The sequence below is a fragment of the Oncorhynchus kisutch genome, linkage group LG24 (genome assembly GCF_002021735.2).
Source record: "Oncorhynchus kisutch isolate 150728-3 linkage group LG24, Okis_V2, whole genome shotgun sequence".
In the NCBI taxonomy this organism is placed as follows: Eukaryota; Metazoa; Chordata; class Actinopteri; order Salmoniformes; family Salmonidae; genus Oncorhynchus; species Oncorhynchus kisutch.
The window spans coordinates 18,042,915-18,161,470 of NC_034197.2; the positions used below are offsets into that span (position 1 = coordinate 18,042,915).

Here is a 118,556-nt window from a genome sequence, read left to right on the forward strand (position 1 = left end):
GAGATCACCCGCAGTCTGTCAGCCTATCCCTGTATCTCGACTGCAAAATTGTAACACAATTCGGATATCTCTCAACATTCCTCACAGAGTCGGCCAAACATTCAATAGCCTACCTTATTTCATCGTTGACTGTTAGATGGGTGTCGGTCGCACAAGATTTGATATTCTGTAATTCCGTTTTATCTGCAATATGAGTGATGAGAAGGAAAACGGTACTGGTCTAAAATATCACGCAGGTTAGATTGGCGGTCCTTCTCATTCGAATCGAATCAACAATGTTTTCTGGTGCCCGCCGTATTGCCCCACTGCGTGTCGAAGGATAAACGACGCTAAATTGGAGCTCGCCGGCTCACGGTGGTAAATGCAGCACAGAGGCTCATTGACGTTTGCATTGGAGATGCAGTTCTGTGGCAGTTGGTGATGCTGCTGCGCTGGTCGTTTGGTCCGTGCAGACATAGGATTAGAGGTGGGGGTGGGGGCAACACAGGGCCCTGAAACAGAGCATTTCAAGAATCACGGTAATCAATCGTGAAACAAAATACTGCATATATGTTTACTTAGCATGTACAACAACATAAAATATAGTGAGGTGGATGTCATTTTCTGAGCATTCTCAATTTATAATGTGAATAGAAGGTATGACCCTTAGATTAAAATAATCTGCCTAGTTAGGGTTTATTTTAGCACATGTGTGTGTGTTTGGTTTTACTATCCTTGTGGGGACCAGAGAGAGAGAGAGAGAGTGGGTGGGTAATAGACAGGAGAGAGGGGGATTTGTTTGACTAAAAACATTATAAATATTCAGTGATGATACATTTTGGATGGGCAGGGGCATTCCAGGTCCTGAAAGATAAACCATGTTTTATTTTTATTACTACTAGTTCTTTAATACCATCCTCAAGTCACATATCCATTAAAAAAATCATAAACGGTATTTGCCCTGGTCTAACCACTTTCATCATGTTGCATTACCATAAAAGACATAGCTCATCTGTAAACAGCCCATCCAATCTACCTCATCCCTATACTGTATTTATTTATTTATCTTGCTCCTTTGTACCCCAGTATCTCAACTTGCACATTAATCTTCTGCATATCCTACCATTCCAGTGTTTAATTGCTATATTGTAATTACTTCACCACCATGGCCTATTTATTGCCTTACCTCTCTTATCCTACCTCATTTGCACATGCTGTATATAGATTTCTCTACTGTATTATTGATTGTATGTTTGTTTATTCCATGTGTAACTCTGTGTTGTTGTATGTGTTGAACTGCTTTGCTTTATCTTGGCCAGGTCACAGTTGCAAATGAGAACTTGTTCTCAACTAGCCTACCTGGTTAAATAAAGGTGAAATTAAAATGTTAAAATGTAAAAGAAAGTGCCAAACCCAGATTCGTCCATCGGATTGCCAGATGGTGAAGCGTGATTCCTCACTCCAGATAACGCATTTCCACTGCTCCGGAGGCCAATGGTGATGAGCTTTACACCACTCCAGCCGACGCTTGGCATTGCTCGTGGTGATCATATGCGTGTGTGCGGCTGTTTGGTCATGGAAACCCATTTCATGAAGCTCCCGATGAACAGTTCTTGTGCTGACGTTGCTTCCAGCGCCGTTTGGAACTCGGTAGTGAGTGTTGTATCCGAGGACATACTATTTTTATGCGCTTCAGCACTCGCAGGTCCCGTTCTATGAGCTTGTGTGGCCTACCACTTTGCTGCTGAGCTGTTCTTGGTCCTAGACATTTCCACTTCACTATAACAGCACTTACAGTTGACTGGGGCAGCTCTAGCAGGGCAGAAATTTTGCAAACTCACTTGTTGGAAAGGTGGCATCCTATGATGGTGCCACGTTGAAAGTCACTGAGCTCTTCAGAATGACAATGTTTGTAGAAGGAGACTGCATGGCTGTGTGCTTGATTTTATACACCTGTCAGCAATGGGTGTGGCTGAAATAGCCAAATCCACTAATTGCAAGGGGTGTCCACATACTTTTGTACATATAGTGTATAGCTCAGCAATAATGTAATTTCTCCTTGAAGCAGCAGCAAATATAGACTTTGCGAGATGAAGGGCTTCAATTGATTAAATATTGATTTGATTATGTGGTGATCATTTAAATGTCTAATTTCAAAGAGCAACAGCAGGCTTGCCTTAGCCCTAATCCTAGCTTCATTTCCACATCCTGATTCCACCCTAACCCTCAACCATAACTCTAACCCTAGCTTCATGTCCACATCCACGTTCAACCCTAACACTAGCCTCAATGCTAACCCTAGTCATACAAACATTTGTTGTCGTTTCCAACTCAATGACCGTCTCTATGTGTCACGACTTCCGCCGAAGTCGGGTCCTCTCCTTGTTCGGGCGGAACTCGGTGCTCGGCGTCACCGGTCTTCAAGCCATCATCGATCCACTTTTCATTTTCCATGTGTTTTGTCTTGTTTTTCCTCACACCTGGTTTCAATTCCCTCAATTACTTGTTGTATATTTAACCCTCTGTTCCCCCCCATGTCTTCGTGTGGGATTTTCTATTGTAAGTGCATGTGCACGTTTTCTCTAGTGCGCAATGGGTTTTGTACCCATTTGTTTGTTGTTCTGGTTTCCGCTGGTTTTATGAATGAAACTGCTCCGTTGATTACCCAGTTTGCTCTCCTGCACCTGACTTCCCTGCCTCCAGTTACGCACTCCCTTACACAATGGGCCATTCTTTTTACCATAATAACTTTTTATTTGCCCTCTATTCTAAGTCTATAAACTTTACCTTCCAATGGCCTGTATACAAATACTTCTTTACTTGTATAAGCAGGTAGTTTGTGTTTTTTGTCAGGCATCTTGCTTTTTTGTAACCCTGGGGAATGCAATGTAAAAAATACTGTGTCGTGAAATACTATCTCATGGTTCTTTATGTGATTGAATTTTCTACGATTTTAACTTTATTTATGAATCCTGACACAATCCAAATCCTGACACACACTGTTGGACAGTGTTAGCTTGCACCATTCGCCTGCAGTGTGATTAATTCCCAGTTTGAAATTGAACTGACAAACAACGACGATCTATCCTCTCCTGATAAATGCCCCATCGGCGGACCATTAAGGATGCTTGATTTGATAAGACCATGACTAACATCTTGGCATCTAGTCTGAGGGTAAATATGTAAATTGACCAAGTAGCAGCCAATCGGTGAGGTATAAACTAAAGGGTGATTAGACAATGTTTTGTCACGTCCCTTACAAAGACACACAATTAATTATTCTTCAGCTAAGCTGTTGCAGAGAGGTGGAGAGGTAGACAGACACAAGCACAGCTGTAGCAGGATGCATGATTGTGTCAGCCACATCATGTCTCTGGTCACAGATCTGGTTATTGCTACATAGTCTCTGCTTGAGTCCAGAAAATGTAGATGTACAGCCTGTACATCATACAGTACAGCAGGGATGGGCAACTTTGATGGGGTGGGGGCCACAGAAAATCTGAAGGCTCTAGCCTTTTGGGGACCATAAGCAAAATAATGTCATACATTTCTTGCCATAAAGTGGAGAGAAATGTTTGCAGTTTTTAATATGATATCTGAGTGAGAGTGACTCACAAAATCAATGGGGTGCCCCCAGTCGGTAATTCAACCATGATTAAGTTTAGATAGCTGTCTATACTAATTTACCAATCCAACATGTTTTAGCTGACATGGGATAATTGAGTGACTGCCAGTGACTGACATAACAAGAGAAAAACTGCTGATACACAACCACATTTCAAAATGTCACCTTGTGTAATGTACTATTCTTTCTCTCAACAGTAAGTTGAGACCCTGACTGAGTTCCTAAAAACTCAACAAATGTTGTTGTTTTTTATTGGGGGGGGGATATTTATCCACAGCCTACAGAAGGTGGGCCCCCAGCTGCCCATCTCTGCTGTACAGTAATGCAGTTAACATTTCAAAGTGCTTCAAGGATTACAGAGTAGGGTTGGGAGGGAGGGAGGGAGGGAGAGACGGTGCTCTGTAAGGTTTCAGCATCTAGTGCAAACAGCATTGCACAGTGATCAGCAAGCTCTGTGCTGATTGGATGGGAAACAAAAAAATGGTTGACAATTGACAAGATATCGGGTAATCAGACTTGTCTTCCCCATTTCTCTCCACTTCTTTATTTTCCCAATTTGTGTGCACTGGGGCATGTGCAGAAACCCTGCTTTTGATACCTTGGACTTGTGAGATAGACCAATTCCCTTTCACAATCTATTGTAGTAGATATACAAATAGGTAGTTGGCTTTGCAAAGGAGCGTATTGATTTTTTATCCAAGGCTGTGCTGTTTATCTGTTAGCAGATACTGTTTCTCCTCTGACTGCTGTGGCACTGGTTCAATGAACACTGGCATGACACACATCCACAATTCATGTGGAATTAAATTGTTATATGCCGCAGTGTATGACATCATTAGCAGTGTGCTACTGTCGGCTACCTACCTCCAAATACTGACTAAAGATGAACTAACCTTAGTGGTAAATCACCTACAGTTATCACAATGGTTCACACACGGCAGCAAGACTGCTAGGCTGCTTTATAAAGACCTTATGTTGAGCACAAAACTCAACGCATTTGAGTGAGACATTGTGAAAGGAAATAGAGAAATCGGTTTTTGCACTGATTCCAGGAAGCTCTTCTTCCAGTAGGAGTTGTACTGCTGTCTGGAGCCAGTGCGGTCCTGACATGCCTATCAAGAGACAAGCAGACCTTGGCTAATTAGTTTAGTGCCAACAGCCTGTGTATGTCAAAATATAGTCATACTTTGGTAGACTCAGGTATTTGCAAAGTAAATGAGTCATTGTGTTTTTCTTGCCAGGCCTTACTAACACATTTGCTCAGTAATTGTACATAAACCTTTGCAGTTCAGCATAATTACGTTCATGGATGGGTAAGGAAGTACAGTAATTCATTGCAATTCCAGCATTGGGCACAACCCAAAAAATTCACAGACTCATTCAGCAATTATTACAAGAAGAGGGGAAAGCAGCACAATCTGATGAGTAAAGAATTTAGTTAATCTATTTTGAACTGGAAAAAATGCTGCACTTGGTGCATGGTCATACCATGCATCATTTAGCTACTTGATTTTGGATTTTAGGACAAATTTTAATTGTATATTTTATAATTGATAAAATATTGAAATTGGCCTTTACTACTATAGTCCATAGAATCACATTGAATAACACATTCATAAATGGCAAGAAAAGACCAGAATACAGCATAGGGAATAAGGTTTTGAAGAGTCTATCATATATCAAGGAAATATAAGGTTTGAAGAGTCTATCATATATCAAGGAAATATAAGAAAGCTCAGAAAATGTTTTTTTTTTAAATGGACACATATTTAACCCCTTTTAAAAAAAAACATGTCAGGAAAGACAGTACCGTGCAAAAGCTTTAGGCAGGTGTGGAAAAATGCTTTCAAGTAATAATGCTTTCAAAAATGGACATGTTAATAGTTTATATTTATCATTTAACAACATGCAAAGTGAGTGAACAGAAGAAAAATTTGGTGTGACCAAGATTTGTCTTCAAAACAGCATAAATTCTTCTAGGTACACTTTTTGAAGGAACTCAGATGGTAGGCTGGCCCAAACATCTTGGAGAACTAACCACAGTTCTTCTGCAGATTTAGGCAGCCTCATGTGCTTCTCTCTCTTCATGTAATCCCTGATTAGACTCAATGATGTTGAGATCAGGGCTCTGTGGGGGCCATACCATCACTTCCAGGACTCTTTGTTCTTCTTTACACTGAAAGTAGTTCTTAAGGACTTTCACTATATGCTTGGGGTCATTGTCATGCTGCAGAATACATTTGGGATCAATCAGATGCCTCCCTGATGGTATTGCATGATGGATAAGCATCTGCCTGTACTTCTCAGCATTGAGGAGACCATTCATTCTGACCAAATCCCCAACTCAATTTGCAGAAATGCAGCCCCAAACTTGCAAGGAACCTTCACAATGCTTCACTGTTGCCTGCAGACACTCATTCGTGTACCGCCCTCCAGCCCTTCAGCAAACAAACTGTCTTCTGCTACAGCCAAATATTTCAAATATTATGACTCATTCGTCCAGAGCACCTACTGCCATTTTTCTGCACCCAGTTCCTGTGTTTTAGTGCATAGTTGAGTCACTTGGCCTTGTTTCCAAGTCTTCCATGAAGGCCACATCTGACCAGACTTCTCCAGACAGTAGATGGGTATACCAGGGTCCCACTCCTTTCTGCCAATTCTGAGCTGATGGCACTGCTGGACATCTTCTGATTGTGAAGGGAAGTAAGCACGATGTGTCTTTCATCTGCTGCAGTTAGTTATCTTGGCCGACCACTGCGTCTACGGTCCTCAATGCTGCCCGTTTCTTTGTGCTTCTTCAAAAGAGCTTGGACAGCACATCTGGAAACCCCTGTTTGCCTTGAAATGTCTGCCAGGGAGAGACCTTGCTGATGCAGTATAACTACCTTGTGTCTTGTTGCTGGGCTCAGTCTTGCCATGGTGTATGACTTTTGACAGTAAACTGTCTTCAGCAAAATAACCTTGTTAGCTGAGTTTGGCTGTTCCTCAACCAGTTTTATTCCTCCTACACAGCTGTTTCTGTTTCAGTTAATGATTGTGTTTCAACCTACACATTGAATTGATGTTTGGAATAATTGTTTAATCATACACCTGACTATGCCTGCAAAATACCTGACTTTGTGCAAGTGTACCTACAAGAATTGATGCTGTTTTGAAGGCAGTGTGGTCACACCAAATATGGATTTGATTTAGATGTTTCTTCTGTTCACTCACTTTGCATTTAGTTAATTGATAAATATAATGTATTAACATGTCTATTTTTGAAGGCATTCTTACATTACAGCATTTTTTCACACCTACCTAAAACTTTTGCACAGTACTAAATATATATACGTACACTATCGGTCAAAAGTTTTAGAACACCTTCTCATTCAAGGGTTTTTCTCTATTTCTACTTCTTTCTAGATGTAGAATAATAGTGAAAACATCAAAACTATGAAATAACACATGGCATAATTTACTGTAGTAAGCAAATAATTGTTTAAACAAATCCCAAAATATTTGAACATATTTTAAATTCTTCAAATAGCCAACCTTTACTTCGATGACAGCTTTGCACACTCTTGGCATTCTCAACCAGCTTCACCTGGAAGGCTTTTCCAAAAATCTTGAAGGATTTCCCACATTGTATTTATCATCATTAGTCATTTAGGTCAACATTGGATCATTCAGAGATCCTCACTGAACTTCTGGAGAGAGTTTGCTGCACTGAAAGTAAAGGGGCTGAATAATTTTGCACGCCCAATTTTTCAGTTTTTGATTTGTTAAAAAAGTCCTTCCACTTCATGATTGTGTCCCACTTGTTGTTGATTCTTCACAAAAAAATACAGTTTTATATCTTTATGTTTGAAGCCTGAAATATGGCAAAAGGTCGCAAAGTTCAAGGGGGCCGAATACTTTCGCAAGGCACTGTAGGCCCATATAAGTAATATATCTTTAAGTAATGTATCTATTGCCATTTATTACTTTTCTGTATTGGCACCCACACTAGGCATACAGTTGCAAGAAAAAGTATGTGAACCCTTTGGAATTACCTTGATTTCTACCTAAATTGGTTAAAAAAATGTGATCGGATCTTCCTCTAAATCACAACAATAGACAAACACAGTGTGCTTCAACTAATAACACAAATTATTGTATTTTTCTTGTCTATATTGAATACTTAATTTAAACATTCACAGTGTAGGTTGGAAAAAGTATGTGAACCCCTAAGCTAATGACTTCTCCAAAAGCTAATTGGAGTCAGGAGTCAGCTAACCCAGAGTCCAATCAATGAGACGAGATTGGAGATGTTGGTTAGAGCTGCCCTGCAATATAAAAAACACTCACAAAATGTGAGTTTGCTATTCACAAGAAGCATTACCTGATGTGAACCATGCCTCGAACAAAAGAGATCTCAGAAGACCTAAGATTAAGAAATGTTGACTCTCATAAAGCTGGAAAGGGTTACAAAAGTATCTCTAAAAGCCTTGATGTTCATCAGTCCACAGTAAGACATATAGATATGTATCACTCTATCCTGGAAATATGATAACACTGTTGCTCAGTTTTTCTTTAATAGCTAACCCAACGCTCAATTATAGTTCCATGGTTGTCATGTTTAAAAATGTACATCAGAGCCTTGATTCAGCTAGATGTGAAGCACTTGGATTTACAACAGACGCGAGGAGATCGCCATGCCAGTCTTGATAGTTGAGAATGTTTTCATTGTGATGAAATATACATGGCTCCATTCTCATGGCTGCAGGTTGTACTGTCACCCTCAAAATACACATGCAGTCCGAATTTTCCAGGCAATATAGAGATTTGTCGAATCATGTTTGTCTACAGATTTGCAATTTGTTTTCAGGGTTGACAAACGATACTGAAGCTAGTACGGTGTACACTTAAATGTTAGACCAGTTTGTCGGCTTTGTGTGAAAAATGAACAGCCAAATATTTTCTTTTTCAATTATTAGTCCAAATATATTCCTGTAAATCTGAAACATTGATTCCAGCCTACTACCCATTATTTTGAGTTCAGTCCTGACTCGAGTTAGTGTTTCTCTAAACACAGTCCTGAGAGTGTGCCTGTTGGCGTGTATAACTCAGTTTTTCCTGTGGAGGGTTGGCATTAAAATGCAGAATGCTCCTCATGCAAGTGCCCCCAAGATGTCACGCCAATTATTTGTCTCTGTGGGAGCAGCCTATTTGTACAAGCTTTTCTTAAAATAAAAGCAGGAAGTCACAGCCTCTCTGTATTCTCTCCTGCTCCTGAGTGGACAGATAGGCGGGCCACGTGTCACCTGTCGCTGTGGGTCATGCAGGGTCAGCGTACCAGATCCATAGCATGGTCATTGTGACATCACAGCCCACGTGAACCACAACTTATTTCTTCCATTCTCACCCCTGCAGAGTCCTACATCAGTCACACCGTGGTCGTGAGCTTCACTGCTGCTCCATTTAGGCCAGTCTCAGAGTTCTTTTACCACCTACTCAAGGCTCTGCCAAATATCAAGCCTCCTACTCCTCTGCCAGTGGGCAAATTTGACATTTCCTCAGTTGACTGTACCTGTACTGGAGCTAAGCATGTCGTAGCAACATTCTGTACCCTTCCACAGTGATATCCCTTTACCTGTGACCTGGAGTAGCTCATTAACCCCAAACTATGAAAGCTGCGGTTTTATGGTTGATAGCACTGTAGTGTATGTGACACTTGCCACAATATATGATCCCCTATATTCAACTTTAAGACAGGAGCATACTAAGAGGGGTAACAGGGTCACAGCTAGATTATACAACCCACCGGGAACATTAGACAAAGTAAAATGCTTGACTAATAGGTAGAAATGGGAAGCAGTGGTATGCCAGGAGCAGCTGACGAGGATGTTAGGTAGGCAAGTTACATTTTGCCATGGATTCCAATGTAATGACCTCTCAACGGTGAAGGAAAGACAAGGACAAGAGGACTGGAGAGGAGTGAGAGAGTCAGTTGGCGTGTCAGATAAAAGCAGTGAAGGAGAAGAAAGGAAACTAGAGAAGGCTGCAGGGGAAAGAGTGCAGTGGATAGGGGAGCCAGAATCCTAGGGAGAAAGGGAAAGAGATTAAAGTGAACAGATGATTATGTAAGAGATTGGTCGACAGGAAGAGACACAAATAATAGAGGGAAAGAGGCCATGGAGCATTTGGCCAGGCTGGGGAGCCCGGAGCACACAACATACAGGTCCCGACCGACTCTATAATCTGGCTTTCACTGATTGCTCTTCATATCAGAGTGGGACTATTTTAACCTAATTAAACAGGCCTCATGTTTCATGATGACCGCCAGGGACAGTCACGGGTAGTAAGGCGTGGTAACTGAGATAGACAGACACACTTTCCAGCTCACAAAAGTACAAGTTATTCCGTCTTTGACGGTCATAAAGAGATAATGAGTATCCACAAAAAATGAACAATCCTTCCAAGGAACTACGATAGGGAAGAGTGGGTAAAGTTGAGCCAAAGGGGTAGAGCCACCCTTGTTTATAGGAAAACAAAATGAACCATTTGACCAGATATTTAGGAAAAGGTCATAATTTCATGTAGTCTGTGAAGAAAGAAACAACATGGGAAAAGTGGTAAGCAAGTTAGGTAACATTTTTACCATGTCAAATTAATTTGTGTTAGAGGTTTGATGATGCTTGTATCTAAACCAAAGTAGATCGTTTTAACATTGTTCTGTACATCAGTTGGGGTCTCTATCAGCTTCAACAGGAGGTCCTAAACCTACCATGAAAGTTCATCCTTGTAGCTGTGTGGGTTAAACATGGGTTAAGTTGAGCCAATGGCAAGTTGAGCAAAGTGTTTTCTTCCCAGGCATAAGGCAAGGCATTATCACTGGGATATTAGGTAACAACAGGGCCTGGCCTATGTTAAATGTGTTTAACAAGTGTGTTAGGTGTTAAACCTGTGTTAAATATATATATATATATATTATTACAATACAAAAAGGGATTGTGATTGTGTCGAATTGTGTTTGGGAAAGGAAGATAGACATGGTTTTAAAAAGTAGTTGTCACGTTCTGACCTTTTGTCTTTATTTAGTATGGTCAGGGCGTAAGTTGGGGTTGGCAGTTTTCCTATGTTGTGTTTTTCTATGTTGGGGTTTTGAGTTCAGCCTAGTATGGTTCTCAATCAGAGGCAGATGTCGTTAGTTGTCTCTGATTGAGAATCATACTTAGGTAGCCTGGGTTTCACTTTTGAGTTGTGGGTGTTTGTTTTCCGTGTGTGTGTTTGTTGCCACATGGTACTGTTTCGGTTTCGTTTATTGTTTTGTATTTTCATAGTGTTCAGTTTATATCTTAAAACAAACGTTATGGACACTTACCACGCTGCGCATTGGTCCTCCGATCCTTCTCACTTCTCCTCCTCAGAAGAGGAGGAGGAATGCCTTACAGAATCCAGAAGCCGCCAGAGTCTCCCGTCAGTCCTGAGCCGCCAGAGTCTCCCGTCAGCCCTGAGCTGCCAGAGTCTCCTGTCTGTCCTGAGCCGCCAGAGTCTCCCGTCTGTCCTGAGCCGCCAGAGTCGCCAGTCTGTCCTGAGCCACCAGAGTCGCCAGTCTGTCCTGAGCCGCCAGACTCGCCAGTCTGTCCTGAGCCGCCAGAGTCGCCAGTCAGTCCTGAGCTGCCAGAGTCTCCTGTCAGTCCTGAGCTGCCAGAGTCTCCTGTCAGTCCTGAGCTGCCAGAGTCTCCTGTCAGTCCTGAGCTGCCAGAGTCTCCTGTCAGTTATGGCTATGGCTTTAGCGTGTTTATCTTGTTTATCTTGTACCAGATACAGAAAAATGCAGAAAAGGCTACTCTGTCCGTTAGCTAATATAATGGTTGCTCTGCAATATGATGTGTATCAGAGTAGGCTAATGAGCATGTGGTGGGGGAGGTCAGAGTTGGGTTTTGTTTTTATTTATGTTCTCTCCTCATTCAGATCACCCTTAATCCTACCTGATGTACAAAACTGTACACACAATTGATTACATGAATTACCGCATAAATCATCTGCCTAACAGCCTAAACAGAAAACAAAGTAATCCATCGTAAAAAGTAAAGTCATCAGATAGTGACCGAGACGGTAGCCTTTTATGATTATTCCATCTAAGTGAGGGGACTGGACTTGGTTCATTTTGCGTCAGGAGGTCAAGTATTGACCTCATTGTGGAAACTTTTTAGTTTGGGTTAGATATACATGTATTTTCCTGTGTCTAGTTTGTTGTCCAAACCTCCCATTGTTTCTAGCCTTGCTTGGTGAAAAGGACACAGGGTACCGAAACACTGGAAAGAATACACACACTTATTGATGTTCCTAACAATGGTGAAGTGGAATTTTCTTCACAATGTCAATCATAGCTGGTCTTTGTCAGGCAAGCTTTTGTCAATTAAACCCACAACCAATTGTCTCATTTTGCCTATTGGTATAATGGGCTAAATCAATGGGCTAAATCTTCCCTAAAGACTATTGCCATCAAAGGCAGCCTCTGAAGAGACCCTCTATCCTCACCATATAAAAGGAAGGATATAGATAGAAATATACCTCATTACTCAACCCCTTAATCTATTCTACACTATTTAAATGTATGTGACTGACGTTTCAATGCATTTCAACGTTCAATCCCATATATTGAGAGTAAAATTGTTGGTAGTTTTTGCCCTTTTTTCACCCCAATTTTGTGATATCCAATTGGTAGTACAGTCTTGTCCCATCGCTGTAACTCCCGTACGGACTCCTGACAGGCGTTTCTAGAGCGCGATGGGACAAGGCCATCCCGGCCGGTCAAACCCTTCCCTAACCCGGACGACGCTGGTCCAAATGTGTGCCGCCTCATGGATTTCCCGGGCGCAGCCAGCTGCGACACAGCCTGGGGTCAAACCCAGGTCTGTAATGATGCCTTCAGCACTGCGATGCAGTGCCTTAGACATCTGCGCCGCTCGGGAGGCAGAGTAAAATCATTTGTACATTGAATCCCATGTATTGAGAGAGAAAAATCTATAGCAAAATGTGTACAGTGGCTCAGCAGGACTGCAAGATGATTCTCTAGTCTTGTCCCAGTTAACAATATTCTGTGCTTTGTTATTTGGTAGTGATATGATTCAATCTCCCATTCTCCTCTCTCTTCTTTCAGCCCTTCATACTGTGTATACTGTAGATAACCACAAACAGTTAACCTGCAGCTACAGTACCTAACACGGGAAAGGAGAGGTTAGGAAAGGGGAGGAGAGGATTGCTGAGCAATCGCAGCCCGACCAACCGGCTCCCCTGGGAGAGACATCACAGCCGTGGTGGGTGGGCCTGATCTTCGAGTGATGCTAGCTCCTGTCGAGACAGCGGGGAAGAAGCGCTGAATATCCGATCCCTTGCCTTATTTCTTCCTCTTGTGGTTCTTTGCACCTATTTGTGCCCACTGGGAGCAGGAAGTTATAGACAATGGGTGAGAAATGGAATTTAATGGTGCCCATTTCAGAGAAGGACACATTACTGCAGAGAACCTCATTATTGATATGCAGCATTACGTGCAGTCGTCTGTTCTGGTTTTAGTAGTTATCATAAGTCTGTCCTGCAGAATGCATTGGATGTGTGTGTGTGCTCGCATTTGTGTGTGTGCATGCGTGTGTGTGTGCATGCGCGTGTGTGCGCATGCGTGTGTGTTTGCATGCGTGTGTGTGTGCATGCGGATGTGTGTGCATGCGTGTGTGTGTGCATGCGTGTGTGTGTGCATGCGTGTGTGTGTGCATGCGTGTGTGTGCGTACACAGATATTCTCATCCGTTTCTCTGACAATTACCTTCATTGGCTGTGAATCAACTGTCATTTCACTGAGCCTGCTCCCTGCATAATCCATTGGCTGAGTTTAATGGTGAAAACATCTGGAAATATTTGGCTCATGCACCATACTCACTAGCTACAATACATGCATTACATAACATTGTTTAATACTATATAATTATAATTCCTCACATAATACATGTAACAGCATTATATTGCTAACATAACATGCAGTAACATGGCATAGGTTAATATTACACATACAGTTGAAGTTGGAAGTTTACATACACCTCAGCCAAATATATTCAGAAGCTAAAACAAGAAGCTCCCGCGCTGAGGTCTGTTCAACGCTGGTCCGACCAATCTGATTCCACACTCCAAGACTGCTTCCATCACGTGGACTGGGATATGTTCCGCACTACGTCCAACAACAACATTGACGAATACGCTGATTCGGTGAGCGAGTTCATTGGAACGTGCATTGAAGATGTCATTCCCATAGCAACGATTAAAACATTCCCAAACCAGAAACCATGGATTGATGGCAGCATTCGTGTGAAACTGAAAGCATGAACCACTGCTTTTAACCAGGGCAAGGTGACCGGAAACATGACCGAATACAAACAGTGTAGCTCCGCAAGGGATTCAAACAAGCTAAGCGTCAGTATAGAGACAAAGTAGAGTCGCAATTTGACGGCTCAGACACAAGAGGTATGTGGCAGGTTCTACAGTCAATCACGGATTACAAAAAGAAAACCAGCCCCGTCACGGACCAGGATGTCTTGCTCCCAGGCAGACTAAATAACTTTTTTGCCCGCTTTGAGGATAATACAGTGCCACTGACACGGCCAGCAACCAAAACATGCGGACTCTCCTTCACTGCAGCCGACGTGAGTAAAACATTTAAACGTGTTAACCCTCGCAAGGCTGCAGGCCCAGACGGCATACTCAGCCGCGTCCTCAGAGCATGCACAGACCAACTGGCTGGTGTGTTTACGGACATATTCAATCAATCCGTATCCCAGTCTGCTGTTCCCACATGCTTCAAGAGGGCCACCATTGTTCCTGTTCCCAAGAAAGCTAAGGTAACTGAGCTAAACGACTACTGCCCCGTAGCACTCACATCCGTCATCATGAAGTGCTTTGAGAGACTAGTCAAGCACCATATCACCTAGACCCACTCCAATTTGCTTACCGCCCAAATAGGTCCACAGATGACGCAATCTGAACCACACTGCACACTGCCCTAATCCATCTGGACAAGAGGAATACCTATGTGAGAATGCTGTTCATCGACTACAGCTCAGCATTTAACACCATAGTACCCTCCAAACTCTGGGTCTCGACCCCACTCTGTGCAACTGGGTACATGACTTCCTGACGGGCCGTCCCCAGGTGGTGAGGGTAGGCAACAACATCTCCACCCCGCTGATCCTCAACACTGTGGCCCCACAAGGGTGCGTTCTGAGCCCTCTCCTGTACTCCCTGTTCACCCACGACTGTGTGGCCATGCACGCCTCCAACTCAATCATCAAGTTTGCGGACGACACTACAGTGGTAGGCTTGATTACCAACAACAACGAGACGGCCTACAGGGAGGAGGTGAGGGCCCTCGGAGTGTGGTGTCAGGAAAATAACCTCACACTCAACGTCAACAAAACTAAGGAGATGATTGTGGACTTCAGGAAACAGCAGAGGGAGCACCCCCCTATCCACATCGTTGGGACAGTAGTGGAGAGGGTAGTAAGTTTTAAGTTCCTCGGCGTACACATCACAGACAAACTGAATTGGTCCACTCACACAGACATCATCGTGAAGAAGGCGCAGCAGCGCCTCTTCAACCTCAGGAGGCTGAAGAAATTTGGCTTATCACCAAAAGCACTCACAAGCTTCTACAGATGCACAATCGAGAGCATCCTGTCGGGCTGTATCACCGCATGGTATGGCAACTGCTCCGCCCACAACCATAAGGCTCTCCAGAGGGTAGTGAGGTCTGCACAACGCATCACCAAGGGCAAACTACCTGCCCTCCAGGACACCTACACCACCCGATGTCACAGGAAGGCCATAAAGATCATCAAGGACAACAACCACCCGAGCCACTGCCTGTTCACCCCGCTATCATCCAGAAGGCGAGGTCAGTACAGGTGCATCAAAGCAGGGACCGAGAGACTAGAGACCTAGAGGGACCGAGAGACCTAGCAGAGACTTGTAGATAACCTGTAGCCAGTGGGTTTGGCGACGAGTATGAAGCGAGGGCCAACCAACGAGAGCGTACAGGTCGCAATATTGGGTAGTATATGGGGCTTTGGTGACAAAACGGATGGCACTGTGATAGACTGCATCCAGTCTATCAATTTATTAATTGGATAGTTGTAAATTCTAACTCAGTAAAATGACATCTAGTGAGTTTGCTATTGCCAAAAACATCACCATCCTGCTCTTCCGCCTAAAACACATTTTTGATGAAGAATATCACAAATGGACATATTATGCTCTCATTTTATGTTTTTATCGTTTTCAATCAATCTACAGACACGGTATGGAGAAATTTACCACATGCTGGCCTCAATATTGGCTGTTGCCTCTACACAGCAAATCATAGTTCTGTCAGCTCTCTACTATCTTTCTTCTTTATCTCTTGGTCATTATTTAGAATTGGAGGATGAAGAAGAATGCTGTATGTTTGTCTGTCTCAGGCCAGAGGGGAAAGTTTGACAACACAGTCATGAGTTGAGTCACAGGATAAATGTCACAAAGCCAAGGATTCAATCATTTTCCATTTTTAGACTGTAGTCACAGAAAGTCAAGGTGAGGAAAAACTGTAGCATCCATAACAGGTTTACAAAAGTTTTGCAGGATCAGTGACTATGTAATACAACTGTCATAAAAGCATTCAAGACCTGCGATAATGTCCCTCAGTTTGGCCGACACACCTGTTAGGCCGAGGGATGTTTATACCACTAATTATCCCATTCAGGATAATAATTGTCTGAATGCATGAGTGGAGAAACTCAGTATGGTTGGTCATGCATATTGGACAGCTGTTGTTATGACAGAAAAAAAACACACTGAGTGTACACAACATTAGGAACACCTTCCAAATATTGAGTTGCTCCCTCTTTTTCCGTCAGAACAGCCTCAATTCGTTGGGGCATGGACTCTACAAGAGGTTGAAAGCGTTCCACAGGGATTCTGGCCCATGTTGACGCCAATGCTTCCCACAGTTGTGTCAAGTTGGATGTCCTTTGGGTGGTGGACCATTCTTGATACACACGGGAAACTGTTTTGCAGTTCTTGACACTCATATCAGTGCGCCTGGCACCTACTACCACAACCTGTTCAAAGGCGCTTCAATCTTTTGTCTTGCCCCACTTAATTAAACACACACACAATCCATGTCTCAATTGTCTCAAGACTTAACAATCTTCATTTAACCCGTCTTCTCCCCTTCATGCAGGTGCAGGAAGGAAGATAGCCAAACTGCATTGTCATCTCTTAAAAAAAGCTCATTCCACATTTTATTGGGTAACCAAAGTAACCAACAATTGCAGCATAGTTTGTGTATTTCATTCAATTTAGACCAGACATACAACCTTATATTGCCATCTACTGTTTTTATATAGGACTGCAACACACAGTTTGAGAAACAGTTATATTTGGGACAATTTGAGGGACATTGGGATAAATCAATTGCAGTATTATATTGTATTATATTGGGGTTTGCAGCAGGTATAATTTTTAATCTATAAGACCAGATCATATTACCTGTACTTTAGGGCAATGTAGATATTTTAATTTAGAGAAATAATTTAACTGGCAAATCCAATAATTGAAAGGTTACTGAAAAAATGGAAAGGGTCTGGATGACCTCTACTAAACACTATGTACTGATTCAGGGATGTGTGAAGGACCACAGGGATGTCCGGCAAGAACAGAATCAAAGATTACAGAAAAGGTTTTTTATTGTTGCCACACAACAATGCACTTTCCATTTTGTGTGCTTATACAACAGTGTGTGTGGTTTCTAGGAGGAGAGACAAACATGGAAATGTAATTTATACACATGAGAGACTATACAAGGCAACTAGGGCTATATATACTTTCACACTACTGCGTCACAGAGGTTAAGCTAAATACAGTAAATCATCTTCTCAATGGCACACTATAAAGCTTATCATGCATAAAGCTAAACAAGCATAATCTTGCAGTGCCTGAATCACATGTCAAAGAACATGGATGGCTAAATAGTTATCAGGCCCAGGTACCAGTCAAAAGTTTGGACACACCTCTACATTGTAGAATAGTAATGAAGACCTCAAAACTATGAAATAACACATATGGAATCATGTAGTAAGCAAAAAAGTGTTAAACAAATCAGAATATATTTGAGATTTGAGATTTTTCAAAGTAGCCACCCTTTGCCTTGATGACAGCTTTGCGCACTCTTGGCATTCTATCAACCAGCTTCATGAGGTAGTCACCTGGAATGCATTTCAATTAACAGGTGTGCCCTGTTAGAAGTTAATTTGTGGAATTTCTTTTCTTCTTAATTCGTTTGAGCCAATCAGTTGCACTGTGACAAGGTAGGGGTGGTATACAGAAGATAGCCCTATTTGGTAAAAGACCAAGTCCATATTATGGCAAGAACAGCTCAAATAAGCAAAGAGAAACAACAGTCCATCATTACTTTAAGACATGCAGGTCGTGCAATGCGGAAAATTTCAAGAACTTTGAAAAAAAAAAAAAAAACAGCAAGCGTTATGATGAAACTGGCTCTCATGAGGACCGCCACAGGAAAGGAAGACCCAAAGTTACACTACAGGTCAAGTTTTAGAACACCTACTCATTCAAGGGTTTTTCTCTATTTGGACTATTTTCTACATTGTAGAATAATAGTAAAGACATCAAAACTATGAGATAACACATATGGAATCATGTAGTAACCAAAAAAGTGTTAAAAAAAGATTCTTCACATAGCCACCCTTTGCCTTGATGACGGCTTTGCACACTCTTGGCATTCTCTCAATCAGCTTCACCTGGAATGCTTTTCCAACAGTCTTGAAGGAGTTCCCAAATATGCTGAGCACTTGTTGGCTGCTTTTCCTTCACTCTGCAGTCCGACTCATCCCAAACCATGTTAGTTTAGTTGAGGTCGGGGTATTGTGGAGGCCAGGTCATCTGATGCAGCTCTCCATCACTCTACTTCTTGGTCAAATAGCCCTTACACAGCCTGGAGGTGTGTTGGGTCATTGTCCTGTTGAAAAACAAATGATAGTTCCACAATCACCCAACCTCAACCCAATCGAGATGATTTGGGATGAGTTGGACTGCAGAGTGAAGGAAAATCTGCCAAAAAGTGCTCAGCATATGTAGGAACGCCTTCAAGACTGTCGGAAAAGCATTCCAGGTGAAGCTGGTTGAGAGAATGCCAAAAGTGTGCAAAGCTGTATGAAGGCAAAGGGTGGCTACTTTGAAAAATCTAAAATCTACATTTTGATTTGTTTAACACTTTTTTGTGTTATTTCATAGTTTTGACGTCTTCACTATTATTCTACAATGTAGAAAATAGTACAAATAAAGAAAAACCCTTGAATGAGCAGGTGTGTTCAAACTTTGACTGGTACTGCAGGAAAAAATGGTTTGCATGCAAAAGTGATTGCTTTTGATAAAAACACCTTATCTGCCTTCCCAATGAAAAGTAGTTAGTAAATTCAAACCTTTATTTTATGAAAAAGAGACGTTTTATGTTTCTGGACGATCAACCATGTTGCCCTGTTGACAACATGACCGAGCGGCGCAGATGACTGTTTGATTTGAGAAGGGTGCTCTTCCCTCCCCACTATCTCCCTATGACGTGACGGGCCATTGGCCGATTCAACCCGGGCCAGCGTAATAGATCTCCCTCAGTTACTGTATGTTGATGACTAACCTATGTTATGAGAAAATGTTATCTCTAATCAAATGTTCTTGTTCCCACGAGAAAGGCTTGACTGATATAAACAGTGTTGGAATGGGAAGCATCATCATACTGTACATGAGGGGAAACTATGCTGCATGTAACTTAAAATAATACACAAAGGCAATAGAAATGATGAAATGAACAAATCATGTTTGCTTAAGCTTTGGACATGCTGATCTACAGAAAAACAATGTCATTTTTGGGATCCTTCAAGGATCTGAGATAATCTGTCATTGTCCTCAATCATATCCTATGTTTTGTATAAGATGATAACATATTTTAGAACATTGTAGAACTGGACCAATAAAGCCAGGCAAAGGAAGGGAGAGCTTCAAGAGAAGAGAGATAATGTATACTTAATTAGGAATACTAACCGATCCATGTTTGGCAGTGCATTGTTTATTTAGGGGAGAGACAGAACAGAATGCCCTTGTTTGGAATGGAGTGACCTGTGTTCAGAAACAGAATCTTTTTGAAGAAAAAACTGCAACATTCTGAACCACTCAATTCCCACACTCATATCCTGTTCCATTAATAACTTAGACTCACTCATGCTATGCACGTTGCCATGACTATAATCATTTTCAGTTATATTTGAAAAGCTGTAAATTCAGCAGAAGGACACAAGTCACATTCAACAGCTGTACGTTTCAACAGATCAGCTCTAATACGATGATGATCTCACAAAACCGTTCCATGCACCTCGAAAAAGACGTTGGAGACACCATGGCACCAGACGGGTGGGCACCAATCGTGACCTGAACAACAGGGCCTGTCAGCCAGTCATAATTGAAGAGCCTCGATGACCTTTCACACTTGCTGCTGTGACAGCAAGCATTCCCGCGGCGCAGATGGAGGCACACAGGGCTACTTCGGGTCTGTAGCCTACTGAGCAGCAGCAGAGATTTGTCTACCTGTCGATTAGGTTGCAGCAAGGTTATCTTCCAAATCAAGCCTCTGGGATTGATTATTCGTCTGTCGACCGCTCATGGAACTTGATGAATATGAAATGAAGAGCGACATAGACACGTTAAGGGCTGGTAAGTGTTTCACTCTTGACATTTTGCTCACACAATTTTCTTCAGAATTGATCATGGATTCATTCAAAACATTAGTCAGGTCAATAAAATCATATATCAGTGTAGGGTTTATAAATACTGTGCTAATGTGCTATTATAGGACTAAATTACTCAAACCTATTGCAGGCTAGAATAATTAGTATTCAACATGTCCTCACCTGAGATTTGACCTCAAAACCTCTTGGTTCACAGCATTCCAATCTTCCTGCTATGCCACTATTGCTACACTTTACACTAAGGAAAACTCAGCTCTGTTAGAAGTGCACTCAAGAAAAACAATTTTATTGATCATAGTGATGAAGGAATAACATTAAAACAGTAATATGCCCCACCAGCATAAGACAACTATACAGAAGCCCCCCAAATTACTGAAATAAGTCAATCAAATCAATGATGAGAGAATAGTAATTAACTGATAACTGACACAGACATGGTGGCATAGCAGGAAGATCTGAATGCCATTAATAAAGAGGTTGTGAGTTCAAATTTCAGGTTAGGACATGTTTAATAATGATTACTGTATAAATGAACAAACACTATTTAATTATCTGAACCAATCATAGACATATATGTTTCACATGTTTGAACATCAAAGTACAGATAACTAGAGCACAGTACAGCACAGCATGTAACAGTATAGTGTATTTCAGTACTGTAGTGCAGCATGTAACAGTATAGTGTATTTCAGTACTGTAGAGTGCAGCGCAGTACAATACATTACAATGTGCTCTACTGTGTACTGAACTATACTTTTCTTTACTGTACTGTACTGTGCTGTCCAAATTTGTGGACCCAGCTATGGTTTGTGACTACTATGATTTCCCACTATAGTCAATTCAATTGCAGAAATTCCGTTACCGATTTTTCAGAAATTCTGTTCGTTTTAATCACTTAATAATTCATAGACAAACTTTATATCAGTAAAAACACTATAACTAATTGATAGGTCTACCTATACTTGTTACTTCTGTGAACTTTCATTATCCTCCCTTAATTATCTTAAAGATATGTAGGGTTTAGGATAACAGAATTTCAAGGCCCAGGGTAATGTTACTTAAACTTACAGAAGGCAAATCATTTCCCAACAACTAAATATGCATTGATATTAGTTGGCAGGGGTCTTTACTTCAGCATTGTTGTGTTTTGATGTATTTCTACCTTTTAAGACTTTTCTGATAGATGTTGTTGAATCCCCCATTTCCATCTGTTTGACCAGAAACCAAAGCCTTTGCTTATTCCACATTTTCTTTACAGAAAATGGTTGAAAAATCTATATATGCCTTAATATCTAAAAATATATAGACTCTTAGCTTTCATTTGACACCCAATTTGACATGCTCATATGAACTTAACATGTTGGTGCTCAACGTCAACGTCTATTCCACGTTGGTTTAACGTAATTCCATTGAAATGACAACCTTGATTCAACCAGTGTAGGCCCATTGGGGACCCTCTGGCATTGGTATTTAACACTATACTATTCACACCAATTGTTGGTCACCAGATCCTTTTTAATCATTATTTACATAAATCATTTATAATTGAATCTCTTGCTATCCCCCACCAGAATATAGAGTAATACTAGGTCTTATATTCATCAGAAGCCCAGTAGAGGGAGCTACAATTTCCATATAATCCATTACAACTAACACCAGAACTTTTCAGGTATGAGACAATTAGTGAGTTGAAATATGATGATTCAATTCTTCCTTTCCATTTTCTTTCTATATCTTCCTTCCCTCCAGTGTCTCCCAATATCCCACTATACCACTTTCTCTGTTCCTTGCCAGCTGCTGCTGTCTGTATCTCTCCACTAGGACTGCCCCTGTGCAGCAGGTTATAAATAAGGACCCAAGGAGTGCATCCCAGCAGCAGCAAGACATTCAGCCGTTGTGTTGTTTAAGCAGCTGCACACTGTCAGTCCAATCGTTCTATTAGAAAAGGAGGAGAACAGCTATGGGGGAGCTGCGGTGGAAAGGAGGAGTGGAGGAGGTGGAGGGGTCTGTGTGAGTCAGGGAGTAGACTTGTCCCTGGCAGGCTCCAGGGAGAACATGCTGGGAGAGCCAGACTGAATGTGCGTGGGGAAGAGACCACCAGTAGGCTTGGCAGTCTATATTATCCATGAAAAGGGTCATATTAGATTTAGTTTCTGGGTATGAGGTGGGTTGGGGTCAAAGTGATGGCTTATCACCAACAGATTCTCCAGTTAAAATGAGATTGGCTTGTCTATGGGTGATTAATAGTAGAGAGGGCGTCTTTAGAGATACTCTGGAGGACATGTATGAGTCAAAGACAAGGCTCCGTGTGAATTAGCCTGAAGGACAGACACTGACGACTCAAGGTTACCCTGAGGTGAATTGTCCCCTAATGCAACATGGAGTCTTCATCCACCAGTAACCCCTGCTTAGATAAAGGGATGTTATATTAGGCATTTCAGCTGGATGTTGTGAGTGAAAATTGCCTAATGCCTCCCTTTACCTCAGTACTGACCACATCTAAACTTTCCTGTAACTCACTATCGTTACATTCCTACTCATCAGTTTTGTAATTTATTGTCATCTAGAGTTATTTTGTGGTCTCTTGAGTTATTTTCCCCCCGGCGGTTTACTCTTGATGCCTCAGAAAAAAAGGAAGTTCACGCACAGCTATGTGAGAACTTAAAAAAGGGATGCAGCTGCTTTTAAGGCCAGACTGTTTGAAACAAATACAAACAGGAGGGTGATTTACGATGACAGGGTCAGGGTTCAGCCTAGGATGTCGGGTCAGAGGCTCACACAGCCTGTTAGATGACTGCTAAAATAGACCTCTCCCATTGAGTCTATTTTTCTCACTCATCATATCTGTCATAGTGAAACAAGTGTTCATGTTAAAGTACCTTGAGTTTCCTTATTAGGCCTCCGTTGTAATTATTTAGCCACTGATTGCTTATTCAAGGCATTTTGTCTCCTATGTTAACTGCTTTATAGAATGATAATGAGGTGTTAGTTGATTTAGATAAGTGTTTGGTTCTTACATGCCATTCATTCAATGAATATTCAAGTCAAAAATAGTGAGGAGGTGCAAGGTCAGTTTGTTTCCATAGGACCAGCATTAACAACACTGCAACTGAAAACAGTCCATTCCACAGCCACTGAAGCTACTGTTGCAGAGACCTGGAGACTACTGACTACTGTTCTTTTTGTGGACTGTCTGTGACTGTTGACTCTACTTTTGCGTCACATGGGAACTGTGGTCACCCGTGGGCTATCAGGTCAATGATACAAGGTCGACCAAGCCTTGGCCAACTAATGCATAAAGCCAGGGACAACTCCCCTGGCCATAACATGCTAACTCTGGTAAGTCCATATGCCAGAGATGTGGCATGACATTTTTCGTGTTGGCCAGGGGCCTAGCAGAGGATGATGTAGGGAGAGAGTTGAACAAGGACAGAGGACCATGCAGCAGTGTACTTTTCATCCTCACTTCCCCAGGGTTATGTGTTACAGTCAGAGCAATGCACTGCCCTCCAATATGAGCAATTAAGCAAAGAAGGCCAAGGGAAAGTGACTAACATGTGCTTATTACACGCATATGACAGACAACAGGAAAGCCTTGTGTAAATAGGACACATTGGCTGGTGACCCTCACAAGGTTGCTAGGTGAAATGCAACCATATGGGAGTATAATCATCACATGCTCATCCTCACTATAAATTAGGATGCTCTCTCTGAGGGTCAATTGACTTCATTGCCCCATGGCCAGTCTGTGGGTTGTTTGATGGGATAATGGAGAATTACTATATGCTTTGTGCTTGCAAGTACATTTAATAATGTCTCATTTCATTTTTGTGGAAGAATGGTTTACCAGGCCCTGGTAAACACTTACATGTTGTCCACAAGGGAGAAGTTGAATCCTTTATTGAGTTGAAATGCTATCGTATGATAAGACCTGTGGAATGAACCTGCAAACTGGGAAGCATGTATTGCCCTACCAAGCAAAAAGGCAGTAACTGCTCATAGCGTGGAACTGAGAAAAATGGCTTTTATTTACCTTGGTTTAACAGTAACTTTATGCAGTTACTGCTAACATGACCCCCATTTTCTCCAAAACACAATACAATGGAGGCAGGATACTTGTCCACATGATTAAACATGTATTTAATGTAGCAAAAATGATATTAACTCATTTTTTAACAAATGAGCAGTTACTGCCTTTTTGCATGGTAGGGCAGTGTAGATATATCCATCTCTTACATATACTGTAACCACATACACACACATACGTCTTGTCCTTTGAATGTAATCTGTGTAGAGGAATGTGCTGGTTGGGGTCCTCTCTCCAATGGTCAGGGTTAGTATGAGCCTTCACTCTCCCCTCCCAGGTTTGCTTACTCAGCCAAACGGAACAGATATACTTTTCACTTTTTTAAGAACAGTTACTCTCAGTTATAAGGCTTTTCATCACACACCGCTGTCTCTTTGAACAGCTCCACCTGTCAGACCACAGTTAGGGCAAGGAAATGACCTGATATGTCTCCTTTTCTCTCCTATCTTCTCTCTTCTCTCCTTTTCTCTCCCCTCTTCTCTCTTCTCTTCTCTACTTTTCTCTCCTATCTTATCTCTTCTCCTCCCTAGTGTGGCTTCCTGTCTGGGGTCTTGGTACATATTGTGACTGACTGTGTAACGGATTGGCCCGATAATGCGCCTGGTAGTCTAAACAAGATCTATCCACACAACAAACATTCCAATTTAAGTCCGGGAAAAATGGTCCAGTCAGTGCACACTAAGAAGGGGCTGAGGGAGGGAGCGTCTGTCAGGCTGTAGTTTTAGATGGTTATCTAGTTAATATGTTTCTTCAAAGAACTACTATTTATCTCTCAACACACTGATATTAAGTACAGGATGTATGGGCATACATTTGAGATATCTGTCTCTGTGTGCTCTGCAAATAGAGATATCTAAGAGCTGGTCCATGGGAGAGTGTGTTTGCACACAGATCTTTATACCTAGATAGTAGGGTAGCTGTGTGCCAGGTCTGGAGGGAAGCAAAAGTAATGAGGATAATAGTGGTTGATATTGCCACTCCTACTTGCCATGTCTTCAATTTAGCCTACTAGAAAGTGTGTGCCCTCAGGCCGGAAGGGAAGCAAAAGTCATTCCGCTACCTAAGAACAGTTTTCGCTCCAGAGTGGTGCAGTGGTCTAAGGCACTGCATGTCAGTGGTAGAGGTGTCACTACAGACGCTGGTTCGATTCCAGGCTGCATCACAACCCGGCCCGTAATTGGGAGTTCCATAGGGCGGCACACAATTGGCCCTGTGTCGTTAGGGTTTGGCCGGGGTAGGCCGTCATTGTAAATAAAAATTTGTTCATAACTGACTTGCCTAGTTAAATAAAGGTTAAATAAAGAACATTTAAAAAAAATTATAGTAAAGCGCAACCCTGGCTCAAATAGCAGACCAATCAGCCTGTTACCAACCCGTAGTAAACTTTTGGAAAAAATTGTGTTTGACGAGATACAATGCTATTTTACGGTAAACAAATTGACAACAGACTTTCAGTGCACTAAAAGGGAAGGACATTCAACAAGCACAGCACTTACACAAATGACTGATGATTGGCTGAGAGATATTGATGATGAAAAGATTGTGGGGACAGTTTTTTACATTATTGATCATAGTCTGCTGTAGGAAACACGTATGTGTTTTGGCTTTTACATCCCCTGCTATGTTGTCAAGAAATAGTTGCCTGTCTAACAGAACAGATAGGGTGTTCTTGGAAGCCTCTCCAACATCCAGGTAGAATCAGGAATTCCCCAGGGCAGCTATTTAGGCCCCTTAATTTGATGACTCAACACTATACATGTCAGCTACGACAACGACTGAAATTACTGCCACACTTAACAAAGAGCTGCAGTTAGTTTCAGAATGGGTGGCAAGGAATAAGTTCATCTTAAATATTTCAAAAACTAAAAGCATTGTATTAGGGATAAATCATTCACTAAACCCTAAACCTCAACAAAATATTATAATGAATAATGTGGAAATTGAGCAAGTTGAAGAGACTAAACTGCATGGAGCAACCCTGGATTGTAAACTGTCATGGTCAAAACATGTTGATACATCAGTAGCTAAAATGGGGAGAAGTCTGTCCTTAATAAAGCGCTACTCTACTTTTTTTAAACACTGTCAACAAGGCAGGTCCTACAGCCCCTAGTTTTGTCGCACCTGGACTACTGTTCAGTCATGTGGTCAGGTGCCATAAAGAGGGACTTAGGAAAAAGCAATTGGCTCAGAACAGGGCAGTGCGGCTGGCCCTTAAATGTTCATGGAGAGCTAACATTAATGATATGCATGTCAATCTCTCATGGCTCAAAGTGGAGGAGAGGGCCTCCCGAGTGGCACAGTGGCCTGTGCCACTAGAGATTCTGGGTTCGAGTCCAGGCTCTGTCACAGCTGGCCGCGACCGGGAGATCCATGGGGCGGCGCAAAATTGGCCCAGTGTCGTCCTGGTTAAGGGAGGGTATGGCCTGCAGGGATGTCCTTGTCCCATCGCGCAATAGCGACTCCTGTGGCGGACTGGACACAGTACACAGTCGCCAAGTGTACGGTGTTTTCTCCGGCACACTGGCTTCCGGGTTAAATGGGCATTGTGTCAAGAAGCAGTGCGGCTTGGTTGGGTTGTGTTTCGGAGGACGCACGGCTCTCGACCTTCGCCTCTCCCGAGTCTGTACGGGAGTTGCAGCGATGAGACAAGACTGTAATTACCAATTGGATACCACAAAACTGGAGAGAAAAAGACGAAAGATTGACTTCCTCACTACTTGTTTTTGTTAGAGGTGTTGACAAGCTGAATGCACCGAGGGGTCTGTTTAAACTACTAGCACACAGCTCGGACACTCCCACAAGACATGCCACCAGAGGTCTTTTTACAATCCCCATGTCCAGAACAGACCATGGGAGGTGCACAGTACTACATAGAGCCATGGCTACATGGAACTCTATTCCACATCAGGTAACTGATGCAGCAGTGGAGTCAGATCATTTCTTTAAACAGATAAAAAACCACCTTATGGAACAGCGGGGACTGTGAAGAGACACACACAGGTATAGACACACACATACACACATGGGCGCTAGCACACGCACTCTACACACACATACAATGTAATATTGTTGTATAGTGGTATCATACATTTTGCGTTGTGGTGGTGTGACAGTGTGTAATATAAGTGTCTTAATGTGTTTGGTCCCCAGGAAGAGTATTTGCTGCCTTGGCAGAAGATAATGGGGATCGCTAATAAAATACAAATACAAATGTGAGGTCAAGTTATCTGGTCAGAATGGAATTACCGATATTGAAGAAACCACAGCTAGTCCTCCTGAATGGAATTCTCTGTATCTATATCCACCATCTTCACATTCTCTCTGCTCACAGTGCCATAATAACAAGCATATTTAGTTCATTTGCAGGACAGAAGAGGACAGGAATGTGGAATGGAAGCCAAAGGAATGGGAAAGTGGGAAAGGTGCATGTGTGAGAGAGGAAGAGGAAGAGAGAAGGGGATGGGGAGCGATAAAGAAAGAGGGAGGGAGAGGTGAGACAGAAGTTGAGCGTAACCCCAGAGAAAAGTAAGAAATCATCTCGAAGGGATTTCCTTCTGAGAGGGAAAGCTTCTCCCCTCCCCTCTAACTCCCTCTCTCTCTTTCTGTCTCTCCCTCGCTCTTACATGCTTGCATGAGTTGCTTGTGTCATGCTGCCCCCTCTCAAACTGTGGGCAGACAAACATAACACCAGAAGAGAGAAAGCAGACAGGGAGATTTATTAGCAGCAGCAGAAGAACACTCGGGAGCTCCAAGATAAAAAAAAAAAAGAAAAAAGATATATATATTTTATTCACATTTTCCTGTTTCTATAAGTATTGTCCTCCTCAGTAAGCAATGAGAGACAATGTGGATATATTGGAGAATACTGTGGTCAGTTTGTCACCTTGTGAGACCCATCTGTCTATGGATTATCCTCTTGACTGGACTCTGTACATCCCTGCTTAACTGGATAACCAACACACTGTAGGAGACATGGTACTGTAACTGCTGCTCAACATGGCTTCATTTGACTGTATTTCATTCAATTTCATATGTGTGTAATTCTTTCTATTTTCTTTTTTGATAGGATTTTCATCATATTGGAAATCATAAAAAAAAAAAAAATTTTTTAAATGTACATCCTTCAAATGTCTAAATTGGCCCCATAATCTCTGTCATTACAAACACACATGTAGGGCTTCCTGTTTGCACACATAGCTAGCGACACAGCAAAATGCTTTGACTCAAGGTGAGGGTTTCAGGTTACTGTGCATTCGCAATTTCCCAGTGATTTCCCAAAACACTCACAGAATCTGTTGCCCTGCGTCTCCTCTTAGAGTCCAGCACATAGAATTGCACAAAGGATCCATTCGGGAAAAAATGACTGAATTAATGTTTTGCTGTTTCAAGTGCTACTCGGGCTCTGGAGAGGGGATGGCTATATGTTTATTATCTTTATAGCTCAGGATGAGAGTACATTGGAGAGGTAAACTTAGGAACTGAAGTGACCATCATACCGGTATGTTTCCATTGAACCACAACCTGAAAACAAGAGTTCTTTCTTTAGCATTAAAAAGTATGTACTGTCTTGCCTGGTTACCTCAGTAAGTTCTTAAACATTGAGGCACCATAAAATTCAGGCTCTCTATGTACTTGTTATCTCTGTGATCATGCGAGGGAGGGAAAACTGCCAGTTTGAATAAAACTATGTTCAGCTGTGACATAATTACAGGTAGGAGGATGAGTAAAGATGATGAAACTGATTCCCTACTTGTAATTAAATGTTTTTAAGCTCACTACTAATGCCAGACTACTGGTCTGCCACCAACTTCAAGCCATTCTGCTAGACAAGGCATCATAATTAGTATTTGCATGCAATACATACCCCATTTGCAGAGCTTGTGAAACAACTAAATATAACCTCTGCTTCTCAGTGGCTCAGTGATGGTTGACAGTAGATCCACACAGATTAGGCCTGTGTTTATTTTCTCTCACTGTAATTTGGTATGTTCTCATGGAGGGCGTTAGCACGTTCTGATCCGAGGTGGTGAATCAAGATGTTGAGACATTCTCTCAGAATAGATCTACTGGTATGTAATTGAATGCCTGTCTGTAAATTCTGCTGTGTAATGCAGGATATTTGCCCTCAGCGTTTTGAGGGCGCCCGGTCCATTTACTTCAGGGAACATGTATCATGACTTTGTTCAGGTGTTATCAAGGAGAGGTTATCTTTCAATTCTGCCCTCTGTTTAATTACACTGGGTATACCAAACATTAGGAATTACCTTCCTAATATTGAGTTGCACCCCAACCTCATTTTATCGTCAGAACAGCCTCATGGACTCTACAATGTGTCAAAAGCATTCCACAGAGATGCTGGCCCATGTTGACGCCAATGCTTCCCACAGTTGTGTCAAGTTGGCAGGATGTCCTTTGGGTGGTGGACCATTCTTGATACACAAGGGAAACTGTTGAGCGGGAAAAAAGCAGCAGTGTTGCAGTTCTTGATACAAACCGGTGTGCCTGGCACCTAATAGCATACCCTGTTCACAGGAACTTAAATCTTTTGTCTTGTCTATTCACCCTCTGAATGGTACACATACACAATCCATGTGTCAATGGTCTCAAGGCTTAAAATCCTCCTTTAACCCATCTCCTCCCCTTCATCTACACTGATTGAAGTGGATTTAACACGTGACATCAATAAGGATTTATAGCTTTCACCTGGATTCACCTGGAAAATCAATGTCATGGAAAGAGCAGGTGTTCTTAATGTTTTGTATACTCACTGTACATAGCTTGCTTATCAGTTTAGTTCCATGATTATTGACACAAGCACAGTTTGTAAAGAGCCAATGTCAAAAAAGACATTTATGGACATTTACCTGAATTAGCATGTCAATGTGCAGCAGTCAGTCTGCTACACTCAGGGCAACCATTTATGGAACCCAAAGGGGACTAAACCTAGACAGATCCTGATTGAGTATCTGTAGTGATCCGGCAGTGAGACCCTTCTATTAACTGGCCTGTAAATTAAAACAATGTTACAGTGACATTGATTTATTTAGATCACAGATATGAATCTCATTTCTGCAACACCACACCAGTACATTTACATTAAGTAGTCTAAATCTGGGAGCAAAGCCCAAAAACCACAGCTTATTGAGGACACATAGGAGGGAACTGGCTGGGTTTATCTTCACAGTTGGCTGTGTTAGTTTGCATTGTTTTCCATCTCTGTAAGACTAAATGCTCACTATCACAGGGACTGTATAATGACCAACACTGTGCTTTTCTTAATCTATTCACATATTTTATTGACGGAGTTGCCTTCTAAATAGCACTACACTCTTAGAAAAAAATGGTTCCAAAGAGGTTATTCAGCTGTCCTCGAAGGATAACCCCTCCCACTGGGCACAGATGTCAATTCAACATCTATTTCACATTGGTTAAATGTCATTTTATTGAAATGACGTGGAAACAACATTGATTCAAACATTGTGTGCTCAGTGAGTTTTTGCTTCCAGGTATAACCCTTTTTGGTTCCAGGTTCAACTCTTTTGGGTTCCATGTAGAACCTTCCGTGGAAAGGGATTTACATGGAACCCAAAAGGGTTCTACCTGGAACCAAAAATGGTTCTTCAAATGGTTGTCCTATGGGGACAGCCAAAGAACCGTTTTAGGTTCCAGTTAGCAACCTTTTTTCTAAGAGTGTACCGTGGCTTGATGTTAATCTCATCCTTTGGATGCATGGTAGGGACTTAGCTTCTGAACTGAACAGACTCATAACATCTTGGTTGGTTACTGACAGGCAGCTCATCCCAACTAAACAATACACACTTTTGTCCTAATCTCCATTTTGGGGCATTCCTAAAAAGTCAGTATGTGTTTGTTGTTCAGTGGATGCCAGATGAAGATATCATTAAGGCTAACCAACGCTGTCACACAGAACTAACACACCTAATAAAATGTTCAATAGAAACATGTGAAAAATATACCAGATGTAGGATACCAAAAATGCACAGGATTGGATGCTACAACAACCCTCTATTGGTCCAGCTGCAAATGGATGTCCAGTTTGCCATTCCTTTTAGGTATTTGTGATCTCTTAGATTCTTACTGTAATAGGCTAGTTTGGTAAACTGTGCCTGCCTGTCCTGGGGGACCACTGAGAATGATGTGTGTTGTTTGGACAGTCATCCTGGGGGTGGCTTACAGGACAGTGTTATCTCCTGATGGCCAACAGAAAGCTGTCCCTCAGACATCACAAAGATAGTCTGGTCTAGGAGAGTCTAAACATCTCCACGCAATTTGTTGAACGTTAAAAAATAAAAACTGACGTAAACATAGGAAATTGAGCTTTTGCCTATCTGAAGTTAAATTGCTCAGATGCTCTGCCAAATAACGTTATCCATGGTCGTATTACAGAGACATTTTGTATACAAGATAATTCATACTGAAATACTTTAGGATACTTAAAAGGCGTCTTGGCCACTGGCTTAGAAGAGTTGTTTAGGTTGGCTGTTTAGTGAAGAGGAATGTTCAACTCTGAAATATAAGAATGTACTCTGCCTCCACTGGGATATCCTAATGCAATAAACTGCATCTGAAACGAGCCATTTATTTTAGAGATGGGATGTGTACTTATTTAGTGCCCAGTGTTAGACCTACCTCAGCAGAATGTCAGCACTCAGCAGTAGACCGTTAGGCAGACTTGCTGTTTACACCCTCAGGGTGCTCTCTTGTTGCTCAGACATAACAGTAACCATGAATCATGGCCGTGCTAGCCCTGCTAATGCTACTTTCCCACATTGCAGACCCTCGGCTGCTCTTCTCTGTTTTTCATTTCAAACGACCAATAAATGACCTGTCATGCTTTCCTTAGGGCTTGTTATCATGCCTTGATAAGTAACCTGCCCTGCAGTGCTGTTTTAAGTGTGGAGATCAACTCATTCAACCATAGTATGACATAACACAAGGGCTTTATTCAGAGGCCGTAAAGGTGCTGGGAAAATGTTTTTAGGTCAGGTCAGCCCCAGTTTTCTATTGACCCAACATCAGGCCCTGCATCTCATACAGTGGAAGTTGGAAGTTTACATGCACCTGAGCCAAATACATTTAAACTCTGTTTTTCACATTTCCTGACATTTAATCCTAGTAAAAATTCCCTATCTTAGGTCAGGTAGGATCAATCAATCAAATGTATTTATAAAGCCCTTCATACATCAGCTGATGTTACAAAGTGCTGTACAGAAACCCAGCCTAAAACCCCAAATAGCATCACCACTTTATTTAAAAAATGCAAAATGTCAGAATAATAGAAGGAATGATTTATTTCAGCTTTTATTTATTTCATCACATTCCCAGTGGGTCAGATGTTTACATACGCTCAATGTAAGGGTTTTAATGTGGTGAAGGAGAAGCGGACCAAAATGCAGCGTGGTGGTTATTCATGTTCTTTAATAAAGGAACTAGACATGAAATAACTAACAAAACAATAAATGTGCGAAAACCTAAACAGTCCTATCTGGTGCAAACACAGAGACAGGAACAATCACCCACAAACACACAGTGAAACCCAGGCTACCTAAATATGGTTCCCAATCAGAGACAATGACTAACACCTGCCTCTGATTGAGAACCATATCAGGCCAGACATAGAAATAGACAAACAAGACATCCAACATAGAATGCCCACTCAGATCACACCCTGACCAACCAAAACATAGAAACATACAAAGCAAACTATGGTCAGGGTGTGACACTCAATTAGTATTTGGTAGCATTGCCTTTAAATTGTTTAACTTGGGTCAAACGTTTCGGGTAGCCTTCCACAATAAGTTGGGGGAATTCTATCCCATTCTTCCTGACTGGTTTGTAGGCCTCCTTGCTCGCACATGCATTTTCAGTTCTGTCCAAACATTTTCTATGGGAATGAGGTCAGGGCTTTGTGATGGCCACTCCAATATCTTGACTTTGTTGTCCTTAAGCCATTTTGCCACAACTTTAAAGGTATGCTTGGAACAAAACACATCTTTCATAGAAACTCCCTTGACCATGTAGCAGGTGTTTCTATCTTCTTCAGGGGCAACAGAGCTTTTCCAAGACAATGATCCAACCTTCATAAGATGAAAATCCCAAGTGTTTCCCAGCTAAAGTACATAATCTATTGTAAATAATCATGAGTCCACCACTGTTGGTGTGTGTCTGAGGCTCTGAGCTGTGGCCCAGTCATGCGAGAAGTGTAATGATCGTTGTCTTTGGAGAGATCAAGAGGGAGTGTCCATGTTATATGCGGAACTGGTCCTTAGAATCCTAAAGCCTTTCCAGAGACTTGGGAGAGGCTTTTAGAGGAGGTCTAGTATCTTGTGTCATACTTAGGGTTGCAAAGCTAATGGTACTTTACCAAAGTTACTGGAAAATCTTGAGTAATTTCGGTACTTAACAGAAAATCTATTGCAATCTATCGCAACTTTGGTCATTTATACTTGAATAACTTTTTTTTAAAGTACTAATATATAGAGTAGTATGAATTTTTTATACCTGTGTCCATTTTGTCCATGAGTTTCTAGTAGAAAGACCATATGGTTCTCTTCCAACTATTGACTTTTTTCAAAACTGCCACCAGTTTGATGCCAAAACATTGACAACAAATACATACTGACATATTAAAATAAATAAAGGTGTGTATAATATATATATATAAAGAGTATTTAATGCTAAAAACCTCATATTAAACACCAACGGTATTCACTAAGTTGATATTTGGGATAATATTTTACAGCTTTGTCAATTACATTTTTTAAATCATCATAATTAGTTATTTCATATATTTTACATGTGATAAGGCCACACAGAGGGCCAAAGATAATTACAGACACCTGTAAAAAAGGGTCACTAAATGTTTTGTGATTGATTACATAAAATCCTAGAAAGATACCAAAATTCTGGTAGTTTACAGGTAAACTTCGAAAGTTTCCAGTAATATGTCCTTCCTTTGCAACCCTAGTCAAACTGTTACATAAAAGTGTACAAATCGAGCAGTCAGAGTGCAGATTGGGTTACTGGGTGCAGAGGTTAGTGAAAGGGTAGGTTTTTCTCCTGACCACCATAGACTAGCAGGTGTTCTAACTGAGAGCTGGACGGGAAGCAGTCTAGTTAGCCAGATGAGGTCTGAGGGGATCGTTCTGGTCACATCCTGATACGCCCAGACCCTCTCTCCACCTCCACACCACAGCTGGGATACAATGAGTTATGTGGCGTGGTCTGTGGAATGATCACAGTGGTATTTCTCTATTCAAAACAAACTGAACAGAGATGCAAGCAGGCAACATATTTTCCCATTGAGGAAACAGATGTAGCCTATTGTTGATCAAATCGCTTCATCATTACATTTAGCATATTTATTGAAATGCCTACTCTTTGTTGAAATATAATTGAACAATCAAGACGGTGGTGTCTAGTAACATTTGCCAGTCATTGTATCCCTGCAATTATATTGAAACCAGACTATGTAACTTGGCAAGGCATTGTAACCTCATTGCACCAGAAACCACATAACAATGTTTTCTCCTACAGAGGCTGTCTATTGAGATGAGAAACACGCACATGTACATTTACCTCCCACAGCCGACACATGGCCTTCACAAAGCTAAATTAAGCAGTGCCTAAAATGGGTGATGGGGCCACTCTGATGATATTCAGAGAGAATGTGAAACCATAAACCAGGCCTCTTCTCTAGCAGAGACCCCCAGTCTGTTTATGGATAATTGGTATCTGCCTGTATGATTCTTATGCTGCTCAATGTCCCCCGTGATACTGTAGCCACCCTGACATCCACAGCAACTTTGCCCTCTTGTTGTCAACATCTGTCTCTGGTGAACGTTTATTGGATTGTGCTGTATGAAGAAATGAAGAACAAAAGAAGGAAAAAAGAAGGGGAAAAAAGGTGGGGTGTGACATCTTATTGGAAAAATACTGAAGGATGCCAGATATCAGAGGATAGCAGACAATGGTGACTGTGTATTTTATGACCTTAAGGGATGCAGTGCTGCTGTTAGATGTTCAAATCAGCGATATATGACACCGTAGTCATCAGAAAGTATTCACACCCCTTGACTTTTTCCACATTTTGTTGTGTTACAGCCTGAATTTAAAATGTGTCACTGACCTACACACAACACCCCATAATGTCAAAGTGGAATTATCTTTTTATACATTTTTACAAATTTATAAAAAATGTGTTGAGTCTATAAGTATTCAAACTATTTGTTATGGCAAGCCTAAATAAGTTCACAAGTAAAAATGTGCTTAACAAGTCACATAATGGACTCGCTCTGCGTGCAATAATAGTGTTTAACAGGATTTTTGAATGACTACCTGATTTCTGTACCCCACACATACAATTATCTAAAGGCCCCTCAGTTGAGTAGAGAATTCCAAACACAGATTCAACCACAAAGACTAGGGAGGTTTTCCAACGCCTAGAAAAGAAGGGCACCTATGGGTAAAAAAAAAGCTGACAAATCCCTTTGAGCATGGTGAAGTTATTAACTACACTTTGGATGGTGTATCAATGCACCCAGTTACATCAAATATACAGGCATCCTTCCTAACTCAGTTGCCAGAGAGGAAGGAAACCACTCAGGGATTTCACCATGAGGCCAATAGTTACTTCAAAACAGTTAAAACAGAGTTTAATGGCTGTGATATGAGAAAACTGAGGATAGATTAACAACATTGTAGTTACTCCACAATATTAACCTAATTGACATAGTGAAAAGAAGAAAGTCTATACAGAATTTAATATTCCAAAACATGCATCCTGTTTGCAACAAGGCACTAAAGGAATACTGAAAAAAATGTAGCAAAGCAATTCAATTGTTGTCTATAATATAAAGTGCTATGTTTGGGGCAAATCCAATACAACACATTACTTCTGTATCACTCTCCATATTTTCAAGCATAGTGGTGACTGCATCATGTTATGGGTATGCTTGTAATCATTAAGAAATGGTGAGTTTTTCAGGATAAAAAATAAACCGAATGGAGCTAAGTACAGGCAGAATCCTAGAGGAAAACCTGGTTCAGTCTGCTTTCCACAAGACACTGGCAGATTAATTCTCATTTCGGCATGACAATAACCTAAAACACAATGCCAAATTGACACTGGAGTTGCTTACCAAGAAGATAGTGAAAGTTCCTGAGTGGCCGAGTTACAGTTTTAACTGAAATCTACTGGAAAATCTATGACAAGACCTAAAAATGGTCTACAATCCATTTGACAGAGCTTGAAGATTTTTGAAAAGAATAATGGGCAAATGTTTCACAATCCAGGTGTGGAAGGAGACACGCAGCTTTAATCGCTGCAAAAGGTGTGTCTACAAAGTATTGACCCAAGGGTGTGAATACTAAATGAGACATTGCAAAATTGTATGAAAACAGGTTTCCACTTTGTCATTATGGTGTATTGTGTGTAGATGGGTTAGAGCTTTTTATTTATTTAATCCATTTTGAATTCAGGCTGTAACACAACAAAATGTGCATAAGTCAAGGGCTATGAATACTTTCTGAAAGTACTGTATGTGGGAGAGAAAAAAAAACTCCTGCCTGTATCTAATCTTTACCTTTATCTTTTCTTGGTCATTTTCTTGGTTGTTGTTGAATATTTACATTTTTGTTTGTGCTGACCTTTGTTTGTGCTGACCTTTGTTTGTGCTGACCTTTGTTTGTGCTGACCTTTGTTTGTGCTGACCTTTGTTTGTGCTGACCTTTGTTTGTGCTGACCTTTGTTTGTGCTGACCTTTGTTTGTGCTGACCTTTGTTTGTGCTGTCTCTTATGTTAATAGAACCCTGAGTCTCTGGACGGGTCCATCCAGAACACTCTCTCAGCCCTCTTTCCCCCATTCGAGGCCACAGCCCCCACTGTCCTGAGCCAGCTCTTCCAGGTAATAGAGGAACGTTTCCGTGGAGATGCCCTCCAGTGTCTACTGGACTTCCTCATCCCGGCCAAACACATCCTTGAGAGTGTTCAGCAGGCTGCCTGTGTGAGTCAACAACCTCAGATCTATACTCATCAACACAGATGCACAGCTATACAAACAAATACATACTGCAACAGTTTACCATACACACCTACAGGCTCAAATAATGACCACCTATGCAAAACAAAGTTAGGTCAATTACAAAGTTTGCAACTGCCTTCAACTCCTCTCTGTTTTGTACTGCTAATTGTAAAGACAAATTAAATGGTAAAGAAATGTCTGTCATTTTCTCCCGTCAGGCCCAGTACTCTGATGTGGTATTCTGCTGTGAGGGCTGGCCTCTGTGTCTGCATGAGAAAGTGGTGATCCAGCTGGCCCCGATCAACCCCTTATTTCTGTGCCCAGGGGACTTCTACTTGCAGGTTGCTCCCTTCTCTGAGCAGGCCGCCCGCATCGTGGTCCGGAGCCTGCTGGAGGACGGACAGGGTCAGGTGGTGGAGGTGGAGGAGACACCCATCCCTGAGACCTCCTACCCCTGCATCTTCTCTGAGGACTGGCTAGGGGAGCTCAACCAAGGCCGCCACGGTACTCCACTTAGCCACTGTGTCCTCTCCACAGACCAGGGCATGGTGAAGGTGCCATGGGCGCAGGTGACTCTCCCTGAGTTTGTGGATAAACCCAGAACTATGGCCTCATCATCCCTTTCTCCAGCTGCTGTTCAACAGGAGGTAGTGGCAGGGCCCGGGCCCTCATTGGTCCTGCCTCACCCTGCACCTGTGTACTCTGTGGAGACTAGGATCTCTCCTGCTAAACATGGCATTGCGGTGTCGCTGCGTCTGGTGGACAGTAATTGCTCCCGGCTGGTTAAGGTGGATCAGGATGGGCCTATGGCTAAGCCCATAGGCTGGGTGTCTCCCAACACATGGGACAGCCGCAGCAACAACACCTCTGAGGTTGAGGGGGAATACGTGGACTTGGTGGAGTTCACTAACAAGAAAGAAGCATTGCTCCTCAGTGGGGCTCATAGTTACAAATATCCCAGAGCGCTCATGTCTAGGCCTGTTCCACTTAACAGGCCTGGTGTCCCTCTGGCTCCAGCCCTGCCCCTGTCCTTGGCCCAAGCCCTGGCCCCCAACCAGCACCTCAGGGAACACTTACACTGCGGCCGGACCATCCGGTCCTCCGAGGAACCCCCCTGCACCCCTTGCATGAGGAGGAGAATGGGCCAGGTGTCCAAAGCACAGGAGCTCAGGTGCCGGTACAGGGAGTCTTACCATTCAGCACTGCAGAACCCTGTTACCTTTGAGAGAGACAATACACTGAATACACTGGCGGTTCTGGAGGAGGATAGTCCATGTGAGGGGAGACTGGGACTAGAGGGCAAAGAACTATGTCCTGGTGTCTCCCAGCAGTGCTGCCATCCAGACCCAGGACATCACGACCAGATTCCCCCTGTTAGCACTGTTACCTGTAGGGAGTCTGGAGAAAGTAACACTATATCCAGTGGAATTTTACAAGGCCTGAGTGACACTATAGAGAACGATGGGAGATGTCCCTCTTCTCTGTCGACCACTGTTGTGGACACATCAGAGAAGTGTGAAGTAGTGATACAAGGAAGAAAAATTAAGAGGGATATCGTCTCGTCTGCAGAGAAGATTCCCAGCTTACATGTAGTGCAATGTAAAAACGCCACAGCTTTTGGACTGGTTTCCCCAAAGATGAACAGGCGGAGACTGCCCAAAGGTAAGAGATCTACAGCATGAAATATGTTTCTTATTCTGTAATATATAAAGTAGATTTTTTTTAAACACAATTGATTAAAAAATGAATGGCGCCGGAGGAGAAGGCTGCCGTTTTACAGGTTCTTAAGTGCTATTGTGTGTGTTTTTTCGCGTTATTTGTAACTTATTTTGTACATAATGTTTCTGCTACCGTATCTTATGACTGAAAAGAGCTTCTAGAAATCAGGACAGCGATCACTCACCTCGTACTGGATGAAAATGTTTTCTTTATAACACTTATTTTTCTTAAAACTGCATTGTTGGTTAAGGGCTTGTAAGTAAGCATTTCACTGTAAAGTCTACGCCTGTTGTATTCGGCACAAATAAACTTTGATTTGATTTATTACATCCCTCTGTATCATCCTTCCTCTCTAAAGATGTCTCCCAGGCTCGCCAACCCTCCATGCCTGTTAGAAACGGACAACAGACCCCTCCACCGGCCCCTCTCCCTGAGACAATCCAGCAGCCTCCGGGTCACTATGCTGTTTCCAGGTCTAAGGTCCAGGCACCAGACACAGAGGAACCCAGCACTCACCCCCTCCAGATGGGAATAGCATGTCTTACTGGTATGGAAACCCCCTTACATGGTTTGCCTTAGAGACAGAGGTGGATGACATCTCCGTTCAGTGAAAGATCCTCATGTTCCCCTCTCCCATATTTAGGTGGCAGAGACAGGACAGGTCGGTTGGTGGTTGAGGTGTACGGAGACCATGAAGGATGGAGATCTCCTTCAGTGTCTAGTCTGGAACTCTGCAAACTGCTGCTCTACCTCCACTCTGTAATCAGGTATATATGCATTGTGGTTCAGGCTACAGAGGTTTTTAGCCTCAATGGGTTTTACTTGGTAGAAAAAAGGTTAAATAAAATAAAAAATAAAAAATATTTCATTGTTTTCATCTTCATATTTTCTAGGAGAGAACTAAGAGAACTTGGACTGACACTAGTTATTGATGCTCGGCAGAATCCACCCCCATCACAGTTCAATAAGGCCTTGCTGATGCTTCAGGTAAGAAAGAGTTGACATCTTCCTAGTCATATTGGGATCTGCGCTACACAAAATCACATCAAGAGGATAGCAACTTGCTAAATATTATACTGAACTCAACTAAACTTTTCCCTCTGTTTATTATTTTCTTCACTCCCCTGACTTGTGCTCAGCTTTACCTGCAGGTCACAGGAGGTTGGTGGCACCTTAATTGGGGAGGACAGGCTCATGGTAATGGCTGGAGCGGAATGGGTGGAATGCTATCAAATACATCAAACACATGGTTTGATCCCATTCCATTCCCTCTGTTCCACCCATTATTATGAGCCATCCTCCCTTTAGCAGCCTCCACTGCTACAGGTATAAGCTAATGCATTTACGGATAACTATTTATTGCTGTGAGGTCTCATATTTTGAGAATGTTACAGGAGCAAATTCCCCATGCAGTACACAGTGTCCTTATCCTGGTGGAGAAAGAGAGCAGCCATCACCCAGAGAAATGTCCTGGACAACAGGTCAGATCTGAACCAAGTGTTTCCTCTAATGATTTCCATCAGGCTTATCATTTCATGAACAGTTACTGTAATTTGTTCTGGGAGAATTGCTGTCTGATGTTACTGACTGTCACTGACAGATTGATGTAGTGACATCACTGAAGGCGTTGCACAAGCTGGTGGAGGGGAGCCAGTTGACCTACGGCCTAGAGGGCACCCTGCCCTACAGCCACCAGGACTGGCTGCAGCTCCATCAGGTAGGCACCTAGAGGACACCCTGACCTACAGCCACCAGGACCTGCTGCAGCTCCATCAGGTAGACCCTAGAGGGCACCCTGCCCTACAGCCACCAGGACTGACTGCAGCTCCATCAGGTAGGCCCCTAGAGGACACCCTGTCCTACAGCCACCAGGACTGACTGCAGCTCCATCAGGTAGACCCCTAGATGGCACCCTGTCCCACAGCCACCAGGACTGACTGAAGCTCCATCAGGTAGGCCCCTAGAGGACACCCTGTCCTACAGCCACCAGGACTGACTGCAGCTCCATCAGTTAGACCCCTAGAGGGCACCCTGCCCTACAGCCACCAGGACTGACTGCAGCTCCATCAGTTAGACCCCTAGAGGACACCCTGTCCTACAGCCACCAGGACTGACTGAAGCTCCATCAGTTAGACCCCTAGAGGGCACCCTGCCCTACAGCCACCAGGACTGACTGCAGCTCCATCAGTTAGACCCCTAGAGGACACCCTGTCCTACAGCCACCAGGACTGACTGCAGCTCCATCAGTTAGACCCCTAGAGGGCACCCTGCCCTACAGCCACCAGGACTGACTGCAGCTCCATCAGTTAGACCCCTAGAGGGCACCCTGCCCTACAGCCACCAGGACTGACTGCAGCTCCATCAGTTAGACCCCTAGAGGACACCCTGTCCTACAGCCACCAGGACTGACTGCAGCTCCATCAGTTAGGCCCCTAGAGGACACCCTGTCCTATAGGCACCAGGACTGGCTGCAGCTCCATCAGTTAGACCCCTAGAGGACACCCTGTCCTACAGCCACCAGGACTGGCTGCAGCTCCATCAGTTAGACCCCTAGAGGGCACCCTGTCCTACAGCCACCAGGACTAGCTGCAGCTCCATCAGTTAGACCCCTAGAGGGCACCCTGTCCTACAGCCACCAGGACTGACTGCAGCTCCATCAGGTAGACCCCTAGAGGACACCCTGCCCTACAGCCACCAGGACTGACTGCAGGTCCATCAGTTAGACCCCTAGAGGACACCCTGTCCTACAGCCACCAGGACTGACTGCAGCTCCATCAGTTAGGCCCCTAGAGGACACCCTGTCCTATAGCCACCAGGACTGGCTGCAGCTCCATCAGTTAGACCCCTAGAGGACACCCTGTCCTACAGCCACCAGGACTGGCTGCAGCTCCATCAGTTAAACCCCTAGAGGGCACCCTGTCCTACAGCCACCAGGACTGACTGCAGCTCCATCAGGTAGACCCCTAGAGGGCACCCTGTCCTACAGCCACCAGGACTGGCTGCAGCTCCATCAGTTAGACCCCTAGAGGGCACCCTGCCCTACAGCCACCAGGACCTGCTGCAGCTCCATCAGGTGGGACAGTTAGAGCAATAGACAGACACTAGAGAACTCTTTGTTTGTTGTTTTGCTTTGGATGTCTGATGAACAGTACATTTGTCTTTCAGAAACTTCATCCCTTCATGTCAGATCTCCAGGAGGCTTCAGGTTTGCTACTGAAGGCCATCAGAAAACTAGAGGGAGGTCGTAAGATTGACAAAGTGCAGGTAATGAATTTAACCTTGACGACACTGTATTACTGAAAACATGTTGGTTTATCCTGAAACCCTTCTCTCCATGTGTGGCAGGATGTACAGAGGTGTATTCTAGAACAGAGAACGCTGATGAAGGATGTTCTGGAGGACAGCCGGTTGGTCGCTCTGCAAAGGGAGGGCGGAGCCATGCTGGCCAGGCTGAGGAGAGAGAGTGACCTCAGATACTCTCACTGTGAGGATTACAGGTATACATTTTATTTTTATTGAACCTTTATTTAACTGGGCAAGTCAGTTAAGAACTAATTCTTATTTACAATGACGGCCTACCCCGGCCAAACCCGGACGACGCTGGGCCAATTGTGTGCCGCCCTATGGGACTCCCAATCACTGCCGGATGTGATACAGCCTGGATTCGAACCAGGGACTGTAGTGACACCTCTTGCACTGAGATGCAGTGTCTTAGACCGCTGCGCCACTCGGGAGACCACTACCTGTCACTGTTTAGTATGGCTGGGCCAATTGAGAGGCTCCTTCACAAAATGATTATCAATGTATTATTCCCTTGACCTCTGACCTCTCTGTACAGTGATGCTGTAGACTCTGTGACCTATATGTACAACCATGTAGAGGAGCAAGCCCACATGCTGGTGCAAAGATCCAACATGTCCCTGGAGCACCTTGAATACCTACTCCAACTCAGAGAAATGGAGGGCCACTTCTCTAAGGTACATTCAGAGTCTCCTCATATACAGTAATACTGTATACCTGTTATGTAAGGGTCATCCAGGGGCTGTTCTTGTAAGAACGATTGCATGATGATAACTCACTGACTATATGACTACGCCATGTTTTGGGGTATAACATTTTTAGAATCCTCCTCCTCATGTAGATCAGGGAATGGTTTGATGCCGAAGGGGAACGACGGTTGCTGGAGGCAGAATCGGTGGAGGACTCCAGAGAAAAGGTTGCACATACTCTCCAGAGTTTCAGAGCATTCCTCTCTGAAGCCAATGTAAGTCCGGCTTTCTCCATTCATTCTCTCTCCACCACACCACGGCAAGGTGTTGACACTGTTTTACACTTGTTTCATTGGAATCTTCTTGGACAAGGGGGTATGGAAGTTCCCATGAAAGTCATTTTTTGGTTTAATTTGTCTGTTACTATCTTTTAGGAGCAGAAGCACCAGGCTTTGGTCCTGGTGACAGAGGCAGAGAAGATTCAGGGCCCATCTCCATACCCTGAGACTGAGGTGTTCAGGACCATGGTGTGCACTTTCAAGTCTGGCCTGGCTGACTCCCTCTCACGGGCAGAGAGGTGCTCCAGTGAGCTGGAGACTATGGTCTCTGTTTGCAGCTTCTGTGAACAGGTTGGTGGGATGGATTTTTCCACAATTGCTGTTTACATCTCATTTATAGCATATCATATTGATGTTGACATGTTGTAGGAATATAGGAAAAAGTAATGAAGCTTAAATGACTATCGCCTCTCAATGCCTCTTTCAGGTTTTTGAATAGGTATTCTGCCTCTTTCTTCCAGGCTACTGAACTGGCCAAAGACTGCAGACAATACCTGGGCCAGGAGCAGGTTGGCAGACACCCAGAGACGGATGATATCTCTACACTCCAGATGTACCAGGAGAGCTTTGTCCAGTTCTCCCCAGATCGCTTCCAGGAGGTGAAGGCCCAGGCGTGTGCTCTGAGGGGCTCCAGGGGCATGCGGGTGTGGAATGTAGCCTGGCTCAAGTGTCAGGAGGTCAGGCAGCAACTGGAGGAGAGACTACAGGATGTGGAGAGGGCCTTTCGGAACACAGGCTCCTGGTATGAACAACATAGACATGGTGAGGATCAGGCCACAGCTCAGACAGTGACTCATCATGATAGAGCTCTGTTACTGCCCAGACCTGGTCCACCACACTGGTACAATCCCCCAACAGGCTCTATGGTGGAAAGGTATCATGGGATCTTGGAGAGCAGGAACAACTCTGTGACCTGCTGTAATATCAACTTCAAGCCTCAGAATAACAGACCTTGTAAAGGGTCAAAGGCCACCACCGTGCTGGCCTCTCCCCGTATCAAATCCATTAGGAGAGCGGAGAGGGAGCCCAGCAGGAGAGAGGCCTGTCGAGGGAGGAGAAGAGAGGCCGCCACCATTGCAGACTCACAGACGGTGGGCTGTGAGTGGTTCCCGTGGAAACGCGGGGGCCTGGGCCGGTCCATGAGTGAGGACTCATGTGCAACTGCCATGTCCAGTCAGTCTGAGGCTCGGGTCCAAACACCGTCCTGCTCCCACGGGCAACCCTCCTGCCGGATCCTGCAGGCTGCTCAGAAGTTTCAGATCTCACGGCATGGTAGCTTCTGCTCAGCAGAGTCCTGTAGTGGCCAAGAAGGAGCAGAGAAGGCCTCTTCAAGGAATACTAGCTCATCAGTGAGAAGGTGTGAGGGAACAACATCTCTGGCAAGTCCAGAGGAGAACGCTGGCAGTGTTATGTGAGTTACTAATTGAGCAAGACCTTCACCTTAGAACGACTCAATATATTTTTATCCTTTTTTGCTTTTTCTGTCTCTAAGCTTGCGCTGACGTGGCACAGGTACATTACAGACACGTATTGTTTTTTCAGAGGACTGAACATGAGAGCTTGTGTTTGACTGTGTTGTTGGTGTAACTTTATATCTCTGTAGGAAGCTGCAGAGGATCATGGAGGAGCTGCTGTTAACAGAAAGGGAGTATGTGCGTTCCCTGGGCTACATCCTGATGCATTACCTCCCCCTACTGGAGAGGACTGACGTGCCCCAGGACCTGCGGGGCAAACGTGGAGTGATATTTGGAAACCTGGAGAAGCTGTATGACTTCCATGGCCATTTCTTCCTCAGGGAGCTGGAGGCCTGTCAGACAGAACCCTTAGGAGTGGCTCGTTGCTTTCTGAGACACGTGAGTTACAGTTCACCTGCTCGTGTCTCTTAATTCACATTTTCTACATGTTAAGCTTGAGTTCTATAACTCTGTTGATTTGTTGAATTTGCTACTGAAGTTGATACCTTGAATATTCCTGTTGTGACTGTCAACTCTCCCCCCCTATATGCAGAGAGAAAGTTTAGGCCTTTATGCTCTGTACAGTAAGAACAAGCCTCAGTCAGATGCCTTAATCCTTCACCATCGCCATGACATCTTCAAGGTGAGGCACTCCCATCAATGCTCAATGTCAAAGATCAATGGTCAATTCCCATCAATGCTCTCTCCATCCCTCCGGTGACCAATTCTCTGTGCCATCTCCTCCCACTCCAGAGGAAACAGCAGGAGCTGGGGGACCAAATGGACCTGTCCTCCTACCTGCTGAGGCCCATCCAGAGGATCAGTAAGTACAGCCTGCTGCTGCAGGACATGCTGGGGGTATGTGGGCCTCAGAGAGACAGGGACAGGGAAGAGCTCCAGGCTGCAGCCGATGTGATCCGCTTCCAGATGCGCCATGGCAACGACCTCCTCACCATGGACGCCATCCAGGACTGTGACGTAAGTTTACCAACCAAATCATCACAACCTCCAAAATAATGTGTAACTTATGAACAGCTGTCTAAATGTGAGGGAAATGTGGGCTATAAAGGGAAAATGATCGCCTACTACTGTGTAAACAGTATCAAGGATTTTCAGGAAAAACATGGATGTCTTTCTCTCCACTCCTCCCCCTCCAGGTGAATCTGAAGGAGCAGGGCCAGCTGATTCGCCAGGATGAGTTCATCGTGTTCTTCAGAAAGAAGAAGTGCTTCCGCCATATCTTCCTCTTCCAGGATCTCATTCTCTTCAGCAAGACCAAGAAGACAGATGTGGGCAATGATGTGTACATCTACAAACAGTCTTTCAAAGTGTGTAAACAATATAAAGACATTTTTTACATGAACAACTGTAAAGGACCCCATTTTCAGAATAAATATTTTGTGTTGTTTTCATTGTTCAACAAAAATAATGCAATCTTACCGGCCTTTATGTTTGCGAAACAAAGACCAAATCATCCAGCCCTTATGTTGAAATTGCTAACAGAAAGCCATGTTTATTTAGTCTTTCTTTCACTTCTGTTTCTGTCTAGACGTCTGATATCGGGATGACACATAACTCTGGAGAGAGTGGTCTGTGTTTTGAGATCTGGATCCGTAGGAGGAAGTCCCAGGACACGTACACTCTGAAGGCTGACAGGGCAGAGGTGAAGAGGTCTTGGACCAGAGACCTGGAGCAGATTCTCTGGGAACAAGCTGCCTACAGCAGAGGTTAATCCTCCATTCTGTATATGCCCTGTCAATCGCTATACATGGGTTTTTATCAACTGTCTACTTCAAATGTGATTTTTAAGTCATAGACTTTATTTGTTTGTTCCTCAAGCCGACCTCTGTGTCTGTAATTATTGATATATTTTCTTTGGGGGGGTGCAGTTGTGAACAAATACATCTTATTGATGTTTTGGTCAAATGTTTTAGAGTGTGTTTGGTGTGTTGTAGACCTGCGGATGCAGGAGAGGGTGTTCAATGGGATGGGGAGGAAGCCTTTCATGGACATCCAGCCTAGTGAGGCAGCAATCTGTGACAGGGCTGTCAACTGTGTCCTGCTAGGAAGAGGTACTGTATAAAGTCCACAGCCAAGTCCCATACACATGAACTAACAACACAAATGCATAATGTACTCACTAACTGAAGTGTCTCTTTCTTTTGTCAGCCACGGTGCCGTCTTGTCTACAAACAGATATTGAATATCTCCGGCCCAACTCCATTGATTCAGGCAGTAGTGCCTCTACCTCCTGCAGCCACTCATCTTCCTCCTCTGGGCGAGGTTCTTTACCTCCGGTCGGTTACCCTGGCAACCAGACACAAGGTGGGGAGGCCAGTCATATTGTTCATTCTTTCCCGGCGACTGTGACTGAAGAGGACCTCAGTAATCATCATAATCACCAGAAACAAAACCTTCATCTCAGTGAGTTTTCTTGTTCTTGGATGGTACATGATGACTACAGACTAAAACGAACAGACATAAAGGACTTTACTCTTGATAGAGTGGCTTGGGAAAGTATTCACCCACCTTCCTATTTTGTTGCCTTATAACCTGGAATTAAGGTTTGTATCATTTGATTTACACAACATGCCTACCACTTTGAAGATGCTAAATATTTTTTCTTGTAGCACAAGAAATAAGACAAAAAAATTGAAAACTTGAGAGTGCATAACTATTCACCCCCCCAAAGTCAATTATAGTTGCAAGTCTCTTGGGGTATGTCTCTATAAGCTTGGCACATCTAGCCACTGGGATTTTTGCCCATTCTTCAAGGCAAAACTGCTCCAGCTCCTTGAAGTTGGATGGGTTATGCTGGTGTACAGCAATCCTTAAGTCATACCACAGATTCTCAATTGGATTGAGGTCTGTGCTTTGACTAGGCCATTCCAATACATTTAAATGTTTCCACTTAAACCACTCGAGTGCTGCTTTTGCAGTATGCTTAGGGCCATTCTGCTGCTGGAAGGTGAACCTCTGTCCCAGTCTCAAATCTCTGGAAGACGGAAACAGGTTTCCCTCAAGAATTTCCCTGTATTTAGTGCAATCCATCATTCCTTCAACTCTGACCAGTTTCCAAGTCCCTGCCGATGACAAACATCCCCACAGCATGATGCTGCTACCACCATGCTTCACTGTGGGGATGGTTCTCGGGATGACTTCTCGGAAGTGTTGGGCTTGCGCCAGACATAGCGTTTTCCTTGATGGCCAAAAAGCTCAATTTTAGTCTCATCAGACCAGAGTACCTTTATCCATATGTTTGGGGAGTCTCCTACATGCCTTTTGGCGAACACCAAACGTGTTTGCTTATTTTCTTCTTTAAGCAATGACTTTATCTTCTGGACACTCTTCCGTAAAGCCCAGCTCTGTGGAGTATACGGCTAAAAGTGGTCCTATGTACAGATACTCCAATCTCCGCTGTGGAGCTTTGTAGCTCTTTCAGGGCTACCTTTTGTCTCTTTGTTGCCTCTCTGATTAATGCCCTCCTTGCCTGGTCTGTGAGTTTTGGTGGGCGGCCCTATCTTGACAGGTTTGTTGTGGTGCCATATTCTTTCCATTTTTTTATAATGGATTTAATGGTGCTCCGTGGGATGTTCAAAGTATCAGATCTTTTTTTATAAGCCAACCCTGATCTGTACTTCTCCACAACTTTGTCCCTGGCCTGTTTGGAAAGCTCCTTGATCTTCATGGTGCCACTTGCTTGGTGGTGTTGCAGACACTGGGCTTTTTAGAACAGGTGTATATATACTGAGATCATGTGACAGATCATGTGACACTTAGATAGGACACATGTGGACTTTATTTAACAAATGATGTGACTTCTGAAGGTAATTGGTTGCACCAGATCTTATTTAGGGGCTTCATAGCAAAGGGGGTGAATACATATGCACGCACCACTTCCGTTTTTATTCATTTGTTTTTTATTTTATTTCACTTAATTTTTGTATTTTATTTCACTTCATCAATTTGAACTATTTTGTGTATGTCCATTACATGGAATCCAAATCTATTTAAATTACAGGTTGTAATACAACAAAATAGGAAAAACACCAAGGGGATGAATACTTTTGCAAGGCACTGTATGTGCAAGCATGTGTCTAAACCTGAGTGATGCCATATCTACATACCTTTCTGTTGATATTCTAGTGGGCTGCACAGATTCGTCAGGTGAGAGAACCAGTGTGTTCATAAGCTCGGAACGCAGCTGCCTCTTTGCTATTGGTGGAGAGATGGAGGACTCGTCATCTGTCACGTCCCAGAGTTCCCAGTCCCATGTCAGCCAGAGAACAGCAGCACCCAGCCTCAGAAAGAACAGCTCACCTGCTACCATCAGGAAGAAGCCCTCCATCTCTCCCAAACCACCAGTGCTGGCTGCTCCTCAGAGCCTGCAAAAGGTGTGGTGAAATGATGTGATCAAGCCAGTAATTGGATCTAATTGTAAACCTTCATAAAAATTACACTGCACATTTTCAAATGTATGAATTTAGTTACATTTTGTATAATCCATCTCTTTGAATATCAAAGAAAACCGACGGCCAGTACTTTCTTCACAGGGCAAAGAAGTGGTTGCTATAGGAAAATCAACAGAAGTTTAACCTGTGGATTCAATGGGTGAGTTGAAACCAAATACAGTACTTTTCATTGCCATGTACGGGGCATAGATGTGCAATGTAGTCATTTAACTTATAATGTGATTGATTTTCTCCCTGATGGTTTCATGCACTCAGATTGATGGTGCAGCCTGCTGTGACCGTCCTGTGGATCTCTGAGGAGTGATGATGGAGTGCAGTCAAGCTGACCATCCTGGCATGAAGAAGGTTTGAATTAAAAACGCTTGTGATAACAGATACGGTAACTAAGACCTCTAGTTGACAAGCACTGGAGAGAAAGCCACTTTTGTTTTTAAAGAGCTACTGTATCTGGAATATTCTAGCTGAAATATCATGAAAAATTAACACCTGATGAACTGTGGTTAGCTTAAAGGGTATCCATTCATCTGATAATACTACTTGAACGACCACTTCTTTATCAGCTCCTGTTTTAACTGAATGACTATGCGTTTGACATCATTGGCTCATAGAACTGACTTCCTTTTTCTTGTAATATGTTTGAAATCTCAGCTATGAATTTCAATGTTGCAAATTTCTTTGGAACTGACACATCCTTCCCATGTGATGTTTACTCTCTTGATTACCACATTTTTACACATTTTTGACACGGTTTATAATAACAATGTAGACATTGTCAAACAACTGACGAAAGAAACAACAGTCTTGTCCCCATCAGTATTCTCTGCAGGTTCAGGGCAACTTGTCAGTGGCATGCTTAGACATGATTTGCTGCCCAGACAGGTAAATAGATTTGGGATCAATTATCCAGGGTCAAAATAAGCCCACTGACAGGTGGGAAGAGAAGCAGCAATATACATAAGCCGGGATTCAATCCAGTCGCAGATTTGGACAATGCACCATTTAAGGTCATTTCGGATTGAGCCAACATATGCAGCGTTTACCATGAATGTGGTCTCTGTGAACACGGGAATATTGCTTTTAAAACGTGCATTGCGGAGAAATTGAGATCAGATTGAACCCCGGTCTTAATCTAATTTTTCCATTTGGACAGAAAGCTCTGTGGCTCTCTGGAAAGTGCGAACACCGCTAACTATAAGGGTCTGTCTGGCATCATCAGAAGCCTCCAATTTCTGACTGACTATTATCCGGTTCAGTCAACATTTTATCTTACAATACTGTCATTATAAAATATGAACATTATTGACTTCTTTCTTTTCTTTTATTTGAAAAATGAAATTTTTAAAATGTCAATATGGTGTGACATTCTATGAATCCACTGTTACCAATGTTAGTTTTGTTCATTGTCCACATTTCCCTTTTTCTTTTTTGTTACGTTTTTTATATCCTGCTCAATGCAATGATTCTCACTGCAAAGCTATTTATTGTAGGATCAATGCCATTTTTTGTAGACAATTGAGGACTTTTGCCTGTATTTCTCCAGCAGCTAGTTTGAACTGCAGCTCACCCTTATGTTGTGCAATTAGAAGAAATGGGAACAACTTCCTTCACTGGAAAATGAAACTTGCCACCTCAAAAGGTTATAGGTCATGACTAAACCTTGTGACCTGACTGACCGAGCATAGTCCTTTTGGTCAGCACATAGCTATCGGTTAAACTGTCTGTATCAGATAATTAACAACACTGTTGTGTAGGCAAGTGGTTCCCAACTCCGGTCCTCCAGTACCTCCAACAGCAGACATATTTATTGTAGTCCCGGACAAGCACACCTGATTTAGCTTGTCAACTAATCATCAGGCCCTCAATGAGTTGAATCAGTTACTGTATGTTTGTCCGGGGCTACAACACAAATGTGTGCTGTTGTTGGTATTCCAGGACCAGAGTTGGGAACCAGTGGTTTAGGCTACCCTGCTGAACTGAACGCTCCTCTACCAGCTCCCCTCCACTGTCCTGAAAAGTCAAACATGGGTTCACTGCAATGTCAGTGCACAGAACATGAGTAGAAAAATTAGGCATTGAGATATTATTTTTTTAAATGTGGGTTGTCATTTAATTATAACCTCTGTCTATGATATTAATATATGTTACAAAGAACAATAATGACATAAAAGGTTTATGCAAAAAAATGTGTTTGTTGTTATTTTATCTGAAGATTAGTAGAACACTGTTGTAAAGTATTTATAGACCTCCATGCAAGTGTCAGGTCTGTGTGAGTCATTGTTACATATAGCAAGCTATACCATAGACTGAATTTACAAACCTACCTTTCACAATTCCATCTTTATGTAATGCAAGCCACATTTAATAATTTTGGGGAAGGAACAACGTGACCTCAACAGCTTCAAGGGGGATGTGGCCTGACAGACAACTCTGGTCATATTACACATGCTACAAATATCCCTGGGCTGACATTACAGCCAGGACATCATAAAGCATGTGTTCTAACGGCCCAACCAGGAACACCCGGCATTATCTAAAGTAATGGATCAAGGTAAAATAACAACGTTTCTTTAGTGTGTATCTATCTTGTATAGATACATCAAAATGTACTGTGGTTCTTCAAAGTCTTTGTCTGTGTTTTACTCATGGAAGCTCTCCAAGTTTGACAGGTTGGTGGACAGGTTGTTAAACAATTGAAATTACATATTTTGGCTAAGAAATACCATCAGCAGAAAATAAGCTTGACATTTGGTAACCTGTTGCTGATTAACATAGATTAATAAGTAATATAAGAGTTTGAAAGGAATACAAATCACTGCTTGTTAGTAATCCAAATTTTTACCTGTTATACTATACATTATTACTTAGGAAAATGGTCTTGATGAGATTGAAATGTGTTTTTAATTGACTTATTTCACAGCCTTGGATATAGAGCGATGTGATTTGGAGAGTAGGATCAACAATACTACTCACCACACTGACCAGAATGGGCTTGACCGGCTGATAGTTAGAAGGGGCCTGCCCTTCACCATCACTTTGCACCTCAGATCTGGGAGTCAGTTCGAAGCAGGCGTCAGCACCTTCAGGCTCATAGTAGAGATAGGTACAGTACTGTGGACACGATACAAAGACCTCATTAGGATTGGAACATTCAGTATTTTGTCAGCAAAGCTGTATGTATATGAATTTACATTTACAGTGGGGTCTGAAATTATTGACACCCTTGATAAAGATGAGCAAAAATTATATAATAAATCATACAAATATTTCAAGTTGGCCATTTTAATTGATAGGATTCATATTAAAATGAGCAATAGCCATCTCAGTCTCCGGACTTGAAACCTATTGAACACCTTTGGTTTGAATTGAAGAGGGCCGTCCATAAGTACAGACGAAGGATATCAAGGATCTGGAAAGATTCTGTAATAAAGTCCTAAAGGATTCAGTTGAAGTCCTCAAACCTTCCCAATGTGTTCTCCAACTCATAAAACAATTTAGAAACAGGCTCAGTGTCGTTATCCCCGCAAGGTGAGGTATTGAAAGGGATTGAAAACTAGGGTGTCAATCATTTTTACACCTACCTTTTTGAGAACAATCTATATAATGTTAAACAAAATCTCTTTCAGCAATTCTCTCAGCAGTCTTAGTATAAAATCATAAAATTTCCCAATTTATTTTAGCATACAATACAGCTCAGTATTTGTATGATTTATTATATCATTTTTGCTCATCTTTATCAAGGGTGTCAATCATTTCGGACCCCACTGTAAATGTAAATTCATATACATTAATGTAAATTCACATACATAGTTTTGCTGACAAAATACTGAATTTTCAAGCAAGGATTCTCCAACTATCTGTCAAAATTATTTTTCTTGTGCTTTTTGAGGTGGAATGACACAAGTGTCAATAATTTCAGACCCTACTGAATGTCTACGGCATCGAGGGGAAACATCTCTTCGGTTTCTCTTTTCCTCAGTGTCTACAGGTGACTTGTCCTAAAGGCATAATTCTAATTGATGTCTTTCAACAGGGCCGTTACCTAAAGAGCTATCAGGCACCAAGTCTACCTTCAGTCTGACTGACTCTGCATTAAAGACAGCCTGGAGTGTGTCCACTAATAGTCCCCCTGGGAATGTAGTCTCTCTGTCTGTGTCCTCCCCTCCTGATGTCCCCATTGGACTGTACTCCTTGACCTTGGACCAGGGCCAGAAGGTCAAACTGGGGGAGTTTGTACTGCTGTTCAATCCCTGGTGTGACAGTAAGTCAGAGTGTTTTGTCATTAGACCAGGGAGCTCTGTAATAGATCTCGTCTGTAATCTGCTTGTCTATTTTTCTTTGCTACAGAGGATGCAGTATACATGGAGGAAGAGAGAGATAGGCAGGAATATGTGTTATCCCAGGCTGGTCTCATCTATAAAGGCACAACAAAACGAATCAAAGCCTCCCCATGGACATTTGGCCAGGTATGTTGTGGTGCTTCCACAGAATAATACATTATATAATGCACATGTAGCATGCATAATTGGAATTTGAATTAGTTGAACTATGTACAGTATGACAAGCCAGGATGAATGTATATTTATCCCTGTCTTCCGGTTCTCCCTCTGTAGTTTGAGCCTGGGATGCTGGACATCTGTCTGAAACTCCTGGATGAGAATCCTAAATACTCGTCAGATGCCGATGCAGACTGTTCTGGAAGGAGAAACCCAGTTTATGTGACTAGGGTGATCAGTGCCATGGTAAGTGTGAGCACTGAAGTACCAGGATGTGGCTGTGCTCAGACTAAACATCAGGCACTATTGACTGCAATACATCAATATAAGAAAGTAATGATTTTATCCTTGTGTGTCAGATCAACAGTAATGATGACAAAGGTGTGCTAGTGGGGAACTGGTCAGGTGACTATGATGATGGCGTGAGACCCTCTCACTGGACAGACAGTGTTGCCATACTACATCAGTGGGCTGATAACTGCTGCCAGAGGGTTCGCTATGGCCAGTGTTGGGTGTTTGCTGCAGTAGCATGCACAGGTAAAAGCCAAATAACTTTGTTCAGAGTGTGCAAAGCTGTCATCAAGGTAAAGGGTAGCTACTTTGAAGAATCTAAAATATATTTGGATTTGTTTAACACTTTTTTGGTTACTACATAATTGTAGATAAATGTGTTATTTCATAGTTATGATGCCTTCACTATTATTCTACAGTGTAGAAAATAGCAAAAATAAATAAAAACCCTTGAATGAGTAGGTGTGTCCAAACTTTTGACTGGTACTGTACATAAAATAGTGAATGTATATAATTGTCTTGAAGCTGCAAGTACTAGAATACATATTTTGTCTGGTCATGAGGCAAGCCCTTTAACAAGATTATTTATAGTGCATAGCTTCAATGGAAACTGTCAGGACTGTAATCTGCAGCTACTTGTAATACCTTCAGTGCCTTTCTTTTTGTGCCAAGTGATAGGAAGGTGCTGATGTGTGACTTCTTCTGTCCACAAGTTTCTCGTGCTCTGGGTATCCCGTGTCGAGTGGTTACTAACTTTGGATCCGCTCATGACACGAACAGCAACCTACTGATTGAGTTCCTGTATGATGAGGATGGGAATGATATATCTGATGATTCCGTATGGTGAGAATAAAACTCTCTAAGTGCTGCTGAAACAAAAATGCTCTATATGATTGTGAAACAATGTCACAATGTACCCGTATTATACACTTTGTTTCAGGAACTTCCACGTGTGGGTGGATAATTGGATGGCTCGTCCTGATCTTGATGCAGGCTATGATGGCTGGCAAGCAAGTGACCCCACACCACAAGAAAAGAGTGAAGGTGACCCTGCAAATGTTAACGCACAAAAGTTATATTTCAAGTCAGACACCACCGTGTGCATGAAAATGCTTCATAGATTAAGCTGGCACTGTTATCATGGCCAAAGCAAGTAATGAATTAACTCACACTCTAGACACAGGCCTCTTAGGTGTCTTAGAATGCAATACTATCTGTGTGATATGCCTGTTACTAGGTATTAATCCACTCAGCTGGGAGTATCTAGGTCACTTGTCACACTATCTACCTCAACTCATTTAATGCAAGGTGCAACCAGTTAAGATGCATGGTAGTCTGATGTAGGCCTATCTTCAGAGATATCCAGAGACAATTGTTGAAAGGGGAACATTTTATGATGTGTTACTTTGTCTGGCATGTACACTCTCACAACAATTGCACTACAACAACCCACTCCATGTCCTTGGTTATTCTATCTGACAGGAGTGTTCTGCTGTGGCCCTGTCCCTCTGAAAGCCATTAAAGAGGGGGAACTAAATCTGAAGTACGACGCCCCTTTTGTGTTTGCTGAGGTCAACGCTGACGTGGTCGAGTATGTGAAGCTGACCAATGGTAGGATGGTAAAGATGGGGGGATCGTCCATAGATGTGGGGCACTTTATTAGCACCAAGGCTGTGGGCAGTGACGAGAGGCACGACATCACACACCTATACAAGCACCCTGAAGGTAGGTCACATGTCTGCAGGACACATAAAATCAGACTAGTCTTTGTAAATCTGTGCTAGAGCTGCGTTATAACTTCTGGTGGCTTTCAGGTTCTTTGCAGGAGAGAGAGGTCTTTGAGAGAGCCAAGCATCACCATGAGCTCCAGCAGAAAGGAGAGGAACCAGGCCTGAAGGTGAAGATCAAGGTGTCCCTTGACATGGACATTGGGGCAGATTTTGATGTGTTTGCAGTCGTCACAAACAACACAGAGGCTGACAAGACGTGTCGTGTTATGTTTTATGCCCGAATTGTGTCCTATGATGGCAAACCAGGTGCCAATTGTGGATTTATTGAAGACTTAACCATGGAGGTTCCCACTGGAAAAGGTCAGGGTTCATTCGTTTTACTTCGTGCCATCTACAATATTAGCCAGAAACATGGAATGTATATGTTTTCCTGACCCTGCTGTCTTCTGATCTGTAGAGAAGCGCCTTCCCCTAAGACTGGAGTATGTTGACTATGGTGACACCATAACGTCAGATAGGCTGATTCAATTGGTTCTCATTGTCATCGAATCAAGTCCCAGGGAATTCCACAAGGCAAAGAGGACCATTGTGCTGGAGAACCCAGATATAGCCATTAAGGTATTGGTTATTTTCTTTACCAATTCTTTGTAGAAATTGGGATGTTAAATCAAATCATTCAAAATGTTTCCTTTCCTCAGATAAAGTTGATTACTTTTAGTGTAATATTTACACTACCGTTCAAAAGTTTGGGGTCACTTTGAAATGTCCTTCTTTTTGAAAGAAAAGCTAAATAAATTGCCCATTAAAATAACATCAAATTGATCAGAAATACAGTGTAGACATAACGTGTAGACAACGTTAATGTTGTAAATGACTATTGTAGCAGGAAACGGCTGATTTTTTATGGAATATCTACATAGGCGTAGAGGCCCATTATCAGCAACCATCACTCCTGTGTTCCAATGGCACGTTGTGTTAGCTATGTTAATCATTTTAAAAGGCTAATTGATCATTAGAAAACCCTTTCGCAATTATGTTAGCACAGCTGAAAACTGTTGTGCTGATTAAAGAAGCAATAAAACTGGCCATTAGAGTAGTTGAGGATCTGAAGCATCAGCATTTGTGGGTTCGATTACAGGCTCAAAATGCTCAGGATCAAAGAACTTTCTTCGGAAACTCATCAGTCTATTCTTGTTCTGAGAAATGAAGGCTATTCCATGCGAGAAATTGCCAAGAAACTGAAGATCTCGTACGACGCTGTGTACTACTCCCTTCACAGAACAGCACACACTGGAGTGGGAGGCCCCGGTGCAGAACTGAGCAAGAGGACAATTACATTAGAGTGTCTAGTTTGAGAAGCAGATGCCTCACAAGTCCTCAACTGGCAGTTTCATTAAATAGTACCCTCAAAACACCAGTCTCAACGTCAACAGTGAAGAGGCGACTCCAGGATGCTGGCCTTCTAGACAGAGTTGCAAAGAAAAAGCCATATCTCAGACTGGCCAATAAAAAGAAAAGATTAAGATGGGCAAAAAAACACAGACACTGGACAGAGGAACTATGCCTAGAAGACCAGCATCTAGATATTCCATTAAAAATTAGCCGTTTCCAGCTACAATAGTCCTTTACAACATTAACGATGTCTACACTGTATTTCTGATCAATTTTACGTTATTTTAAAGGACAAAAAATGAACTTTTCTTTCAAAAACAAGGACATTTCTAAGTTACCCCAAACTTTTGAACGGTAGTGTAGGTATTCGGAGAGAGTATAATCAGCATGTCTAACATGTTCTCCTGCAGCTCTTGGGAGAACCCAGAGTGAACCAGAAGGTGTCTGCACAAATCTCACTACAGAACCCTCTACCAGAACCCCTGCAGAACTGCTTCTTCAGTGTGATGGGAGCCAGCCTCACAGATGGAAAACTCCTCATACAGAAGTATACAAACAGTGCTGACACACTGGATCTGTTCAATATTAGCTTGATAGCTTTTTTAGCCACTAGTCAGCAAAGAATCTCCAAATATAAAGTAGTACAGTACAGTTGTAGTAGGCATGATTGTAAACTCACTTCAAGGCCACATATCCTTCTCACATTGGAAAATACTAGAGGTCCTCTCATATAGCCCACCAGTAAACTATGCTCTCTGCTCAAGTCACTGTATCCTTCCCTCTCATGACCTTCCTGTTCTCTCTATTCTCCCTGCAGTGTTGGAACTGTGGGTCCAAAACAAGAGGCCAAGTACACAGTGGAATTCACACCTACTAGCACCGGGTCCAGGACCCTAACGGTAGATTTTGACAGTGACAAGCTGAGCAACATCAAGGGATACTTGAACATTGAGATAAAGGAATGAATCATTTAACGGCCAACGACACTAATGCCATTATTATTTTTTAAGAAGAGATTTGCCACATTTCAATTGCACTGCCTTGCAGTATTTGATGACATCTGTACGTTTGCATGCTGTAGCACTTAGATGAGCATTTCTAATTATTCAAGAAATACATATATTTGATTTGTTTCACAGAAATGTGAATGACCTTTTTACATTTATAAATGCTGTGAAAGTCGATTGTTCTACATCAGATAGCGCAACAAATCTGTTTGCACTGAATCAGAGACACGTGTTGTGTAGAAGTAAATCCACCTGTCGGAAGATGCTGGTTGAAGTCGATAGATTCAAAATGTCCACCTAAAAATATAAACAGACTCAATGTATCAATGTCACATTAGTCAGAGTATAAACCAGTCTGGACAGCTTTTGTCCGAGTATAAACCAGTCTGGACAGCTTTTGTCCGAGTATAAACCAGTCTGGACAGCTTTAGTCAGAGTATAAACCAGTCTGGACAGCTTTTGTCCGAGTATAAACCAGTCTGGACAGCTTTAGGCAGAGTATAAACCAGTCTGGACAGCTTTTGTCCGAGTATAAACCAGTCTGGACAGCTTTTGTCCGAGTATAAACCAGTCTGGACAGCTTTAGTCAGAGTATAAACCAGTCTGGACAGCTTTTGTCCGAGTATAAACCAGTCTGGACAGCTTTTGTCAGAGTATAAACCAGTCTGGACAGCTTTTTTTCCCCAATTGTTCAATTTTATTTGTATCCATGGATTTGTTTTTTTTTTACTGAAAAACTACCGCTTTAGTACGTCATCTGCAAAACATCATTTCTTGGGGCAGATGCCCTCCTATTACTCCTACTGCATTCTGTAACATTGACAAGCACTTATCTCCCAGGATCCATAATCCAAACTACGACACTTCAGAGATATCCAGAGACAATTGTTGAAAGGGGAACATTTTATGATGTGTTACTTTGTCTGGCATGTACACTCTCACAACAATTGCACTACAACAACCCACTCCATGTCCTTGGTTATTCTATCTGACAGGAGTGTTCTGCTGTGGCCCTGTCCCTCTGAAAGCCATTAAAGAGGGGGAACTAAATCTGAAGTACGACGCCCCTTTTGTGTTTGCTGAGGTCAACGCTGACGTGGTCGAGTATGTGAAGCTGACCAATGGTAGGATGGTAAAGATGGGGGGATCGTCCATAGATGTGGGGCACTTTATTAGCACCAAGGCTGTGGGCAGTGACGAGAGGCACGACATCACACACCTATACAAGCACCCTGAAGGTAGGTCACATGTCTGCAGGACACATAAAATCAGACTAGTCTTTGTAAATCTGTGCTAGAGCTGCGTTATAACTTCTGGTGGCTTTCAGGTTCTTTGCAGGAGAGAGAGGTCTTTGAGAGAGCCAAGCATCACCATGAGCTCCAGCAGAAAGGAGAGGAACCAGGCCTGAAGGTGAAGATCAAGGTGTCCCTTGACATGGACATTGGGGCAGATTTTGATGTGTTTGCAGTCGTCACAAACAACACAGAGGCTGACAAGACGTGTCGTGTTATGTTTTATGCCCGAATTGTGTCCTATGATGGCAAACCAGGTGCCAATTGTGGATTTATTGAAGACTTAACCATGGAGGTTCCCACTGGAAAAGGTCAGGGTTCATTCGTTTTACTTCGTGCCATCTACAATATTAGCCAGAAACATGGAATGTATATGTTTTCCTGACCCTGCTGTCTTCTGATCTGTAGAGAAGCGCCTTCCCCTAAGACTGGAGTATGTTGACTATGGTGACACCATAACGTCAGATAGGCTGATTCAATTGGTTCTCATTGTCATCGAATCAAGTCCCAGGGAATTCCACAAGGCAAAGAGGACCATTGTGCTGGAGAACCCAGATATAGCCATTAAGGTATTGGTTATTTTCTTTACCAATTCTTTGTAGAAATTGGGATGTTAAATCAAATCATTCAAAATGTTTCCTTTCCTCAGATAAAGTTGATTACTTTTAGTGTAATATTTACACTACCGTTCAAAAGTTTGGGGTCACTTTGAAATGTCCTTCTTTTTGAAAGAAAAGCAAAATAAATTGCCCATTAAAATAACATCAAATTGATCAGAAATACAGTGTAGACATAACGTGTAGACAACGTTAATGTTGTAAATGACTATTGTAGCAGGAAACGGCTGATTTTTTATGGAATATCTACATAGGCGTAGAGGCCCATTATCAGCAACCATCACTCCTGTGTTCCAATGGCACGTTGTGTTAGCTATGTTAATCATTTTAAAAGGCTAATTGATCATTAGAAAACCCTTTCGCAATTATGTTAGCACAGCTGAAAACTGTTGTGCTGATTAAAGAAGCAATAAAACTGGCCATTAGAGTAGTTGAGGATCTGAAGCATCAGCATTTGTGGGTTCGATTACAGGCTCAAAATGCTCAGGATCAAAGAACTTTCTTCGGAAACTCATCAGTCTATTCTTGTTCTGAGAAATGAAGGCTATTCCATGCGAGAAATTGCCAAGAAACTGAAGATCTCGTACGACGCTGTGTACTACTCCCTTCACAGAACAGCACACACTGGAGTGGGAGGCCCCGGTGCAGAACTGAGCAAGAGGACAATTACATTAGAGTGTCTAGTTTGAGAAGCAGATGCCTCACAAGTCCTCAACTGGCAGTTTCATTAAATAGTACCCTCAAAACACCAGTCTCAACGTCAACAGTGAAGAGGCGACTCCAGGATGCTGGCCTTCTAGACAGAGTTGCAAAGAAAAAGCCATATCTCAGACTGGCCAATAAAAAGAAAAGATTAAGATGGGCAAAAAAACACAGACACTGGACAGAGGAACTATGCCTAGAAGACCAGCATCTAGATATTCCATTAAAAATTAGCCGTTTCCAGCTACAATAGTCCTTTACAACATTAACGATGTCTACACTGTATTTCTGATCAATTTTACGTTATTTTAAAGGACAAAAAATGAACTTTTCTTTCAAAAACAAGGACATTTCTAAGTTACCCCAAACTTTTGAACGGTAGTGTAGGTATTCGGAGAGAGTATAATCAGCATGTCTAACATGTTCTCCTGCAGCTCTTGGGAGAACCCAGAGTGAACCAGAAGGTGTCTGCACAAATCTCACTACAGAACCCTCTACCAGAACCCCTGCAGAACTGCTTCTTCAGTGTGATGGGAGCCAGCCTCACAGATGGAAAACTCCTCATACAGAAGTATACAAACAGTGCTGACACACTGGATCTGTTCAATATTAGCTTGATAGCTTTTTTAGCCACTAGTCAGCAAAGAATCTCCAAATATAAAGTAGTACAGTACAGTTGTAGTAGGCATGATTGTAAACTCACTTCAAGGCCACATATCCTTCTCACATTGGAAAATACTAGAGGTCCTCTCATATAGCCCACCAGTAAACTATGCTCTCTGCTCAAGTCACTGTATCCTTCCCTCTCATGACCTTCCTGTTCTCTCTATTCTCCCTGCAGTGTTGGAACTGTGGGTCCAAAACAAGAGGCCAAGTACACAGTGGAATTCACACCTACTAGCACCGGGTCCAGGACCCTAACGGTAGATTTTGACAGTGACAAGCTGAGCAACATCAAGGGATACTTGAACATTGAGATAAAGGAATGAATCATTTAACGGCCAACGACACTAATGCCATTATTATTTTTTAAGAAGAGATTTGCCACATTTCAATTGCACTGCCTTGCAGTATTTGATGACATCTGTACGTTTGCATGCTGTAGCACTTAGATGAGCATTTCTAATTATTCAAGAAATACATATATTTGATTTGTTTCACAGAAATGTGAATGACCTTTTTACATTTATAAATGCTGTGAAAGTCGATTGTTCTACATCAGATAGCGCAACAAATCTGTTTGCACTGAATCAGAGACACGTGTTGTGTAGAAGTAAATCCACCTGTCGGAAGATGCTGGTTGAAGTCGATAGATTCAAAATGTCCACCTAAAAATATAAACAGACTCAATGTATCAATGTCACATTAGTCAGAGTATAAACCAGTCTGGACAGCTTTTGTCCGAGTATAAACCAGTCTGGACAGCTTTTGTCCGAGTATAAACCAGTCTGGACAGCTTTAGTCAGAGTATAAACCAGTCTGGACAGCTTTTGTCCGAGTATAAACCAGTCTGGACAGCTTTAGGCAGAGTATAAACCAGTCTGGACAGCTTTTGTCCGAGTATAAACCAGTCTGGACAGCTTTTGTCCGAGTATAAACCAGTCTGGACAGCTTTAGTCAGAGTATAAACCAGTCTGGACAGCTTTTGTCCGAGTATAAACCAGTCTGGACAGCTTTTGTCAGAGTATAAACCAGTCTGGACAGCTTTTTTTCCCCAATTGTTCAATTTTATTTGTATCCATGGATTTGTTTTTTTTTTACTGAAAAACTACCGCTTTAGTACGTCATCTGCAAAACATCATTTCTTGGGGCAGATGCCCTCCTATTACTCCTACTGCATTCTGTAACATTGACAAGCACTTATCTCCCAGGATCCATAATCCAAACTAAAGAGATCGCAGAAATCAGATTGTCAACCATCGTAAAACTGAGTTAACGATTGACTCCTGAGGAAGGAAGGACTGCAGTGGTGACAGAATGAACCATGAGCCAGTTCAGATTCTGCTACTCTGTCAAGTCTGAATAATTGGTGGCAAAGCATGGCCCTGAAAAGCATCAGTCTGCTAGTTAGTTTGACATTTGTACCAAGTGATGCAATCATCTGGGAAAGAGCTGAACTCATCAAAGACCATTTTATGGACACGTGTTTCTAAGTGACTAAGTCAGTGTCTCCATCTGCCCCACGTTTGCTCTCATAACTTCTATCAACCACATGTCTGAGGGCTAAAATATTTCACATTGAATTGAGAAAAACTACCACATGGTTGTAACGGTATTGACTGATGATTGGTATGCATGACAATGCAAAACATGTTTGATGACAGACCTGAAAAGTGTTGAGCTGGAATAATGGAAGATGAAAATAATGTCACAACCAAAATATAACCTACATAGAAAGACACCCCCCCCCCTCCCCAACATTACAAAAATCAACCAACTTTAAAGCCATTAAAATAAATGAGATGCATCTCTTCATAAAGATCTAGTGGGTGTGTGAGCCACCATCCCACCATACGAGCACATAAACAATGCAGAAAAATGGGGATTGGCTGATGACCAACACTTCTCTTCCTTCCAACGCAGAATCAGTTAGCTGGCGTTCGACTGGCATTCACAATAAAAACAAACAGGAGAAATTTGTCCAAGCTGGTGGAACAGAATCGTCAACAGCCATTGTCTCCCCCACCAGGGATGTCCCCAAGCTCCCACTGTCCCTCTGAGCCTCTCCCTAGGGTTCAGTAGCAAGAGAGCAGGTGCAACAGTGTGTGCCCTGGCAAGAGGCAGGGTATGGCAGGGAGCTCAGTCAGTGGAGAACAGGTCTCCAGCAGAGGGTAGAGGAGCCAGACCTCCCGTCACATTGGGCAGCAGAGAGAGGTCAGGCAGGCTCTGGATGTGGGACTTGAGGTCCTTGCGCACCTGTGTGACCCGTGCCAGCTTCTGTTTGTACTCCTGCAATACAAAGAACGCTACTGATGTCAAACGGTACACAGTTCAGATGGGTTCACTCAGTACTTATTCTAAACAAGCCAAGTAAATGACATAGCTGCTGTAATTTTATAATGGGAACATACATATTTCCACATTCTAATTACTTGTTTGTAACAAGAGACAAGTAAAACAGTGATTTAGATGGTTTAGACATGCCTCCAGTTTCTTCTCCCTCTCGGTGAGGGCTTCCTTCTGGCTACCGATGTACTCTGTCAGCATGCGCGCCAGCTGCCTCCTGTCCTCCAGCTCAGCAGCCAGACGTCCGTTATACTCAGCCAGCAGTAGACAGGCCTCATCCACCGTCTTGGACAGTTTATCGGCTGCCTCCTTATCTATAGGGTCAGGGTGAGTCAAGTCAAACAGGGTGGAATGTTGCCTTAAGCACAATATCGAAAACTATTTAATTCACCAAATTTAAGTTTGAAAAAATTATCCCTTCGCCTACAATACACATTGAGTTTGGAGATGGGCGGGGACAAAAGTTCACCTGTGCTCCAGATACCACGAAGACTCCCTCAGGACTTACCAGTGATCTTCTCTAGCAGGGACACATCCTGCACCTCCTGTGGCAGAGAGGCAATCTTCTGGCGCACAGCAGCATCACCCGAGGCCGCATTCTCCAGGTCCTGCAGGGCTTTGACCAGCTCCTCCGTCTGAGGGGAGGATGGGGGAAGAAGTGAATACCAAAGCTCTGGGTATCAATCTCCAATTTTCAATCTGGAGAATGTTTCTAAAACACAATTCACAACCAAAGTACAAAAACGAGAATTTTCCAAATCATGAGTCCATTGGACATCTATGGATCACTGACACCTAGTGGACAGTCGGGAGATAATTACAACTAGTGTGAAAAGCTGTCACATTGCAGTGTAATAAGCAAAGTACTGGTGGATGGGCTAAAGACATATGGAGTTGTGTTAGTTCTGTCTACCAGCTGTGGCCCTGAGATGTCTGAATCCTGTGGGGACATGTGGCCCCTGTAGTCGTCATCTTCTTCCTCTTCTTCCAGCTCCTGGATTTTCTGATAGGTCCGTTTAGGGGCCTTCTTCTCTTCTGTATAAAAAATACCACAGATTTATACAAAACAACCAATTGGAAGTTGATGTTGCATGGGAATTCTGACATCCAAACACACACACATACGAAACATGCTGTCACTAGTCAGTCATCTAGTAAAGCTGTACTGCTACATCAGTGATAACCTAACTGACCGTACCTGTGGGTTGGTGTTGGGGGCTGTTAGAGTCTTCGATGGCGAGCTTCAGCTGCTGGATGAACTCTACCTTGTAGAGGCTGCGCTCCTGCCAGATAGTGAGCAGCCTGTCCATGGGCCTTCTACAGCCATCATCAGCCTCTCTGAGGGAGAGAAAGAAAAAGAGAGATTTATCATGAAATTCAACTCTTCCTAGCCAAGCAACTCAATAACTTATTTGATACTCTTGGTTCTTGTCTTGTTATACTGCAGTAGCAGTGTACTCCACTTACCAATGTTTAGAAGCAGTTTAATGTCTTACTGATGTAGCTAGGCCAACCCTCCAATGCAAACACGGTATACTAAAACATAGGCCTGCAGCACAAGTCTCTTAAAGGAACATTTCAGTGCGAGAGAAAAGTTTAGCTCTGAAACTGTATCATCCCAGGCCACATACCTTGCAACATGAGAGCAAGCATCAACAAGGACTGTCTCAAAGTCTTTGGCGAACTCTGGACCTTTCTTCTTGCTGTTTTGAATCACATCATTGGCAAGATAAAGGAAAGTCAACTTCCTGCTGCTTTTTGCTGAAAGACAAATACAGAAAGTAGACAAGACAAATACAGAAAGTAGACAAGGTAAATAACAGTGTTTGGCATACTTCAAGTGACATTAACGTTTCAGTGTGCAACTAGCTGTGGTAGACAATATTGTCGAGGTGGCAATGTTCATAAGTTCTCTCACCTTTCTTCAGTTCTCTGTGCCATACTTTGACGATGAGCGACGAGTGTTTGCGATGATGAATGATCCACAGAGACAGCGTCTGAACGCTCTGCTGAGAGTTGCTGAGCTCCGAAAGCTTCTTCTCCAACGCAGACTCAGAAAATGATGACATGATGTGCCCAGAGAGGTCTTTCTTTGATATGCCTCACCCCACAACTGTTTCTTGGACGTTAACTAAGGAAACTAGCAATGTCATCAAAAACAAAAGTTCCAGACAGTTAGCCATGCAACCTGCTAATGTTATGCATGAAACCCCCTAACGTTTGCTACCCAAACGTCTGTTTGTCCATGCTTCTCGAGTCTTCCTTAATTTAACTACCTACAAAAACGTGTTCAATTAATTATGCAATCGCCTTTACATTGATGAGTTCGCAATCTAGTTAACGTGTTTACCTCGCTATCTAACGTTAACGTATCTATTTACAAATAGCCATCTAGAAAGTCCTAGCTAGATAGCGTTAGCCTAGCGAGTTAGCTAACCTATTCACTGGCTTTGTTTTCTCTCTAGCTACTCTGGGATACTAGTTGCAAGTTCATTACCAATACATCCATTCACAGTCTAGTAAATGTGCGTTTCAATACACATATATGTCGCTATACCGTCACTCCGTTAGCCAGCTGTCTTTCTAAAAGTCTCTGGATCTCTTCAAAGATGGCCGCTTGACCTTTCACCCGACACAGTCACACCGTACAAAATCTGTTCGAAAAACGTTGCAGAGTAACTGGTGAAATTAGATCATTACTTGAAATATTATCAAATTATTGTCACGTGTAGCTATATTAAACGACATACATTTACATGCAAATTAGCTCGCTAAATCAACCGCTGTCGGTCAAGTATCATCATGCTTTGCTAGGGGGGGAAAACGACAAAGATACAATCGTACCGTTTCCTTTAGCCAGTTTTGCAGGTAAAAAAATTGAAGTGCAGCGAAGTGAACTTTGACCCCAAAATATGTTTAAATATAATTCATTTACAAGTATTAACTGCACCAAAGCAAGCAAGCTAGCAAACAAGCATGGTAAACACAGCTATGCGACGCAGGATAATGACGTAGCTACAGGGAAAAGTGACGCGGGTGTGACAGCCAGCTAGGACAGTCTTCATTCAGTTTCAGTGCTGTATCTCGAAAGGAGTTCGTCTCAGATGTCCGTCACAAAATATTTACTAACTAAGGTAAGGTAATTTAAGGCTTACTTTGTTAGGCTACTCTTGCTTTGGCATTTAAGCATTCCATTAGATAGCTAGCTTTCTGTCTATCTAACGTTAACGTTACCTTTAGCAAGGATGGCCAGGCAAAGTTCTGTTTTGGGGTGACGAGCAAAGGACCAAAGTTAGGCCTATAAGATGAACATTTAGGTAACTGAAAGATATACCACTAAGCTATTATTCTGATAGTCAAAATAATTGTAATGCATTGAGCATGCCTACTGCTAAACTGCATCCCAAAACAGTTTATGATCAAATGACCAATATCATCATTCTCTCTTTCAGTGAGTGACATCTGTCTTCAAAGAATGGACCATCAGATTGATGACCCAAAGCTTGCTTTTGCTTACCTCCGTCCCGCCTGTGTGCTCCTGACTCGTGAGCCCACGGTGGGCAATGTGGAAACCCTGAGCACACAGCTGAGGCATGTAAATCATGGAACTCTGCAGCAGCTGCAGGACTATGTCCTTTTTCCTCTCCGCTTCATCCTCAAAATCCCTGGCCCCAAGCGGGATGGCTTGATCCAGGCTGTGGCCGAGGTCATGGGATATGTCCTGGAGAACACCTGTGTACGGAGCTGGGAGACGCTGAGGGACCTTCTCTCAGAGCTCTGCCTCTGCCTCTGCTCCCCCACGGACCCAGGGAAGCCAGCACCTACCTCCGAGGAGCTGAGAGCTGCAGTACTGAGGTGCCTGGATGCTCTGCTCCATGCAGCCTATGGTGATGTGGTCTTCAAGCTGTTTGAGCCCATCATGCTGCCTGGCCTTGGGGCTGCTATCTCCCTGCTGCTGGCACTGGGAGAGCAGGAGAAGTCCCGCACTGTGCAGGCTGCTGCTCTGAAATGCCTGCAGGCCCTGACCCTCCAGTGTGACTGTTCTATGGACCATGTGTTGGTGGATCAGAAGGAGAGGCGTATCCTAGGCAGCACCATGGCTTCTTTCTTACCTGGGATCACCATCGCTGTGAGCCGTGTGATCACTGGCGATATGAGACATGGACATGCTGTCACAGTTAGGGCCATTAAGGTGTGGTTCAAGACAGTGGGATTGGTGATGGCTGACGACCAGCTTCAGAACACAGGGACTGGGGAGAGACAGCTGTTGGAACTGGGGAGAGTATGGGAGCTGGTAGTGCAGAGAACTCAGGACTGGGTGCGAGACACATCTGGGAGGCTGGCCTTACTGTTAAAAAAGATCATCTCCTGCACCTCAGCTCATCAGCACTGGAGAGTGAGGCTTGAGATGGTGAACTTCTCAGACCACCTCCTGGCCAACTGTAACTCCTCCCTGGGTGAGTGTGTGGGCCCCCTCCTGGAGGCTCTGGTGGGGGCTGTGAACGATGAGGAGCCCACTGTGAGGGAGAGGTGTGAGGCTGCCCTGAGGGAGGTGGCAGAGAGGCATCAGAGCTCAGATAGTAACAACCAGGCCTTTACTGACGTTCTGTCAGAGAACCTTCACTCCCTGGCCACCTCGCTGCCGCGCCTCATGAGAACGTCTGATGACCAGCGTAAGGTGTTTGTCCTCAACGTGTTCCTGGGCTACCTCAAAATCCTGGGCCCCAAGGTGATAGTGGTACTCAACTCGGCGGCCCACCTCCAGCGGGTGTCCAAGGCCCTGATGCAGGTGTTGGAGTTAGACGTGATGGACGTACGCATCGTGGAGGAGAGGAGCTCTGCCGTAACTGTGGAGACGGGGCCCGGGCCACATGGGGCACATGCTCAGAGGAAGCACTTCCTCTACTTCACAGACGGAAGGATCTTCTCCCTGCTCAAGGAGATCTGCAGGGTGTTAGGTTACTATGGGAACGTCTATCTCCTAGTAGATCACTTCATGGATCTGTACAAGGAGTCGTCGGTCTACAGGAAGCAAGCTGCAATGGTGCTGAATGAGGTGATCACAGGAGCAGCAGGCATCGGTGTGGCAGGAGGCCAGGAGAGGCAGGGAGTGCCCAGTCAGGAGGACCTGAAAGCATTAGTAGAATCCATCATAGAGGAGTACATCTGCCTGAGCCACTGGCACCTGCCAACCCTTATTGGTGAGGAGTCAGACAGAGGGGAACAGGAGCAGCAAACTCAGTTTAGTCTCTTCTCCATATCTAATGGGGTTGAAGGGAAAGGGAATCCCCTCCAGTTGGTCCAAGCAGTCCACAAGAGCTCCACCATCCACGAGCTGAACAGCAACATCTGGCAGATCTGCATTCAATTGGAGGGGATAGGCTGCTTCGCCCAGGCCTTGGGGATGGACTTCCGTCTCATTCTGATGACATCACTGTACCCGGTTCTGGAGAAGGCCGGGGATGAAACCCTGTTGATCAGCCAAGCAGCGCTGGATGCCATGTGGGACATCAGCCAGGCCTGTGGATACGTCTCCCTGAAGGAGCTGATCAATGAGAACGCAGATTACCTGCTGAATGACGTGTCTTTGAACCTCCAGAGGCTGGGTGTCCACCCCCACGCCCCCAGGGTCCTCACCGTCATGTTCAGTCACTCCGACCCCAGCCTGCTGCCTCTGGTGGGGGACATAGTCCAGGACGTGCTGCTGGCTCTGGACATGAGCTACGACGAGACGTCCCCTCTGTTCTGCACTGTGCTGCACTCACTTATGAAGGCTCTAGGTAAAGTTTCCACATCCACTTAAATGTTTTCCCTAGTTTATAACATTGTTATCACCATGTCATGGCATGCTTTTGAATTGGAGAACTCAGAGGAAATTGAAACGCAGGACACAAAATGACAACCTTTAGCTAACACAGCCTAAGTAACACAATCTTAATCATGTTGCTTTTCCACTACAGCGAGGTGGTTCCCCTCTAGTGTTGCGGGAACAAGTGACGCTTTGGGAACCAAGAAGGTGTGGCGTGAGCAGGACCAGCTGAATGTGCGCCAGTTTCTCCTGGACTACCACAAACAGAAGGAGCTGTCAGTGGGCATCGGGGCAGAGGAGGAGGGCACAGAGCACCCAGGTTAGTTAGGGCTCTCTCTGACTGCCACACTATTCCCCTGAAAACAAAGTTCTCACATTAATGATGCACAACATTAGTACTGTGCTTGGTGAAGGTTCTCAACACTATTGTGCCGTGTCAGACCTGAATAAGTTTGACTCGTGCTGTTTTCCTCATAGCTGGGTCTGAGTCATTGCGCTGCTTTTTAGGCATCGGGACGATTTTGTGTGGTGTGCTGCTGTGACAGTCATGTTTCAAAAATGTCAATTGAAAATGGTGCAACAGAAATCAGAACCCATCAGTGTTATGAGTCGCTGGGTTTCTAGCACTGAATTCAAACGTGTATTATTATTTTAATTTGAATTCAGAGCTCCCGCCAAGCATGGACTGTGAAGAGGATATGGATGGTCCTGATGTGAAAGTTGAGCTTCCAGCCCACATCACCATAGCTAAAGACGTCATGGAGCGCTGCATTCACCTGCTCTCAGACCCCAGCCTGAGACTCAGACTCAAGGTAGTCCTCTAGATTATTTTGAATTCAAAGATACTTAGCTTGAAATCTAAAGACCAGAGAGTTCAATCAAATCTAAGCCTCTGCCACATGTTGCTGTCACGTGTGCTCACTATCTCCAATTCTGTGAGTCCTGACCCAGGTTTTTGATTTGGTTTGTTGCAGGTCCTGGATGTGTTGGAACTGTGTGTGTGTGTGCTAAGTCAGAAGGAGAATGAGCTACTGCCCATGGCCCACCGCTGCTGGCCTGCCCTGCTGCTCAGACTTACTGCTGATGACCCATTAGCTGTCCTCCGAGCCTTCAGGGTGTCTATTTCACTACTGCTCTCACCTTCACTCAGTTAAATAATAATCATTTCCTGTTTACATAATACATAGTTGATTACATAATTAGGAAAAAGTACACATGGGAATTAATTTGTCAGTCAGGTCCATAAGTATTTGGAAAGTGACACAATTTGCATCATTTTGGCTCTGTACGCCAACACTGGATTTGAAAGGAAATAATCAAGATGTGCTTTAAGTGTAGACTTTCATCTTTAATTTAAGGTTTTGTCAAAATTATTGTATGAACCGTTATGGAATTACTGCCATTTTTATACATAATTTTAGGGGCTCAAAAGTAATTTGACAAACTAACATAATCATAAATTAAATTGTGAGTTTTAATATTTGGTTGCAAATCCTTTGCAGTCAATGACTGCCTGAAGTCTGGAACCCATAAACATCACCAGATGCTGGGTTTCTTCCCTGGTGATGCTCTGTCAGGCCTTTACTGTCTTCAGTTCCTGCTTGTTCTTTGCCTTCAGTTTTGCCTTCCTTCAGCAAAGCTCAATTGGCTTCAGGTGATTGACTTGGCCATTGCAGAACATTCCACTTCTTCGTCTTAAAAAAGTATTGTGTTGCTTTGTCCATCTGCACCGTCCAATGAGTTTTGAATCTGAGCAGATAATATAGGCCTAAACACTTCAGAATTGATCCTGCTGCCTTTGTCACCATGCTTCACAGATTTTTTTTAAACCTTTATTTAACCAGGCAATTCAGTTAAGTACAAATTCTTATTTTCAATGACGGCCTAGGAACAGTGGGTTAACTGCCTGTTCAGGGGCAGAACGACAGATTTGTACCTTGTCAGCTCAGGGGTTTGAACTTGCAACCCTCCTGTTACTAGTCCAATGCTCTAACCACTAGGCTACCCTGCCGCCCCAGATGAGGTGTTAGGCTTCGGATCATGAGCAGTTCCTTCCCTTTTCCATTCTCTTCTCTTTCCATCATTCTGGTTCAAGTCGATCTTTGTCTCATCTGTCCATAGGACGTTGTTCCTGAACTGTACAGGCTTTTTTACATGTTGGTTGACAAACTAATCTGGTCTTCCTGTTTTTGAGGCTTACCAATGGCTTACATCTTGTGGTAAACCCTCTGTATTTCCTCTAGTGAAGTGTTCTCTTGATTGTTGACTTTGACACAGATAGGCCTGCCTCCTGGAGGGTGTCCTTGATCTGGCCAACTGTTGTGAAGGGGTTTTTCTTCGCCAGGGAAACAATTATTCTGTCACCACAGTTGTTTTCCATGGTCTTCCGGGACTTTTGGTGTTGCTGAGTTCACCAGTGCGTTCTTTCTTTTTAAGAATGTCCCAAATAGTTGATTTGGCCACACCTAATGTTTTTGCTATCTCTCTGATGGATTTGTTTTGTCAGCCTAATGATGGCTTGCTTCACTGGCAGTGACAGCTCTTTGGACTTAACAGCAACAGATTCCAAATGCCACTCTTGAAATCAACTCTAGACCTTTTATCTGCTTCCTTTTTTTTATTTAAAACAGACAAGTCAGTTCAGAACAAGTTCTTATTTACAGTGACGGCCTACACCGGCCAAACCCGGATGACGCTGGGCCAATTGTGCGCCACCCTATGGGACTCCCAATCACGGCCGGTTGTGAATAAGCGTGGAGTCGAACCAGGGTGTCTGTAGTGACACCTTTAGTACTGAGATGCAGTGCCTTAGACCGCTGCGCCACTCAGGACACACGAGTGTAAATGAACTAATGAGGGAATAACACAGACCTGCTCATGGAACAGCTGAGAAGCCAATTGTCCAGTTACTTTGGGCTCTTAAAAAGAGGGCGACCACATATAGAAAGTGCTGTAATTACTACACCGTTCACCCGATTTGGAATACTCAAATTAAAGCTGAAGGTCTGCACTTTCAGCTCATATTCATTATTTAATTTCAACTCCAATATGCTGTGGTAGATAATAATGTCCAATGTCCGGACCTGCCTGTATACATATGATTCACCTAGAACAGTAGGTATTTATAATGATGTATTTCTCTAGGTTCTGTGCACATTGGGGGAAACCTGCAGAGATTTCCTGAGGAAGAGGGTGTCTAAAGAGGTGATCCCCAAGCTGACTGCCTGGCTGTCCAAACAGGCGCCAGTGAGTGCCAGGGCTGGCCCAGTCTACAGCCACACCCTGGCCTACAAGTTACAGCTGGCTGTGCTGCAGGGCCTGGGGGCTCTCTGCCTTCATCTGGACCTAGGTAGGCTTTATTTTCATAATTTTTTAGGGAATGTTAAAACGGTAACGTTTTTGGCCACTAGGTGTCACTATTGCACTGTTTTGGAATTACACGGGTGTATCCTATAGACTGCATTGAATGGTGTATGTTCATGTACATTTCCCCAACCAAGCTCCCAAGGGAGACAGACATTGCTGCTGCCATAGTCAAGGGATATCGAGACACACAAGGCAGGGCCAGCATGACACCCACCGTTTGGATACACCTCACCTAGCTGAGCCGATTCATGGTCTTTCTGTCCTTGGTCTGTGAAGACGCTACCTCCCTTCACATCAACCCCAGATGAATACAGCTGAGTCGGTTTAAGTTGAGACACAGAGAGACAGAGGCTGCTGCAGCAGAAATAGTAGAACACACTGGTAAACATCAGCTTCACCTCACCGCTGGGGCATCTCCAGAAAGGCAATTCTTGGCCATAGAGAAATTCTCCCAATGTGATACGCTTTAAGTTTATTTACCCCAATAGAGAAACACCTGGGCTGGCCTCTCTCTCAGTATTTATTTTCAGTGTTCACCTCTTGATTCCACAGAAAAGAGGGGGATAGGTATACTGGATCAAATGAGTTCTGAAATGATCCCATTTATCTTTTCAAATATGCACCAATGTTTTCTGACACAACGAGCAGGCTGGTTTTTCACCCGTCTGGGTTGAATTGCCAAATAAGAAAAGCTTTAGCAAGAAGCGAGAAAGCTTATTTTGAAATGAGGTTTGAATGGCAGCCCAGTTAGGAGCTTAGGGAATACGTGTCTGGGATCGGGGGAATGGGGAGGGGACTACTACAAAGTGATGGAGTTGCCATGGTTATGAAAGGTACTGAGAGTGGGGAGAGGATGTGTGAAATCCGGAGATGGCGGCAGGCTGCTGTGAAATTCCCAAGTCATTTCAGTATTTTATTTTTTCCTCAACAGTATCTCCATTCTCTTTTTTCCTTTCCCATTTTTCTTTTCCTTGGTTTTCCTTTTGGTATATATGTGGTATATCTGAGTTGTATTTGCAGGGGACTCAGATATGGATGCTGTAACGGAATCCTGCCTGCCCTACCTCAGCTGTAGACAGCCACCCAAACTGCAAGAGGCCTGTCTGAGGTATATTTGTATTGCAATAATAAATCTAGCAGTACAATTAAAATCCTGTTTTTATCTGGTACCATCTCCTTATCATGTCTGTATATTGTGATTTATCCCATATCATTTATGACCTTATGTTTTAGAGTAAGCTTTCTATTGTCATTTTATTCAGTTGAATTGATCTATGTGCTATCTCTATTCTGTGTAGGGTCTTCCTCCGCCTAATAGAAGTGGATCCTGATGCCTTCTGGTTGACTCTGAACGAGCTGTACTGTCCCTGCTCCTACAACCCACCCCACCCTGACCTGCAGCCTGTGGAGCTGAGTGGGATGGGCCTCCCGAGGAATGAATACACAGATAATGTCTTGAAACTCCTGGAGGACTTTGCCTGAGGACACACAGCCAGCAGGGATTCAGATCCAGTGAGCTGCACTGATGAACAGTACCCCAGTCATCCACCCGTCTGTCCCCAAGCCGAGAAAGGAACACTACAATGACGACAGCCTCAGGAGAGCATAGCTTGTCCCCCAACCTCTTTTCAGGGACTCTCCCTTGCAGACTTCATCCTATAGTTTAACAGTGACTTTGAAACACAAATGTTAAGTGCTGATTCTGTTGTGTTGGGTAAGGGTGTACATATTCCAATGTGCTCCCAAGGGATGGACAAACGACCAGTATTTTGAATGTAAAGAGAGAAAAAAGGTAGTAATTAATCGTCCTCTTTTTAATAAACAATTATTGTTTTTTTATTATAACAAATGTATTTTTCCTGACCTCTTCGTTGTAACTGCTTAGCCTTTCATACAAGTAGCTGTAGCAATCTATGCCATAATTGATCTTTTCTACCGTAAGTAGAATGGCAGAGCTTTCATTTGCCTGCAATTCTGCCTTTTTTTTTAAGTATGTTATTTATTTATTTATTTCACCTTTATTTAACCAGGTAGGCTAGTTGAGAACACCTTTATTTAACCAGGTAGGCAAGTTGAGAACACCTTTATTTAACCAGGTAGGCAAGTTGAGAACACCTTTATTTAACCAGGTAGGCAAGTTGAGAACACCTTTATTTAACCAGGTAGGCAAGTTTGAGAACACCTTTATTTAACCAGGTAGGCAAGTTGAGAACACCTTTATTTAACCAGGTAGGCCAGTTGAGATCAAGTTCTCATTTACAACTGCGACCTGGCCAAGATAAAGCAAAGCAGTGCGACACAAACAACAACACAGAGTTGGTTTCTCAAATGATTGCCTCGCCTGGTTCACCAACTACTTCTCTCATAGAGTTCAGTGTGTCAAATCGGAGGGCCAGTTGTCCGGGCCTCTGGCAGTCTCTATGGGGTGCCACAGGGTTCAATTCTTGGGCTGACTCTCCTCTGTATACATCAATGATGTCGCTCTTGCTGCTGGTGAGTCTCTGATCCACCTCTAGGCAGACGACACCATTCTGTATACTTCTGGCCCTTCTTTGGACAATGTGTTAAACAACCCTCCAGACGAGCTTCAATGCCATACAGCTCTCCTTCCGTGGCCTCCAATTGCTCTTAAATACAAGTAAAACTAAATGCCTGCACCTGCCCGCCCGTCCAGCATCACTACTCTGGACGGTTCTGACTTAGAATATGTGGACAACTACAAATACCTAGGTGTCTGGTTAGACTGTAAACTCTCCTTCCAGACTCACATCAAACATCTGCAATTCAAAGTTAAATCTATAATCAGCTTCCTATTTCGCAACAAAGCATCCTTCACTCATGCTGCCAAACATACCCTCGTAAAACTTACCATCCTACCGATCCTCAACTTTAGCGATGTCATCTACAAAATAGCCTCCAATACCCTACTCAATAAATTGGATGCAGTCTAACACAGTCCTATCCGTTTTGTCACCAAAGCCCCATATACTACCCACCACTGCGACCTGTACACTCTCGTTGGCCCCTCTCGCTTCATACTCGTCGCCAAACCCACTGGCTCCAGGTCATCTACAAGACCCTGCTAGGTAAAGTCCCCCCTTATCTTAGCTCGCTGGTCACCATAGCAGCACCCACCTGTAGCACGCGCTCCAGCAGGTATATCTCTCTGGTCACCCCCAAAATCAATTCTTCCTTTGGCTGCCTCTCCTTCCAGTTCTCTACTGCCAATGGCTGGAACGAACTACAAAAAAATCTCCCTCACTAGCTTTAAGCACCAGTTGTTAGAGCAGCTCACAGATTACTGCAGCTGTGCATAGCCCATCTATAATTTAGCCCAAACAACTACCTCTTCCCCTACTGTATTTATTTATTTTGCTCCTTTGCACCCCATTATTTATATTTCTACTTTGCACATTCTTCCACTGCAAATCTACCATTCCAGTGTTTTACTTGCTATATTGTATTTACTTTGCCACCGTGGCCTTTTTTTGCCTTTACCTCCCTTATCTCACCTCATTTGCTCACATTGTTTATAGACTTATTTTTCTATCGTATTATTGACTGTATGTTTGTTTTACTCCATGTGTAACTCTGTGTTGTTGTATATGTCGAACTGCTTTGCTTTATCTTGGCCAGGCCGCAATCGTAAATGAGAACTTGTTCTCAACTTGCCTAACTGGTTAAATAAAGGTAAAATAAATCAAATTAAAATAAACAAAAGTACAGTCAATAACACAATAGAAAAATCTATATACAGTGTGTGCAAATGGAGTAAGGAGGTAAGACAATAAATAGGCCATGGTAGTGAAGTAATTACAATTGAGCAAATTAACACTGGAGTGATAGATGTGCAGATGATGATGTGCAAGTAGAAATACTGGTGTGCAAAAAAAAAAGTAAATAAAAACAATATGGGGATGAGGTAGGTAGATTGGATGGGCTATTTATAGATGGGCTATGTACAGCTGCAGCGATTGGTTAGCTGCTCAGATAGTTGATGCTTAAAGTTAGTCAGGGAGATATAAGTCCAATTAGAAGAAGAAAAAATTGAGCAGCAGAGAACTAAAAGGAAAGGTGGCCAAAGAGGTGTTGGCTTGGGGATGACCAGTGAGATATACCTGCTGGAGCGCGTGCTACGGGGGAGTGTTGCTATGGTAACCAGTGAGCTGAGATAAGGTGGAGCTTAACCTAGCAAAGATGAATAGATGACCTGGAGCCAGTGGGTTTGTTGACGAATATGTAGCAAGGGCCACCCGACGAGAGCATAACAGGCCGCAGTGGTGGGTGGTATATGGGGCTTTGGTGACAAAACAGATGGCACTGTGATGGACGTCATCCAATTTGCTGAGTAGAGTGTTGGAGGCTATTTTCTAAAGGACATCGCCGAAGTCGAGGATTGGTAGGATGGTCAGGTTTTTGAGGGTATGTTTGGCAGCATGAGTGAAGGAGGCTTTGTTGTGAAATAGGAAGCCGATTCTAGATTTAATTTTTGATTGGAGATGCTTAATATGGGGTATGGAAGGAGAATTTACAGTCTAGCCAGACACCTAGGTATTTGTAGTTGTCCACATATTCTAAGTCAGAACCGTCCAGAGTAGTGATGCTAGTCGGGCGGGTGCGGGCAGCGATCGTTTGAAGAGTATGCATTTAGTTTTACTAGCGTTTAAGAGCAGTTGGAGGCCACAGAAGGAGTGTTGAATGGCATTGAAGCTCGTTTGGTGATTTGTTAATACAGTGTCCAAAGAAGGGCCAGATGTATACAGAATGGTGTCGTCTGCGTAGAGGTTGATCAAGGAATCATCCGCAGCAAGAGCGACATCGTTGATATATACAGAGAAAAGAGTCGGCCTGAGAATTTAACCCTGTGGTACCCCCATAGAGACTACCAGAGGTCCGGACAACAGGCCCTTTTATCGATGGCGGTTATATCGTTTTGTACCTTGAGCGTGGCTGAGGTGCACCTGTGACCAGCTCGGAGACCGGATTGCACAGCGGAGAAGGTACGGTGGGATTCGAAATGTAACTTGGCTTTCAAAGACTTTAGAAAGGTAAGGCAAGATTGATATATGTCTGTAACAGTTTGGGTCTAGAGTGTCACCCCCTTTCACAGTGATGAGGAGTGGTCGTTTGACCGCGGACCCATAACGGATGCAGGCAATGAGGCAGTGATCGCTGAGATCCTGATTCAAGTTGGTCAGGATAATATCTATGAGGGTGCCCATGTTTACGGATTTAGGGTTGTACCTGGTGGGTTCCTTGATAATTTGTGTGAGATTGAGGGCATCTAGTTTAAATTGTAGGATGGCCGGGGTGTTAAGCATATCCCAGTTTAGGTCACCTAACAGAACAGCTTCAGCTTCCCATCTTGGTTCCATTTTTCCTTTGATAACCAGGGGTCATGGTCATTCCACACAAACCTCCCGTTGATTCACACAAAACAGATCCGCCACTTGCTGCACAAACGCCTGATTGAAAGTCCTAGCGTGATTTTGAATACAACTTGAAGTCCACTGAGGGTTGAAGTGTAGGTTAGAGCCCTGGCTTGTTTGTCAGGTCTTGTTAAGACTGAGGGGTCTGGAAGCCTCTCTGTGGCATAATGAATGTGCATGCTGGGGAGACAGGAACAGGGTTGCCACATGTGCTTTGCGTTGGCGAGGCAGTGCTTCATCTCCACCATACTTTGCTATTTATCCAGCTGCCAACGCTGACAATAGCGCCATTACTCATCAGCCATGGAGGCCCTGCCTGGCAGCCCATACAGACACAGCCAGGGACGGGATGAAGCGATTTCCCTCCAACCACGCTTGATAATTTCATGCAGCAATGGTTCATATTATGTTAATCATCAAATCATCTGACAGCCTAGCTTGACTGATTAGGCAGGCACTGTTTGGCACACCTAAGAGTAAAGCAGTTCAGAGATTACATACTGTAAGACTCAATTTGTTGATTACTCAGGATGCATGGGTGTGAGGAAGGAGACTGGCAAGAGGAAATGTATGACTGCCTTATGAGTTGACTGTGATGGAGTATTCTGGCTTTGAATAATAATGTCTCTACAATTGCAGCATACAAATCAGTGTGTGTTAGCATATAAATAATTGCAAGGTCAGATGCTGACTTTTCATGATGAATGTAATACAAACATATTTTCCATCATCAACGTCTCAAGCCCGTACATACTAGAGGTACTAAATAATGAAGTTACTCTGAAGGCAGTTCGCATTCAAGTCACAATAAATAGGTAAATAGGTTCATGTACAATTTATTTAATTTGATAAAGGCATACATTTAGTGCGAGACCAACAACCTAGAAGAAATTCTAAAATATACATTTTTATAATGATTTCTTACAAAACATTAAAGCAAAGTTAAGAGCTAGAAACAGTTCCTTTAATCCATGTCTTTCACAATGCCACATTCAGTCTGTAGGGAAAGCAGAAAACACCACAAACAGGTTTTATTTGATAAACATTGGTTTAGATCTGGTTGAGTGGAAATCATACTTGAGAGGAAACTCTTCATCACACAAAGCAGCTTTGGCCAAATTAAAGTATTTCTCCATGAAGTTGCCCATAGAGAGACAGCAAATGAACTGCTCCGAAAAATAAACAATTATTCTCTATCTTACTTGGACTAAATCAAATGCAACATAGAAACGGAGAGTAACTTAAGATATTAACAAACCAAAATGAATTAACAAAGCAACAAGGTAACTGTCCAACTTAAAACTGTATTTCCTCATGAATGGTTGAAAAACATTCCAAGAAAACATGTTGAACATGCACTCACTTTGTCATTTTATACAGTAACCTATAGAGTGTGGACCATCTAGAGTAGGGGTGTCAAACATACGGCCTGGATCCGGCCCGCGAGGTGGTCCAATCCGGGGGGGGGGGGGGGGGGGCAAAGTCAATATACTTTAAAATGACTAAAACCAAATCAAAACTGTGTAAAAATTATAATGGATCAACATTCATACCGTTTCTTGACTAGGTCCAGCTCGCTGATATTCACAGAAATAAAAGCTAGAGAGTCAGGGAGCGTCATAAATTCCCAAAACTATGGATAGAGGACTGTTTTTAGCTAATTTTGACGGTGAGGAAATATAACCAATTTTCAGTGCTGCCCTCTGGACCTCGTTGAAAATGGAATGCGGCCCCCGGGGAAAAATGACTTTGACACCCCTGATCTAGAGGGTTGTGATATAGAAAGAGGGGGCTGGGACTGGGAGTGGAGCTGAGGTGTTTTTGGTGGGACATTGTTGCGTTAGGGCAGTGTAAGGGGAGATGAGAGAGGCCAAGGTATAGGACTGGGGTGGCACCAGAGTCCATTTGATGTGTGCATGTTGGGCAGAGGGCAGGGGTACGCAACAGGGGAAGCGGTGTGTACAGAGACTTTAGTTTAATCATGTATGTTACAGCTGGGGTGATTGAATCAAAAGTCTCTACACACTGTGGTCCTCCAGGACTGGACTTGCCCATCTGGGGTGTAGGACAAGGTTGGAGCTTGGAGCTGAGGCCGGAGCAGATTAGGGAGGTTATGGGTGAGCTGTGAGGCTTAGAGGACAGCTGTCAGTGCAGTCAGTAGCGCTGTCATCCTCAGCAGACCTCTTCCTCAGCTCCCTGCCAGTGCCTGTTGGTTTGTGGTGGCTGTGGTGGGCTGCTGGCGAGTGCTTGCCATGCTCCGGCTGGTGGCCGCTGCCTGCCAGAACCTTGGTGTCCTTGGTTTGAAAGTTGGTCCCATGGTGGCGCAGCGCCGGGTTATGGTTGCTCTCTGGCTCCACCTGCAGGTAGGCCCTCACCTTGTGGTGGCGAGCATTGCTATCGGTGTCGCTGAAGTCAATCACGCGGCACTCGTACGTGCCCTCGTCAGACGGCTTCACGCTGGACAGACGCAACTTGTGGGAGATGTTGCTCCCAGCAACCTTTACCACCTGCAATAGACAGAGAAAATATATTGGTCTATTATTCCCAAGAGAGAAATGATACATTTGGATTCCTGACAGGCTATCCTTTCAGAGGAAATATGCTCACTTCAACCCTAATTTGCCAGCCAGATACATTTCTCCTTCCACTCTGAAGATTCTAAGTGTCTATATCTGTTGTTAATAATTTTCCTAGAAAACAAACGTCCTTGTGCATCCCCACCACTTCCCCCTCTGTCCCTGCATCCTGTGTGTGTGTGTGTGTGACAGCCAAGCTGTCTGATCCGAATGAGGCTGGCAGCCGGCTCTGTAATGAGATGCTAGCTGCGTTGCCACAGATGCACCACAGTACACACTTACAGAGCAGATGCACCTCCTCCTCCCCAAGCCCTGTACTGCTTGGCAGCCCCACCGAGCCCAGGGGGAGCACAGCCACCCGGCCACTGCACTAAACAAAGCCGCCTGGCAACCAAACAGATTGAGGGGGGATGTGAGGAGGCACACACATATTACATGTACACACACAGTCAGAACTTCGTTCCCATGTTGCAGAGAGATCTGTTCCATTTGTTCGCTAAAACAAATGAGGAGTTGCTGTGGCCCTGCATACATACAGAACATGCCTTTACCTGTTACGGGTCTAATAGTTCAGTGGCTTATAAAACCTGTTGAAAATATATTTTATAGTGTCAAATCTTAGATAACACGAAGTGATCACATACTGTGGGAAAGTCAATGGTTGTGACACACCAGGGTATAAATACAGTTTTCTATATATCAGCTTCCTCCCACACAGGTAGTGTAGCCAAGGCTGATGATTAGTCTGTGGTTGTGCATCTCTGTTATCAGCCCAGAGTCCTCTAAGCTCAGAGAGAAAATCACACAATCACATTCAGCCTTGAGAATAAAACCAATAAAACTGAGCAAAATAATGTTGCTGGAGTATAGTTAGTAGGTCTGCATGGTTTAGTATAATCTCAGCATCTTCGATTTTACATCAATAGAATATGAAAATGATCTGGTTGATGCCATCAGCTGTATTTGTGGGGAAACATGAAAGGCTAATATCCATATCCATGTCTGCTGGAACCAATGACTCTGGGCTGGAACCCTCCATACCATTTTCCTGGCTGAGCGACTCCGTACCGTTATACCGGCTGAGCGACTCCGTACCGTTATACCGGCTGAGCGACGGCCCAGTGGCGTCCTCCTTTACACCACAGCTGTTGATTTCATTATGGTTAGTCAGCAGCAGCTAGCCAGCCAACAGGGACATTAACCAGGGAGGAAACCTCAGATCAGAGATAGGCTTCATCTTCTCCTGAAGACGAGAGTAGAGGGACACGCGCAACAAGCTGAAGAGCCGCTGTGCGAGCACAGAACTAGCCGTTAACAAATCATTACCCTCAGCCAGGCTGGCGGCAACAAGGCACTACCTGAGCAGATGAGCTATCAAAAGTTCTACTGACTCCCCGATCATTCTCCAGCAAGGAGCACACAGTCTCTCCTTTTTTAACCCTTGTGTTGTCTTCAGGGTCAAAAATGACCCGCCACTATGTTTAACAGCAGATTTGATAAATTTTCCTAGAGTGACCCCAACATTAGAAAAAGTGAAACATCGCCTTTGTTTATATTTCCATGAAAGCTGTACACCATCAGGGTACAAAGATTGTCTTAGGGTCATTTTTGACCCGGCAGTTATACAATAATTTACACACCACAAAATAAAGAAAGAGACAAAAAGACAGACAGACAGACAGACAGGACACACACAAAAATGATAAATTGAGATTACGTGTGCTACTGATTGAACTCAGCCAGCAGCTTCTGAAGAGGAAGATCACCATGGCGTGGACAACCTGGACAAGATGATTGTAACTTACAGCTGCAGGAGGATGACTGCCCGCTGGCCCCTGGTCATCTTCCATAACATCATTGATGTGTCCTCATACAATGCCTTCATGATATGGAACAAGATCAACCCTACCTGGATGCCTGATAAGCGGAACAAGGGGAGGGTGTTCCTGGAGCAGCTGGGAAAGGCACTTGTAACCCCACACATTCAAAGAAGGGAGTGCCAACCCGGCACAGCAGCCTCTGAATTGCTTGTGAAAGCTGTTCAGGGGGCTGAATCTTGTCCTGATCCACCTGAGACTGCAGCTGGGGCAGGCAAGAGGAGGAGATGCCAATTCTGCCCCCCAAAGAAGGACTATAAAACAAATACTATGTGCTGCACATGTGAGAAATACATCTGCAAAGTCCATGCGCAGACACTTGCATACTGTCCTACATGTGCTAATTAGAGTTGATTGATTTATGTTCTTCACTTTTTTGTTTCGTATTTATTATCTTCTTTTATTCTTATTTATTGTTGTTGTTTACACACCTTGTGGGTAGGGGCAATGGTTAAAAAATGGGAGAAGACTAGTATTTTGTAGCTGAATTCCTCATTGTACAGAATATAAGAATATCAAGAATGTTATTGTTTCCCTTCAATAAAATGTATTCAAAACTACTTTCTGCACATTTCTGCTACTTTCTTAGGCTATACAAGTGCTATCTCTTGCTAAAAAAAATCCTGTTTACACCTATGTAGTACCTTTAGCAATAATAATAATAACATTAATAAACCTCTACTTTAGTAAAGAAAACAATTATGACAGGTGTGATGTAATAAAAACGAGTGGTGTCCACTGATTAAATGCAGTCTTTCTGCATTGGGAAGAGGGAAAACCCAGATATTCACAAAGTGTGTGATGAATGACAGGTTGTTTCTTCATGCAAAATAGATTTGGGATTTAAAATTAAATTAAGCTGCTTTATTTGAGGGGTTTAGTGAAGGCGGGTCATTTTTTACCCTTAGGACAAGGGGAGTATACAGAATGTTAAGACTACACAAGGGGAGTATACAGAATGTTAAGACTACACAAGGGGAGTATACAGAATGCTAAGACTACACAAGGGGAGTATACAGAATGCTAAGACTACACAAGGGGAGTATACAGAATGTTAAGACTACACAAGGGGAGTATACAGAATGTTAAGACTACACAAGGGGAGTATACAGAATGTTAAGACCACACAAGGGGAGTATACAGAATGTTAAGACCACACAAGGGGAGTATACAGAATGTTAAGACTACACAAGGGGAGTATACAGAATGTTAAGACTACACAAGGGGAGTATACAGAATGCTAAGACTACACAAGGGGAGTATACAGAATGTTAAGACTACACAAGGGGAGTATACAGAATGTTAAGACTACACAAGGGGAGTATACAGAATGCTAAGACTACACAAGGGGAGTATACAGAATGCTAAGACTACACAAGGGGAGTATACAGAATGTTAAGACTACACAAGGGGAGTATACAGAATGCTAAGACTACACAAGGGGAGTATACAGAATGTTAAGACTACACAAGGGGAGTATACAGAATGTTAAGACCACACAAGGGGAGTATACAGAATGTTAAGACTACACAAGGGGAGTATACAGAATGTTAAGACTACACAAGGGGAGTATACAGAATGTTAAGACCACACAAGGGGAGTATACAGAATGTTAAGACTACACAAGGGGAGTATACAGAATGTTAAGACTACACAAGGGGAGTATGCAGAATGTTAAGACTACACAAGGGGAGTATACAGAATGTTAAGACTACACAAGGGGAGTATACAGAATGTTAAGACTACACAAGGGGAGTATACAGAATGCTAAGACTACACAAGGGGAGTATACAGAATGTTAAGACTACACAAGGGGAGTATACAGAATGCTAAGACTACACAAGGGGAGTATACAGAATGTTAAGACTACACAAGGGGAGTATACAGAATGTTAAGACCACACAAGGGGAGTATACAGAATGTTAAGACTACACAAGGGGAGTATACAGAATGTTAAGACTACACAAGGGGAGTATGCAGAATGTTAAGACTACACAAGGGGAGTATACAGAATGTTAAGACTACACAAGGGGAGTATACAGAATGTTAAGACTACACAAGGGGAGTATACAGAATGTTAAGACCACACAAGGGGAGTATACAGAATGTTAAGACTACACAAGGGGAGTATACAGAATGTTAAGACTACACAAGGGGAGTATGCAGAATGTTAAGACTACACAAGGGGAGTATACAGAATGTTAAGACTACACAAGGGGAGTATACAGAATGTTAAGACTACACAAGGGGAGTATACAGAATGCTAAGACTACACAAGGGGAGTATACAGAATGTTAAGACTACACAAGGGGAGTATACAGAATGCTAAGACTACACAAGGGGAGTATACAGAATGTTAAGACTACACAAGGGGAGTATACAGAATGTTAAGACTACACAAGGGGAGTATGCAGAATGTTAAGACTACACAAGGGGAGTATACAGAATGTTAAGACTACACAAGGGGAGTATACAGAATGTTAAGACTACACAAGGGGAGTATACAGAATGTTAAGAATACACAAGGGGAGTATACAGAATGTTAAGACTACACAAGGGGAGTATACAGAATGTTAAGACTACACAAGGGGAGTATACAGAATGTTAAGACTACACAAGGGGAGTATACAGAATGTTAAGACTACACAAGGGGAGTATACAGAATGTTAAGACTACACAAGGGGAGTATACAGAATGTTAAGACTACACAAGGGTTAAATTAAGACATCAGAGCGCACTGCAGTTGTGAGGTTGGGCGCAGAAGACAAGAAGACATCACACCCTCTTACTGCAGCCTCAGTCTTTCTATAGAACTGAAACACATAATTGTAGCAGAAGTACTGTAAGTGAAGAGTTTATTTCCAAAACGCTATAAATACATTTTCAGAAATCTTGGTAAATTAGCTTTAATTGTTTAAAGGACTTACGAGAGATTGGTGTGTTTTTTCACAATCTAATCATGGCATTGGGTTTGCTCACTATATAATCATCCATGATTTACCAAATTACATTTTGAAAGAAGAAGCAACATTTTTTAAGCACACGTTTTCTCTTCAGTCTCTTCCATCTCCACTGAATGATGTTAACTGTGAGGATTTCTTTCAGAATAATAATCATCTAAAATGAAGAAATATACAGAAAGTCCTGTGTGAAGGCCAATTTACAGAGGAGGAACTTCTTGAGGCAATTAAATCCTTTCAGTCTGGAAAAACACCAGGGCTTGATGGTATACCAGTAGAGGTATATCAGACCTTTTTTGATGTACTCAAAGATCCATTATTAGCATGTTTTAACTACTTCTATAAAAATGGCAGGCTATCAGGTCTACCATTTTATTGGGCAAGAAGGTCTGATTTCAATACTACTGAAACAGGACCCAGGTGGTAAGTATAAAGATCAAGTCCATTTAAAAAACTGGAGGCCTCTTACACTTCAATGTTGTGATGCCAAAATCCCGGCGAAATGCATAGCACATAGAATTAAAAAGGTTTTACCAGATATTTCCTACATGGACGATATATTGGAGATAAATATACGAAAATGACTTGAAACAATAGAACATTATAAAACATCATAGATACCAGGCCTGATCTTCATAGCAGATTTGGAAAATGATGATGATAAAGTATGACGAGAAATTATATAGAAATGCCTGGACTATTTTAATTTTCGTGAATCTCTTATACAATGGGTTAAAGTTATGTACAGCAACCCCAGATGTAAAATAATAAATAATGGTTTCTTAAATCTGCAATCTCCATCCCTGCATGGTCACGTTGAGATCCAGATCACTTTCTAGCCTCTCTGGACTAAAACCCAATCACGATGAGTGTACCATATTTCATATTGGAATTTCAAAAGATACAATGTTTACACTACAGTACCTTTACCAACAAAACAGTCTGATGGTGAAGTAGACATACCTGGTACTCATACAGCTGAAGTCGGAAGTTTACATACACATAGGTTGGAGTCATTAAAACTCGTTTTTCAACCACTCCACAAATTTCTTGTTAACAAACTATAGCTCTGGCAAGTCGGTTACGACATCTACTTTGTGCATGACACAAGTAATTTCACTTAGAATTCACTGTATCACAATTCCAGTGGGTCAGAAGTTTACATACACTAAGTTGACTGTGCCTTTAAACAGTTTGGAAAATTCCAGAAAAGGATGTCATGGCTTTAGAAGCTTCTGATAGGCTAAATGACATAATTTGAATCAATTGGAGGTGTACCTGTGGATGTATTTCAAGGCCTCCCTTCAAACGCAGTGCCTCTTTGCTTGACATCATGGGAAAATCAAAAGAAATCAGCCAAGACCTCAGAAAGAAAATTGTAGACCTCCACAAGTCTGGTTCATTTTTGGGAGCTATTTCCAAACACCTGAAGGTACCACGTTCATCTGTACAAACAATAGTACGCAAGTATAAACACTATGGGGCCACGCAGCCGTCATAGCGCTCAGGAAGGAGATGCGCTCTGTGTCCTAGAGATTAACGTACTTTGGTGCGAAAAGTGCAAATCAATCCCAGAACAACAGCAAAGGACCTTGTGAAGATGCTGGAAGAAACAGGTACAAAAGTATCTATATCCACAGTAAAACGAGTCCTATATCAACATAACCTGAAAGGCCGCTCAGCAAGGAAGAAACCACTGCTCCAAAACCGCCATAAAAAAAGCTTGACTACGGTTTGCAACTGCACCTGGGGACAAAGATTGTACCTTTTTGACAAAAATAGAACTGTTTGACCATCGTTATGTTTGGAGGAAAAAGGGGGAGGCTTGCAAGCCAAAGAACACCATCCCAACCGTGAAGCATGGGGGTGGCAGCATCATGTTGTGGGGGTGCTTGGCTGCAGGAGGAACTGGTGCACTTCACAAAATGGCATCATGAGGAGAGAATATTATGTGGATATATTGCAGCAACATCTCAAAACGTCAGTCAGGAAGTTAAAGCTTGCTCGCAAATGGGTCTTTCAAATGGACAATGACCCCAAGCATTCTTCCAAAGTTGTGGCAAAATTACAATTTAGCAAATTAACACTGGAGTGATAGATGTGCAGATGATGATATGCAAGTAGAAATACTGGTGTGCAAAAGAGCAAAAAAAAGTAAATAAAAACAATATGAGGATGAGGTAGGTAGTTGGATGGGCTATTTACAGATGGGCTGTGTACAGCTGCAGCGATCAGTAAGCTGCTGAGATAGCTGATGCTTCAATTTAGTGAGGGAGATATGTCTCCAACTTCAGCGATTTTTGCAATTCGTTCCAGTCATTGGCAGCAGAAAGAACTGGAAGGAAAGACGGCCAAAGAGGTGTTGGCTTTGAGGATGACCAGTGAGATATACCTGCTGGAGCGCGTGCTACGGGTGGGTGTTATTATGTCACCAGTGAGCTGAGATAAGGCAGAGCTTTATCTAGCAAAGACTTATAGATGACCTGGAGCCACTGGAGCCAGTGGGTTTGGTGAAGAATATGTAGCGAGGGCCAGCCGACGAGAGCGTACACGTCGCAGTGGTGGGTGGTATATGGGGCTTTGCTGACAAAACGGATGGCACTGTGATAGACTGCATCCAGTTTGCTGAGTAGAGTGTTGGAGGCTATTTTGTAAATGACATTGCCGAAGCCAAGGATAGTCAGTTTTACGAGGGTATGTTGGCAGTGTGAGTGAAGGTGGCTTTGTTTTGCGAAATAGGAAGCCGATTATAGATTTAATTTTTAATTGGAGATGCTTAATATGAGTCTGGAAGGAGAGTTTACAGTCTAGCCAGATACCTAGGTATGTGTAGTTGTCCACATATTTTAAGTCAGAACCGTCCAGAGTAGTAATGCTTGTTGGGCGGGCGAGTGCAGACAGCGATCGGTTGAAGAGCATGCATTTAGTTTTACTTCCATTTAAGAGCAGTTGGAGGCCATGGAAGTGTCCAAAGAAGGGCCAGATGTATACAGAATGGGGTTGTCTGTGTAGAGGTGGATCAAGGAATCACCCGCAGCAAGAGTGATATCGTTGATATATACAGAGAAAAGAGTAGGCCCGAGAACTGAACCCTGTGGTTAAAACACTGAACTCTATCAGAGAAGTTGTAGTGAACCAGGCGAGGCAATCATTTGAGAAATCAAGGCTGTTGAGTCTTCCGATAAGCATAGTGTGATTGACAGAGTCGAAAGTCTCTGTCTTTTATCGATGGAGGTTATGATATAATTTAGTACCTTGAGCGTGGCTTAGGTGCATTTGTGACCAGCTCGGAAACCGGATTGCACAGCGGAGAAGGTACGGTGGGATTCGAAATGGACAGTGATTTGTTTGTTAACTTGGCTTTTGAAGACTTTCGAAAATGCAGGGCAGGATGGATATAGGTCTGTAACAGTTTGGGTCTAGAGTGTCATCCCTTTCGAAGATGGGGATGACCGCAGCAGCTTTCCAATCTTTAAGAATTTCAGACGATACGAAAGAGAGGTTGAACAGACTAGTAATAGGGGTTGCAACAATGGCGGCCGAAGATTTTAGAAAGAGAAGGTCCAGATTGTCTAGCCCAGCTGATTTGTACGGTTCCAGGTTTTGCAGCTCTTTCAGAACATCAGCTATCTGGATTTGGGTGAAGGAGAAGCTGGGGAGGCTTGGGTAAGTAGCTGCGGGGGGTGCGGAGCTGTTGGTCGGGGTTGGGGTAGCCAGGAGGAAAGCATGGCCAGCCATAGAGAAATGCATATTGAAATTCTCGATTATCGTGGATTTATCAGTAGTGACAGTGTTTCCTAGCCTCAGTGCAGTGGGCAGCTGGGAGGAGGTGCTCTTATTCGCCATGGACTTTACAGTGTCCCAAAACCTTTTGGTGTTAGAGCTACAGGATGCAAATTTCTGTTTGAAAAAGCTAGCCTTAGCTTTCCTAACTGACTGTGTGTATTGGTTCCTGACTTCCCCGAAGAGTTTCCTATAGCGGGGGCTATTCAATGCTAAACCAGTACACCACAGGATGTGTCTGTGCTGGTCGAGGGCAGTCAGGCCTGGAGTGAACCAAGGGCTATATCTGTTCTTAGTGCTACATTAGTGCTACATTGAAAGGGTAATGCTTATTTAAGATGGTGAGGACTTTTAAAGAACAGCCAGGCATCCTCTACTGACGGGATGAGGTCAATATCCTTCCAAGATACCCGGGCCAGGTCGATTAGAAAGGCCTGCTCGCAGAAGTGTTTAGGGAGCGTTTGACAGTGAGGAGGGGTGGTCGTTTGTACGTGGACCCATAACGGATGCAGGAAATGAGGCAGTGATCGCTGAGATCCTGATTGAAAACAGCAGAGGTGTATTTGGTCAGAATAATATCTATGAGGGTGCCCATGTTTACGGATTTAGGGTTGTACCTGGTGGGTTCCTTTTTAATTTGTGTGAGATTGAGGGCATGTAGCTTAGATTGTAGGACGGCCGGGGTGTTAAGCATGTCCCAGTTTAGGTCACCTAACAGATCGAAATCTGAAGATAGATGGGGGGGCAATCAATTCGCATATGGTGTCCAGGACACAGCTGGGGGCTATTACAGGCGTTAACATTGAGAGACATATTAATGGAGAGATTAATAAAAAAATTGAAGCTTGAACTCTTTGGGAATAGACCTGGAAAGTAAAATAGAACTTTGCAGGCTATCTCTGCAGTAGATTGCAACTCCTCCCCCTTTGGCAGTTCTATCTTGACGGAAAATGTTGTAGTTGGGGATGGAAATTTCTGAATTTTTGGTGGCCTTCCTAAGCCAGGATTCAGACACAGCAAGGACAAAAGGGTTGGCGGAGTGTGCTAAAGCAGTGAGTAAAACAAACTTAGGGAGGAGGCTTCTGATGTTAACATGCATGAAACCAAGGCTTTTACGGTTACAGAAGTCAACAAATGAGTGCCCGGGGACACACAGGGCCTGTGTTAACCTCACATCACCCGATGAACAGAGGAGGAGTAGGATGAGGGAGGTGGGACAAAAGAGCTGTCTGAGGCGTGTTGAGTGGGACTAGGGGCTCCGCAGTAAAATAAAATGATATGATAACTACCCTAAACAGCAGTATACAAGGCATATTGACATTAGAGAGAGACATAAAGCAAGGCATAAAGCAATCACGATGAATTGGCAGAGAGGGTCAGTTAACTACACACAGGGCCTGAGTTCGAGGCTGGGGCCGACAGATAAACAAAATAAACAAAATAGAGTACCGTGATTAATGAACAGTCCAGCAGGCATCAGCTAAGTAGCCAAGTGATCATAGGGTCCAGTGAACAGCAATAGATGAAACAGGGAAGCCGTTAGGTAGTCGTTACTACGCTAGCCAGGGGATGCACCTGGCTCGAGGCTAACTGGTGATAGCTTCGGGAGAAGGGCATCACGATGTCTGGCAAAGGCCGGTTGAGGGCACATCGGACAGAATTAAGTTGGCAGACCAGTCGTGATGGATCGGCGGGGCTCCGTGTCGACTAAGGGTCCAGGCCAAATTGGCAAAAGAGGTATTATAGCTGGAGTAATTTTGTTTGCTAGCCGGGAGATGTGCCTGGCTCGAGGCTAACTGGTGCTAGCTTTGGGACAAGGGCATTAGTCACCATAGCCACTCCGGTGCGCCCGGTGCAAAGGTCCAGAGTTTACGGCAGGAATCCGGTGATGTAGTGGCTTCTAGTCGTGTTAGTGAAGAGTCCGGGAGGCATCAGCTGTGTAGCCGAGTGATCATAGGGTCCACTGAGCAGGCTGGGAGATGGACTTGGCTCAAGGCTAGCTTCGGGGTTGGGCCACTTGGTAGCAGCTAGCTAGCTGCGATGATCCGGAGTAATGGTCCAGAGCTTACAGCAGGAATCCGGCAATGTAGTGGAGAAAATAAGTCCAATTTGCTCAGGGTTGATATCGTGCTGTGTAGACTGGCAGGTATTATCCAGGCTAAAAGCTGCTGGTGTCTGAGCTAAAGGTAAAGGCCGCTAGCAGTGGCTAACAATGACTAAATAGCTAGTAGCTAATTAATTGTTAGCTTCTGATGAATAGCTGCTGATAGAGGTTATAGCTATAAGGTCTAAAAATAGCAGATCTGTATCACATTGGGCGAGGCGGGTTGCCGGAAGGTATATTTAAATTAAAAATGGAAAAGAGATATCTACAAAAAAAGACAAAAAAAACATACAATTTACACGGGACAACAACAAACACGTCCGCACTGCTACGCCATCTTGGAATTGCAGGATCAGATGGTGACAGGTGTCCCAGCAGGGTCAGACAGCCAGGGAAGACCAGTCTACAGAGCTCAGGTGAATTTTGCAGTATATTATAACAACCAGTGAAATCTTGAGTTGATGGGTAGGCTACAGTCTGGGATCTGGGAGTGATGGTCATTTCAATTATTGAACCATTGATTCTATTCTTGGATAATACTAATGTATAAATGTACACCGAGGTAATTCTTTGTTATGCCTCATCTGAGCAGGATCAGATGATGACAAGGGGTCTCAGCAGGGTCAGATGGTGACAGGGGTCTCAGCAGGGTCAGGCAGCCAGGCAGCCTGCATTACTGCAGTTTAAGACCATACATAGAACGTACTATATATGCCAGTGAAACTGAATATTATGCACTCAGAAATGTAATTCGTCTGCTGGAGGTGTAAAACACAAAAGGGGACATATTTGCATATGTTGTGGTCTTGTGAAGGGTGGCTGAATTCTGTCAAAGAGTATGTTATTTTATCTCAGCATGTCAACAGATTCTCTCCGTTTTTGTTTGCTTGGAAATGTTGATACTGAAGACTGTTGTCAGAAGAAACTGTGTAACCTAGCATTTATAGTGGCTAAGAAATGCTTTGCCATTAATTGGAAGGTTGGTTATCCTCCCACAATGTCACAATGGATGGCAAAAATGTCAAGTTAAGTATCACTAAATTTGATTTATTACAAGATTCAAGGTATACTGTGGAACTCTCATAAGTTTTGGATTCTTGAAAAAAAGCTGACATTCAGCTTCCACAGCCCCCAATAAATGTCAATAATTATTGCATTGTTTCTTTGGTAATGAGGCCTCTATTGGACACTAGATTGCCAACAAGACAAATACAAAAGTGCAAAAGAGAAGCCACACAGGCAGGAAATATAACATATACTGCAGCAAGTAAAGACTCACACTTATTTTGGTAGCATCCTTTGACCTCTCGTCCTGGGGTACAACCTGTAGGAAAGAGATTTCAAAGAATAAGAAACTTTAGAAATACTTGTATTTTTTTTAATTCCCCACTCCCTCATATCGATGATGAGTCCACTTACAGGTCATTTTACCAAAGAGCAGAACATAGATAATGGGCCTAATAATGCCTACTTTACAGGTAATTGCATCCAAAACGTACAGCTGTACTCAAAATTCCGTATGGGATGTGGAGATTCACCACTCTATTCAGAGGAATAGATTTGAGAGGTGAAACCTGGGTCGGGGCATTTTGAGAAGTGTAACTTGGTCAAAAAAATACAATTTCAAAAGGAATAGTTTCACCATATTAAGACGAGAGTTCAGTTCATGTAACAGGGTTGAACTTAAAATGAGGGACAGACATAAATCAATCACTAAACAATACATAATCATCTCCAGAAATGACTTTGTTAAAGCAACAAAAGAACTATGGCTTTACAATGGGGATGACATTATTTTTTATGTTGGGGTTTAATGGGGTAAAATCTACCTAGAAGTCACGGAGGGACATGTCAAAATGCTGAATTTAGCACTTCAGCAAGATTTTATCCATATAAAAACATTTGATTTATTGAATTCTTCATGTAGTCTATATTAAACAGCAACATATTAAATATAACAGTCTTTTAAAATTCCATATTGGTGCACAATTTCTACTTAAAATATCAAAGGGATGCAAGAGGCATTCTTTTCATGGAACCACCCACCTCTGTTTCCCCCAAGGCACCAATCTCCACAATCTTAGTATTCCCCAAAATTGTAATATGAATTCGAAAAAGCAAAACAATTATGCTATACATTTCAACCTGTGCCTATATTATCATGTAGGCATGATTCATCAAGAAAATGAGGGTTCACTACAGCACAGCCTGTACAGTATTCTAGGTCAGTAGCACCACCTGCCCTACGCTCCTGCAAGGGAAGGAAGCAAGGTGTAACACAGCTAGTCCTCAGGGATACTTCATGAATAATGAATCAGAGTGAGGTGAGAGGAAGTTTCTTTACATTTCTTCCTTTTCCAATTAAAAAGTGTTGGAAAACACAGCAGGAGGACTGGAAAACATTCTGTGTGTCCTCATGGAAAACCTGCTCTGCTTTACCCAGCTCAGGTGCATTTTCCCATGAGATGGTTCCTCAGCCTCCTCTTCTGTTCCTGTGCCTCCGGGGCACCTGGGAACCTGCTGCTATTTCTGCCTACTGCAGTGATTAATGTGTGGTTTATTACCTTGCTGCTCACCTCACTCAGTTTATTCCTATGTACTTTATTAGTTGGTACTGATTCTGACTTGTATAGCTGTGCCTCGATGGCAAACTCTAAGGATTGGGATTTAGTCAGGAGTTTGTGCACTGTATTCTAATGCTATGCTTGCTATTTGCATTTCTGTATGCAATGTGGGAGAATAAGAAGACTTTGTTCCATCTTCTGCCTCAAACCTTTGATCACTGATCACAGAACACCTCACCAACAACATTCTCTCAGCAGTGACAGAGTGAGCAGTCTAGCTACCTGATTGGAGGTCCAGGGCTGTTTCTCTGTCCAGTCTCTGTGGTTCCTGATGTACCACCACTGGATCTCCAGGGAGTAGGAGGGGCCTGCCCCCCGGAAGGAGCACGCCATCTCCACATCCTGGCCACTCTGTGCTGTGATGTCATGGGGGACCTCTGTGAACACAGCTGAATGGAGAAAAAAGCTAAGTTAACAGTTGGCTTCAGAAACGATGACTCAGTCCTCTCTGAAGACAATATGGGTGGTGTTTGCTCTTACTGCAGTTGATTTACAGTGATGATAATACACTGTGATTGTAAATGGTCTCTAATAGAATATTGAGTTAACCCTAATAATAGTGTGCATAAATCGTCATTTTTTAACATAACACAACACAATCTAGAAATACTTGTTTTTTTAAGCAACTATGAGGAATACAATCATAAATCCTCATTTACCAGTTGAAATATTTCCATTTAGATGAGTATCATTTGTTGGTCTGATGTAATAAGGAGCATCCAGGCACTGCACTAGATTGCTTTATGAATGAGCTTCTTCCAATTATTGATAAACATGCACCTGTTAAGAAACTGACTGTTGGAACTCTTAAGGCTCCATGGATTGATGAGGCATAGAACAATTGTATGGTTGAAAGAGATGGGGCAAAAGGAGAGGCTAATAACTCTGGCTGCACATCTAAATGGCTGATTTTCTGCAAATTAAGAAATGATGTGACTAAACTCAACAAAAATAAGAAGAATCTGTATTATGAAGCCAATATCAATTAGATAAAGAATGATGGAAAAAAGCTTTTGAGTACTTTAAATGAGATTATGGGCAGAAAGACAAATTATTTAATAGAATCATCTGGCTTATTCATCACAAAACCATGTGATGTTGCCAATTATTTTAATGATTACATCATTGGCAAAGTGGGCAAACAACAAACCTCAGCTGAATCTGGTAATAAATGATGTGGCTGTTAAACCGGTTAAGGAGACTAAATTATTTGGTGTTACCTTAGAGTGTAAACTGTCAAGGTCAAAACATTTCGATTCAATGATTGTAAAGATGGGGAGAGGTCTGTCCACACTCTAAACAGCAAGTCCTGCAGACTCTAGTTTTCTCTTATCCTGATTATTGTCCCGTTATGTGGTCAAGTGCTGCAAAGAAAGACCTAGTTAAGCTGCAGCTGGCCCAGAACAGAGTGGCACGCCTTGCTCTTCATTGTAATCAAAGGACTGATATAAATACTATGCATGCCGGTCTCTCTTGGCTAAGAGTTGAGGAGAGACTGACTGCATCACTTCTTCTTTTTATAAGAAACAATGTGTTGAAAATACCAAATAGTTTGCATAGTGAACTTACACACAGCTCTGACACACACACTTACCCCACCAGACATGCCACCAGGGGTCTTTTCACAGTCCCCAAATCCAGAACCAATTCAAGAAAGCGTACAGTATTATAATAGAGCCATTATTGCATGGAACTCACTTCCATTTCATTTTACTCAAATGAACCGCAAACCTGGTTTCAAAAACAGATAAAGCAACACCACACAGTACAAAGCCTCTCCCCTATTTGACCTAGATATTTAGTGTGTATGTATTGATATGTAGGTTGTGTGTGCTGTTTTTACATGTATGGAGTTCTGTCCTTGAGCTGTTCTTGTCTATTAATGTTTCATGTGTTGTGTGGACCCCAGGAAGAGTAGTTTCTGCTTTAGCAGTAGCTAATGGGGATCCTAATAAAATTCCAAAAATATCAATCATTGTGCTCACCTGGCTTGCTCTTTAGTAAGCCTACGTATACAAAGTTTGTAATATTTAGTTTTATTAATGTACCACTCTGTTTGTTTACTAAAGAAGGCATTACTGCTAAAACAGCTCCCCTGTTTTTGTTTTTCAGTTCAAATGTGTACTGAAGGTTTGAGATACAACAGACAGCTTTGACAGATTTTCTAAAGTAGTTCTGATGAGCAATGTCACAACTGGAGAGTGACGCCTTGCTGAAGAGCTGGCAAACTAAAGAGGATTGGGTGTATCTCTCTCCAGCATAACACCACACTCAGTAGGTTATGCAAAACTAGTGTTTACTAAACCAACACTCACACTAGATGTGCATGTGTTCACAAACACATAGTGTGAATATACAGTTTAATAAAAATGTATAAAGTTTAGCCTGTCATAATGTAAACTGGCATTGAATGTTTACTCTTGTCCAAACGTGGATATCAGTAACCTACGTCAAAAGAGCTTAGCACATTCTGAGGTTAGAATATCTTAATTTTACCCACTATATTTCACATGGAAGTGGAGCTAGAGTTGGGCTTCATCCCAGACACCTGCCTGGGTGGGAGGAGAGCAAGGAAGCTGCCTGGGCTGAGCTGGATCCTCTCCATGTATAACACAGGCTGAAATCCCTCACATGGGTAAACTAGCCTCAGTAGAATGAAGACATCAGCTCTTCTGATCCCAGCACATCCGTTTATTAACTGGGCCCAAATCCTCTTAAACGCTCCCTTAAACACATTTTTAATTTGCCTCTAATCCCGTTCATGGCGACGGAGGTTCACGTACCCACGGGTGTATTGGTGGTGCTCACACCGATGAAGTCTTCACAATGAAGATTCACAATGAAGTCAGCATGGCAAACCATTGTACCAAAACCAAACATTTTAGATCAGGGGTGACTCTTTCCTAGTGTCTGCTGGTTTTTGGTTTTCCTTTCAATTAAGACCTAGACAACCAGGTGAGGGGAGTTCTTTACTAATTAGTGACTTGAATAAATCAATCAAGAACAAGGGAGGAGCGGAAACCGGCAGTCACTCGGCCTTCCGTGGAATGATTTTGACACGTGTTTTAGATCATAAAAAAGTTGATCTTTCCTGCAATTCCTGACTACTTATTCTTAAAGCAAATGTAATTTATATACATTAGACAGCCACTGGGAATTGTCGGATCAGAATTGGTGCTTACCAGAAAACACTACCCATAAAAACGACATCAACCTTGAGAAAATCAACTGGCTGGAGAATGAGAGAGAGAGAGAGTGAACAGCACTGTCTGAGCTATAGAGAGAGAGGTGGCCATGGTGCTGAAAGTCTAGTGCTGCTGCCTGCTTATTACTAGCTCCCAGGTGGTAGGCTTATTCAATCTCCACTAGAATACCAGAGAACATAGAGACAATAAACTAATTCCATTTCTTCCTAAAATTTCGATCTATCTTTGTTTTTATTCCACCGCTCTCAGGCCTGAGTTTAATAGCCTCTGTAAATCTCTGGGCCAACTGTGCATACTGAGAAAGCAATGTCTCCTGCTCCAGAGAGCTACAAGCCCCAAGTCATATCCCCTGTAAATCGATCAAATCCCTTTGAATTTCATTTGCCAGACCCAAGACACACTTTGTATTGATTCACCTTTATGGTAGGAAGTGGAGCCTACAGCTTTCTTGTATTCTAAGCAGTGATGTAAACTGTCATTAAATGGATAGGCTCTCTGTATTGTTTTTTGACGTTGATCATGTTTATTTGTTATTTAGTACAGACATAGGATCTTAAAATAACCCTGCAGCAACAGGAAACGTGAATTATTATGTGAATTATAATGAATGCCCGTTTTTGTAGGATTCATACATTTTCCGTAAGGGAAACTACCAGAACCTTTTTAAACCTCAAATACACCTACAAGTTTTACATTTCCTGCATTGCAGGAAAGTTCTCCTGCAACAGGTTGATCAAATGAAGACCCTCCATCTGTATGAATCATGCCAAATGGGTTTAGAGGGAAAATATGTGGGAATGATTGACAATATTTCTCTTGTTAATGCCTACATGACAACATTGACTTAGAAACAATGCTAATTCAAAGATGGCCTGTGTAATCACTAGCACCCTGTCTGCACATCTTAATTAGAGCCCTCAAAGGACTTTGGAAGTTGGATATGAAATGTTTGGAGGAATCATTATCTTCACAATAACACAATAGTGTAAATAGACTTAGACAATCACGACAATCAATGCTGACAAAACTGCAACAGAAAGACAGACATGACAGATGAACAAAGGCCCACCCACAATGCAGAGACATGGATATGAAAGAAGGAATCTTTGAGGCTCTGGAAAGCCTGGGAGAGCTCTTGTCATCCTTTTCCTTTGAAATGTGGAGTTAGTTAATGAAATCCTGATAAAAGCTAGCTGGAGGTGCTTCTTCATGCTATTGTCTTAATCCAGACTCCTTAAAAAAATCATGTTATTTTGTAAGATATACTGTAGCTAATGACAGATAAAAATACCACATATCCTCACTGCATGAAACCTTTTCTTGAATCTCATTGATTTCTTTGTGGAATCTTGAAGAAAATGGCCAAAAGGAAGGAGGATTGCAGCCCACACTGTACTGTAAACAGAGAGATTGAGATCTATTTGATTGTACAGTATAAAAATGACTGAGTGTGGCTGGGATGGGAAATAAACCATTTCTATCATATATTCTCTTGAGATCATATGAGCGAGGCAAGCAGTCTGGTAACTTGCTTATTGGAATCTACAGCAGCAGCTTTATACTCAGGAGGAGAAATTCTGCTCAAGCCTCCAAATGAAACCTTATTCCAAGTTGCAGTCTGATAGTCACACTGCACAGCACCGACAACATCAAGCCATTACACAACATAAACATCATTTGCATTCTCCTTCTCTGATCCATATTCTGGGCTTGAAGTTGCTGTACCGCAGTGACTCATCTAGAGTTCCACTCTCACCCCCATGAAATTACACTGCAACAGTCTTCGCCTCTCACGCACACTTTTTAAATATCTCATAACACCGCAACCACAGGAGTCCAACTCTGAATATAAATGCTTCTGTTCTGTAATGTTGAGTTTGAAAGTTTTGAAATCATCCTGCACTAATTTTGGTGGTTAAACACTGTGGTGGGAATGTCATACTTGAGTAAGAGTAAAGATACCTTAATAGGAAATTACTCAAGTAAAAGTGAAAGTCACCCAGAAAAATTCTACTTGAGTAAAAGTCTAAAAGTATTTTTCTTTAAATATACTTAAGTATCGAAAGTAAATGTAATTGCAAAAATATAATTAAGTATCAAAAGTAAAAGTATAAATAATTTCACATTCCTTATAATAAGCAAATCTGAAGGCACAATTTTTTTTCAAAATGTTTATTTATGAATAGACAGGGCACACTATAACACGCAGACATAATTTATAAATGAAACATTCGTGTTTAGTGAGCCCTCCAGGTCAGAAGCAGTAGGGATGCCCATGGATGTTCTCTTGATAAGTGAGTGAATTGGACCATTTTCCTGTCCTGTGAAGCATTCAAAATGTAACGAGTACTTTTGGGTGTCAAGGAAAATGTATGGAGTAAAAAGTACATTTATTTTCTTTAGGAATATAGTGAAGTAAATGTAGTCAAAAATATAAATAGTAAAGTACAAATACCCCCCAAAAGTATTTTTACTTAAGTACTTTACACCACTGGTTAGACAACAGTAGACAAAGGTTGGTAGTTCCCCCCTTACAATGTAGCTAGCTCTGGAGAACAGCAGTAATCACTGGGAATGAAAGCTGGAACACAAGAAAGAGAGAGAGAGCAAGATAAAATATTGAGAGAGAGAGAGTGTGAGAGAGAGAGAGTGTGTGTGAGAGAGAGAGTGTGTGAGAGAGAGAAACAAATAACGCAGTACAATCACTCCAGAAACAAAGGGCTAAGCACAATGGAGCCACACTGGCTTCGAATAACCAACTCCTGCATCAAGAATACTGATGCCAAAACTTCAATACTGTCTTCCATTTAATCCACCACTACCATCTACAGCCTTGCCTTGGGCATCTCTCCAACTTGAACTCACTAGAGCTCATTTTGTGCAATCTCTGCTGTTTTGGCTCAAAATCAAAGCTCAAAGAATATCACCTGCCACAGAAAATAATGTAAAAAGTGACTGAAGTTTCAGCTAAGTTTATCAGAGGTTCTTTAGACAGAGCTCATCGGTTCATATTGTAATGGTAAATAACATTGGGAAATGGACTCAGGACAATGGTGAAGCGTATTAGTGATCTCTGTTATGTGTGGTCAATAAATTCCATGTGGTAGCATTCGTATAGCTCTTGTTCCAGCCATCATCCACAGGGCTGAAGATTTCAAAATGTTTCATCACTAACAGTGTTAGCTACATGTAAAGCTGCACCCTCCACCCTCCACCTTGCAGCTCAAAACCCCAGCTCTCAAAACCATTATGATCCATGCTGGGGGTCTGCCTCTGTCGCTTAGAGCTCCTGCTGCTGTGAGATGATGTATGAGGATATTGTTCCTTACAGCACAGCATGTCTGGTATCTGTAAGGCAATCTAGTGATATGAATCATGTCATCATCAGCCTCCTCTTAAGATGTCAGTGTTATGCAGTACAGGGGGAGCTCTAATGAACTACACATCTCTACTGATCTGGAGGCAGATACTCAAGGATTGTACATGGCACTTTTGAAAATAGAATGTAGATGCGGGAAGAGAGGGTGAACAGGGGGAAGGGAAGGTGAGTAGGATGCCAGAGCGTTCACAAAGGGAGAGAGCGATGGAGAGAGAAGCACACCAGGGGTGAAGATGGTGTCAGGAGAGAGAGAGAGAACGAGAGAAGAGAGAAGAAAAAAAAGGGAGAGACATTTGAAGAAGAGGAACTAAGAGGAACTCGAGATAGTGGAGAATAGTGACATTTAAAAAGAGGACATCTTGAGGGCCCTGGGAATGGAAATACATTTACAAAGAACACAGAATGCACACTACACACAAAGGGCTGTATTTCCTTTATAGCCTAGTCTTGATTCTTTTAACAAGAAATATCTATTCAAATTTCAGTATCTATAAACACATATGTAGTCACTGCAGCTTTAAACGCCTGGACGAAAAATAGCATGAAAACAAGTTATGAGAGTGATGTGCTATCATCCCTAGATGATAGCTGGCCTAGCAGATTCATTAACCTCTGCAGTTGCCCCCACAGACCCAGGCAGAGAGAGGCTCATCGTTGAGCACAGCCTCTCCCTTTGATTCCTCACTTATCACTGGCAGGCCAGCCAGCTCCATCCACTCCACTGAAATAATTGCCTCTTCTTACAATGCTCGCTTAATATACTGTAAAAAGCAGCGGTCATGTTTCAAAGACACCTGTAAGCTTCTTGAAGACACAGTAAACAGACAGTGACTAACTATCCAAAGGTCATCTGGCTGTTGGTTTGTTTATGCTGTGATGTAATGCATACAGCCCATTTAGAAATGATTTGTTTAGTGAACGTCTTTTGCTTTCGTTCTTACGAAGTGAAATTCTCTGTCGATATTTCTGTTTGTAATGAATAGTCTACATGGTTAGGCCTAGTCATTTTCCTGGAAAAAGGTATTGTAAATATTTTGGAGAACAGTGGAAGCTGGGGTAATTGAAATTAAAATATGATTAACCCTCGTTTGAGTCGTACAATTTTTCCATGAGCAATTTTGACACAAGACAGAGATCGGATTTATGCAGCTGATTACAAAAAGTCAATAAAGTGACAAACTGAAAAACTGCTGTCAAACATTATCATACATGAACCTTGTGAAGCCTCTCTGTTCTCAGGACAAAGCTGAAGTCATTGGAGATTTAGGCCTAAAGTATATAACACCACAATGAAATATGTGTAATGTATTTTACAGAGCTTAATAAAGCGGGATTTTGGGTCACAACCAGTAGTTACCATAACAAGCATAAAAGCTCTAAATGATTATGGCCTGGGATGTTTAACATGTCTAGTGGAAATGCCAAGGCTTTATAATCCAGTCATCTGTATGCTACTTCCAACACATCTAACAGTCAAAATAGCATCATTCAGAATGATCACATAATAATTCCATGCGTTCATTTCAGCGATTTACAGAAGGGTGTTTATTGGTTGTTGTTGTGCATACAAAGCATTTTTCTTGTTACAGCATTTGGGAGAAATTGGTAAGAATATCATCATTATCTAAATGTCTTAAAAACCAACACTGCAAAAACTCTCCAGTGGGAGAATGTGTTAAATACTCTGTCACTGTTTCATAGAATTTCTGGCTGAGCTAAAAGGACAGAAAAATATTCAACTAGGTTAAACACTGTACCAAATGAGTGATATTTCTGTTGTATAAAAAAGAAAGGTCACATGACAGACAAACACTGAGCCCCATGCTGAGCTGCCTGCTTAACAATATGCAAGCAGTATCCTTTGAGACAGGGGGCCGTTGAGTCCAGACGTATGCAACTAGTGTCTCCTCCATGGCACTGTTTCCACTGTGTTTCATCCGTCACGAAGGAGAGCGATTAAATAGCCTCCCCACAACAATCAATGAATTCAGAGGCAAATACCTCACCTCAGAGATGGGACCATCAATAATCACAACAGTACTTCCTCGGAAAGGCATACAGTAGCTATCCAGAACCTCTATCTGGGTTCAAAATGCACTCATCACTATACATCCACACACAACAGCCGACACAGCCTGTTAAAGGTGTGTAATCCACTGAAACCCTTTGAACCTTCATGTAAAAAAAAGAAAGGAACATAGAAAACAAAAAAGAGCGTATTTTTGCTCGTCCTCTTTAAATCTCCCCAGCCAGCTAGCTAGCCAGCAGCCATCCAAGCCAGCTCTCTGGGGCCAGATACAAATGGTGTGATGCAGCGCTACGAGAGATATCAGCGTTTGGTATCTAATCTTCTCGCCCTCCTAATGCACCCAGGAGCCTCTCTCTCCAGCAGCTGAGACTGAGAGGAGAGCTGATAGCTCAGAGAGCCAGCCAGGGCCAGGATAGGAGAGCAGGAGAGGAGAAGAGCTGGAAGTCTGCCCGACAGTGCTACTGAAATTGCCCGACAGTGCTACTGAAATTCACCTCCACTTAAATCAGCTTCTCCTCCTCCTCAGGCGTTCCTAAGGAGATGCTCATGGGGCAACCTGACACCAAAAATAAGAAATAAACAGGGCCTTTTTTGAGAACATGTAGTCAGGGATTTAACAAAACAGCCATGCTGTCTTTTTTTTTCATCTCCCTTCACTTGTGGTGACTTTGATGAATGATGTAACTCACTGCTTATGTTTAGCGCTCATCTGAAATAAAGGGAATCTGACAGAAGCAAGCTGGCCGGGCCACTGTGGACTGCAAGTCGGAAGTCCTATATAGACAGGAAAGACTTGGAAAATTCTGTGTTATCTAATACAATAGCAAAAGGTGATTTGCGGTTTCCAAAAGGTAAACACAAGATCGGGAGCGATTTTGTCAAATTGTTACATGTTTGCAACCTGATAATTAACATGATTTCTCAATATAAATTAAAGGTACACTGAAAACCTGGATTCTCACTTGATCCATTGCATAGTTGTTCTTATTGCTCAACCCTAGCTTACCATGAACTCCATGTTTGATGAGCTAGCCTATTTAATGACTGCTACACAGGAGGCTGGTGAGTGGAGGACGGCTCAAAATAATCACTGGAATAGAATGAAATCAAAATATTAAGTGGTATTAAATACCATTCTATTCCTTCCGTTCCAGCCATTGTGAGCCCGTCCTCCCCAATTAAGGTGCCACCAGCCACCTATGGCTGAATACCAGTCAATATCCTTCACATAAGAACAGAAAACCAGATAAATATAATATGCCTGTCCCACTTTCTCATACCACCCATTTAATCCATTTGAAATAAAACACTTCTGAGAACTCTGAGACGGTCTCTTTTTCATTGAAAAGTACAGAACACCGGCTTTCAACAGTCTCTCTCTATGCCACATCAGTGGAGCCTTTGACAGCATGACTGTAGAGAGAGAGCAGCAATGACTTTGACGTGCCATATTAAAAAGAAAAACAACGGCCTATCAAAAGTGTCACATTTGATAGGCCGAAACACATCAACCGTCTGCAGAAAAGTCCCCAGACATCCAGATATGGTAACAACACCCTAAAAAAAACCTAAAAAAACATAAGCTCATTTCTTTGGCCGCTAATCAAAAGTGACTCTGTGAATACGATGTCCTAATAATAATTTATCTGCAGTAGAATGTATCATCTCTTTTAGCTAAATGCCCTTCTAAATGTTATCCTCCATGCCGTCAACTGAAGCGATGACTTCAATCACATCTAACTGGGGACAAAAACTTGCTATTAACTATCCATCATTGTAACCAACACTACTAATGCATCAGTGTAGTCAGATGGCTGAATGTCATGGTATTGCATAATTGTGTATATGATAGCCAGAGGACGATCTAATTAGCAACATCTCTATTTGCTATATTTGTGAACATATCATTGTAATAGGCCCGCCGTCCTTGGCCAAAGCACCAATCTAACAGCAAAGTAACTGGATAGAGACAGAACCATTGCTGAAGGGAGCATTAGCTCTGAGCAGGAGGTGTGTGCAGTCAAGCAATACAAAACCACAGAAAAATGTACTTCACCATTCTACATTACTGATAGGTGCAAGCTATCCAGCCCACTAGCCTTTTGAAATACCAAGTAGCCTTTAAAATATTACTGTCAGCAATTAGAGGGACAGGTAAAAGACAGAAACATTGGATATGAAAGCCAGACAGGAGCTAATGGTTGGGTTTTAAACAATCCTGTGAATAACATGCAACATGCGTGCAGATATCAATTCCCTGTTGTCAAATTGCCTTTCGTACTAAATTTCTCTCAGTTATTCCAACCTTTCTACACTTGCTTAGTGTGTAAAACACAGCCTTGTAGATCATTAAAACCAAGAAAATACCATGGAACACACTATAAATACAAAGAGAAACAGAAAAAGTGAGTCTCCTGTGTATTACCATCACCCCCTCTGGCTGAGCCAGCCCATTCCCAGAATGAGATGATTGAACAGTGCTGCTGGGTCTCCATTCACCCACTGTGTGTGAACCAGCCGCTCCACAGCAGCATAATTAGGGCTGGTCACTGGCGAGAAAGAGAAACGGTATAATGGATGTCCCTGTCTCAACATGGCCCCAGGCCAGCCTTCTAATTGAGCCAGGCCTCTGATATGGTGGACGGGATCATGATGGCTGGTTAACGTTGTATTTCCACACTGATAACATTGTTTTTCAACACACTGTGTAGGCTACCAGATTGAATAATACTGCAAACTAGCCCACATGCGTTCAGTAGCAACATACTGTAAGCCTATTGAAAAGCAGTAACATACATGTGTTTTTACTGGTGTGACCTAAATCCATCTCATGTTTACAAAATAATCAAATTAATCTGCCTGATTACAACAACAAAAAAGTATAATCATAACTGCTAAACAAAGTTGTTTTCTCCAAGCCCTTGAATGTTGTGTAATGCTGATAATGGGAGTAATAATTTGTTGATGCCCATCAGTGATGTGACACTGATGTCAATCCATATTAGTCTTCAAGGTTGCACAAAGTAGTTCCCGTGGTGAAGTTTCTAACTCAGTACATATGTCTGTTATTAACTGATCACTTCACACCTAATACTGCCAAAAAATATAATAACTCTTTGTTTTCAAGAACAAGCCACATGTAAAGAAAAAACATAAATTAAAAAGATTTTTTAACGTGGCCTGTCCTTAAAAACAAAGAGGTATTATACTTCAAACATTTACTCAAGCTGCTGTCTTCATTGGTTCGTTTCGGGACACCCATGGGGGCATGCAAGCTATTTGGAGAAGCAAATCTCAGTTCGACTCCACTAAAGCAAATCAACATGACTCCACTATTCACGCTGACTGCCAACATATGAGCCCTGCCAAGTCCTCTCCAGGAGGTCTGCGATAGCCACCACAGCAGTCATGTGTCTAATGTGAGATAAGCTTGCCCACTCTTCCAACCAGAGCCCAGAAGGATCACTCCATCCAGTCGTCTTATGATCAAGGCTGGAGGAAATATAGAGGAAATATGGTTTGTTCTCTGTGGGGAGAGCCAGGGAGAATTGGTGACTTCCAGAGATACTTGCATGAAAGGGACAGAGACTGTGACTCTGTATTGCCAGTCAAAAGGCACATATTTTCTTCTCCAAAGTGCTCTGGGGATATGTTTGGCCAGAGACATAAGGACATGAAAGGGAAATGACAAGGAAAAAACTGGTTCACTTTGAGGCGCTTATACTCCACAAGAGCCATCAGAACTGAATACACAGAGAGAAAACACATTGCATGACTGCTGGCTGACCCTACAGTTTGTAATGGGCTGCGTTTGAAGAGAAAGGAAAAGGAAATGGAGAGAAAGAGAGAGGGAGAAATGGTAAGGAGGTTGTATCAGGAGGCCTGCAATAAGTGCCCTGTCCATTCAATGCAGGTCTGAAGCCTAGTGGTTAAGAGCGTGGGCCAGTAAACGAAATGTTGCTGGTTCGAATCCCTGAGCCTACTAAGTGAAACATCTGTTGATGTGCTCTTGAGCAAGGCACTTAACCCTAAGTTGCTCTGTATAAGAGTGTCTGCTAAATGACAAAAAAACGAATGTAAATTGTACTTTATGCTACTGGAACCTTTTGGTCAACAAGGCTTCCCTGCATTACCCACTGCTAGGAGAAATGTTGGTATATAGAACCAAAAATAGTGAAATGGTTCGCTTCTTATATGGCCCTCAAAAAGCTTCTATACGACTGCAAAGCATATTTTTTTGTAGTGCAGTTACAGGCTCATCTAAACATCTAACATATATTATACCCACTCATAAAATAGGGAGTGGAAAGGAAGTGTGCCATTCAGAGCAGCTTATCATGCGTACCCTTCCCACCAGAGGGACATCTGTCCCAAGTTGATTCCTCCTGGCTGAGCATGGTAGGGAAAGGAGCCCACCACTGAGAGCAGACCAGAGACTAGCCTGTCAGCCTCTCCTGCTCAGCGTGAGCCTGGCTTGATGAATAGTCAACAGAAACTACTAAGGCTGAAGCAGGAGTGACTGTAGGCCTAGAGCAGAGAGAGGACATGGACGTTAGGTGGCTGTTTGTTATATAGCGGCCCATATTATTGTTGAAAAGGAAATCTGAAAAATCTGCCTTGACATGTCATATTTTATTCAATAACCTATCGGTTTAAATAATATTACCGGTATATTCATAATCTGTACACTGTTGGCTCTCAGTGTCTCAGTCTCTATGTGGGAGTTGCAGGATGGTTGTTTCTCTCCTCTTCAGCACTTAATTGATTAATTCATGTCATTTGATTGGCTAGATACAGTGCGTTCTGAAAATGTTCAGACCCCTTGACTTTTTCCAAACTTTGTTACGTTACAGCCTTGTTTTAAAATGGAATAAATAGATTTTTTCACCCCATTGTTTTTTGCGCCCCAGTATCTCTACCTGCACATTCATCTTCTGCCGATCTACCATTCCAGTGTTTAATTGCTATATTGTAATTACTTCGCCACCATGGCCTATTTATTTCCTTAACTTACCTCATTTGCACTCACTGTATAGAGACTTTTTCTTTTCTTCTACTGTATTATTGACTGTATGTTTTGTTGATTCCATGTGTAACTCTGTGTTGTTGTATGTGTCGAATTGCTTTGCTTTAACTTGGCCAGGTCGCAGTTGCAAATGAGAACTTGTTCTCAACTAGCCTACCTGGTTAAATAAAGGTGAAAAACACAATACCCCATAATGACAAAGCAAAAACAGGTTTTTAAGAAATGTTTGCAAATGTATAAAATAAAATAAAAATGATATATCACATTTACATAAGTATTCAGACCCTTTACTCAGTACTTTGTTGAAGCAGCTTTGGCAGCGATTACAGCCTAGTGTCTTCTTGGGTATGATGCTATAAGCTTTGCACACATGTATTTGGGGAGTTTCTTCTCTGCAGATCATCTCAAGCTCTGTCAGGTTGGATGGGGAGCATCGCTGCACAGCTATTTTAAGGTCTCTTCAGAGATGTTCAATCGGGTTCAAGTCCGGCTCTGGCTGGGCCACTCAAGGACATTCAGAATTGTCCCGAAGCCACTCCTGCGTTGTCTTGGCTGTGTGCTTAGGATTGTTGTTCTGTTGGAAGGTGAACCTTCGCCTCAGTCTGAGGTCCTGAGCACTCTGGAGCAGGTTTTCATCAAGATTTCTCTGTACTTTCCCTTGATCCTGACTAGTCTCCCAGTCCCTGCCGCTGAAAAACATCCCCACAGCATGATCCTGCCACCACCATGCTTCACTGTAGGTTTCCTCCAGACATGACGCTTGGCATTCATGCCAAAGAGTTCAATCTTGATTTCATCAGACCAGATAATCTTGTTTCTCATGGTCTGAGAATCCTTTAGGTGGTTTTTGGCAAGCTCCATGCGAGCTGTCATGTGCCTTTTACTGAGGAGTGGCTTTTGTCTGGCCACTCTACCATAAAGGCCTGATTTGTTGAGTGCTGCAGAGATTGTTGTCCTTCTGGAAGCTTCTCCCATCTCCACAGAGGAAATCTGGAGCTCCCACCGGTTTCTTGGTCTCCTCCCTGACCATGGCTCTTCTCCCCCGATTGCTCAGTTTGGCCGGGCGGTGGTTCCAAACTTCTTCCATTTAAGAATAATGGAGGCCATTGTGTTCTTGGGGACCTTCAACGCTGCAGAAATGTTATGGTACCCTTCCCCAGATCTGTGCCTTGACACAATCCTGTCTCGGAGCTCTACGGACTATTACTTCATCCTCATGGCTTGGTTTTTGCTTTGGGACCTGAAATAGATAGGTGTGTGCCTTTCCAAATCGTGTCCAATCAATTTAATTTACCACAGGAGAACTCCAGTCAAGTTGTAGAAACACCTCAAGGATGATCAAAGGAAACAGGATGTACCTGAGCTCAATTTTGAGTCTCTTAGCAAAGGGTCTGAATATTTATGTAAATAAGGTATCTGTTTTGTATTTGCAAAAATGTCTAAAAAAACATTTTTCGCTTTGTCACTATTGTGTGTAGATCGATGAGGATTTTTTAAATTTAATCCATTTTAGAATAAGGCTGTAACGTAACAAAATGTGGAAAATGTCAAGGGCTCTGAATACTGTCAGAATGCACTGTAAAAAATCCCTCTGCATAACAGTTGGTGATGCAGACTGCAGCATTCAGAAAATCTGTAGTGAACTACAAATAATGGATCATGTCAACCGACACAATGACTGCAGGGACATTATATTATAATATTTAGCCCACCTTGTAGCCTTTCTGGGCCAGTTTACCCGCTCTATGCTATCCCTGTTACCACTAACTTAGGTCAGAAGCAGTGGGAGATTCATGCATCTGTAGAGGTGATGGCAAGCGGTGGATGGACACAGTTGGCTGTCTGTAATAGTGTGACCTGCATGTCATCCTGGTCTATCTGGTTCCAGCCCACTGGCAAGAGGTTTACCCACACACCCTGGAGGAGCAGGTAATTAGGGTTCACACCCTGATACAAATGTAAGCTTTTTTTCTGCACATTCATTTTGGACACCAAAGGTGCTTCCCATTTTCAAACTGGGTTACTTGGATAAAGTTTTATCAGCGCAACATATTCCCCGTCTTAAGCTTTTCCATGGTGGACTAACGAGCCCTGGTGAGGCAATGTTCCTCCTCTGCAGTTTTCCTCTTCTGCTTTTCCTTAAATGAAAAGTTAATGAGTCATCAGAGAGATCTCACTTCCGTCCCTGATCATACCACCCAACATCACACTATACTTCACACATCCCAACCATAGAAATGATACCATGCATGTTATCATACTAGTATCTGCTAGTAATACCAGTGGGCATAATAGTGACGTTAGAAATAGTGCTGGCAGAAGTAAGAATCTGATGTTACACTTTGTTCCGGGGTATCATCAGTATCTTGCTCAAGGGCATGGAGGCACTTAGCCTCACACGCAATCTTCTCTTCTCGACAGTCCATTTTTCTACACATGCCAAACTTCTGCCCACACATCTGCTGAGCTGACAACCAAGCAGCTGGAATCTCAAACAGATGATGATGAACCCAGACAATACATGTTTATCTGAGTGATGCAACTAACTGTAAAATAGACTGCAGGAAGCCAGAGAGAATGTTGGTGCATCATAAGAGAGAGATGTTTGAATCCTCCAGTTAGTAACAGCATTTTGACCATTGTAGCCTATTATTGGACTACCCACTGCTTAAATGGCACTTGTTATCCACTACATTCTGAAAAAAGATGAGTATTGTGTCAGAATATAGGCTTGATGTATTCAATTCTTTCGTTCTTTCAACGGTTAATTTTCAGAAGCTGCTCATTACATTGTTGTAACTATACAATTACGAGGCCAAAATAAAAGCAACCCAGCAGACACAGTTTAGTTGAAAGAAATAGATAGCTTCCACACACATATATTTGGATAAATACAGTTGATTGAGATGAACATTACATTTTCAATAACAATATGTCATTCAGCAATGTGGAGAGTTGCACCCTCACGAGGTATTTTCGTCATAATATTTCTGACCCCACCATTGTCCTGCTATGACGTAAATAGGATTGTCAGTGTGCTAAGTATGAACTTTTATTTCACAGAAAAAACGGTATCTACAGATTTGTACATAAACAAATGAAAAAAGTTCAATAACAGTGCATATAGAACATGAATTAGCTGCCGGCGCTTGACTACCGGTAATATTAATGTGCAATATAAATCCCTCATCCTTCTACCTCAGGTGTTCCCTTTATAAAGAAAAACACCTTTGCATCAGTTGCCTCCGCCCTGATCGTAGTCTACTCTCCCCCTATAACCGCAGTATCTTCCTGGTGTTTACTGTCAATTGTTCCTTTCCGCATGTTGCACACTAATATCATTAGAATTTAACCGAATAAAACATTAGGACAGAAACGTACCGTTCCCGGAGATGTGGTTCTCTACCTCTGCATGTCCACCTTGCCTTGTGGAGGCACTAAGTTGGATGTAGAGTCCCATGTAATGTAAAGTCCCTACTATTACCCCAAAGGCTCCCATCTCTTTTATTTGAGATTCCGTATTCTTTGCCACTCTCTCACATTAGGTGTACTAAGTTTACAAGATAAAATCCAGGCAACGTGTTGTATAGATAGACCCGGATTTTAAACAAAAGCGCAGATCGCAGATATGAAGCGGTTTGATGGTGCAGCCACCCTCTAGTGCAAATCGCTGATTGATACCTCGCTTCAGCTCGTTCGGCTCTGGATGCGGCGGAGGGAGATTTCTCCTCACACACAGAAAGGGGAGTGAGTGCCTTGCAATGGGGAATATCAATTAGGCGGAATGATCTTAGCAGGTTATTTGTTCATTAAACTTTTACAAGACGGTCATTCTTAAAGCTGTAGGACCATCCATATTTGACAAACTTTATCTATCTGTCTGCATTTATAGCATACAAAAACAAACTAAGACAACTGATGCAACACATTCATTAACATGTTCAATTAACCCTGGTAGGACATCAACAGGTGGAGAATTTATTAATGTCTTTGCCTACATCAGTCACATGTTGCTAATCAGGATTCCAATAACTGGAGTTTTCTTTATTGGCTAAGTGTCCAATGCACAGTTAATGTATTCAGCTCCACGTGACAGTTAAGATAGAATTTGAGAAAGAGGTATATTGAGGACAATTCATAGCTTTGGGGGAAAATATTTTCCTGATCGTAAAGCCTAACATAGGATATTGTCTCCGGTCTGGTCGTAAAAGCACACAGACACATCACAGCCATTTCAGGGACCAAGGACACAGCACTGCACAATCAGCCCCTTGGACAGTGCCAAACTGACAGGATGCGCTCTTCGCCCTGGATGCACAGTTGCACACAACACATACAGTGGACAGACTGTGGGATATACAGTGCCCTAAGAAAGTATTAATACCCCTTGACTTATTCCACATTTTGTTGTGTTACAGCCCAAATTCAAAATTGATTAAAAATAATGTTTTCCCTCAGCCATCTACACACAATACCCATAATTACAAAGTGGAAACATGCTTTCTGGATTATTTTGCAAATTGATTGACAATTAAATACAGAAATATCTCATGTACATAAAGTATTCACACCCCTGAGCCAATACTTTGTAGAAGCACCTTTGGCAGCGATTACAGACGTTTTCCACACCTGGATTGTTCAAAATTTGCCCATTATTCTTTTCAGAATTCTTCAAGCTTTGTCAAATTGGTTGTTGGCCATTGCTAGACAACCATTTTCAGGTCTTGCCATAGATTTTCAAGTAAAAAAAAGAGGAGGAGAGAGGTACTCAGTAATGTGTTGTATTGGATTTGCCCCAAACATTAGACTTTGTATTCAGGAGAAAAAGCTTATTGCATTGCCACATATTTTGCAGTATTAATATAGTGCCTGGTTGAAAATGGGATGCATGTTTTGGAATATTTTTATTCTGTTCAGGTTTCCTTTTTTTTTGCTCAGTGAATTAGGTTAGTGTTGTTTAAGTTCTCCTATCAGTCATTAGACTAACTGTTTTATGTCACCATTGGCTTCATGGTGAAATCCCTAAATGGTTTCCTTCCTCTCCGGCAACTGAGTTAGGAAGGACACCTGTATCTTTGTAGTGACTGGATGTATTGATACACCATCCAACGTGTAATTAATAACTAATAGGTGCTCTTCTTTGCGAGGCAATGGAAAACCTCCCTGGTCTTTGTGGTTGAATCTGTGTTTGAAATTCATTGCTCGACTGAGGTACCTTACAGATAATTGTATGTGTGGGGTACAGAGATGAGGTAGTCATTCAAAAATAACATTAACCACTATTACTTCACATAGGTCCATGCAACTTATTCTATGACTTGTTAAGCACATTTTTACTCTGAACTTATTTAGGCTTGCCTAAACAAAATTATTGAATACTTGACTCAAGACATGTCAGCTTCTCACTTTTTTATTAATTTGTAAAATTGTCGAAAAACATAATTCCACTTTGACATTTTGGGGTATTGTGTGTAGGCCAGTGACCCCAAAATATATTCAGGCTGTAACACAACAGAATGTGGAAAAAGTCAAGGGGTGTGAATACTTTCTGAAGGCACTGTAGCACAATCCATCGGGAATAGAATTTGGATTTGAGGACTTTTGTCATAAATCACCACAATTATCTTCTTCACATAATTAATAATTCACTCGGTTGCAGCCACACATGTACTCTCATATTTACTAACTTAAATGTCTTGTGTTTAGAGATGGATAAATGTGATGATAAGTTACATCTATTTTGTTTTATGGGCTGTTCAAGGAAACAGGTTAGAGCAAACATTTTCAGAATTGAAGAGCACAATTAGGAAGATCATGTGGTTAATAATGTTAATTCACAGTGACCTCTGCATGAGATATATCATTACAAACTTCATGGTAAAGGAGCTAAGGGCCTGATATTAAATCTTCCACCAGAAACCAATTATTCAATAACATTGAAATTGCAGTTTGTCTTCCCACTTACACCATGTACACTGCAAGGAACCAGGGAGAAAAATCCCAGCGCACGGTGTTCAATTCAATCACTTGGAAAATACAATTATTCTACTTCCTCTCAGCTGTGAAATTGCTGTACAACCACTGTTAACATGGTGGTGTCATAATCACTGATAAGAGATGCGTGGGGTACCTTCCTGCCAATACAATATGCAAATAACAATTCTCTCCTTATAAGCGATATTAGAGGCCAGCTTGCAGAGCAGCTGTTACGCTGTTGGAGAACGGCCTCCTTTGCCTCATCCCTGCCACGACGACGCCACTGCAACGTGAGACATGAGTGATTGGCATGGCAAGATTGCTCCCACATGTTCTCAATAAGCATTGCTATGGTGATGATGTCATTGAGCCTCTGCTCGAGCCTGGGCCGGTGGCTCGCACTCATTTGCATGTTAAGTTTGATGCTGTGGCAGAGCATCAATAAAAATGCACTCCCTCATGACACGCTTGAAGGCATATGGTCTCCTCTAATGCATCACACATACAAACACACAAACACAATAAAATGCAGGATTCATTGAAACTACTTTACGATCCTAGTTACCAGGGAGATCACCATCCACGGGGACACACAGCCCGAACGCTCACTTCCCCACAATTCCCAACCAACGCGTCTCCGGTACTCCAGTCCTCTAATCATTTCAATGTGTTGACAGTTGGAGAAATTGCTTGAGCTGCGCTGAGAATGAGAAAAGTATGAAAGCCAACGGTCCAATATTCTAGAACACTGCTGTGCGTACCCGTACAAGTTTAGGACTCTTATGATAAACCGTTTAGACTGAACGTCTGCGAGCAAAATGAAGCATTCCATTTCTAAAACAACTGAATATTGAATTATGTCAACATCTGCGGTGAGCAAAGTGGCAACAGGGCCATGAGGCATAAACATAAACAAGAGTAAACAAAGGCATGGCACAGAAAGCTGCACTATTTAAAGTTCCAAGGCATCTGATTTGATCTCAACATCAAAACATTTCTGGTAAACAACTAAGTACCTTACTGTGATTGTTTTCAATTAAAATGGTCAAAAATAAGTAAAAATAGCTTCTTAGCTAAATGCAATTTCTCAAACAAGAATTTTGATAGGACTGGGAGTGGTCTGAGAGGGGTCTAATGGGAGGGATGTGTAACCTGTAAAGAACTGTTATCCCTTACAAAAATGTTGTTTTTCAACAAACTTTCTGCCAGTTTGTGGCAAATTTGATGCAAACTAAATAGTATACCACAATGTTCACAGAAGTTTGCAAATGCTCGCCACTAGTGGTGAAACTGAGGCAATCCTTTGGCAACAATAATATTTATTGCCACAGTTGGCAAACAGTTCACCAGAGGTTAGTGGCCAACAGTTCACAATGCAGATAGCCCAGTTAGCCAATGTGCAGGGACACTGGTTGGTCGGGGCAATTGAGTTAGTATGTACATGAATGTATAGTTAAAGTGACTATGCATATATGATAAACAGAGAGTAGCAGCAGCGTAAAAGAGGGGTGAGGGGCACACAATGCAATAGTCCGGGTAGCCATTTGATTACCTGTTCAGGAGTCTTATGGCTTGGGACCAAGGAACAAAACTGTTGAGAAGCCTTTTTGTCCTAGACTTGGCCCTCCGGTACCACTTGCCATGCGGTAGTAGAGAGAGCAGTCTATGAATGCGGTGGCCGGGGTCTTTGACAATTTTTAGGGCCTTCCTCTGACACCGCCTGGTGAAGAAGTCCTGGATGGCAGGCAGCTTAGTGATGTACTGGGCAGTACGCACTACCCTCTGTAGTGCCTTGCGGTCAGAGGACGAGCAAATGCTGTACCAGGTAGTGAGCAACCAATGCTCTCGATGGTGCAGCTATAGAACCTTTTGAGGATCTCGGGACCCATGCCAAATCGTTTTAGTTTCCTGAGGGGGAATAGGCTTTGTCGTGCCCTCTTCATGACTTTCTTGGTGTGTTTGGACCATTCTAGTTTGTTGGTGATGTGGACACCAAGGAACTTGAAGCTCCTCAACCTGCTCCACTACAACCCCGTCGATGAGAATGGGGGCGTGCTCGGTCCTCCTTTTCCTATAGTCCACAATCATCTCCTTAGTCTTGGTTACGTTGAGGGATAGGTTGTTATCCTGGCACCACCCAACCAGGTCTCTGGCCTCCTTCCTGTAGGCTCTCATCATTGTCGGTGATCAGGCCTACCACTGTTGTGTCGTCGGCAAACTGAATGGTGTTGGAGTCGTGCCTGGCCATGCAGTCGTGGGTGAACAGGGAGTACAGGAGGGTACTGAGCACGCACCCCTGGGGGGCTCCAGTGTTGAGGATCAGCGTGGCAGATGTGTTGCTACCTACCCTCACCACCTGGGGGCGGCGCGTCAGGAAGTCCAGGATCTAGTTGCAGAGGGAGGTGTTTAGTCCTAGGATCCTTAGCTTAGTGATGAGCTTTGAGGGTACGTTGAATGCTGAGCTTTGATCAATGAATAGCATTCTCACATAGGTGTTCCTTTTGTCCAGGTGGGAAAGGGCAGTGTGGAGTGCAATAGAGATTGCATAATCTTTGGATCTGTTTGGGTGGTATGCAAATTGGAGTGGGTCTAGGGTTTCTGGGATAATGGTGTTGATGTGAGCCCTTACCAGCCTTTCAAAACACTTCATGGATACGGTCGTGAGTGCTACGGGTCTGTAGTAATTTAGGCAGGTTGCCTTTGTGTTCTTGGGCACAGGGTTCTATGGTGGTCTGCTTGAAACATGTTGGTATTACAGACTCAATCAGGAACATGTTGAAAATGTCAGTGAAGACACCTGCCAGTTGGTCAGCACATGCCCAGAGCACACGTCCTGGTAATCCGTCTGGCCACGCAGCCTTGTGAATGTTGACCTGTTTAAAGGTCTTACTCATGTCGGCTACGGAGAGCGTGATCACACAGTCGTCCAGAACAGCTGATGCTCTCATGCATGCCTCAGTGTTGCTTGCCTCGAAGCGAGCATAGAAGTGATTTAGCTTGTCAGTTAGGCTTGTGGCTGTGCTTCACTTTGTAGTCTAATAGTTTGCAAGCCCTGCCACATAAGACGAGCGTCGGAGCCGGTGTAGTACGATTCAATCTTAGCCCTGTATTGACGCTTTGCCTGTTTGATGGTTCGTCAGAGGGCATTGCGGGACTTCTTATAAGCTTCCGGGTTAGAGTCCCGCACCTTGAAAGCGGAAGCTCTACCCTTTAGCTCAGTGCAAGTGTTGCCTGTAATCCATGACTTCTGGTTGGGCTATGTACGTACAGTCACTGTGGGGACGACGTCCTCAATGCACTTATTGATAAAGCCAGTGACTGATGTGGTGTACTCCTCAATGCCATCGGAAGAATCCCGGAATATGTCTGTGATAGCAAAACAGTCCTGTAGTTTAGCATCTGATTCATCTGACCACTTTTTTTATAGACTGAGTCATTGGTGCTTTCTGCTTTAATTATTGCTTGTAAGCAGGAATCAGGAGGATAGAGTTGTGGTTGGATTTACCAAATGGAGGGCAAGGGAGAGCTTTGTACGCGTCTCTGTGTGTGGAGTACAGGTGATCTAGAATTTTTCTTTGCACATTCAACATGTTGATAGAAAATAGGCAGAACTGATTTAAGTTTCCCTGCATTAAAGTCTCCAGCCACTAAGAGCGCCACCTCTGGGTGAGCGGTTTCCTGTTTGCTTATTTCCTTACACAGCTGAGTGTGGTCTTAGTGCCAGCATCCGTCTGCGGTGGTAAATAAACAGCCACAAAAAGTATAGCTGAAAACTCTCTAGGCAAGTAATGTGGTCTGCATTTTCTCACAAGATATTCTACTTCAGGCGAGCAAAATCTAGACTTCCTTAGATTTCGTGCACCAGCTGTTTACAAATATGCACAGACCCAGACCCCCCCCTTACGGCTCTTTTTTTTGCCGTAAGATACGGTTGCAGAAACATTATGTACAAAATAATTAACAAATAACGCGAAAATAAACATAATAGCACAATTGGTTGGGCACCTGTAAAACTGCTGCCATTTCTTCCAGCATCATTTAAAAAAAAATCTGTGGCAACAGATGACAACACAAGGATTCTCACTAACTCCATTGCTCATGAATAAACCATAGCCCATATCACAGAGTCTGCTTTCCAAGCACATTTCAGTTTCTACTCAAATCTGCGTATAAGGCCTACCCGCCCCATTGGGATTGCCAAGGAAGTCATCTGAACAGACATGGTGCAGTATGATACCAGCACCTTTATGTCATCCTGGGAATCCCAGGCATCAGACCACATTACCACTACCTGTAGGGTGTCACGCTGTGATTTCACAACCCAACTGCGGCAGTCCTTCTGTGTAGAGGAGGCATACTGTATATTCAG

At 42.8% G+C, this 118,556-nt stretch overlaps 6 protein-coding genes across 9 annotated transcripts; 4 read left to right on the top strand and 2 right to left on the bottom strand.

Annotated features, from left to right (window-relative positions):
• The first annotated feature begins 27,742 nt into the window (after positions 1–27,742).
• quoa (quattro a) lies at positions 27,743–51,696 on the top strand. Its single transcript, XM_020459809.2, has 24 exons — positions 27,743–28,473; positions 37,326–37,523; positions 37,760–39,203; positions 39,619–39,807; positions 39,904–40,027; positions 40,154–40,247; positions 40,655–40,741; positions 40,861–40,977; positions 42,426–42,524; positions 42,606–42,757; positions 43,099–43,237; positions 43,402–43,524; positions 43,684–43,878; positions 44,049–44,998; positions 45,191–45,440; positions 45,595–45,684; positions 45,795–46,019; positions 46,199–46,369; positions 46,591–46,768; positions 46,997–47,113; positions 47,211–47,465; positions 49,188–49,435; positions 49,595–49,652; positions 49,769–51,696. Exons 1-23 carry the CDS (start codon positions 28,471–28,473, stop codon positions 49,634–49,636), a joined length of 5,490 nt encoding a protein of 1,829 aa, XP_020315398.1. The 5' UTR covers positions 27,743–28,470; the 3' UTR covers positions 49,637–49,652; positions 49,769–51,696.
• A 283-nt stretch (positions 51,697–51,979) lies between these two features.
• LOC109869591 (protein-glutamine gamma-glutamyltransferase 2) lies at positions 51,980–59,534 on the top strand. Of its 2 annotated transcripts, XM_031803614.1 has the most exons (14): positions 51,980–52,061; positions 52,431–52,613; positions 53,544–53,771; positions 53,858–53,976; positions 54,124–54,252; positions 54,366–54,543; positions 55,011–55,140; positions 55,238–55,341; positions 55,780–56,022; positions 56,112–56,387; positions 56,485–56,645; positions 57,830–57,966; positions 58,237–58,318; positions 59,422–59,534. In XM_031803614.1, exons 1-14 carry the CDS (start codon positions 52,052–52,054, stop codon positions 59,449–59,451), a joined length of 2,010 nt encoding a protein of 669 aa, XP_031659474.1. In that variant the 5' UTR covers positions 51,980–52,051; the 3' UTR covers positions 59,452–59,534. The 2 variants fall into 2 exon arrangements, with proteins under 2 accessions (XP_031659474.1, XP_020315411.2); XM_020459822.2 differs by lacking the exon at positions 59,422–59,534 and having other exon boundaries at positions 58,237–59,410.
• LOC116356886 (protein-glutamine gamma-glutamyltransferase 2-like) lies at positions 59,438–62,697 on the top strand. The gene is made up of 5 exons (XM_031803616.1): positions 59,438–59,664; positions 59,754–60,029; positions 60,127–60,287; positions 61,472–61,608; positions 61,879–62,697. Exons 1-5 carry the CDS (start codon positions 59,556–59,558, stop codon positions 62,024–62,026), a joined length of 831 nt encoding a protein of 276 aa, XP_031659476.1. The 5' UTR covers positions 59,438–59,555; the 3' UTR covers positions 62,027–62,697.
• A 52-nt stretch (positions 62,698–62,749) lies between these two features.
• On the bottom strand, positions 62,750–67,072 carry LOC109869592 (regulation of nuclear pre-mRNA domain-containing protein 1B-like). 3 transcript variants are annotated; one of them, XM_031803615.1, is made up of 9 exons: positions 66,888–67,072; positions 66,601–66,697; positions 65,962–66,183; positions 65,675–65,804; positions 65,242–65,381; positions 64,957–65,078; positions 64,552–64,678; positions 64,182–64,357; positions 62,750–63,986 (listed from the first exon to the last, which is right to left on the bottom strand). In XM_031803615.1, the coding sequence occupies exons 3-9, from the start codon at positions 66,110–66,112 to the stop codon at positions 63,837–63,839; spliced, it is 996 nt and encodes a 331-aa protein (XP_031659475.1). In that variant the 5' UTR covers positions 66,113–66,183; positions 66,601–66,697; positions 66,888–67,072; the 3' UTR covers positions 62,750–63,836. The 3 variants fall into 3 exon arrangements, with proteins under 3 accessions (XP_031659475.1, XP_020315415.1, XP_020315413.1); XM_020459826.2 differs by having other exon boundaries at positions 66,601–67,043; XM_020459824.2 differs by having other exon boundaries at positions 65,962–67,057.
• On the top strand, positions 66,992–75,054 carry tti1 (TELO2 interacting protein 1). Its single transcript, XM_020459820.2, has 8 exons — positions 66,992–67,177; positions 67,496–69,823; positions 70,004–70,171; positions 70,519–70,664; positions 70,827–70,967; positions 72,997–73,201; positions 74,239–74,326; positions 74,517–75,054. The coding sequence occupies exons 2-8, from the start codon at positions 67,519–67,521 to the stop codon at positions 74,698–74,700; spliced, it is 3,237 nt and encodes a 1,078-aa protein (XP_020315409.1). The 5' UTR covers positions 66,992–67,177; positions 67,496–67,518; the 3' UTR covers positions 74,701–75,054.
• A 4,413-nt stretch (positions 75,055–79,467) lies between these two features.
• LOC109869577 (V-set and transmembrane domain-containing protein 2-like protein) lies at positions 79,468–111,919 on the bottom strand. The gene is made up of 4 exons (XM_020459803.2): positions 111,593–111,919; positions 94,794–94,960; positions 93,227–93,271; positions 79,468–81,154 (listed from the first exon to the last, which is right to left on the bottom strand). Exons 1-4 carry the CDS (start codon positions 111,708–111,710, stop codon positions 80,759–80,761), a joined length of 726 nt encoding a protein of 241 aa, XP_020315392.1. The 5' UTR covers positions 111,711–111,919; the 3' UTR covers positions 79,468–80,758.
• Between the last annotated feature and the right edge of the window lie 6,637 nt (positions 111,920–118,556).

Bases quoted from the DNA above. Each gene is read 5' to 3' on its own strand.
- LOC116356886 (XM_031803616.1), top strand. From the start codon at position 59,556: ATGGTAAAGATGGGGGGATCGTCCATAGATGTGGGGCACTTTATTAGC. The intron at 59,665-59,753 runs GTAGGTCACATG...GGTGGCTTTCAG, and splicing joins CCTATACAAGCACCCTGAAG to GTTCTTTGCAGGAGAGAGAG. The intron at 60,030-60,126 runs GTCAGGGTTCAT...TCTGATCTGTAG, and splicing joins GGAGGTTCCCACTGGAAAAG to AGAAGCGCCTTCCCCTAAGA.
- LOC109869591 (XM_020459822.2), top strand. The intron at 53,772-53,857 runs GTAAGTCAGAGT...TCTTTGCTACAG, and splicing joins GTTCAATCCCTGGTGTGACA to AGGATGCAGTATACATGGAG. The intron at 56,646-57,829 runs GTATTGGTTATT...GTTCTCCTGCAG, and splicing joins ACCCAGATATAGCCATTAAG to CTCTTGGGAGAACCCAGAGT.
- quoa (XM_020459809.2), top strand. The intron at 40,742-40,860 runs GTCAGATCTGAA...TGTCACTGACAG, and splicing joins AGAAATGTCCTGGACAACAG to ATTGATGTAGTGACATCACT. The intron at 43,879-44,048 runs GTTGGTGGGATG...TCTTTCTTCCAG, and splicing joins TTTGCAGCTTCTGTGAACAG to GCTACTGAACTGGCCAAAGA.
- LOC109869577 (XM_020459803.2), bottom strand. From the start codon at position 111,710: ATGGGAGCCTTTGGGGTAATAGTAGGGACTTTACATTACATGGGACTC. The intron at 93,272-94,793 runs GTAGCTAGACTG...TCTTTCCTACAG, and splicing joins AGCCCTGGACCTCCAATCAG to GTTGTACCCCAGGACGAGAG. The intron at 81,155-93,226 runs GTGAGTCTTTAC...TGTCTATTGCAG, and splicing joins AGGATGCTACCAAAATAAGT to GTGGTAAAGGTTGCTGGGAG.
- tti1 (XM_020459820.2), top strand. From the start codon at position 67,519: ATGGACCATCAGATTGATGACCCAAAGCTTGCTTTTGCTTACCTCCGT. The intron at 69,824-70,003 runs GTAAAGTTTCCA...TTTCCACTACAG, and splicing joins CTCACTTATGAAGGCTCTAG to CGAGGTGGTTCCCCTCTAGT. The intron at 74,327-74,516 runs GTATATTTGTAT...TATTCTGTGTAG, and splicing joins CTGCAAGAGGCCTGTCTGAG to GGTCTTCCTCCGCCTAATAG.
- LOC109869592 (XM_031803615.1), bottom strand. From the start codon at position 66,112: ATGTCATCATTTTCTGAGTCTGCGTTGGAGAAGAAGCTTTCGGAGCTC. The intron at 65,079-65,241 runs GTACGGTCAGTT...TTTTTTATACAG, and splicing joins CCCCCAACACCAACCCACAG to AAGAGAAGAAGGCCCCTAAA. The intron at 63,987-64,181 runs GCATGTCTAAAC...TTTGTATTGCAG, and splicing joins AGAGGGAGAAGAAACTGGAG to GAGTACAAACAGAAGCTGGC.